Raw genomic sequence first — 121896 nt, 5'->3', positions numbered from 1 at the left:
GCTTGCTGTATATTGCTTGTGTGTGTAGATGTGTTTTGAGTAGAAATGCTTCCTGACTACCCCTATTGATGGTAATCAGCTTGTACACTAAACAAATAAGTAAACTGTTTATATTAAATATGAAATTCGTCTGGCCTTCTCTACAAAAGTGGCGGCATCCTTTTATACAAAATAGAATGTTAGGAATTATTAGGAAAGGAATAGAAAACAAAAAATGTTATGTTTTTAAATCGCTCCATGGTGTGACCGCACCTCGAATACTGTGTGCAATTCTGGTCACCACATCTCAAAAAAGTTATAGCCAAATTAGAAAAGGTACAGAGAAAGGTGACAAAAATAGTGAAGGGGATGGGACGACTTCCCTACGAGGGAAGGCTAAAGTGGCTAGGGCTCTTCAGCTTGGAGAAGAGATGGCTGAGGGGAGATATGATAGAGGTCTATAAAATACTGAATGGAGGGGAATAGGTAGATGTGAATCACTTGTTTACTCTTTCCAAAAATACTAAGACTAGAGGGCACACAATGAAGCTATTAAGAGGTAAATTTAAAACAAATCAGAAAAAATATTTCTTAACTCAACTTGTAATTAAACTCCGGAATTTGTCAGAGAATATAGCAAAAGCAGTTAGCTTAGCAGGGTTTAAAAAAGGTTTGGCTAATTTCCTAAAAGTCCGTAAGTCATTATTAAGACGGACTTGAGAAAATCCACTGCTAATTTCTAGGCTAAGCAGCATAAAATCTGTTTTACTGTTCTGGGATCTTGCCAGGTACTTGTGACCTGGATTGGTCACTGTTGGAAACAGGATACTGGACTTGATGGATCTTCAGTCTGTCCTAGTATGGCAACGCTTATCTTCTCTAGTATATTAAGTCCTTAGGTTATGTGACATTTTTTGATTGAACCGTTTCTGTAAATGGCTCTGATTGATAACACCATCCCTCTGGTGCAAACCAATTATGAAAAATAAATGGTTTTGCCCAAGATTACAAGGAACAGGATTTGAACTGGGCTTCCCTGCTCGCCAGCCCAGTTCTCTACTAAGCTACTTCTCCACTACTTACTGTAGAGTCTTGAGACAGAATTCTGTACAGCGGAGTCAAACCTTCGCTCTTAACTGTACCTTCACTTTGGTAAAAAAATAAATAAAACCACCTTTTTCTGAAGGAAATTCTAGAACAGATGCTGGTGTAAGGTCCTGTTTTCTTATGTACTTGGACTCCTCATTTTATCCTTGCCATCTCATTCTCATGGCTTCCCATCTCTCTCTTCTCCAAGATCCTACTTTTTCCCCCTCATTTTTATTCCTTTAGCTTCTAATCTCTCCCTCTTCTTAATGACAAAAGATCAAAATTTACCTCAGGACCAATGTCACTACAGAGGTAGAGAACTTATTTTTATTTAATCCCAGGGTACATGGAGTGGTGGATGTGTGATGGGGGCATTTTGTACGTTACCTAAAAGCCCTGCACTGTGAGGACCTAGTCACTAGGATTGTCATCATCATGCATAAGTTAAGCATCATTGTAAACGTAGAACTGTTGCATTTTAAAAAAGGCATCATGATACCAGACTGTAGTCAAATAATTTGGCAGCCCAACCTACTGTTAGCAGTATTAGCAGAGAGCATATGTAAAGTTACTTACTATGAGACCTTCAGCAGGTCAGATAGCCCTCATCCCACTCCTAGGCACTTTTCCCTTGTCCTTAGTTTCCTCCTGAATATGAAATGGATCTAATTTATCAAACCTGCCAATATCTTTTATGGCTGAGACACCACCGATAGTTGTGAGGCATCATAGAGAGGAGGTTACCATCAGCATGTGAGTCAACCACTCTCTCCACTGTGGCTCAGAAGAGTGTGACAGGAAGCTGGACAGGGGTGGAAACCTCTCTAGAAATATCCTCCAAAAAGGACATTTCTAGGAACAACAATAGAATGTGCTGCAACCTTCAAAACAATCAGGTAATTGGGAATGAGGCTCTTCTGAGGCAGGAACAGCTGTATCTCAAAGAACTTCTCTAGTCAACTAAATCCCAGAGGATACTCTTGTCACTTCATCCAAGACTGCTATGGCTCAGCATATGACTGAAGCTCTTCTAAGGCTCTGTGCCCTCTTAGGCTCCTGTGGGTACTGTAGTCTGCTAACATTTGGAAGAGGTAAAGCTCTATAAACCTGAGCATGCTGTCAGAGAGTAATATGAGGTAATTTATAGCATGTTGCACGTACAATCACAGGGATTCAATGAGCGTAAAAGACAGCATGTATGGTATGATCCAGTATGGCTATTCTTCTGTTCTTATACCTAAAGAGCAAAGTAAGCTAAACACAAAGCAACAGGAATGTGGGTTTAAGGCTGCGACTATCAAAACTAATCAACAAGGCTAGGCATGCAACCCAATTAATATTTCTCTATTACTGGTAAGGGCTCATGTGCTTATTCCATCAGAGCACATTAGCTTGACAGACTGACACCTTTCACAGCTGCATGGGCAGCACCGAATCAGTTACAAATGAAAGTCAAGGAAGAAAGGGTATGAGGACGCTAATATGAGGATGCAAACCATCCAACTACTGTAATCTACTCAAGGTAAGCAAGTGGATCTTGTGATACAGACCGGCCATTGCCACAGACAGGATGCTGGGCTTGATGAAAGACCAGAGGGTCATCCATTCCAATCTCCTGATTGCCTAACAGCTTTCTCTACATGGTAATCTCTCTCTCTCTCTGCCAGGCTGCCTCATTTTATATTAATGAGACTGTCACCTCATTTTCAGCCTGGTCTGGAAGAGAAACATAGTAAAAACGCATTCAGATCCTCTCCAGGAGATACCCAGACATTCAAGATTAAGCATAGTGGCTTCACAGTGTCTGCCTGGACCAGTATCCAAACTCCAGGGTGCTCACCCTTACACAGACAGTTATTTACACCAGAACTCATACAGCTTCCTCCCAAACATGTTCTTAGAGAAGTAAACACATTATGACAACATGTGATTGGTTAAATACATTTTATCTGTTCTATATCCTACGACAAACAGCTGCTAAGTGACGTCCTGATTTGGTGCGCTGAAGTTAGATGTAAACATTTTTTTCACTCTCTGAAAAAATCTGATAATGCAAATAAGCAGACAAATATGAAATTAAAAATAATTACCATTCTGTTTGACTAATGCAGATGCTAGCCAGAGCAACCACAATCACCACCCCCCTCCCTTTCCTCCTACTTTCTGTAGTGTCAAATAAATTAAAAAGGTGCTTAAACCCAGCCTAGGCATGGTCATCATTAAAAGCCTTATGTAAAACCAAATACTGCTGTGAATGATCAGAACCCACAATCCAAATCCATGATAAGCAGCTAAAGTGTGACCTCCTGAATGATGGAGAGAATGAAACTGGAGAACAGTGGAGAAAGGCCACAATGCAAGTGCACAGTGTAGATTTCCCTCACAACTACATTATATAAGAGAAAACAGGTATAAAATTGGTAGAATCAGGAGTATGATCATAGGAAAGAAGGAAGGATTCCAAATATTTGGAAAACAGTATCATTTAAAACAAATTCTGTGGTACCAGCAGGATTTTTCCTGGCATGCAAAGCATTCCATCTTAGATATTCATTTCAGCTAATCAGCTGAGAAACCTGAATGTGCACAGCTGGAAGGGATTACGTTATTGAGTGATATGAACCCGGCAGCCCACCTTCCATATCACTTATCTTTTTCAACTATAGACCCCAATTCCCCATTTCAACTCATGTAGTCACATACAGCTCCTCGTGGTCATCCCTGCACATGCTGTTCCATTTCAGCTTTTGCAGGTCCAGCCAAGGCTTCTTATGCTTTTCTCGTGGTGGGAGAAGGAAAGCCACACTGCCAGCCACCAAAACGTGCCACAGGCTATGGGTGTAGAAGTAGTTTTGGTTTGTCTCCAGGAAGGCATAGACGGCCACAGCAATCAGGGCCAGGAGGGTGCCTGGTAGGAGGAAGAAGACCCAGCGCCTCCAGGACGGTGGGTAGCAGTGCCGACGTTTTACACCATGATAAATCTAATAACAGAGAAGAGAAAGTGGAGTTTTAATGTTGTACCTTTATCTCAGGAAAGAGAAGGAAAAGAGCAAGGAACTAATGAAAGCTAATGATTATGAGTGTACTGTCCAAGGGGCCTATTTACTAACTTGCACTAAGGTTTGGCGCCTACTATGCATGAACAGACAAAGCTTAAGTAGGTGTAAGTGCAAAATTGCTCCCAACAGTTGGCACAGAATTCTCAGCATTTAAGAAAAGATGGCCAATCAGCTAATGCATAGCAATGATCATTACTGTGCATAAATAGCACAGCCAAGGAATACAGTTAGCTACTCCTCTAAGAGGTATAGCTAAGTTCACTGCATTACCTATTGTTTTGGCACATAGGGGAAAATTCTATAAATAGTGCTGAAATTTAGTTGCTGAAAAGATCAGCACTCAGTTGGTATTCTATAAAGGGCACCCAACCTTTATAGAATACTGGCATAGTGCTGAGATCAAATCTAACTTTGGACATCAAGACTCATGTTTGATAGAAACAGGTGAAAGTAAGGCGCGCAAAGTTAGGCACAGATCGGTCAAATTCTATAACTTGGCACTTAACTTTCTGGAACACCTGTGACCCACCCCCTTTTTGATTGTGTACAAGAAATGTTAGGGGCCAAATTGTAGAACAGCGCACAGGGGATATCTGCACACAACTTCAATTAAGCACTAATTAGCACCAAGTGGCCAATTAATACTTATTACCTCATTGCTGCATACAGATCCAAGATCTGCACGCAAATTCCAGTACCTAACACTTGATGCTATATAAAGAACCCGAGGGTTAATGCATAGTATTAACCTTCATATTAAGTGAAAGGTGGAATCCCCACCTATAATATGTCCCCTAATAGGAACTGCTGTGTTTACACTCCTATGTGAAGTGGTTAACACGACAAGTAACTGTTAGTGTGATAACGCAGCACCATGCTGTTGGTATGCATTACATGCCAAGCTAAACACCTAATGCAAGTTAGTAAATAGCCCTCTAAGAGGGTAATTCTCTGTGCACCTATTGTCTATAATTTTAGCTATAAGCTATAAAGTTTTACTTCAGGTATACTGCATTATTTCCCATCCCCCATCTCTCTTTTCCTATCAGCCACATGAAGGAATTTCTGGCTGGCCTCAGGTTGCTAAGGCAACTCAGATACTTGGTATATCTTGTTACAAAAGTAATTTACTGAGAAGGGGAATGGCAAGGGCCAATTGCAAGCTTCCAGCACATAAGAAAGTACCAATTACAAGTCTCCAGCCCATATGCAGCACCTATGATTGGTCCAGGGTAGAGGAGAGGTGGATGCTCACCACAGCCTATAAAACCATGCTGAAGAAAAAGGAACTCTGAAAAACTAGGCATGCTTGGAGAGAGTTTCAGATCCGTCCAATGGCCTATGGTTTTTCCCAAAGGGGTTTGCTTTCCCCCCTTCATAGAAACTAATTCTCTATATCTAAGATTCTTTCTCTCTCTCTCTCTCTGTTCTGTGACCTTTGTATGAGGAACAAACTCTTCCTTCTTTTTCTCTTTTTAGTCTAATTACTTATAAATATCAGAGGTACTGATGTTATATTTTGTAAGTTTTGTTATAACTTGAAACTGATGTCTGATGCTATGCTGGTGGGTGAGTACTTAAAAGACTTTTCTCTCTGATTCCTGTACAACTTTTTTCTATAATATTTTATAAAATTCGTAAGTTTTTTTTTTTTTAGAGAATAGCAAATCAAATGCGCAGCCTAGTACACTATCAGTCGTTTATCCATAAGAATGCGCATTATTCCCACATAGTGGGCACTCTTTACTAAGATACTTTGTACATGCGCACCCCTTGAGGAAAGAATGCGCATTATGTGCAAACAGTCCGCCCTCTAAGAACAGTGCACACCTGTAATGGCATTTGTTTTGACAATAATGAAAGAAAAAAAAAACTGAACACAAAAATGAAAATGTTTTGGGTGCCCGCCCCTAATATATAGGCAGAATACTAGCATAACTGGGTAAAAGAACACAGGAACACTTATGCCAGTCACAGAACTGGCAGAAGGTGCGGGCACCTATGTTTCAGAAATACGCACATAACTTTGTGCCCCACCTAGACTTTGCCTATTTGTACGCTCACCTACAAAGTACTGGCTATCAGATATGTGCACACATATGGGTGTATATACTAGTATTCTAAATATTTACACATGTAACTCAGATGCAAATATTAGCACTTACTTTATAGAATTACCCCAAGGGGTCCTTTTACTAAGGTGCGCTGACAGATTTAGCGCACGCTAAATGATAAGATGCCCATAGGACTATAACGGGCATCTTATCAATTAGGGAGAAATTAGACCTTACCTGCTAATTTGCTTTCCTTTAGTCCCTCCGGACCGGACCAGGATTGGACTCTTGGGTTGTGCTCGCCTACCAGCAGGTGGAGACTGAGAAAAACGTGTGACTCTGGAGAGCCAATAAGAGCCCTGGTCATGTGACCCTAGCCTCAGTATCTGACTAACCAAGCAGAAAAGAAAGAAAGAGAGAAACCTTCTGTGCCATATGGAATCCTAGCAGTCACAAATTCCTCGACAAAGCCGAGTACTAGAGCTCACCAGCAACTCTCACAAGAGAAGCGGTATGGCCCCTTTTGTATCAGAGCTCACCAACAACTCTCACCAGAGAAGTGGTATGGCTCACTTGTAATATAGCTCACCATCAACTCTCACCAGAGAAGTGGTATGGCTCACTTGTATTATAGCTCACCAGCAACTTTCACCAGAGAAGTGGTATGGGCCACTTGTATTATAGCTCACCAGCAACTCTCACCAGAGAAGTGGTATGGGCCACTTGTATTATAGCTCACCAGCAACTCTCACCAGAGAAGTGGTATGGGCCACTTGTATTATAGCTCACCAGCAACTCTCACCAGAAAAGTGGTATGGCTCACTCATATTCTAGCTCACCAGCACTAGAGAAGAGGTATAGCCCACTTGTAGTATAGGTCACCAGCAACTGTCCCCAGAGAAGTGGTAGAGGCCACTTGTATCATACTTCACCCGCAGCTCCCACCAGAGAAGAGGTATGACTCACTTGAAGTATGGGTCACCAGCAACTCTCACCAGAGAAGTGGTATGGCTCACTTGAAATATAGGTCACCAGCAACTCCCACCAGAGAAGCGGTAAGGTCCCCTTAAAGTTGTATAGATACATACATACACATATATAGCAGCAACGGAACCCACCCGCAACTCCAACTAGAGATGTGGCATGGGTCACTGAAAATGCTAAATATACAAGCTTGTTATTGTTGTTGTTTTTTTTTTTTTAATTATCTATTTATTTATTTTACTATTCCGCTGAAAAAATGACAAAACATGGGAGGGGCCTGGTCCGGTTCGGAGGGACTAAAGGAAAGCAAATTAGCAGGTAAGGTCTAATTTCTCCTTCCTTAGCGTCCCTCCGGACCGGACCAGGATTGGACTCTTGGGAAGTACCAAAGCAGTAAAGTTACGGGAGGGACTGGCATTGAGAACGCGGAAGAGTACCTGAAAACAGACTAGGATGAATACGAAGCCAAAAGCTTGAAGATCCAAGAGCCGCCAACAAACCAAATAGGATGACTACAAAACAAAAAAAACCTACAAGTCCAAGCGACGATGACTATTGTCCCCTATCTACCGCACTAGCTGTGCAGCGCGAAGGACAGGGAGACTCTAGAAAGAGAAAAACTGCTGAAAGAAAGATTGCAAAGCTAAAGGCAGAGCCGCCTCGAAACAAAAAATCTGCCAAGAATCCACCTCAGCTGAGAAAAATGGCAACAGGAATACTGAACTACCACTCCTACAGATATCCTAGCCAACCTAACAGCAGATTGGAAGAAAGAAAAAACTGACAGAGAGAAAGTACCTGATCACCTGAAACTAAAAAGGTGAAAACAAGAGTACAATTAAATACATTAATCATAGCCGAAAATGCTATGCAGGAGAAGAAAGCATCTAAATCCCTGCCGCCAAGCTGACTAAAGGTGCAAATAAAGTGCCAGCCGCTGCAGTTTCAGAATATGGAGAAAACATATCTCAGAGCGCAATTGAAATGAGATAGAACAATCATCTGTAGCTGCTGCCTCTGCAAGCAGATCACCTGAAATTCTTGCCGCAAACACCAATTAGAGGAAACGTGAATAAATGAAATGAAATGTAGACACTTGTTAATACCCTCATTAATACCTCTTATCATATTGAATTCCATAAACCACTACACAGTTCTAGGAATAACATGTATAGAAAGATTGTCCGTTTAGGAATCTAGGCAGGTGCCCTTTGGGCTCGATGGGACATTTGACCTTTTCAGAGTGTGGTAATACACATGTACCTATGAAGAAAAATTGTCCACTGTCTATATTCTCGAGACATACCTACAGAGAGGATGCTCAATTTCAACCAGCAGACCAGAGTGCTGCACTCTAAAGACTACATAGGCAACTGAGGGATTCCATCCGAGAAAAATAACCAGATAGGAGAGAATATATGAGAGGTGAGAGAATATCAGAGAGATGTAAAGAAAGTCATAACCCAAGAGAAAATATCGAGGAAAAATATAGAGAAGAAGAAGACCGTAAGATCCCTGCTGCCAGAGGACATGTACTCCTGCCGTTGTCTTTGCAGCAAGAGACTAAGCGAAGCATACGTGAGGTCAAAGCGACAACAAAAAATTGTAGAAGAGGGACATCCCATTAAGGTACTATCCGCTGACAAAGCCCAGAAGATGCGAGTCTCTTCCCCTGAAAGTAGAGTGAAATCCAAGAGAAAAAACACACAATGCGTTTGTTTTTTTTTAATCCAACCACATGCCATGTGAAGAGTAGATTCTTCATTGTACTTTGACAAATGACCTAAGCTACTGTTAAGGCATTGCCCGTCAGACTCTCACCACCTCGCTATCCAGTAGGGAAAGAAAAAACACTCTCCCAGAGTTAGACAAATATTCCCATGTCCATGACATTGAAGAAGTGAAAAGTTGCCAAAGGAGACTACTGAGACTCGAAATATAATGAAGAAAAATTCCTTCTTGGGCGCTAGAAACAGAAAGTGGAATGCATGTAGAGAAGACAGAATACTCTGCTCCAGCTTGACTAAACAAAGAGAGAAAAGCAGAGATATGTAATGAAATCTAATGAAATCACATGAGAAATCAAAGGAGAGAAGAAATGATAAATCTGGCAACATTCACCACCCAACCTAGAGTCAGCAGAAAAATGCACCTCCCTGTGCGTGACATGACAACTCTGCCAATAAGACGTTCTGTCATGAACCGGTCGTCCAGGAAAGGATGAAACGAGGAGGCCTTGTTTCATGAGCGCCGCTGCGAAAGAGCAGGGCAATAAAACTGGTAATGTGGACCTTGCCATCATCCTTGTATCATGGCCTTTTCTCCTGCCATAGTGAGATATACGGACCCACATCCCAAGAATGTGGTAATTACAACCTGTATTGGGCTCAACGTAGTGATGGCAAAAATGCCCAGGAAGTGAAAACAAAATCCCCTTCCAAATGAAAAGAAGCTCTGGAGTGAGAGAGCAGAGCACAAAAAGAAAGAAAAAAAGAAAGGAAAAATATTATAAACGGAAAAAGGTGGTGAATTTGTGCCATAGCCTTTCTGGTGAAGGCAGAGAATACAAGACTGTATCTGACTGTAAGAAAGTATGAGACTGTATCTGACTCCAAGAAAGCTTGAGACAAGAACATAAGGTCTGTAAGCAAGAGAAAAAGATAGTAGATGCTATGAAAGGGCATACTGGACAAAAAAAAAAAAAACAGAATGTGTACAATCTGTCAATGCTATATTTATTGCAGACTTGACTGAAGGTCCAGATAAACTGCCAGCCGCTGCAGTTACACAATATACCCTTGAAACTCATATGATATCATAAGAAACAACCAAGATCCTTTGCCACACTAAAAGTATATTTTCTTTGCCACTTAATGAATCCCTACCTGACCAGCGTCTAACAGAGAATTCCTAGACACAGAAGAGGTAGCATTGTTGTTCTTATTATTAACCTCTAAAAGAGAAAGATAAAGAGAGAGACTAATGGGCTCGCTTCCTACCTGCTGGGAGACTGAGAAAATACTGAGGCTAGGGTCACATGACCAGGGCTCTTATTGGCTCTCCAGTCACAAGTTTTTCTCAGTCTCCACCTGCTGGTAGGCGAGCACAACCCAAGAGTCCAATCCTGGTCCGGTCCGGAGGGACGCTAAGGAATGCACCTTAGTAAAAGGACCCCTAAGTGTTTTATCAGTGTTGCATAAAAAACAAGTTTATTTTACAATTTAAGCTGTGGAGAAGTATTTCCATTCTTTGAGTATGAAAGAGAGGGAAAATGTTGCACACAGGACATGCTACTAATTAAGGTGGAATTCAAATACCAACCACCCCCCCCCCCCCCCAAACAAAAAAAATGTCTGCTGTGTTGGGATAACCATTTTATCCCTGTAAAATATGATCTAAAGTGGATTGATACCAAGCTCTGGAGCTCGAAAACTCTATGTACTGGAGTGACACCACAAAAAAAAGTGACCTTGTGGGGCTTAATCCCTTCAAATACCTGACTTATGTCCCAGGTATTGCAAGGGACATTTTTATATAAGACCCGGACTAAATGAGGAATAAACCTCTGAAAGCAGAGAAAACAAATCCAAGAACTTGTACACAAACTAAATGGATAATCATCTTCATCTGATGACGTATGACTTCCTGTTAGGTTGTCCTGACCACACCTACAAGAGTCTGAGATACCTCTCTAGACATTCTCTCCTCTACTCTGTGAAGGACAAAACTGGACTTGAGAGAAGGGTGCCGTGGTTTTAGGTGCTTTGTCGATTGATAACTATAACCAATTCTCTCATGGCTATTTACCTCCAGACTTAAGTAGGATGGAGAAATGAGGCTCACTAAACCTTTGTTTTTCCTGAACCTGGCAAGGGTCTCTGCCACTGGTATTGGGGGATATGTAAAAAACATTCTTCTGTTTTCTTCATGGAGGAGAAATCTGGTGCAATCTTAATCAGGATTCTCCACATTAGGATTTATCTTGTCCTGTCATAAAAGAACCCTGTATAGCAAGAGAATGGAATTGAGGCAAAACATAAATGATATTCGCATTTCAAAAAGGGCACGGAGTGGTGTAGCCTACAGGGAGCGGCAGGTACAACCCATAGAGGTGGTAACCTGCACAGAGTGGCAGATACGGTTTTAAATAAAAGGCATAGAGGGGGTGTGATCTGCATGGAGCAGCAGATACAACCCTAAACAAAAGGCATAGAGGGGTGTAACCGGAAAGAAGTGGCAGGTACAACCCCCTAAGCAAAGGCATAAAGGAGTGTCCTATCAGATTCTATAGTTGCATCCTCCTTTCCTTACTGATATTATTGTCTGCACATCTCTCTAACCCCTCTCTCTTTAGTATGTAAGCTGCTCAGACATACCCATTGATGGGCGGGATAGGAAATCCTCTAATAAACTTGAAAACGTATAACCTGCGCACAGAGGGGTATAACTTGCACAGAGCGGCAGGTACAACCCTAAACAAAGGCATAAACATCGGAACATCCTGGGCCACACCAATGGTCTATCTAGCCCAGTATCCTGTTTCCAACAGAGGACAATTCAGGTCATGAGTACCTGACAGAAACCCAAATCATGACAACATTCCATGCTACAAATCCCAGGGCAAGCTGTTGCTTCCCCATGTCTGTCTTAATAACAGACTATGGACTTTCCTCCAGGAACTTGTCCAAACATTTTTTTAAATCCATATACACTAACCGCTGTTACCACATCCTCTAGCAAAGAGTTCCAGAGGTTATCTATTTGTTAAGTGAAAAAATATTTCCTCCTATTTGTATTAAAAGTATTTCCATGTAATTTCATTGAGTGTCCCCTAGTCTTTGTACTTTTGGAACAAGTAAAAAATCAATTTACTTCTACTCGTTCTACACCACTCAGGATTTTGTAAACCTCAATTGTATCTCCCCTTATCGATCTCTTTTCCAAGCTGAAGAGCCTGAAACTCTTTAGCCTTTCCTTATATGGGAGGAGATCCATCCCCTTTATCATCACTCTTCTCTGAACCTTTTCTAATTCCACTATATCTTTTTTTGAGATACAGTGACCAGGTACAACCCTAAACAAAGGCACAGAAGGGTGCAACTTGCACAGAGTGGCAGGTAGAACCCTAAACAAAGGCACAGAGGTGTAACTTGCACGGAGCAGCAGGTACAACCCTAAACAAAGACACAGAGGGGTGTAACCTGCATGGAATGGTAGGTACAACTCCAGCCACCTTACCAGGCAGACCAGATGGACCATGCTGTTCTTCATCTGCTGTTATTACTTTGTTACTATGTCCCCATTAGGGCAATCCATCAGATAGTGTGTGGCCAATAGGATTCCTCAGGGTTATGGCCTCCTGGAAGAGGCCAAACCTCTCTGCTTACTGGTGTCATATATAACCACTTTCTTTGTTGGCTGTCTGGATATTAACAATTTTATTGGTCACTAGCTGTCCCCACTGGCATTGCTCAGCGATAAGTTAGTACTTTGTAACTGAGAAAAGCAAGGTTTGTGTGTAATAACACTGTATAAGTATGCTGAAGGGTGAGTGTACGTGGAGGTGTGCTACTTAAACATAACATAGTAAATGATGGCAGACAAAGACCTGAACGGTCCATCTAGTCTGCCCAACAAGATAAACTCATTTTACATGGTATGTAATACTTTATATGTACATCCGAGTTTGATTTGTCCCTGCCTTTCTCAGGGCACAGACCGTAGAAGTCTGCCCTGCACCGGTTTTATTCTCCAAATACCAGTGTCGCCACCCAATGTCCGCTAAGATTCCATAGATCCATTCCTTCTAAACAGGATTCCTTTGTGTTAATCCCACGCGTGTTTGAATTCCATTACCGTTTTCATCTCCACCACCTCCCGCGGGAGGACATTCCACGTATCCCTCACCCTCTCCGTGAAAAAATACTTCCTGACATTACTCCTGAGTCTGACCCCCCTGCAACCTCAATTCATGTCCTCTAGTTCTACCACCTTCCCGTCTCCGGAAAAGGTTCGTATGCGGATTAATACCTTTCAAATATTTGAACGTCTGTATCATGTCACCCGTTTCTCCTTTCCTCCGAGGTATACATGTTCAGGTCGGCAAGTCTCTCCTCATACGGTTTGCAACGCAAATGGAGTGTGTGAGAATGGGTGAGTGTCAGTGGGGGTGTGCTATTCTGGGGTGTGTGAGAACAGGTGAACATGAGTGGGGTGTTTTGCTGAGGGGTGTGTGAGTTTAATACTCCCTTAAACCAGAAAACGTGGAGACTGGATCCCTACCTAGCACCAACTTTTCTTTTGCGATCAATTTGTTTAGGTTGATTTTCTTGATTAGTTTTTTCTTTCAATCTACCAAGCACCTGCAATTTGGCTTTCATTGTTTTCCTGTCAGAACACAGCCTTCTTTTCAAAGGCATATTGCATTTCAGTTTCCCGCCCTTTTCGATGAGTGTTCCCCTGGCGGGGTAGTGAATTCATGCACTCACACACACACATTTCCCAGCCTGACCCCAATACTTTCTCTCAACCTTGTTTTCAGCAGTCTCTGAACTCCACCTTGTACTGAAATTGTTAGGGAAGAGGGTAATAGAGAATGAGAGGGAAAACTGCACAGCTGCTGTCCAAGTTTCTCCTCACCAGTTTCTGAGCCCTCACCCTGTCCCAAGCAGTTTGTCGTTTAGCTACAGCAAGAAAGAACTTTCCGACTTGCAGCCTATTCATTTAATGGATGGAGGTATTGCTCCCCCCTCCCTTGAGCTCCCCTGTGAACCGAATCGTTTCAAACTACACAATAACCTTGGCAACAGCGGGTAGTGTCTGCATGCTGGGTTTGGTGGCCATAGCTCTTCGGGGGCCGGAGGAGTTTGGACAGAAACACATGCATTATAGATATAGATAGATAGATTTAGATTGCTAGGGGATTTTAGTTTAACCATTATGTTCATATTTAATGGAGGAAAGCTCCTTTTAAGTTTTCTCAGTACTCCTTGGATGAATATGCTGTTAGAATGGATTAGAGGTTGAGAAATTTGGAAGGAAAAATCCTGGGTTAAATTGGGATAGTACTGCCAGCGAACCAGCTGATTTGATTATCCTTCCGATTCAATGTCTTGAAGCCACTACAAACTTAGTGTCATCTGCTTCGTGTGGTTGATATAGCTAGCACAGGGGTACAAGAAAACCACAGAGGCTTGGTAACAGAAAAATGCAGAAGATAAAAAAAAAAAAATAGAACCAAAAAACAGTGGGGCAGATATTCAGCTGCTGGCTTTATGCCCTGATATTCAATGCAGGGCCATGTCCAGGCTCCAGCAATGAATACCTGGGTGTACGAAGACAGACAAAATATAGCCGGTTATGTATGATATTCAACACTTAAGCAACTACGGTAAACCGCATAAACACAGTACTGCGTTTTATGTCTGTGTTTCCCAAGTCGCTCCTGGAGTACCCCATTGCCAGTCAGGTTTTCAGGATATCCGCTATGAATATGCATGAAAGAGATTTATATACAGTGGAAGCAGTGTATGCACATCAATCTCATGCATATTCATTGTGGATATCCTGAAAACCTGACTGGCAAGGAGGTACTCCAGGACCAACTTGGGAAACATTGCTTTATGTAGTCTTATAAATGCAGCTATCCTAGCTGCATTAAGTGCTAAGTGGCTAATTGCCAATTCTGCCCCAGGAACAACCACAAAATAGCCAGTTTCAGCTTAGGTACTATATAGGGCACTCCCTTCTTGCCTCTAAAAGGGGGGGAGGGGGGCTGAACAGAAGGGACTGAAAAAAAAGCAAGCCCTTCTGGTAAACGAAAAACACTTTAGAGTTCAATTTTTCTGTTTTATAATAATGCTAAAATTTATTACAGTAAATAAATGGTTACAATAAAAATTATTTTATCTCAGTATTAAAGAAAATTGAATTCTTATATCAGTCCAAATGTCAGTATAAGGAAAATAAAATCTCTCTCTCTCTGTCTCTCTCTGTGTTTCCTTTGGAAGCTTAACAAAACCTGACTGCCACAAGTTGTACTTGTCAGATTACTGAAGCCTAATTTTGTCCAATCACTTAATGCCTTATATTTTCTCTCTTACTTATCTGGTATTCTTCAACTCTGACCTCTAAGATCACCTTCACATAATTCTGTTTCTTTGGTATTTTTCTCAAATATTCATCATTTGCCCTTTGTAACCTCCTTCCCTCGAATACTTATCACTCATACTTGTCCTTCACTGAAAATGTCTGTGTGTTATGTTTAGAGCCTTTTGAAGCAAACAGACACTTGTTAAAGTTTATGGCCCATTACTAGGGCTAAGCAAGCCTGTCTATAGTCTGTGAGAAGACCAAGAAGACACAAGTTAGCTAATTGCCCTACTAGATCATACATAAGGGAATAAGTTATATATACAAAGCTGACTGATCTGAAAAACCAGACAGCTCTATACTAAACATCACTCACTGGGCATTTTCAGCAACATTGTCTGGTTGTGCTGCTGAATATGTTCCGTTAGCCCTACACAAGTGATTTCAACAGCCAAAAGCTGTTTCTGTCTGTTTAAGTATCTATCCCAGTATTACCATAGTTGAATAAGGTCCTTAAAAGTGAAAATTCTTCATTAAAATACCCAATGTGGCCACGTTTCAACCCCAGATTTCAGTCTGTTGAAACCCGAGGGCCAGGGGCGTATCTATGGGTGGGCCAGGGGCCCAATCTCGGCTCAGGTCCAACCAATTTCTCCTGATCATCCAATTGGTGCAGTCTTCTAGGCGCTGGTTAGCTTGCAATGGGAGTGCATAGCCTTTCAGGAAATCTGCTGCGGCTCAGCTCGGCCACGTGCATTAGGCAGTCAGCAGCAAAAACAGGAGCTATCCAGTCCTCCTACCTGTGGTAACCAGCCCAGCTGGTTCTCCTCCACTGTACCAGCAGCAGTAGCTGCTGGAAAAGACGTTACTGGGCCTTTGCCGAGTTCACTTAACCTTTAGTTGAGCTCCCAAGACCTCAACATTCCCCTGTGGCCCCAAACAGGTACAGGACCTAGCCAGCACACAGAGCACAGTCTACAGTGTTCTCCGAGATACCTGACACCATGTGCACACAAATTTTGGAGACTCAATCCCAGATGTCCAGGTAAAAATGTACAATGTAATGCTCACTGCCTAGGGGGAGAAAAAGGTATATTTAATAATATACCTTCCTCCCCACCAAGGCAGTGAACAGCCCACCCCCACCCAGAAACCACCAACAAAATTTGGGTGGGGGTGGACTCAAGTGAAAATAAAAAAAAATGTTGTATATAGTTATTATATATACATATATACACACACACATACATATTTTTTTTTAATGTTGGTGGGTTTTTAGGTGGGGATGGTCTCTGCAGTCCAAGTTAAAATAATTTAAAGCAGCTTTATATTTAATGTGGGCAGGTTTCTGGGTGGGGGTGGGTTCTGCAGTCCCAGGACATTAAAAAACCCCAAACGTTTTGTATTTAATGCTGGTGTGCTTTGGGGGGGGGGGGGGGAGGCCAAACTAGGGGGGGTAGGACAGGTCTGATGCTAGGCAACAGGGAGGGGTAGTGGGCTGGGGTGGTTGATGCCTACCTATGGGATGGATGGTGAGGAAGGGATGGGAAGGAGGGGGTAGGGAAAGGAAGGGAAAGGCTGATGCCGTGCTATGGAGACGGATTGAGGGGGTAGGGAAGGGAAAGGTTAATGCTGGGCTACAGGGATGAATAGGGGGGGGGGGGGGAAGGGCTCATGCTGGGCTAGAGGACAATTTCTAATTTTTGGTCCTTTTTTCTGTAATTGAGGCGGGTTAGTCTGTGTTCTGCATGTGACCAAGCTGGTGAAAGATTCTGCTGGCATGTGGTTTGTGTGAGGATCTATACGCCTGACTTGTCTGGTTTTTCCAACTGGATGCATATTGCTGTTATGTATATTCACTGCTGCCTTTTTAAAGTTACTGCTACTGGTATGTGTGTTCAGAATTGGTGTTAAAGTTTGCAACATAGGTTTTAAGAAGCTTCTTTTCAGGATTTAGTGTTACTTCACAAAGTACTTGGCAGTGAAGGGATTTGGTGTTGCTGTTATTGAGGTGCTACCAGAATTTGAATACATTTTTCCTATGGAAAGCTGTAAGAACAAACATTCTAACTATGTTCTGTATGCTACAGATTCCACAGTAGGTAGAAGAGGAAGAAGTCTTCAAAGGTATATTTACCAAATTTTACCTGTTTGATTAATACAGCTTAATAAGGCATATATATTTATTATAAAGCAAAGTTGAAGGATATGTGCCAAACTGTGGTAATTTTATTTTGTCAGCATTAGAAGAGAGAGAAAGCAGTAGAGCCAGAGGAAGGGAAAAAGACTTCAAAAGTATTTACCTGTTTGCTTAATTAGGCATTTGTTATAAAGGATAAATGTCATTGCTGTAATTATATTACAGGATCCTGTCATGTGTGTTCAAATGTCTGTCGTCATTGCAGATTTAGGTCTGGTCAAGTTTAAGATATGGGATAATGTAACTGTATTGACAAATATCAGTTTTTCTATTAAGTGAATATGTGGTTTATATTGATGCAGGGCAGCTGATGGGCAGACTACTCAGAAGTGCATTCAAAGGCATTATTTTGTAGTATCTGAAGAAACACTACTCATACCTATATACACAGTGCCCAACCATATTAGCTCTAGGCCCACCCAAAATGCCAGGTCTGGCTACGCCACTGGCGAGGGCAAAATGTGACCATGCTGTGTATTTTTATACAGAATTTGCACTTTCAAGGGTGACAGATACAGTACAATTAGTCAACAAGTCAAAGACCTGACTAAAGCCTGTTAATTATGAATTACTAGTAAAAAAGGCCCGTTTCTGTAGGCAAGGAAACGGGCCTTAGGCAGGCAATTTCCCCCCCCCCCCCCCCCCCCCGTGCTAGGGCGCCCTTGAACCCCCCCTTCCGCGAACCTGTCATTTCCCCCCCCCCCCCTGCGAGCGAAAACTGCCACCACCGCCGCCGTGTTGTTCTTCCCTTCCCGTAGGTTCTTCAATCATCTTGTCCGTAAGTTCCTCTGCGTGCGTCTGATGTCAGACGCACGCATGCGTCTGACGCACGGAGTTAAACTTTCTGAGAAGATGATTGAGGAACCCACCCGAAGGTAGTGCACAACAGCGGTGGGGGGGGGGGGGGGTGCGGTTTTCGGCGTTCCGGGGGGGGGGGGGGGATCGACAGGTTCGCGGGAGGGGGTGGGTTTCGAGGGGGGCGTAGCGCGGGGGGGGTGACAGCTGATTCCGAGGCAGTAGGAGGAGTAGGGAAACTTACTCCTCCCCTTGCCTTGGAATCAGCTGTGTTGACGTCAGTGACGTCCGTGCGTGTCTGCCTCGCAGACCACTTGCAGCCAGGGAGCCACAGTCCCAAGCATATAACGTTGGAGGTGAGAATTATTATATAGGATCTTAATGAGAAGTGCAAGACTTCCTTGGGAAGAATGCTACCTAGCTCCACAGTGAAAGCGGTTTGGTCTACCTAAAAAGTCGTGAAGGGAAGCACTTTCCACCATGTCTGTCACCTAGTCGTGTATTTAAGTGTCAAAACAACCTCCAACTTTCAACATATTTGTGCCAAAACTCAATGTGTTTATTTATTTATCATGAACATTTATAACCCGCATAATCCCACCAAGGCAGGCTCTATGTGGCTTACAATGTTAGGTGAAAAGTACAACACAATAGCAGTAGTGCAAAGCACAGAATAAAGTAGATGAAGGGAAGGGAGGGAAACAGCAGGGGAAGGAAGGCGGAGATGCAGAAGATCAAGCAGTGTGCTCTTTGATGGAATTAGGTCCAGACATACCCTCAACACAGAAACAACTTAACTGATACCTGGCAGAAATGTATAGTTGCTTAAATGAAGAAACAAATATTCTACGTTTTGTTAAATGTTGGTTCACGTGGGGCCAATAGACTTTTGCAAAAAATCATGCATTATAGCTAAAATGGAAAATGAACAAGTTACAACCTGCTACTCCTAGTTTTCTGGAATTATACAAAAATGTGTGGTAGTATGTGCCAATCTTTCATTCACACAAGACTGAGTGATACCATTCTGCTCCAAAGCAAGGATGACAACCCACTCAGTCTCTACAAAACTAGAACAGTAGGAAGAAATGAAAACTTTCCTGACACACTGTCATATTGGAATGTACAGTGCCCTGTACTACTTTTATGTATGCAATGAAGGCTCTTACTTTTCCAACTCTGAAGAACTGAGATATCTTCACTATCACCGAACTAATCCTGTGACTTCTAGTCAGGCACTGGTGTTATGAGAAGAGCACCACAGTCCAGACACACAGAAATAATATTAAAAGTGTGCCACAAGGCACAGAAAATTAATCATAAGGCGTTAAGAATAGCATGTTGACTCCAAATGGATGTATCCTTCCCTCAAAATACAGCATAATCCCAAGCACATGAAGCTGTCACTCACCCAGGCTAGAAGCAGCACGATGATGGCAAAGACGCAGGGGCCCATCATGTTCCACACCCCCCTGCGATCCAGTTGCAAGGACATGGCAATGAGCAGAGTCCCCAGGATGAAGAGCACCTGGGAAGCCAAGAGCAAAGCACAACAAAATGAGGACCGATGGGATGGAAGCCGGTGTGACAGAAGAAGGCAGGACATATCGAGTTTCAGAGGAACAAACACACTAAACTGTGTTTTGTCTCCTTTGACATCTTTACAGCTCCTATGCCTACTTTCCCTCTGTGATTTATTTGTATTTAAATGAACTTATGTTCTGTCTTAAATCTGCAGGGTAAATTTTGCAACCACTCAACGTATTGGGCACAAAATAATAGCAATGTTACAATCTGGTGAGTGCTACCCTGGCATGATATCTGGATATTTTTAAATAAGTGAATTTCAAAAGCTCTTATTCAACTATATAAACGTCTCATTAAAAATGAACAAGTGCAGAAGAAGGAACCAATACAAACCCAGAGCAGAGAGAAGCCCACACAGAGGATAGAAAGGGATGAGAATTTCCCAATGACTCCAGTACAATTTCTTTTCTTGATACTGTCCCTTCCCAATCTCTTTTCCATCTGAAACCACTGTATATCTCAGGACCACATTGCCCACCTTAGGGTTTCATCACCTCACCATCCCTTTTGTCTTCTCCCTTCTTCTCAGCTCTGAAGCTTCAACATTTTCTTCCTTTCATTCAGCCATCTACATTCTGTTCGAGTGCATCTCATCTCCATCACTGTAGTCATGCCTCTCCTACTCTTCTCCTTACTCTCTTGCTCATTCTCCTGCTCTTTGCTGGGGATATCAATCCCAATCTTGGTCCTCCAAATCAGCTCTCACTCTACTTTGTGCAGGTCACACCACAATATCTCCAATCTAATTTCTGTTCCTCTCCTTCTCTGCCTTTCTCATGTGCCTGTGCCTGCTCTGTCTCCAACAAGCTTTCCAACATCCATGACCTCTATCTCTCGTACAGCTGTTTGCACTGAGACTTGGCTTTGCCTTGAAGACTCTGCATTAGCTGCTGTCCTGTGTCATGGAGGTTACCTTTTCTCCCATACATCTTGCCAGGTTGGCTGCGGAGGTGGTGTCAGGCTACTACTCTCACCCTCTTGTAGATTTCAACCTCTTCGTCCACCTCAGTCTCGTTGCTTTTCTTCCTTCGAAGTCCACTCCATCCATTTACTCCTCTACCTCTCTGAGTAGCAGTCATTTATCAACCCCCTGATTAAGTCCTTTCCTTCCTTTCTCACTGACTCCTGGCTTTCCTTCTCTCTCAAACCCTCATAGCCTTCTCTCATTCTTGGGGATTTTAACATCCATGCTAATGATCCCTCTGACTCTAATGCCTCTCAGTTTCTTCCTCTAACATCCTCCTTCAATCTTCAGCTGTGCTCCACTACCCCTACTCACCAGAACGGCCACTGTTTTGATCTTGTCTTCTTTTCCAACTGCTTATGCTCCAGTTCTTCCCCTCTGACCATCATCTGATAACCTTCACACTTAAAACACCCTCCCCCCTCCCCAGTCCCTTCCAATCTCCACTTATACATTTTGGAATCTTCAGGCTATTGACTCTTGCACTCTCTACACCAGTGTTCCATCTCTCTTCTCAACCACTATGTTATCCAAGTCTGTCAATAAGGTTGTCTCTTTCTATAATACTGTTCTCACCTCTGCTCTGGAAACCCTCGCTCCTTCCATTCCCTGTTCTGTAAGGTGTACCAAACCCCAGTTTGGGCTGACCTCTAGAATCTGCTACCTACGCTCCTGTGCCCAATCTGCTGAATGCCTTTGACTGAAATCCCATGCTGACTTCATACATTTCAAATTCTTGCCGACATCCTTCCAGTCTGCTTTCACTTGCCAAACAGGACTACTATATCCACTTGACACACTCTCTTGGCTCAAACATGCAACATCTCTTTGCCATGCTGAACTCTTTACACCTCCAACCCCTCTTTCACTTTCTCCCCAGACTATGGCTGAGTACTTTCATTATAAGGTTTACAAGATTAACCTTGAGTTCTCAACTAAGTCACCCCCACCTCTCCTTCACCCAGTCCATTCTGTCAACCCTCCTTCAACTCCTACCTCCTTTTCTGAAATCACTGAAAAGGACACTGCACAATTTCTTTCCTCCTCCAAACTGACTACCTGTTCCTCTTATCCTATTGCCACCCATCTACTCAGCACTCTCTCTCCTACTGTCATTCTGTCAGTCATATCCTCAATCTTTCACTTCTCACTGTAACTGTTCCTGATGCCTTCAAACATGCCGTAGTTCTACCACTCCTCAAAAAACCTTAATTGGACCCTACCTGCCCTTCCAACTATCGCCCAATCTCCCTCCTCCCTTTCCTAGCCAAGATACTTGAACATGCTGTTCTTGACCCACTTCAATCTGGCTTTCGCCATCTACATTGAACTGAAAACACTCCTTGCTAAAGTCTCCAGTGACCTGTTCCTGGCCAGATCCAAAGGTCTCTATTCTATCCTCATCTTTCTCGACCTATCTGCTGCTTTTGACACTGTTGACCACCACCTACTCCTTGATACGCTGTCCTCACTTAGATTTCAAGGCTTTCTTGGTTTTCTTCTCTCTCCTATCGCACTTTTAGTGTATGCTATGGTGGATCCTCCTCCACTTCTATCCCACTATCAGCTGGTTTATCTCAGGGCTCTGTTTTGGGACCTCCTCTTTTCTCCATCTATAGTACTTCTTCCCTTGGTGCTCCGATTTCCTCCCATGGTTTTCAGTATCACCTTTATGCTGGTAACTCCCAGATCTACTTCTCCTCACCAGAAATTTCAGCAGGAATCCAGGCCCAAGTCTCAGCCTGCCTGTCTAACATTGCTGTCTGAATATCTCATCGGTATCTGAAAATAAACATGGCCAAGACTGAGCTTCTTATCTTTCCCCATTCTCTATCTCTGTGGATAACACACTCATCCTTCCTGTCTCATCAGCTTGTAACCTTGGGTCATCTTTGACTCTTCTCTCTCTTTCTCTGCACATATCCAAGACTGCTAAAACCTGTTGTTCCTTTCTCTATAACATCACCAAAATTCATCCCTTCAAAAAACCTTATCCACACTCTTATCACCTCTCACTTAGACTACTGCAACTTGCTTCTCACAGGTCTCCCCCACTAAGCCATCTCTCTCCCCTTCAATTTGTTCAAAACTCTGCTGCACAACTTATATTCCACCAGCCCTCTCCTCAAGTCACTTCATTGGCTCGTTTCCACATACAATTCAAACTCCTCTTACTAACTTACAAGTGCATTCACTCTGCAGCTCTCAGTACCTCTCCACTCTTATCTCTCCCTACACACCTCCCTGGGAATTCTGTTCATCAGGAAAATCTCTCTTATTTGTACCCTCCTCCTCCACTGCGAACTCCAGACTCCATTCCTTTTATCTTGCTGCACCGTATGTCTGGAATAGACTTCCGGAGTCAGTATGTCAAGCTCCAGCTGTCTTCAAAATCTAGGCTAAAAGCCCACCTTTTTGAGGCTGTGTTTAACTCCTCTTATTCACTTGTTCAGTACCCATGCCTGTTTTATCATTCCCTTAGATTGTAAGGCTCTGTTGAGCAGGGACTGTCTCTTACATGTTCAGTGTACAGTGCTGCGTACATCTAGTAGCGCTATAGAAATGATAAGTACTGGTACCAGTACTAATTTGTAAAATTGCTAGTTCAAGAATATTCAATTTCAAATTTCATCAAGATAATTACAAAGATAAAAGTAAAAAAAAAAAAAAAGAGATTACAGTCAGTACAGGGAATTGTGGCATCCAGGTCAGTAAATAACACAGCAACATACACTAGTAGAATTCAGCCTGCCATGAGTGGGAAAGCGCGGATTACAAATGTAACAAAAAAAAAAAACAACAAAAAAATAAGACTGAAGAGAAATCACTCATAGCTGTCTCTGACTGAAAGTTATGTTAGTCATGAAAGCAATTCATCCAGTGGAATGCAAAACCTAAGTTGGCATCTGGTTGGATCAGTGTGTAAAATTTGCGTAGTTCAGATTATGGCGATCTTAAACCATGGAAGGTATATGTAAGGACATCTGGAAAAAGTTGGAAAGCAAAGGGCAAAACTGAAAGGAGCTATTTTAAAAGGAAAGTGGAGTGGAGGAGTGGCCTAGTGGTTAGGGTGGTGGACTTTGGTCCTGGGGAACTGAGGAACTGAGTTTGATTCCCACTTCAAGCACAGGCAGCTCCTTGTTACTCTGGGCAAGTCACTTAACTCTCCATTGCCCCAGGTACAAATAAGTACCTGTATACAATATGTAAGCTGCAATGAGCCTGCCATGAATGGGAAAGCACGGGGTACAAATGTAACAACAACAAAAAAAAAAAGTAAAAGAAGAGGAAAAGGAAAATCGCTTGGTTCTCAAAAGTAGTAGCTGAAAAGGTAAGGAAAACGAGGTTAACCCAGTGGTTTCTAAACCTGGTCCTGGAAGCAGCCCAGCCAGTCAGTTTTCAGGATATTCTCAATGAATATTCATGAGAGAGATTTGCATGCAGTGGAGGCAGTGCAATTTATTGTGGATACCCTAAAAACCTGACTGGCTGGAGTACCTCCAGGACCAGGTTTGGGAACCACTGGGTTAGCCTTTATAAACTACAAGAGATCGCAGAAAGAGGAAGAAAGGCGATAATATCTGGAAAAGCTGGTTGACTAGTCAGGAAAGAAAAGATGCAAACGGAAGCAAATGGAAAAAAAAAAAAAAAGCCAATACAGTAAAATAGGGGGACAAAACACTTTTTAGATATGCAGTGCAAAAGTGGCATTGTGAGAATCAAAGGTGAAGGGGAGGAATATGTAGAAGCTGATCAAAATAAGACAATTATTTCACAAATATTTCTGTTCTTTGTTCACAGATATAATAGGCATCTCTGAGACCTGGTGGAAGGAGGATAACCAGTGGGACACTGTCATACTGGGGTACAAATTATATCGTAGTGATAGGGTGAATCGGATTGGTGGAGGGGTAGCATTGTATATTAACGAGAGCCTTGAATCAAATAGATTGAAAATTCTGCAGGAAACAAAACACTCCTTGGAATCACTGTGGATTGAAATTCCATGTGCAAAGGGGAAAAGGATAGTGATAGGAGTGTACTACCGTCCGGTTTTGATATTGGCATTGAAGGAAGTGAAACTAGGAAATCAAGTACGCTAGCGTTTAACTATAGAAAAGGTGATTACGACAAAATGAGAAAAATGGTGAAAAAAAGACTGAAAGGAGCAGCTCGCAGAGTAAAAAACTTGCATCAGGCGTGGATGCTGTTTAAAAACACCATCCTAGAGGTTCAGGACAAATATATTCCACGTATTAGAAAAAAGGGAAAAAAGACTAAACGTCAGCCGGCGTGGCTAAACAGTAAGATAAAGGAAATCATTAGAGCCAAAAAACAATCCTTCAGAAAGTGGAGAAGAGAACCAACTGAAAGTAACAGGATAGATCATAAGGAATGCCAAGCCAAATGCAAAGCGGAGATAAGGAGGGCAAAAAAGGACTTTGAGAAGAAATTAGCGTTGGAAGCAAAAATACATAGTAAAAATTTTTTTAGATACATTAAAAGCAGGAAACCGGCCAAAGAGTCGGTTGGGCCGCTGGATGAAAATGGTGTTAAAGGGGCGATCAAGGAGGACAAAGCCGTAGCGGAGAAATTAAATGAATTCTTTGCTTCGGTCTTCACCGAGGAGGATTTGGGGGGGGACACCGGTGCCGGAAAGAATATTTGAAGCGGGGGAGTCGGAGAAACTAAACAAATTCTCTGTAACCTTGGAGGATGTAATGGGTCAGTTCAGCAAGCTGAAGAGTAGTAAATCACCGGGACCTGATGGTATTCATCCCAGAGTATTAATAGAACTAAAAAATGAACTTGCGGAGCTACTGTTAGAAATATGCAATCTGTCCCTAAAATCGAGTGTAGTACCGGAAGACTGGAGGGTAGCCAATGTTACTCCGATTTTTAAGAAGGGTTCCAGAGGAGATCCGGGAAATTATAGACCGGTGAGTCTGACGTCGGTGTCGGGCAAGATGGTGGAGGCTATTATTAAGAATAAAATTGCAGAGCATATACAAAAACATGGACTGATGAGACAAAGTCAGCACGGATTTAGTGAAGGGAAGTCTTGCCTCACCAATCTAATGCATTTTTTTGAGGGGGTAAGCAAACATGTGGACAATGGGGAGCCGGTTGATATTGTATATCTGGATTTTCAGAAGGCGTTTGACAAAGTGCCGCACGAAAGACTCCTGAAGAAATTGCAGAGTCATGGAATCGGAGGTAGGGTATTATTATGGATTAAGAACTGGTTGAAAGATAGGAAGCAGAGAGTAGGATTGCGTGGCCAGTATTCTCAGTGGAGGAGGGTAGTTAGTGGGGTCCCGCAGGGGTCTGTGCTGGGTCCGTTGCTTTTTAATGTATTTATAAATGACCTAGAGATGGGAATAACTAGTGAGGTAATTAAATTCGCCGATGACACAAAATTATTCAGGGTCGTCAAGTCGCAGGAGGAATGTGAACGATTACAGGAGGACCTTGCGAGACTGGGAGAATGGGCGTGCAAGTGGCAGATGAAGTTCAATGTTGACAAGTGCAAAGTGATGCATGTGGGTAAGAGGAACCCGAATTATAGCTACGTCTTGCAAGGTTCCACGTTAGGAGTTACGGATCAAGAAAGGGATCTGGGTGTCGTCGTCGATGATACGCTGAAACCTTCTGCTCAGTGTGCTGCTGCGGCTAGGAAAGCGAATAGAATGTTGGGTGTTATTAGGAAGGGTATGGAGTCCAGGTGTGCGGATGTTATAATGCCGTTGTATCGCTCCATGGTGCGACCGCACCTGGAGTATTGTGTTCAGTACTGGTCTCCGTATCTCAAAAAAGATATAGTAGAATTGGAAAAGGTACAGCGAAGGGCGACGAAAATGATAGTGGGGATGGGACGACTTTCCTATGAAGAGAGGCTGAGAAGGCTAGGGCTTTTCAGCTTGGAGAAGAGACGGCTGAGGGGAGATATGATAGAAGTGTATAAAATAATGAGTGGAATGGATCGGGTGGATGTGAAGCGACTGTTCACGCTATCCAAAAATACTAGGACTAGAGGGCATGAGTTGAAGCTACAGTGTGGTAAATTTAAAACGAATCAGAGAAAATTTTTCTTCACCCAACGTGTAATTAGACTCTGGAATTCGTTGCCGGAGAACGTGGTACGGGCGGTTAGCTTGACGGAGTTTAAAAAGGGGTTAGATAGATTCCTAAAGGACAAGTCCATAGACCGCTATTAAATGGACTTGGAAAAATTCCGCATTTTTAGGTATAACTTGTCTGGAATGTTTTTACGTTTGGGGAGCGTGCCAGGTGCCCTTGACCTGGATTGGCCACTGTCGGTGACAGGATGCTGGGCTAGATGGACCTTTGGTCTTTCCCAGTATGGCACTACTTATGTACTTATGAAGGGCCGGCAGCAGAACAGCAGAAGACAAACAGAAATAGGAAAGGAGAAGTGGTTGTCCTTGAGCAATTTTCAGAGGACTGCGTTCATGAGAAGCTGGCAAAACTAAAGGTGGACAAAGCGATGGGGCCAGATGGCATACCTTGGTGTCATCTTCGACTCCTCCCTCTCCTTCTCTGCGCATATCCAGCAGATAGCCAAGACCTGTCGCTTCTTCCTCTATAACATTAGCAAAATTCGCCCTTTCCTCTCTGAGCACACCACCAGCAAAATTCGCCCTTTCCTCTCTGAGCACACCACCAGCAAAATTCGCCCTTTCCTCTCTGAGCACACCATCCGAACTCTCATCCACTCTCTCATTACCTCTCGCCTTGACTACTGCAACCTACTCCTCACTGGTCTCCCACTTAGCCATCTATCCCACCTTCAGTCCGTTCAGAACTCTGCTGCACGTCTTATCTTCCGCCTGGACCGATATACTTGTATCACCCCTCTCCTCAAGTCACTTCACTGGCTTCCAATCAGGTACCGCATACAGTTCAAGCCTCTGCTACTAACCTACAAATGCACTCGATCTGCAGCCCCTCCTTACCTCTCAACCCTCATCTCCCCTTACGTTCCTACCCGTAACCTCCGCTCTCAAGACAAATCCCTCCTTTCAGTACCCTTCTCCACCACCGCCAACTCCAGGCTCCGCCCTTTCTGCCTCGCCTCACCCCATGCGTGGAACAAACTCCCTGAGCCCATACGCCAGGCCCCCTCCCTGCCCATCTTCAAATCATTGTTCAAAACCCACCTCTTCAATGTCGCCTTCGGCACCTAACCACTACACCTCTACTCAGGAAATCTAGACTGCCCCAACTTGACATTTCGTCCTTTAGATTGTAAGCTCCTTTGAGCAGGGACCGTCCTTCCTTGTTAATTTGTACAGCGCTGCATAACCCTAGTAGCGCTCTAGAAATGTTAAGTAGTAGTAGTATGGCAAACATCAGAGGGTATGGAAAGAACTTGGGGGAAGTTCTGGTGGCTCCGCTGACTGACCCTTTTCAATGCTTCTCGAGTCAGGAGAGGTCCCAGAGGACTGGAGAAGGGCAGATGTGGTCCCTGTCCACAGAAGCAGAAGTAAGGAAGAGGTTGGGAATTACAGGCTGAAAAGTCTGAATTCTGTGGTAAGTAAATTAATAGAAACGTTTTTAAAAACAGAGAATAGTAAAGATTTTGGAATCCAATGGATTACAGGCCCCGAGGCAACATGGTTTCACTAGAAGCAGGTCTCGACAAATCTAATGAATTTGATTGGGTGATCAGAGAGTTGGATCAAGGGGGAGCGTTAAATATGTGAGTCTATTTAGATTTTAATAAAAGCCTTTGACATGGTTCCGCACAGACGACTAATGAATGGGCCCTTGGTATGGGCCCTAAAGTGAATGACTGGGTTAGAGCCCACTTTGCAAGGTTTTAGGAGCAGCTCTGGTGCAAGATCCCCAGCTGAGTAATGTTGCTGAAGGATTGGGTTGGATGAGGTGAGAGTGAACACCACACATAGAAGTCCCCAGGTAGTTGCAAATGAAGTCTCATGATATCAGGTCTCAGCCCCAGCTCCTACTGAGCTAGAAGCCCAGAAAACAGAAAAGAAAAATATACAGACGTGCAGAGATGATGACAAACAGATCCAGAGGTGGAAAGAAAGGCATTTAGACAGAAAAAGACATTAGCGGGAAAAAGAATATGGTGGAGACAAACAAGGAAAGAAGCACAGTCAGAAGAGATGTTCGGAGGATGTGACAGCTCTCAAATACTCACGCTGCATTCAGGATGCTACTTACATATTTCAGGACTTTTTTAATTCGGGACATACAGAGTACTGTCACCCAAATGGAGACGACGGAGCCTAGGAAATCACAATACTGTAGTGTGTCATAGTCCATGATGCACATCACTGCAACCCCGGGCTGGTCACAGGCATGATAAAACTGCAACAGGGAGAAAACAGTATCAGACACTGCAAAAGATTATCAGGACAGACTCTATGACCCCAAGAGGGTCATTTTATAAGGAGACATCTGGTGGCAGTAAGAAGGCGCATAAATTGTGGTATTGTTGCACGCATGCCTAAATGGGCTCCTTCCCCCATGCACAATTTTATAAGTGCACAGGTACAATCAGTGGTGCATACATGAGCAGAATTTGGGCTCAACTGCACATGCATTCTTCAGAAAACTAGGTGCAGGTATTGACACCAATTCTAAGGCTGGGCAAGGAGGCATGCGTTAGGCAACTTACGCTGGCATTTTATAAAAAGCAGGTACCTACTTTTCTTTGTAAAATAATGCCCAAGCTTTACTAATTGTATCTGATATCTTGTTACGATAATGTCAACAAATCTACGTAAGCCACATTGAGCCTGCAAATAGGTGGGGGAATGTGGGATACAAATGCAATAAAATAAATAAAATAAATGAGACATTTCCTTATAAAATTACCTTCTAAATGCAATCAGCCAATGCGCAACTGAATACAATCTTTTAAATCTATATTGTGGGGGTCAAATGTATAAATTAGTTGAAAGGAGGAGGAGCCCAGATGCAATGCAACCCAATCTGTGTGTTACCAGGGGAAAAATTTCATACAGTATTCAAATTAAGTTGCATGGTTTTTTAAATTACCACATGGGCAGGCATCTGTGCCACAGTTTAGAGCAGTGTTTCCCAAGTCCAGTCCTGGAGTACCCCCCTTGCCAGTTAGGATTTCAGGATATCCACAATGAATATGAATGAAAGATTTGCATATAATGGAGGCAGTGTATGCAAATCAAGTTCATGCATATTCACTGTGGATATACTGAAAACCTGACTGGCAAGGGGTACTCCAGGACTGAACTTGGGAAACATTGGTTCAGAGAACAACTGGCCCTTTATTTTCTTTATTAAGAGGGGTGAGATCTAAGAAAATGCTATTACATTCTTTTCCATATCAACCTGCTCTGATATGGGTGGATCACCACCTGAATTAAGATCTCAAAATGATTTTATGTTGCTTCCTACAAAACTGTCTATTCATCTTTTTAGTAAGTTTAGGAGTATTTAAATCATTATTACATACTAGTAAAAAAGGCCCATTTCTGGAAGAAATAAAACGGGCGCCAGCAAGGTTTTTCTCGGAGTGTGTATGTTTGAGAGAGTGTGCGTGAGTGACTGTGTGAGAGAGAGTGAATGTGCGAGTGTGTGTGTGTGTGTGTGACAGAGACAGAGTGAGACTGGGTGCGAGTGTGTCTGTGAGATTGAGAGTGAGTGCCAGGGGCGCCCCCCTCCCTCCGAGTTCCAGGGTCGTCGTCCCCTCCCTCTGAGTTTCAGGGTCCCCCCCCTCCGTCCGAGTTCCAGTGTCCCCCCCCTCCGTCCGAGTTCCAGTGTCCCCCCCCTCCGTCCCAGGTTCGTCGTCCCTCCCTTCCTACGAATTTTAAAAGTCATCTTCACTTACCTCGTTGGGGTTACGTCGGCTGCCAGCAGCGGTAAAAGGCGTGCAAGCTCGGCCCTTCTCTCTCTCTCAGCTGTGGTCCCGCCATCATTTCCTGTTTCGGTAAGGGCGGGACCACAGCTGAGAGAGAGAGAAGGGCCGAGCCTGCACACATTTTACCGCTGCTGCTGCTGTCCGCCATAACCCTGACTTGGTAAGTGAAGATGACTTTTAAAAATCGGAGGGAGGGGGCCTAGAACTGGAAGGGAGGGACGACGACACCCTCATGTGTGACGAACCAGGAAGTACGCTAACATCACAAGAGGAGATGGATACAGCGTAACAGCCAGCACGAACCCTACAACCCTTCACTGCCACGGAGTCAGCTTCAGAACGTTGGAGGTGCTTTTTATTATAGTAGATTGTTGTATAGTTGATGTATTTTTGACATCCTCTTTACTACCTCAGGGACAGCTAGACGGTCAGCCAGTTTAGGCAGGGAAATAAATAACTACAGTGCCTGAATATTATCTCACCTCAAGCTTGGATTTGGAAAAGGTAAGCAATAAATCTAATAACCCAAATCCAATCCCCTAGGGAATATGCATTACACAATATATTAAGACTGAGAACAAGGGGTATGGATGGAGGAGACAGAATAATGAGTAATCTCACGTACTGTGGAAAAGAACATGGTATACAAGTAAACAGATGCTTCCACAAAATAATAGCGGTAAGCAGCCACGGCGATAGCTGGGATAAACATGAGGTTACTGAGTGAGAGCAGCAGAGTGGCCACGAGCTGCTGGGACACAGTAATAGCATTTGTGGAATCAGTGCAGCTCCACCCGCTCCAACCTGAAGAGAGAAAGAAAAGGCAGTGAGCCATTTCCAGGACTTACAATACTGCTCCACTGGGCCATGATGCTTCACATGGAGCCAAAAGCCCTTCCACTACACCACTGGGATCTTCTAGCCTCAATTGTGGCACCCTCGGACCTTCCTTCTGCACCATCACTGAACTATTGGATCCTTCACTCTTCCACCCATCCATCATTGTTCCTTCCTTTCCACTGGGACCCCCTCAGTCATCCCCCTTGGTATTCTCTGTTCCTCAGTCTCACATGAGCAGGCTCATTGGGGTCTCTTCCCCATGCCCGCACACTGATGGGATTCTCCTCAAACTCCTTCCTCCACGATACAACAGTGATCTTTCAGCCCCTCTCCCTACCTTGTGGAGATTAGCCTAGAACAGTTGTCATCAGACTTACCAGCCTTACAGCTACACGCAGCATAGAGGTAGCCATGTCTTCGCAGCAGCTTGCACACCCCATATGTGCCACAGTCATTCAGGCACGGGTTCAGGTAAGCATACATTAGAACTCTGGCGTTCACACTCCAACACTCCCTAGCAAAGGACATACATCACAGTTACATCTGCAGGAGTAAACAATTCTCAGAAAAGTTCACAACAATGAGCTGCTACCCAAGAAATAATTTTATAGTATTGACTCAATTTGAGTAGTAAGGTACATGCAAAATTTTCCTCAAAGTAGGTTAAATCTTCATAAGGAGAACAAAGAGCCATTGCCATGCTGGAAGCAGAATCAGCCAGCATATTATATTACATTTTATCTGCTGCTGATGCCTTATCTTTTATTGCTGTAATTTGATTTATTGACTGTGTTTGATCAACTGCTGATATCTTATCTTCTACTGCTGCAATTTGGTTAACTGCTAGTGTAAACCATTTTGAATGATTTATGCCACTAAAATGGTATAAACACCTATAAATAATACATAAATAAGTATGAAAAACTGTCTGCCCATAAGGGCACAGCTGAAGCACCTGTTGGTGCTCAGAACATCATTACTGGACAGATAATGTCCACCCACCCATGAAGACATAATTGGACTATTGGCAATTGCTCAGAAGAGCAGAAAGTGCTACTTTCTTTATCTATTCGTTGCATTTGCAGGCTCAATGTGGCTTACATCTTACCGGTCAAGGCGACTTTATTATGAAATGCCCTGCAAGATATGAGATAGTACCCCATCACGCCTGCTTTTGGTGCCTGTGGCGCAGTTAACACGGTGAGCACTGTGTTAGCTGCGATAGCCCATGTTATATATAGCACTCGACTCAATCAGAAGACAGGACTGACATCCTACGAGCCTCCTCCAGCCTTGTAGCAGAGAGACACTCCAATCCCTTAGGTCCCAGCCCTGCAATCCCAATAGACCCCAGCTCCCATGGACATGACCTGCCTTAGATACTTCAAGTCCCTCCATAGTGGTCTAGTAACATCAACATATGTATGATTTAAACCTATAGCTAACACGGATATACCCAACAATACAAGAAACAGTTAAAACATATCAGAAAATCTAGATTATGAAAAACTAGATGCTTGCCAAGCTTTTGGCTTCAGGGCCCCCTGTAGGTATGGACATTACCCAAGCCTCTAATTCCAGGAGAGCTCACGGTCACTGCATACCTTTGGTTCCAGGGGCACACCACCTGCAGGGCCAGATACCATCTCTCAGTTTCAGGATAGGGAAGTATTTGTGTTCCTTCAGGTGAGCTGAGGTTCATTTGGAAAGAATAACCTTGGAAAAAAGCTGCAGATAGAGAAATATGCCTGGCATCAACAAACAAGAGAATTACAGAACAAGGTGCAACACCAAGATTCTGGGGAGACACATGAATCCTGTGGTAGTGGGGGTCAGGGCTGACAATCAGAGGCCTCCTCAAGCACCAAGGCAATGATTGAGGATCAAATTCATCCCACAAGAAGATTATGGCAGTGACAGCAGAAGAAACAGGAGTGAGATTGCAAGTTAGAGGAGATCAATAGAAATAAAGGGAAATGGAAATAGGACTTGACATACCGCCTTTCTGTGGTATTTTGCAACTACATTCAAAGCGGTTTACATATATACAGGTACTTATTTTGTACCTGGGGCAATGGAGGGTTAAGTGACTTGTCCACATCACAAGGAGCTGCAGTGGGAATTGAACCCAGTTCCCCAGGATCAAAGTCCACTGCACTAACCACTAGGCTACTCCTCCACTAGCAACATTCCATGTAGAAGCCTGCCCTTGCAGATCAGCAATGCGGCCGCGCAGGCTTCTGTTTCTGTGAGTCTGACGTCCTGCACGTATAGAAACAGAAGCCTGCGCAGCCGCGTTGCTGATCTGCAAGGGCAGGCTTCTACATGGAATGTTGCTAGTGGAATAGCAACATTCCATGTAGAATCTCAATAGTAGCAACATTCCATCTAGAATCGCCAATAGTAGCAACATTCCATCTACATAAGTAGTGCCATACTGGGAAAGACCAAAGGTCCATCTAGCCCAGCATCCTGTCACCGACAGTGGCCAATCCAGGTCAAGGGCACCTGGCACGCTCCCCAAACGTAAAAACATCTAGAATCTCAAATAGGGAAATGGGACTTGATATACCGCCTTTCTGAGGTTTTTGCAACTACATTCAAAGTGGTTTACATACATTCAGGTACTTATTTTGTACCAGGGGCAATGGAGGGTTAAGTGACTTGCCCAGAGTCACAAGGAGCTGCAGTTGAAATTGAACTCAGTTCCCCAGGATCAAAGTCCACTGCACTAACCACTAGGCTACTTCTGCACTCTCCATCACCACATATATGGCATCTTGTAAAACACCGACCAGCGTAACAATGCACAATGAAACGATGACGTATACTTTGCCAGTAAGCATGTACAGGGACAAAGTTGGGGCGCAGTTTTCCAAGTATGCACATCAAACATATAAACGGCAAGTGACCGACTCACCTGCAAATGCGCAGTACAGACTTCCCTCTCTGTCCCGCTCTCGCGTCAAGACGTCATGACGTCAGAGGGCAGAACAGAGAGGGAAACGGAGTCGGACTGTCGGACGCCGCCGCTGCCGCCTGGAAACGAACATCTTGCGAACCAACCTCCACCCTCCCCCCCATCCCCGCCGCCGCTCCCTCCCCCCTCTGTGCCGGGCCCCCCTGCACTGACCTGACAGCGCCTCTCACCTCCATGTGAGGTGAGAGGCGCTGTCAGGTCAGTGTAGGGAGCGGCGGCGAGGAGGGTAGCTGGACATGGGGGGAGGGGGAGGCCAAGGGAAAGAAGAGGGTTGCTAAGGGAATGAGGAAGGTTGCTGGATATGGGGGGGGGGGGGGGGGGGGGGGGGGAAATCGGTGGACGGGGTGAGGCCAGGGGAGAGAGGAGGGCTGCAATACTCGCCCGTTTTTACGGGTTTAACGGCTAGTCAAACATATAAATGGCAAGTGACCGACTCACCTGCAAATGTGCAGTAGAGACTTCCCTCTCTGTCCCGCCCTCGCGTCAAGACGTGATGACGTCAGAGGGCGGAACAGAGAGGGAAATGGACGCTGCCGTTGCCGCTGGAGCCTGGAAATGAAGGAAGAACATCGCCGGTGCACCAACCTCCAACCCCCCCATCCCCGATGTCATCGTCGTCGTCGCCGCTGCTCCCCTCCGTATCCATGACAGCGCCTCTCACCTCCGTGTGGAAGCGCTGCAGGCAGCAGCAGAGCAATCTGCTGCTGCCTGCAGCGTTTTCACACGGAGGTGAGAGGCGCTCTCATGTCAGTGCAGGGGGCCCGGCACAGAGGGGGGAGGGAGCGGCGGCGAGAAGGGTAGCTGGACATGGGGAGAGAGCAGGGCGGGGAGGGAGGCCAAGGGAAAGAGGAGGGTCGGTGGATGGGGTGAGGCCAGGGGAGACAGGAGGGCTGCTGGACATGGTGGGGGGAGGGCAGGGGAGAGAACACGGTTGCTGTACATGGATCGATGGAGGGGAGGTGAGGGCAGGGGAGAGAGGAGGGTTGCTGGACGGGGGAGGGGGTATAGGCCAAGGGAAAGAGGAGGGATGCTGGATATGGGGGGAGGGCAGGGGAGAGAGGATGGTTGGTGGACGGGGGGGGGGGAGGCCAGGGGAAACAGGAGGGCTGCTGGACATGGGGGAGGAGGGCAGGGGAGAGAGGAGGTTTGCTGGACATGGAGGTGAGAATTACAAATCTCGCCCGTTTTAACGGGCTTAATGGCTAGTATATAAAACATGTTGATTTATGTGCATACTTGAATATTCTAATTGTGGCTATTTATATCTGTTTGGTTCACGTTGGGAAGGTAGGTGTAATATCTGCCTCTTACACTCATTTTATAAATGCATATAGGGGTAAGTAGTATATCTCACCAGCATTTGTCAAACTAATTCATTTTGACAGGTGGCACGCCCACTTCCGGGTTCTCAGTTAATCAAAAGTGAGGACACACTAGGTTTTTTTTGTGTGTTTTTAAAAAAAAATTCTTATGGCTACCCCCCTGACAGTTTATCGTTTCCTAGCAGTATTTTTACAAAAGCACTGTGAAGCTATTATATACAACAACAGACAGTTACAACACCCTCTATTGACTACCTGTGGTCACCACTGTGCATTTTTCTTAAACCACTGTTATAAACACTTGTTTTTTTGAAGATAATGTACAATTATATTCTGAGGACCCTCTGAAAAATGATGAAATGGTGTTAAAGTTTGTGAAAAATAAATAAAGTACTGTGTGTGTAGATCTTTTCAAAGTCTATTTTGTAGCCTACAGAGTGTGTTTCCTTCAAAGAGTGCCGTATGGCATCTAAATAAAACTGTAAAGGAATCACGGGTCTCGCATCATATGTCTGTGTACAAACTGTTTTTTTTTTAAAGTTAAAACTGTACACAGTGGCGTAGGCAAGGGGGGGGGGGGCGGGAGGGGGGGACCGCCCCAGGTGTCAGCTCGGGGGGGGGGGGGGTGCTCCCTGCCAGCTCCCCTCCCCCTCAGTGAATCGACACCCCCCCCCCCGACCAGCTCCCGCACCCTACCTTTAAAAAGAATATCGGGAGGCGAAGCGCAGCACCTCGCGCCTGCCCTTTACGTAAAAGAAATGTGGACCGTCGGGTCTTCCCTCGCTCTATCTGTCCCGCCCTCCGCTGACGCAACTTCCTATTTCCGCAAGGGCGGGACAGACAGATATCGCCTCCCGATATTCTTTTTAAAGGTAGGGTGCGGGAGCTGGTCGGGGGGGGGGGGGGGGTGTCATCGTGCTGCACCCGGGGAGGGGGGTGCAACGGCGAACCGCCCCGCCCCTGGTGGCAGCCACTGACTGTACATATTTAGAAAAAATGACAAAGCAGATCGATATAAGACAAACAATAGTTTATTATTGTAAATCTAATGTACAGATCAGCCCGACACAGGCCGTGCTTCACCCAACAGGGCTGCTTCAGGGGCTACACAGTGATCTTTTACTGCCAAAATATGGTAAATATGTATTGATGAAAACAAATGTACAGAAAACGTTGGTCTTCTAAAATATGTTGAAAAAAACAGCTCAATTGAATAAACGAAAAGGAGTGGTAACCGATATTGCTGAGTAGAGTGTACCACTGTTATGGTGCGACCTTGATGCGCTATCGGAGTGAAGAGAGTATCTGAACGGCGTTCATGTAAGTCTCGATATCTGTATACTTTTTACTCACTTGTAGAGATCGGCATCAAGGTCGCACCATAACCGTGGTACACTCTACTCAGCAATATTGGTTACCAGACTGGATGGACCATGCAGGTCTTTCTCTGTCGTCATCTACTATTACTATGTTACTATGTAAAAGGACCCCTAAGTGCTGACTGTTCCCAGAATGCCCACAATATAGCCAGGTTTGGCTTAGGCACTAACTGGGCATTTTCAGCAGAACTATCTGGTTTAGTGCCAGTTAGCCCTAGACTAGAAATTGTTTTAATATCGACCCCTATGTATTTTTGTAAAATAGTGCCTTACATAGGTGCCTACTTGTTCTTTTAAGCCAGGCTCCACGAATAAAGCGAATGCTACATACCTGTAGAAGGTATTCTCCGAAGACAGCAGGCTGATTGTTCTCACTGATGGGTGACGTCCACGGCAGCCCCTCCAATCGGAATCTTCACTAGCAAAAGCCTTTGCTAGCCCTCGCGCGCCGATGCGCACCGCGCATGCGCGGCAGTCTTCCCGCCCGAAACCGGCTTGTGCCGGCCAGTCTCATATGTAGCAAGACAAAGACAAGGGAAGACACAACTCCAAAGGGGAGGCGGGCGGGTTTGTGAGAACAATCAGCCTGCTGTCCTCGGAGAATACCTTCTACAGGTATGTAGCATTCGCTTTCTCCGAGGACAAGCAGGCTGCTTGTTCTCACTGATGGGGTATCCCTAGCCCCCAGGCTCACTAAAAACAACAACCATGGTCAATTGGGCCTCGCAACGGCGAGGACATAACTGAGATTGACCTAAAAAATTTACCAACTAACTGAGAGTGCAGCCTGGAACAGAACAAAACAGGGCCCTCGGGGGGGTGGAGTTGGATCCTAAAGCCCAAACAGGTTCTGAAGAACTGACTGCCCGAACCGACTGTCGCGTCGGGTATCCTGCTGCAGGCAGTAATGAGATGTGAATGTGTGGACAGATGACCACGTCGCAGCTTTGCAAATCTCTTCAATAGTGGCTGACTTCAAGTGGGCTACCGACGCTGTCATGGCTCTAACATTATGAGCCGTGACATGACCCTCAAGAGCCAGCCCAGCCTGGGCGTAAGTGAAGGAAATGCAATCTGCTAGCCAATTGGATATGGTGCGTTTCCCCACAGCCACTCCCCTCCTATTGGGATCAAAAGAAACAAACAATTGGGCGGACTGTCTGTTGGGCTGTGTCCGCTCCAAGTAGAAGGCCAATGCTCTCTTGCAGTCCAATGTGTGCAGCTGACGTTCAGCAGGGCAGGAATGAGGACGGGGAAAGAATGTTGGCAAGACAGTTGACTGGTTCAGATGGAACTCCGACACAACCTTTGGCAAGAACTTAGGGTGAGTGCGGAGGACTACTCTGTTATGATGAAATTTGGTGTAAGGGGCCTGGGCTACCAGGGCCTGAAGCTCACTGACTCTACGAGCTGAAGTAACTGCCACCAAGAAACTGACCTTCCAGGTCAAGTACTTCAGATGGCAGGAATTCAGTGGCTCAAAAGGAGGTTTCATCAGCTGGGTGAGAACGACATTGAGATCCCATGACACTGTAGGAGGCTTGACAGGGGGCTTTGACAAAAGCAAACCTCTCATGAAGCGAACAACTAAAGGCTGTCCTGAGATCGGCTTACCTTCCACACGGTAATGGTATGGACTGATTGCACTAAGGTGAACCCTTACAGAGTTGGTCTTGAGACCAGACTCAGACAAGTGCAGAAGGTATTCAAGCAGGGTCTGTGTAGGACAAGAGCGAGGATCTAGGGCCTTGCTGTCACACCAGACGGCAAACCTCCTCCATAGAAAGAAGTAACTCCTCTTAGTGGAATCTTTCCTGGAAGCAAGCAAGATGCGGGAGACACCCTCTGACAGACCCAAAGAGGCAAAGTCTACGCTCTCAACATCCAGGCCGTGAGAGCCAGGGACCGGAGGCTGGGATGCAGAAGCGCCCCTTCGTCCTGTGTGATGAGGGGCGGAAAACACTCCAATCTCCACGGTTCTTCGGAGGACAACTCCAGAAGAAGAGGGAACCAGATCTGACGCGGCCAAAAAGGAGCAATCAGAATCATGGTGCCTCGGTCTTGCTTGAGTTTCAACAAAGTCTTCCCCACCAGAGGTATGGGAGGATAAGCATACAGCAGACCCTCCCCCCAGTCCAGGAGGAAGGCATCCGATGCCAGTCTGCCGTGGGCCTGAAGCCTGGAACAGAACTGAGGGACTTTGTGGTTGGCTCGAGATGCGAAGAGATCCACCAAGGGGGTGCCCCACGCTTGGAAGATCTGGCGCACCACTCGGGAATTGAGCGACCACTCGTGAGGTTGCATAATCCTGCTCAACCTGTCGGCCAGACTGTTGTTTACGCCTGCCAGATATGTGGCTTGGAGCACCATGCCGTGACGGCGAGCCCAGAGCCACATGCTGACGGCTTCCTGACACAGGGGGCGAGATCCGGTGCCCCCCTGCTTGTTGACGTAGTACATGGCAACCTGGTTGTCTGTCTGAATTTGGATAAGTTGGTGGGACAGCCGATCTCTGAAAGCCTTCAGAGCGTTCCAGATCGCTCGTAACTCCAGAAGATTGATCTGCAGATCGCGTTCCTGGAGGGACCAGCTTCCTTGGGTGTGAAGCCCATCGACATGAGCTCCCCATCCCAGGAGAGACGCATCCGTTGTCAGCACTTTTTGTGGCTGAGGAATTTGGAAAGGACGCCCCAGAGTCAAATTGGACCAAATTGTCCACCAATGCAGGGATTCGAGAAAACTCGTGGACAGGTGGATCACGTCTTCTAGATCCCCAGCAGCCTGAAACCACTGGGAAGCTAGGGTCCATTGAGCAGATCTCATGTGAAGGCGGGCCATGGGAGTCACATGAACTGTGGAGGCCATGTGGCCCAGCAATCTCAACATCTGCCGAGCTGTGATCTGCTGGGACGCTCGCACCCGCGAGACGAGGGACAACAAGTTGTTGGCTCTCGCCTCTGGGAGATAGGCGCGAGCCGTCCGAGAATCCAGCAGAGCTCCTATGAATTCGAGTTTCTGCACTGGGAGAAGATGGGACTTTGGGTAATTTATCACAAACCCCAGTAGCTCCAGGAGGCGAATAGTCATCTGCATGGACTGCAGGGCTCCTGCCTCGGATGTGTTCTTCACCAGCCAATCGTCGAGATATGGGAACACGTGCACCCCCAGCCTGCGAAGTGCCGCTGCTACTACAGCCAAGCACTTTGTGAACACCCTGGGCGCAGAGGCGAGCCCAAAGGGTAGCACACAGTACTGGAAGTGACGTGTGCCCAGCTGAAATCGTAGATACTGCCTGTGAGCTGGCAGTATCGGGATGTGTGTGTAGGCATCCTTCAAGTCCAGAGAGCATAGCCAATCGTTTTCCTGAATCATGGGAAGAAGGGTGCCCAGGGAAAGCATCCTGAACTTTTCTTTGACCAGATATTTGTTCAGGGCCCTTAGGTCTAGGATGGGACGCATCCCCCGTTTTCTTTTCCACAAGGAAGTACCTGGAATAGAATCCCAGCCCTTCTTGCCCGGATGGCACGGGCTCGACCGCATTGGCGCTGAGAAGGGCGGAGAGTTCCTCTGCAAGTACCTGCTTGTGCTGGAAGCTGTAAGACTGAGCTCCCGGTGGACAATTTGGAGGTTTTGAGGCCAAATTGAGGGTGTATCCTTGCCGGACTATTTGGAGAACCCACTGATCGGAGGTTATGAGAGGCCACCTTTGGTGAAAAGCTTTCAACCTCCCTCCGACTGGCAGGTCGCCAGGCACTGACACTTGGATGTCGGCTATGCTCTGCTGGAGCCAGTCAAAAGCTCGTCCCTTGCTTCTGCTGGGGAGCCGAGGGCCCTTGCTGAGGCGCACGCTGCTGACGAGAGCGAGCGCGCTGGGGCTTAGCCTGGGCCGCAGGCTGTCGAGAAGGAGGATTGTACCTACGCTTGCCAGAAGAGTAGGGAACAGTCTTCCTTCCCCCAAAAAATCTTCTACCTGTAGAGGTAGAGGCTGAAGGCTGCCGGCGGAAGAACTTGTCGAATGCGGTGTCCCGCTGGTGGAGCTGCTCTACCACCTGTTCGACTTTCTCTCCAAAAATATTATCCGCACGGCAAGGCGAGTCCGCAATCCGCTGCTGGATTCTATTCTCCAGGTCGGAGGCACGCAGCCATGAGAGCCTGCGCATCACCACACCTTGAGCAGCGGCCCTGGACGCAACATCAAAGGTGTCATACACCCCTCTGGCCAGGAATTTTCTGCACGCCTTCAGCTGCCTGACCACCTCCTGAAATGGCTTGGCTTGCTCAGGGGGGAGCGCATCCACCAAGCCCGCCAACTGCCGCACATTGTTCCGCATGTGTATGCTCGTGTAGAGCTGGTAAGACTGAATTTTGGCCACGAGCATAGAAGAATGGTAGGCCTTCCTCCCAAAGGAGTCCAAGGTTCTAGAGTCCTTGCCCAGGGGCGCCGAAGCATGCTCCCTAGAACTCTTGGCCTTCTTTAGGGCCAAATCCACAACTCCAGTCGTGAGGCAACTGAGTGCGCATCAGCTCTGGGTCCCCATGGATCCGGTACTGGGACTCGATCTTCTTGGGAATGTGGGGGTTAGTTAAAGGCTTGGTCCAGTTCGCCAGCAATGTCTTTTTTAGGACATGGTGCATGGGTACAGTGGACGCTTCCTTAGGTGGAGAAGGATAGTCCAGGAGCTCAAACATTTCAGCCCTGGGCTCGTCCTCCACAACCACCGGGAAGGGGATGGCCGTAGACATCTCCCGGACAAAGGAAGCGAAAGACAGACTCTCGGGAGGAGAAAGCTGCCTTTCAGGAGAGGGAGTGGGATCAGAAGGAAGACCCTCAGACTCCTCGTCAGAGAAATATCTGATGTCTTCTTCGTCTTCCCACGAGGCCTCACCCTCGGTGTCAGACACAAGTTCACGGACCTGTGTCTGCAACCTCGCCCGACTCGACTCTGTGGAACCACGTCCACGATGGGGGCGTCGAGAGGTAGACTCCCTCGCCCGCATCGGCGAAGCTCCCTCCGCCGACGGGGAGCCTTCCTGGGAGGCGGCGGCAGCCGGTACCGCACGTGGCACCGACGCCGGAGACCTCACCTCGGGCGATGGGCCAGCCGGCGCCACGCTCGACGGTACCGGTGGCGCAAGCACCGCCGGTACCGGAGGGTTAGGGCGCAACAGCTCTCCCAGAATCTCTGGGAGAACGGCCCGGAGGCTCTCGTTCAGAGCGGCTGCAGAGAAAGGCATGGAGGTCGATGCAGGCGTCGACGACAGAACCTGTTCCGGGCGTGGAGGCTGTTCCGGGCTGTCCAGAGTGGAGTGCATCGACACCTCCTGAACAGAGGGTGAGCGGTCCTCTCGGTGCCGATGCCTGCTGGGTGCCGACTCCCTCGGCGACCCAGAGCTCTCGGTGCCGACCCGGGAAGGAGACCGATGACAATGCTTCTTCGATTTCTTGGAACGAAGCATGTCACCGGAGCTTCCCTGCACCGATGAGGAGGACGTAGAATCCAGCTGTCGCTTCCTCGGGGCCGAGACCGAAGGTCGGTCAGTCTCGGGGGGGCTGTACCGCAGGAGCCCTCAGGGTAGGGGGAGACCCACCCGAAGGCTCACCGCCACCAGCAGGGGAATGGACAGCCCTCACCTGCACTCCAGACGAAGCACCACCGTCCGACGACATCAGCAGACGAGGTCTCGGTACCACCGGCGTCGATACAGTCGTCCGATGTCTCAGCGCCGATGCAGAAGGCCGATGCCTCGATGCACTGGCAGCCGAGGATGAAGGTCTGGACGCTGAAGACGTCGATGCACCCGATACCTCCGGTGCCGATGCCGACGAAGAGCCCGAGAACAAAATGTTCCACTGGGCTAACCTCGCTACCTGAGTCCGCTTTTGTAAAAGGGAACACAGACTACAGGCCTGAGGGCGGTGCCCAGCCCCCAGACACTGAAGACACGACGCGTGCCTGTCAGTGAGCGAGATTACCCGGGCGCACTGGGTGCACTTCTTGAAGCCGCTGGAAGGCTTCGATGTCATGGGCGGAAAAATCACGCCGGCGAGATCAAAAGTCGAAATGGCGAAAAATGGCACCAGAAAAATAGCGAGAAGGAAATTTCGACCGGGGCCTAAATAAGGCCTACCCCGACGACGAAAGAAAACTTACCGGGGTGGAAAAAAAAACTCGAAGTACAGGAAGGGAAAAACCAAAAGAGGTCTTTCCGAAACAATTTGGACAGATTCTCACAGAAACGAGTCGAAAACGACGCGCGAGGTCGACTTTTCGGGGCACGAACGGTAAAATACAACCGTACCGAGCGCGGAAAAAAGAAGACTGGCCGGCACAAGCCGGTTTCGGGCGGGAAGACGGCCGCGCATGCGCGGTGCGCATCGGCGCGCGAGGGCTAGCAAAGGCTTTTGCTAGTGAAGATTCCGATTGGAGGGGCTGCCGTGGACGTCACCCATCAGTGAGAACAAGCAGCCTGCTTGTCCTCGGAGAAAATTACTCTCCACATGTATATGTAGCATCACCACATACAAATGTGGCAGAACTGAATATACATATATATACATGTTATTCCTGGAATTTTGGAGTTTTCCAAGTCCGTTTAGTAGCGGTTTATGGACTTGTCCTTTAGGAAACCGTCCAACCCCTTTTTAAACTCTGCTAAGCTAACCGCCTTCACCACTTTCTCCGGCAACGAATTCCAGAGTTTAATTACACGCTGGGTGAAGAAACATTTTTTCCGATTTGTTTTAAATTTACTACACTGTAGTTTCATCGCATGCCCCCTAGTCCTAGTATTTTTGGAAAGCGTGAACAGACGCTTCACATCCACCTGTTCCACTCCACTCATTATTTTATATACCTCTATCATGTCTCCCCTCAGCCGTCTCTTCTCCAAGCTGAATAGCCCTAGCCTCCTTAGTCTTTCTTCATAGGGAAGTCGTCCCATCCCCGCTATCATTTTAGTCGCCCTTCGCTGCACCTTTTCCAATTCTACTATATCTTTCTTGAGATGCGGCGACCAGAATTGAACACAATACTCAAGGTGCGGTTGCACCATGGAGCGATACAACGGCATTATAACATCCTCACACCTGTTTTCCATACCTTTCCTGATAATAGCCAACATTCTATTCGCTTTCTTAGCCGCAGCAGCACACTGAGCAGAAGGTTTCAGTGTGTTATCGACGACGACACCCAGATCCCTTTCTTGGTCCGTAACTCCTAACGTGGAACCTTGCATGACGTAGCTATAATTCGGGTTCTTTTTTCCCACATGCATCACCTTGCACTTGCTCACATTAAACATCATCTGACATTTAGCCGCCCAGTCTCGTAAGGTCCTCTTGTAATTTTTCACAATCCTGTCGCGATTTAACGACTTTGAATAACTTTGTGTCATCAGCAAATTTAATTACCTCGCTAGTTACTCCCATCTCTAAATCATTTATAAATATATTAAAAAGCAGCGGTCCTAGCACGGACCCCTGAGGAACCCCACTAACTACCCTTCTCCATTGTGAATACTGCCCATTTAACCCCACTCTCTGTTTCCTATCCTTCAACCAGTTTTTAATCCACAATAGGACATTTCCTCCTATCCCATGACCCTCCAATTTCCTCTGTAGCCTTTCATGAGGTATAGTGCGCCGACTCCCTCCAGCTATACAGACAACTGCAATATTCGGCCACTATCCATATAGCTTACTGCAGTGATTCCAAAACCTGGTCCTGAAGGCACCCCAGCCAGTCAGGTTTTCAGGATATCCACAATGAATATTCAAGACAGATTTTCATGCACTGCCTCCACTGCATACAAATCTCTCATGAATATTCATTGTGGACATCCCGAAAACCTGACTGGCTGGGGTGCCTCCAGGATCAGGTTTGGGAACGACTGGCTTAGTGGTTTAAGTAGGACAGCAAAAGGATGTTCACAGAGTTAGGCAAACACCCTCCGCACTATCCAGACAGTACTTAAGACTTTTCACCAGCACTATCCAGATACTGCCAATGAAACTGATGGATGAGGGTTTATACCAGTGGTTCCCAAACCTGGTCCTAGAGGGAGCCCAGCCAGTCAGATTTTCAGGATAAACATAATGAATATTCATGAGAGACTGACATGTAGAGAAGGAAGTGCATGCAAATCTCTCATGAATATTCATCCTGAAAACCTGACTGGCTGGTGTGGCTCCAGGATTAGATTTGGAAAATGTTGAACAAAAGTATGAAAGATTTGTTGAATAAAAGTATGAAAAATGCGGAGTGGAAGGCTCCATGATTACAACAAGCTGTTTTAACACTAACCCTCCTGAGGCATGAGAAATTTGACGGACATTAAACATTAGCCAAAGGCAGGCTCCAAAAAGTCTGTGGGCTAAAAGGTAGGGGGGTAATAGAAAGCAGATGTTCTGCACATGATTAACAGTTTGTGGTATTCAGAGACTTGCACAGGAATGTTGTATGAGAGAATTAGTCAGAGGCCCGGTATAAAAAGAGAGGGAACAAAGAAATAAGTAAGCATTTTGAATTTCTCTTTGTCTGTGTATAGCATTTTGATTTGCCTTAAGCTTGCTGTATATTGCTTGTGTGTAGATATGCTTTGAGTACAGAAATGCTTCCTGACTACCCCTATTGATGGTAATCAGTTTGTACACTAAACAAATGAGTAAACTTTTTATATTAAATATTCGTTTAGCCTTTTCTTCAAAGTGGCGAGCCAGCCAGGAGTAGGCCGCAAACGGAAAAGAGAAGGCGAGACGAAGAACAAATTAAGTGTGTGTTGTTAATGAAGTTTTTTACAGGATTTTGAGAGAGCAAGCGTTGTTTAAGCCTAATTTCTGTGCTCCACTGATGTGGGATTGATCAAACTACTGAACTGGACATATAGGCTACGACTCCTGGGCTTGCTAAAGAGAAATAAGAAGACGCGTGAGTAAGCTTACATTGTGGACTTAGGTATATTTGTTTAGTTTTATAGTTTTCTGTTTTGTATATTTTCTTGGTTTAGGTGCAGTAGTATATTTTTGTAGGTTGTGGCTCTATAGGAGAAATTGTAATAGTCAGAATAAAATGAAAGGGAAAGGGGCAGATAAGAAAGAACAGCCTCCTGTATATGCTATGTATTTAGATTTAGATAGTTCAAAAAAATGCTCCCCTTTGCAGCATGTCATAGAATTATTCCCATTAGAAAAAAAACAGATTGAAAAAATACATGAGAAATGGTATGATGCAAAAGATTCTTTTTTGAGCTGGTCTCAGTATGGATCGTTTGAAAAAATACAGCAAGAGCGGGAAAAGCAACCTTTTGTTCAGCCTGAAGGTTGAGGAATGCCATCTGTTTTTGATTTCTCAGTGTCTGGCTGTTCAGGAAGAACTGAAATTTTTTCTTTGTTCCTTTTAAAAGATTGTTTTAGATTAGATTTAAATAAGTTTGATTTTGTCTTATAAGGTGATCTCTGTTTATTTTAAAATATGTGTTATTTTGTTTCTAGTTCTCTATGTGGAATGTCTTTGCAATTTAACTTTGTTTGACTCTTTTTTAAGTGAGATTCCTGCAGTGTTAAGAGATCATCTGTCTTGAATTAGTCACAGTCCTAGCTAGTTCTGTGTGTAGGTTTAATAGAAGAGGTGATTTAAAATCTTTAATAACATCTGAACAATATGATTTGTCAGCAATTTGGTCACTATGCCTCAGAATGTTATCAGAATGCAGGAATGCCCCAAGTACAAATGCAGACGCAGCAAGGATTGATGCCACAAGTAATAGGGATGCCTGTGAGTGCCCCGCAGACTGCAATACAGCAGCCAGCAACGCAATCACAGGGACCAGGGGCTGCAGTACAGAGACAGGGTACTGTAAATGCTTTTCCAACTTGGCAGAATACTCCAGACCAATGCTATTGACTGGAAGCAGACCAGTGTCAGGAGGAGGGAATGATTTTCAGATTAGACACAAGGGAACCCTTTATTACATTGACAATTGGCAAATATGGAACTCCTGTGAGATTTTTGATAGATACAGGGGCGAGTACCTCTGTGTTGTGTGCAAAACCACTGGGAGTTAAGCTTTCAAATCAGTATAGAACAACAGTGGGATTTACGGGGATAGAACAAAGAAAAAGGCTAACAGAACCCACTCTGGTGCGCTTGGAATGCCAACCGCACGGTTCAAGGGAGGCTGTGGTACCCTTTTTAGTGGCACCTGAATGCCCAGTAAATTTGTGTGGTAGAGACTTATTGTCTCAATTAGGATTGTGTTTAGATTTTGGAAATAAAGAAATACCAAGTTTGCTCACCATGGTTCAACAGTTGAATAATGAAAATAAAGTAAGGGTTATGGAATAATTACCACAACATATTTGGAGTACAAGTGATTCACCATATGGACTAGCTGTAAATGCAAAACCCCATAAGATAGAATTAATAGAAGGGGCAAAGGGGCCGAAGCAAGACCCTTACCCCATACGACCTAAATTAGTATCCAAAACCCTGGAGCACATTGATAAATTATTGAAATGTGGTATTATTGAACCTTCAGTATCCCCGTATAATACCCCATTGTTTCCAGTCCCGAAAGGGGAAAACAATGTAAGGATAGTACATGATTTAAGAGAGCTAAATGAGGTTACAAAAAATCAATTTCCGATTTGTGCAAATCCTGCTACACTTTTGCACACTCAGAATATATATGCATATATAACACTGTTATTGACTTGTCTAATGCATTCTTTTCAATACCTCTTCATCCAGAGTCTAGGGATTTGACGTCATTTATAGTACAGAATGAGGCATACAGGTGGACTAGGATGCCTCAAGGCTTTACTGATAGTCCATCGGTATTCTCAAAACAACTAATGATGGATTTAAAGGATTTCAGGAGTCAATTGCCTGACACGGTGTCATTGTTTGTCTATGTAGATGATATTCTACTGTCTGCTGAGACTGAAGCAGAATGCCTAGATTGGACTACAAAATTATTTTTGTTATTAGGAGAGTTAGGATATAAATGTAACAGGGAAAAATGTGTTATAGCTCAGTCTACTGTCACCTTTTTAGGACAAAATGTTTCAGCAGAACATAAGGTAATTATACCGGAAGTTATATCTATTTTAAATGAAACTCCGGTACCGCAAACAGTTACCCAGTTACGTGCTGTTTTGGGAATGTTAAATTACTGCAGACAATGGATACCAAATTATACACAAAAAGTAATGAGACTTTATAAACATTTGAAACTGCCCGCAGCCACACCAAAGAATACATTAATTGTATTGGAAGAGCAGGATAAGATAATATTGGCTAAGATTGTGAGGGATTTGTTATCCCCAGGACCGTTAGCAGTAATAGATATCCAATCACCTGTGCATCTATGGGTAAAAGACATGGGAAATAGTTGGGCAGCTATGATTAATCAAAACAATGAAGTAAATGCACCAGTAGCTTTTTTGTCAGGCTCTTTTAATCATGTGGAAAAGGGAATGAAAGAAATACCAAAGTTACTGACAGCTATAGTGGCTGCAGTAGGTAAATGGAGAGCACAAATGCCTTTTGTTCCTATTGTAATACATACTAACCACACGATTAAAACGCTGTTGAGCCCTAGCCAAACAGCATTGACAGCCACTAGATTTGGAAAATATCAAGCAGTACTTTTAGGACAAGATATAAGAATAATACCATTAACTAAAGAACAGAGAAATAAGATAGATCTGCTTTTTCCTGTCGATCAAAAGGGTGAGATCGATACTATAGAAATCCCTACATTTCACTGTCTTACTTTTGAACCCTTATCTGATGGGTTAATATGGTTTACAGATGGAGCTTGTGAAAGGACTGTTGCAGGCTTTGCCTGCGTGCAGGTAGATGAGAATCTAAGAAAGATAATGCAAGTACAATATAAAACCCCTCCTGACCATACTGCACAGCATGCTGAACTTTTAGCCGTTATTACGGCCTTACAACACACTGATATGACTCAAAATGTCACTATATATACTGATAGTGGTTACGTTGCAAGTTCACTACAGTATCATATATTAAAATGGCAGCGTAGGGGGATGATAACCAGTGCAGGTAAAAATTTACAACATTACACATATTGGAAATTGCTGTTTGAAATTTTGGCAAGAAGGGAACGTGAAGGTAGAAAAACTGCAGTTGTGTGGACCCCGGCCCACACTGAAAGGCCAACCTTTGAGGCACTAGGTAATGCAATGGCTGATGCAGCAGCAACGGAGGTGGTTAAGCAAAGTGAAAAGATTTTGTATAATACTAGACAGACACAGGAAGGGCCACTTACGAATGTAGATAAGATTGAAATGTGGCAGCCAGAGGGACAGGAAAGTGAAAAATGGTTGAAGAGAGGATGTATGAAATTGGGAAGTGAATGGTTTAATGCAGAAGAAGGATTACCTTGCATGCCAATGAGCCAGGCGATTAAGGTATTGGCTGAGTGGCATGCAACCATGCATTGGAATAAGGAAACAATGAGGCAACAATTTGAGCAAAGATTTTGGACTTTAAAAATTGATAACTTGATTCAACAGGTTGTGCAGAATTGCATGGTATGTAATATTAACATACCTAAACGAGGTCCTAAAATATCGCCTGGGACACTTCCAATACCAGAAGGCCCAGCAAAAGAATGGTATATTGATTTTACCGATATGATTGTTCCAGTGCAGGGAAAAAGGTATTTGTTAGTTTGGGTGGATGCTTTTTCAAGGTGGGTAGAAGCATTTCCATGTAAAAGGGAGACAGCACATGAAGTGGTACAATGCCTGGTAACTCATATTATGCCAAGACATGGGTGTCCATCTAGAATAATTTCTGATAACGGGACACATTTTAATAACAGTGTTTTGAAAGAAATGGCAACGATTATGGGTTTAACACACAGAAAAGTATCAGTGTATCGCCCCACCTCCAATGGTTTGGTGGAACGCTACAATGGTATTTTAAAAACTAAATTGAGAGTATTACTGAAGGCTTTAAACAAGGAAACAGCAGGTAAACCATATACCTGGCTTGATTTGTTACCATTAGCTTTGATGGTTATAAGGGCCCAACCTAATGGGCGTACTAAATTGACCCCATTCCAAATTCAGACAGGACGTCATTTCTTCCCGATGCAGACAGCAAGTACTGATAGCACAGCTCAGTACTGGCAAAAGCTACAACCTATGTTGAACCTGACAAGTGATATGATCCGAACAAATGTAGCATCACAGGCAGGAACTACTAATGATGTTTGTGCTTTTAAAGTAGGTGACCTAGTGCTACGAAAGAACTTTACACATAAAACATGGAAGGATCCTGTGTATGTAGGGCCTTTTGCTATCACGGCCCTTACTCAGACCGCTGCCTGTCTGGAAGGTCATACTTCTTGGATACATTTAGCAGATATTCGACGAATTAATAACATTGAAATGGACAAAGAATAAACAAACATCATGTCCCTAAACATGATGGTATTGGACTGTTGTTGTTTGTTAATGGACAATGAACACATATGATAATAGACTTGTTACAGTGGCCAAGATGTTGAATTTGACTGATTGTATCATATGTGCCCACTGACTGACATCATCCTTGTCCTTGCCAACTATGATATATGGGACTACAATGATAAAATCATGTCTGTTATCCCAATAATACCTGTGTAAGAGATGATGAAAACCTTCATTGGACAAATGAGACTATTTATAAGCAAGCCTTGCTTACGGACAAGTACCCACAGACATCATGTTGGTGTCTGATTAATAGTATGACAACTGAACACATTCCCCCGATAAAGTGCACTTACATGCAGAATGTTGTAACAACTGATTCAATGAATGTTATGCTTTTAATTTGTGTAATTGTTAATGCCACATCAGCTAATGAAAAGTAAGAATGAATGACAGTGTACTTCCCTTTGATGAAGCTCACTGTCCTATAAATTATATACCTCAAGAGATATAAATTTTGTACCCTAGTACAATTAAATCTGTTTAATGCAACATGTATTAGCATGTTTGCAAAGATGTGCCAGGATGCTTTTAAAATAACAATGATAACTAAGAATAAATAGAACTTTAATATGTCAGCCAAAAATATTGAAAAAGCGTGCAGAAACTGAATGCCACAAACAAAGGGGGGAGGAAATTTAGAAGGGAGGTAAGGATACAGACTGGAGCTAAAACAGATGTTTGAGTCCTGGAATACCAGGCCTCAAAAGGGAGGATTTGTTGAACAAAAGTATGAAAGATTTGTTGAATAAAAGTATGAAAAATGCGGAGTGGAAGGCTCCATGATTACAACAAGCTGTTTTAACACTAACCCTCCTGAGGCATGAGAAATTTGACGGACATTAAACATTAGCCAAAGGCAGGCTCCAAAAAGTCTGTGGGCTAAAAGGTAGGGGGGTAATAGAAAGCAGATGTTCTGCACATGATTAACAGTTTGTGGTATTCAGAGACTTGCACAGGAATGTTGTATGAGAGAATTAGTCAGAGGCCCGGTATAAAAAGAGAGGGAACAAAGAAATAAGTAAGCATTTTGAATTTCTCTTTGTCTGTGTATAGCATTTTGATTTGCCTTAAGCTTGCTGTATATTGCTTGTGTGTAGATATGCTTTGAGTACAGAAATGCTTCCTGACTACCCCTATTGATGGTAATCAGTTTGTACACTAAACAAATGAGTAAACTTTTTATATTAAATATTCGTTTAGCCTTTTCTTCAAAAACCACTGGTTTATACATTTTGCAGCTGGCTAAATCCATAAACCCCTTTGAATATTAGGCTGTTTGATGCTATCTAAGGCTCTCCACAAATGTTTGTCTTGCTTTTACATATCTGTGTGCAATTTTATAAAAGCCATTTTTCATATGAAAAACACATTTTACACACAAAGCTTTATGTAATCATTCTCATGAAAGTATTCAGCTCCGATACCTCAGGAGGGTGCTCAGGGAAATGTGAATAAGAGCATCTCATAGCCATACAGCTGATGTACTTGGTGTAAGACTATTTTGCACATTCTGACATAGACAGAGGACTTGAAAAATGTATCCTGGTCTCCAATTAGAAGTATGGATCTGTCTTACCTGTTGTGCAGTTCAGAGTGGTGTTCAATGACAGTACAGGGGCAGCAGGGCTTAAACATGCTAACACAGAGGCATTAACATTACCCAGAGACGTCTGTGGAGAAAGACTGTATGTGAGCAGAAAGAAGTGCAGTGTTCCTCCTTGGTTTACTCTAATTAACACTATACATCATGATTACAAATCCTATTTCAGGCAGATATTTCTAAATAATTTTGCAAAGTTCAACATTTTAAGAATATAGCCCTTGGTTCTTATTAGCCTCGGGACCATCATGGCCCAGGAAAACCAGGAGCTCAGATTCACCAGTGTTTGGCTGACCACATCTAGCTTTTCTACATCCTTATCTGCAGGCCGAGGGGAAGAAATGCAACCAGTACACAGATGTTCAGCTGTGCAAAAGAAGCTAGTTTCTCATTAGCTCCCCACTAGAAGAATACCAAGTAATGAAGTCAGAGTCCAAGAAAACATGGCAGAAAGATACAGAACTGTATTGGGAGCCACAGGTTGGATTAAAAGGAATTTCCAATTACACTTGGATAGATTACCTGTAAAAGCTGCACATTATGAACTCTAGAAGGAAGCTTTTTTTGGCACAATGCAAGTACTTCAAGTGAGCATTAGCAGTAAATTTGGGAGACAGATTATACTCCACACGCCCTGGCTTATGAGCGTGGTTCACTACTATCACGGTATGCACAAGAAGAATAGAGTTTCATATTTTGACTCTTTTGAGATAAAATGTCTCCCCTGATTGCAAAATTGAAAGGAGCACCTCTCAGCCAGACCACCTAATGAAATTGTGTTGCCAATGTCACCTGACTGCATAAAATGAGCTTGCCCTTTACATGCTGTGCAGGTTGTAAATTATGACTGCTTGTGCGTGGCTATTAGTGTGGTTATTTCAGTTGCAGTTGGTTTGTACCTTGACAGTAGGTAAGGAGTGGAGAAGTGAGGTTGGGGGCTGATTGGGGTGGCTGTTGTATGCTGTGGGATGAATTGTGTACAGTGTTGAGGTTGGGACGGACAGAGTAGTAAAGGACTGAACTGTTACTAGAGGGATTTTGGTGGGGTATCTATTTGAGCTCTTTTGTTTTATTTTTATTATTAGTCATTGCATTTTATTATGATGTTATCTGTATTTTATTTTGACTTGTTTGAATTTATTACTACTACTGTGCCACAGGTTTAGCTACAGTGTGTGAATGGATGGAAATGCAGTTATTAAACCGATTAAAAATAAAATGGCACAAGTACTACTACTGGCAAATGGAGGAGGACTGACTATCTGCAAAGGACTAGCAAGTTTTGTTATTAATGGTGACTGTAACCATTACTAACACCGAGACTGCTGGGTTGATCCCAGTAGATGGAAGATAAGGAACAAACATGGTGAAAGATGAATACAATCTTTAGTGTAAAATGTGGGTAAAAGGGCTGCTTCAGGGGCAATACAGTACCTCAAGGACTAATCCTATGACTCACACAGGACTTAAAGCCAGCCTTTCTAGACAGAACACAGCATAAGCTGTGAATGAGCACAGATCCTCTCTGTACTGAATGCTTCTTTTTCCTGGGTGTTGGTAGTATCCTACCTCAAGTTTTCCACCTTGAGGAAAGTGACAGGATTACTCCTTGAGGTACTGTATCATCCCTGAAGCAGCCCTGCAGGGCAACACGGCCGTGTTGGGCACCTTTTTACCTGCATTAAAAATATGCCTATTATATTCCTGTAATTCATCTCTCAATGTGTCTGCTTCTGCATCTTCTATTCTACTGGGAGTAGCAGACCGCTTGCCCACTTGTTTTCTTGATGGGATGATCCCTCCAGCTTTTGCTGTTGGTGCATGTGAGGCCCCGCCATACCTTGTTCAGCTGCAAGTTCACTGTAAAGATTCCGCCACTATCCAGACCAGAGTCTAAGTTCAACAGCACTGAAATGGGGTACTGTGAGGGAACAATGATGGAAGGTCCATTTGCACTTCGGAACCGAACAGTCACTGCGTCCAAGTCCTCCCGGATTACAGACAAGTGGCGCAGGCAGGGGCTCTCCGAGGATGCTGGGCGATGCATGGTGCTGGCATTTCGGCTGCTCTCTGCGATCAGAAGGGTTGTGTTCTCTGCCGTTACGTTCTCAAGGGTCACTGTGCTCTCCCATATACCTGTCTGGTTGAATGTTAAGTTCAGGTTTTTGTAGAAGCTCAGAAATGAGCTGGAGCTGGTCACTGCTCGCTTGCACTCTGCGAAAGATACATACATTCACACTTCAGATCTTTGCTACAAAATCTTTTGGGTGGGGGGGGGGGGGGGGGGGAAGTGGTGGCTTCTGTGTGTCTTCAATCAGAAAGCCAGACAATCAAAAAATCTGAATCATATTTCAAAATAAACACTGTGGTAAAATCTGTATTCACGACTACCTACTACTAGCAGTCACACAAAAATAAAATTAATTAGGCCTAAAAATGGGGGTGGAAAATTTTTTTTTTTAAACTTAGCATCAGCCAAAAATCTTTGGAATGCATGTAATTTTTTCCTCTTTTGGACTATTTTCCTCTTGCTGATTTGGTCCTAATATTGATTCAATACCTGGCTGTTTAATTTCACAAACCTCAGACACCAATTTTTCTTCGGTAAGTCCCAACACCAGCAGCAACTACCACAGCACACCACCGCTCTGCCACTCAGTCCCATCAGTCTCTTCCACTGGGTGCCAGGGTCCAAATTCTAAGCACCCAGGCAGGAATGTTCAGCTCTCACCATAAGTATCAATTTAACCCATATGGAAATTGAGGACCCTGTTCCCTTATAGCAGAATGTACTGGTTGTGAAGCCTGAAGGCCAGTGAGTGATTATCAGAAGCAAATGGAGGCTCTTTCATTAAACAAACAGGAGAATGAACTGAACTAAGACAGACATCAATCAAATTAACTACAGGTGGCAGCAGAAGGAGCAGCTCCCGTGGCCCCATAGCAGCAACGCCCCTGCTTTATGGATACTGTATTAGATACATTTATGACTCATCCCAACATGGACATATACCCCCAGATTCTATACAGTGTGTCTAGAGGTCTGAACTGAAATTCAAGCAGATTCTATAACAACGTACATAACTTAACAAGCTGAGTGCTGATAACAGCACTTAACAAGCAATAATAGGCACTAATTAGAATTTATACACACAACTCACTAGGCGTATTCTGTAATGAAGTGCACCGAACTTCTAATGCGTGCAGGCAAAAAGGGGTGTGGTTACAGGCGGGGAAATGGGCATTTTGTGGGTGGTTCCGAAATTTACATGTGTATAGAATATGGCCCAGTTACATCATTGGTGTAAACAGATGTGCATAGTTTTAGGCACCGAGATATCAATTAAGAGTATTTTATATACTATGCCTAAATCTAGGCATCACTTATAGAATACGCTTAGTCGGCACTGATTTCCGCACTGATTTTTTAGGCGCCATATACAGAATGTCCCCCATAGTGTTGAACAACTGGCCATAAAATAGTTTCTTACAACACTAGTTGCAAACACAAAACAGAAGGAAAATCGCCACAGCTCCTCTTGTGCGACACTGTAATGAATGCAATCACTCAACTGAACAGCTAAAATTTTGTGTAATTAAAGTAATAAAGAGCACTTGGAGGAAAAGAAAGACAAATTCATGAAAGAAGAGCAGAGATTTATTTATGAATTAAGCACAGTAGCTCCAAAGGGATTGAATAGCGAGCGCGATTTAAGGTTTTTTTTTTTTTGTAGCACTCTATGTAGCCTCTCTGTGTGGTTGTTTAGTTTTTTCAGACTCCTTCTGTTTTATGTTTGTAACTAGTGTTGTAAGAAATTATTTTATGGCCAATTGGTCTACACTATATGTCCATGTTGGGATGAGTCATAAATGTGTCTAATACAGTATCCATAACTCACCAGCTGATGACTGGTACATCACTCACATCATTTATTACTTTCCCATTTCATCTTTATTAGTTTTTTATCTTTTTTTGGTAGCATTCCTATATATTTGTAGCACTCAAAATTATATGAAGCCTCTGCACTGGCATTATATGTATTTGTATTGGACACTGAATGGCACTACCTACTACTATGGGGTTGTTTTTTTTTTTTTTGGGGGGGGGGGGGGGAAGAAGATTATGGTTTTCATGAAAGTTCTTAAACAATTTTTATGCCTTTTTTAAAAATGGAGTTTCTATTTTTACTTTTTGATTTGTGGAATTACAAAGACTACTCATTTCATGTTTAAAGTATAGCATTTTCTCACAAGGAGCTTACATTTGTCTGTGTTAATGTGCTGCCATCCCCTGTAACGTCACTGGGGTGCTGTCTACTTATTGTGTAAGCATGGGCTATGTTCCTAATTACAACAATCATTTTTGTAAAGGAAACATCATTGCACTGGCAGTAAGTTCTTTAGTTCTCTTACATTTGCTGGCTTTGGAATATTAGTCTCTGTCGTGAAATGCCTAGCCACCCGCCTGGGGCTACCCCACGGTCACTTAAGAGGGTCTACCGTGTTTCCCCGAAAATAGGACATCCCCCGAAAATAAGACCTAGTAGAGGTCTTGCTGCAATTGTAAAATATAAGGCCTCCCCCAAAAGTAAGACCTAGCAAAGTTTTTTTCTTTTAAAGCAGGGCCGCCGAGAGCCGGACAAGGTCGCCCCCCCCCCCACCCACCCGCCCTCCGTCGCTCCCGGAAGTTGGAACTAACCTTACACGCCTCCTTTCACCAAGTTCGCACTCGCAGCAAGCAGTAGCAGGGCAGGCCACTCCTTCCTTCCATGTCCCGCCCTCGCCTGACGTAACATCTGCGAGGGCGGGGCACAGAAGGAAGGAGAGGTCTGCCCTGCTGCTGAGAGTGCGAACTTGCTGAAAGGAGGCGTTTAAGGATAGTTCCAACTTCCGGGAGCGATGGAGGGCGGGTGGAGGGGGGGCGACCTAGTCCGGCTCTCGGCGGCCCTGCTTTAAAAGAGAAAAAAAAAAAAACTTTGCTAGGTCTTACTTTTGGTGAAAGGAGGCGTTTAAGGTTAGTTCCAACTTCCGGGAGCAACGGAGGGCGGGTGGAGGGGGGGCGACTCCAATGTTTCCCCGAAAAATAAGACCTAGCGTGTCTTGAGGAGCTAAAATTAATATAAGACAGTGTTATTTTCGGGGAAACACGGTATCCCCAGCACAGCTCAGGGCCACCTGAATCTGCCACTTGTGCTCTACAATAGCACCCTCCTCCCACCAACTAGATCCCAAACGCCTCTGGGCGAGTGTCCGGCTCTCAAATTATCCCCAGTGATTTTTAGGTTACTGGGCCACACTCTCAGTAGTCCCACAGTTCCTAGAAAGCACTCACAGACCCAACACACAAACAACCAGGATTCTTAGTCAGTTCAGGCAAGCAGAGGCAATAAACTAAAATTGTTTATTGACATGAAAAATTAGAACAATGAACAGAAAATGTGCAAACAGTAACAACTGAAATATGGATCAATTATAACACTATCTAAACATTTATTTACTATCTAAATAGTACCTGGGAAGATCAGTACATATAGCTTCTCAAAAGTTATCAAATATAACTGTTCACAGGGCCTCAGCAAGGAGATCCTTTTCTCTTTTCTCCCTGGCTAAGACTGGAGCAAAAAAAGCCAGCATATCCTAGATAAATTGAGCTCCTGGGCCAATCAGAGCCCAGAACAACAAATTTTAAAACTAGCTGGCCACGGAGTTCAAAATGGCCGCCGAGTAGGACGGATGTATTTTTGGAGCTCCTGCAGAAAATTTCCTTTTATACCTTAGAAATGCCAAAGAGAAGGGGGAAAGCCGCTGCCGTAGCCCACCAGCGACTGGGCACCCCAACTCGAAGTGGCCCCATAGATTCCTTTCTGCAGCGGGTCCAAGATGCAAGTACGCCGGTGAGCGGCTTGCTGGTGTCTCCTGCCGTAGTTGAAGGCACGCAGGGACCCTTAGAGCTGGAAGTTTCATTGAGCCCCGACGTGCGAACACCTCCTCCTCCTCCTCCAGTGCCGCGTGGACTCGCTCCTTCAATATCGGCGTCACTGAATCTAACCCCGGAAAGGGAACTAGAGGAAGGGAGACCGAGGGCAAACGGAGAACGAGAAAGAGCGGGTTCGAATACGTTGGCTGAAACATCAATGGAGGAAGAGATTATTTCCAGTGGGGTTGGACTTTCCTTACAACAAACGAGGTAGGAGCCTTTTCACTTGCAGTGTTTCAAACTAACCCCCCCCCCCCACCCCCCCCACCCCCGAAGTGACACTTGACTGCCTTTGGAATTTGATAGCAGACTTAGGCAAAGCTTTATTACCGCAGATACAAAAACTCAAACAAGATATAGACTGTGTGGAAGATAAAGTTAAACAGTTAAACACACAGGTTGAAAAACAAGCTAAAGAAATACAACAAATACAAGAAGTCCAAAATGTTATGTTAAAAGACTTAGTTAATCTAAGAAGAAAAGCAGAAAATATGGAAAACTTTGCTAGAAATAATAATTTACTGCTTGTAAATTTTCCCTATGTGACTAATATGGCTCCTAAAGAGATGTTAAAATTATACCTTAAAGAGATTCTTCAAATTAAGGAGGAAAATTTACCTCCTTTCACACAAGTATTTTATCTTCCTTCTGGTAATCTCCAACAGCAACAACATTTAGAAAATCAACCCTTGGATGTTTCGGCTTTATTAGAAAATTCGAACATAGATCAAGTTGTGCCAGCCACTTTGGTGGCTACAGTGGCTTTATCGCCAGATAAACCTTGGATATTGAGACTCTTTTATAAAAATCGTGATAAAATTTTCAAGGGTTTAAAAATTAACATTTTTCCAGATGTATCAAGGGAAACACAGCTGCGCCGGAGAAAGTTTCTTCAAAAGAAGCAAGAAGTGATCGACTTGGGTGCTACCTTTTTCCTAAAATTTCCCTGCAAATGTTTAGTCACCTACCAGTCCGAAAAATTTATCTTTTTTGATCCGCCCCAACTGGAATTGTTTATAACATCTAGAAAGACTGTTGGAACAGCCATTCCAACTAGTGATAGCGTTTGATAAAGTATTGTTGCGATCTAGATACGCCCATCTACTCAGTTTAACTGTGTTAAATTTCCTGTTATTTCTTCAACAAGTTTGTAGATTTTGAACTCCCCAAAGTGGACTTATATTGGCGTGAAGAAACTTATGAATGCAATAATTTCTTTTTTCCTGTAATATTGTTTTTTCTTTATCCAATTTTTCTTAACACAAGTTTGTATACTTGTAATGTGAAAAGCGAATGATAAATAAATAAAAGTAGCTGGCCACATCACTGGAGGTTACTTCTTCTCTGTGTGTAAACTAAAGAAGGAATTGTCATTCCTCTGTAACAGTTTTAAACAAACATGCACCACCTGCTGGCCAAACTAGAGAAATACATTTCAAGAAATAATCAATACAGTTTTTACAGGCTTAAAACCCACTGTTTTGTCACAGTCTCTCTTTAATTCACCCCCACACATTACAGAACGATATGTATTATGCGCGACTTAGATTGTAATGCTGCCTGTGAGTTTGCTCACTGCCCTTAGTTTTTATGATTAATTTGGTATAGAGGCATTTCTGGTCTCCTGTTTTATGCGGCCCAAGCTTTTTTATACATTTTGCCTTAGCCTTTGTGATCTTTTGTCAGTGCCATGGTGATAAATGTAATGCACACAGTTCACAAGTTTGGCGCATTTTTTCGGCATGGCCAACATGGCAGGTTTAATTTTATAATGAAAGGAAATATATTCTAAAACTTGTATCAGCCATCTATTACTTTTATTAGCTTTTTATATTAAGTTTAAAGAGTTTATAGTGTATATATATTTTTTTCAAAAAGGCTCCCTTTGCGCCATTATATGGGTCTCTGAGAACGGAAGGCGTCCATGGATGCAAATGCAGGTGTTTGTACTTTACACGCTTTCTGAGCTAATGCCCTGGTTCAGTGTTGATGAGATTTAAGAAGTCTTCTTGTTCTTTGGTTTTTGATAGTCATAATAGTGTTTGCTTTATTTTGTTTTTGCCTGATTAATATTGTCACTTTGTACTCATCGGTCCACTTAAACTTGTTTTTTATTCATTTAGCCTCTAATAAAAAATGGCACCAAAACAAATTTTATAGCTATTTTTTTTTTTAACTATAAATTCACAGTCTTTACATAGTGTGTCTTGTTTTGAACAGTTTATTATATACTAGTAAAACATGCCCGTTTCTCACACAAATGAAACGGGTGCTAGCAAGGTTATCCTTCGAGTTCCAGCTTGGCCCCCTCCCTCCCCCCCCTCTCATCCGAGTTCCAGGCTTCCCTCCCTCCCTCTCTCTCCTCCAAGTTCCAGGCCCCCTCCCTCTCCTCCTCCGAGTTCCAGGCCCCCGCCCTCCCTCCCTCTCCTCCAAGTTCCAGGCCCCTCTCTCCTCCTCCCTCTCCTCCAAGTTCCAGGCCCCCCTCTCCTCCGAGTTCTAGGCCACATCCCTCCCCCTCCCTCCTAGTTCCTGGCCCTCCTCTTGTCCCTCTCCTCTGAGTTCCAGGCCCCCTCCCTCTCCTCCGAGTTCCAGGCCTCCCTTCATCCCTACCTCTCCTCAGAGTGCTAGCCTGACCTGTGTTGCCCACCCTCCTCTCCCAGTCCTCCGCCTGCCCCTCGCCTTCCTGCGTGCCGCTCAGAATTTAAAAGTTTTTACCTCGGGGTCCAGCGTCAGCAGTGAAAGGCGAACAGGCACGGCGCTTCAGCCTGCCTTCCCCTCTGTCTCAGCTCTGCCTCTGGCCCCGCCCTCTTTTCCTGTTTCCGGAAGGGCGGGACCAGAGGCAGAGCGAGCGGCAGGCGGAGGACTGGGATAAGAGGGCGGGCAACGCAGGTCGGGCTAGCACTTTGAGGAGAGGGAGGGAGGAGAGCCTGGAACTCTGAGGACAGAGGGGGGAGGGAGGGATGGGGCGATTCTCCCGTGAATCTATCCTCACCTCCAACGTTCTGTGGCTGGCTGATACTGGCTTCCCTTCCCTCTCACTGATCCGCCCTCTGCCGTCATCACATTCAGACGCGAGGGCGGACCAATGGGAATTGTGTTACGAACCCAGGCATCCAGACGTAGAACGTTGGAGGTGCAAATTATTATATGGATTATGACATTTAAGTTTTTCATTCCTCTTTCACTTTTTTCTGTCTGCCCTTATGGCTCATCCTACAGTGTTTTATAAATCTGTATTACAGCAGATTGATATTTTAGGACAATAGCCTATCTTTTTCTATAGAATAAATTGATATGTCAAGTTCTGATATGTTTAATGTATGTTTACAATCACAGTTTTGCTCCGATTTGATGTGTGTGTATATATATATATATATATATATATATATTTTTTTTTTTTTTTATTCTCTGATCTGATGTATATATATATTTTTTCAGTCAATTTTAGGGAGATATCTGTGTATTCACTGTGTTTTCTACTGAAAAATATGATGGTAACCGCGCATATTTTGATATGTTTTTTATTCTTATATATGGCTTCATTTTGATGTTTTACTGATTTCATGTGGTATGATTTTAATTTTAATATTTTGTTATGCATTTTTAGATATCTGATGAAGGCTATTGTCGAAACTTGGCCAACTCAAGTCCTTCTCCAACAAAATACTACACTTCCATCATTGGTTGTTCCTCCTTCCTGGACCACCTTTGCTGTTTTTGTCTCTCTTGCTGATTCTGAGAGGTCATATTCCTGTTTCTTTGCTTTGACACTGAAGGAGCCATTCTGCACACCTCCCATCACTATCTGAAACAGCTATGAACCTAGAAGTCAGGTAGCTGCGCTACTAAGTCTGGAAAGGCAGCTGGTGGCACAGCAAGGTTGAAGGTGTGAGATGCATTTCACTCTGCTATTCCTGCTTCCATAAAGATTTGGGGGGATTTTTAACACCTGCAGTGTATCTTTAAGTATTGGCCTGGGGTATCTCAGAAAATGGACTACCACGCTACAATACAGAAAGAGTGCACTGTCTCAAAGATACAGCCACGGGCTGCATTTCACGGTGAGACTTGAGGGGGGGTGGGGGATCAGGGGATAGGAGCACAGGTCAGATGACAGAGTTTGCCAGGCCAAAATGATCCACGGGTCATTTGTTTGCCACCCCTATGTAAGAGGGAAAGACCCATGAGAGCACTTACCTGTGGGGTAAGGGAAGGGAATTTATTTTATACAAAAATGAACAAGTACAGTTGACTCCAGATTTTCAGGATAGACGATTCCAAACCTGGTTTTACATTACTGCACGCAAGGATGTGTACTCTCGCTTTTGTTGGGGAATAGATTAAGGAATCAGAGCTACATGGCCACGTACGTAAAACTGAATTAAGCTCAACAGAAAATCTAAGCAGCAATGCCCAAACAATAAGTTGCAACTCCATTTGGGATTGCACAATCCTCCACGGAAGAAAGGGAAATATGGCGTCATCACAGCCAAGTCTGCAGGATGGATAGGAGCGGCAAAGAAGGGTAGGGAGTTGTGGGTTTGTCTGTGGCCACTAAAATGGGATTGTGGCCATAGAAATTTTGGTAAGCACTGATCTACAGCCAATCAGCAACCCTGAGAGAGAGTGTCAGGATTCACTTGTGCAGAAGGAAATGCATCAGAGAGTGAGAGAAAAGCAAGGACTGAATGTAAAGACACAGGGTGCTTACCTGTACGGGAGGCCACTACTTCATACATAATAGTCGTGTTCCTATTGCTGATGCTCTCGACTGTGACCTTCAGCCAGCTATCCCAGGGTGGGGAAGTCAGGATCATACTGCAGTTTGCCTTGCTTGTGCAATCTATTGTGTGTTCGTAGCTCTGTGGCAGTGTGACTGAGCCCAGTGTGACTTGCACAGGACACACTGCCTCTGTGTTATTTGCAATGCATCGTCCCAGTTCTAGCTTCAGTACCAAGGTGAATTCAGGGATAAAAACTCTGCATACGGGAAAGAATCAAATCAAATGTTAGAAAACTGTGTGATCAGGATCTGCGCCACACCCCCTTCTCCTCGCCCTACACACACACACACTTGACCCTCATGAATATTTGTGATAATCAGGAAGCAGCACAGATTCCGGGGTCCATGAAAGATACTTACCACAAGTAACTGTATTCTGTATACAGCAGGTATTTCAAACTCATCAATAATGATGGGCCGCTATGGCAGCCACAAATTCATCAATGGGCCACACTAAAATATTTGTCCTCCCTGTTCTCCCCATTACAATCACAGATATTAGATTTAGAATGCACATTAGAAACTATGATGCGGGCTGAGCAGAACTTCCCCGTGGGCCTGGCATACAGCATCTCACTAGAGACACATAACTAATTCTATGTTATCCTATAATCTGCTCAGAAACTTTTGAGAAATGTATTGTATTTATATATTAAATTTACGTATACATCATACTTAATATACCACCTATGATAACAGCCCTAAGTCGGTGAACAAAAACAAATGTTTCTTTAGAAAACATTCAAACAGAATAAAAAGGAGTATACTAAAATAATTTACAGCATCGGTGACCTCACAAGCACTAGAAACCAGCCACCTCTGATCCTCTCCACAAGTATAGACAAAAGAAGTACTGAATAATTCCCAGAGAGAGGCATGTGTGCTGCTTGAGAATTGGGATGCTGTTTTCGGAGAACAATTCATGAAGGGGCGAGAGTTTCTCCCAAAACCATATCTGCAACTGGAATTGGCCATTTGGTTTTGGCAGAATCTGAACCCCAAACTAGCCCCATTTGGCCGAAAAAAAAAGTCCCCCTCCCAGATTTACTTTCCCCCCTCCCTCTCCCAGTGGCAGCCCCCTCCTGGGCCTGTGTTGGACTCATTGGTGGCATGAGGCTCCCCACTTGTTCCTGCCTCAAAATGGCTTCTGGGACTTCCAGTGGCAGCCATTTTAAGACTGGAACCAGTATGGGATCTTTCCTGCCCATGCAGATTCCAATCTCAAAATGGCTGCTGCAACCTCCAGCAGCAGTCTTGAGTCACTGTTGCTGAAGTCCTGAAAGCCATTTTGCGGCAGGAGCAAGTGGGAATTGCTCCTTCCCACTAGCCACCCACGAGACCGACACAGAAGGCCCAGGAGGGGGCTGCCGGGTTGAGGGATGGGGGGGGCTACACAGCATAGTTTTAGTTCCAGCCAAAAATACACAGGTATGTTGACCGAAACAAAGCCAAACACAGATTTTGGGTCAATTTTGGTACTGAAGCCGACATCGCATTTGACCTCTAAAAGGCCCAATATTCAAAAGCATTTATGTGGTTAGCAACAGGCGCTGACCCCTTAAGTGTTTTTAATTTTTAAAATGTGGCTGCGCAATTTTAAGAGCCCTTTATCAGTGGAATAAGCTTTATCAAATAATCCCCTGTATGGGTTAAGCCCATTATTTAGCAGATGCGTTTCCTCCCAGAAGGCTGGTTTACATCATACTCCTACATCCCATAAGGCGGCATTCAGTTGCACTACTCCAGATATCTGGAATGGATTACCTTTGAAGTAGTGGGTCTCAACCTTTCTTCTGTTGTGCTACACCTGACAATGATTGCATGTGCTTACAGTGAACACTGCTGAATTCACAGTTGAACAAAGGAAAAATATTTTAAAAAATCTCTCATTTCATTTTATTGTTGCCAACAGTGATGCAAGGCAAAAACAAATGAAATGGTGGTGACTGCCAAGAATAAGGAGAGGAGTGGGCTCTCCCTAATCTTCACCACATGTTGCATGTTGTCAAATTCTTAGTATCTTATCACCTTTACCCAGCACTGAAAATTCTTTCAAAATTTACACAAGCAACAGGATTTTCTGCTAATATAAACTCAGCAGCAACTATTTTCATGACAGCCAAGTAGGTCTTGTGAAAATAGTTGCACCTGAGGTCACATTAACAGAAATTCCTGTTGCATGTGTAAATTTTGAAAGACTTTTCAGCACACGGTATAGGCGATATGAAATACTGGACCCCCATTATATTAAACCATTGACCTTTCAATTACACTTGTCAAATTCTTAGTGACACTGGTTGAGAACCACTGTTTTGGAGGGATTATTTGGCTCTCTGTAAGCAGATAAAAGGCCTAGCTTTCCAATTACAAATGTCCTACTTGACTGAGGGTAGCGATATTGCTTTCTTTTATCATGTTCATATTGTTATTTCTTCCAACCCAACTGAATGTTGGAAAGAAATTCTAAAGGGGTAACACAACATCTTGGAAAATTTAATGAAACAGGGACAAAAATATGGGCAAGGGGAGAAAACTGGTGAAGAGACATGTTCAGTTCTGTGTTTTGCTGTCTGCATGCAGCAGTGATCACAGAAGGCCTGCTTACCTGAAGTACGCAGGTTTTGTGGGCCACACAACGGTTTGCTGCAGTGGAGTATCCATTTCCAGGATAGGGATGTTAATGATCCGCATCACAAACATGTCTGGCTGGAATATGTAGACACAGGACGTGGAAAAGCCCTAAGGTGAGAACAGAAGGGTAAAGCAAATACACAACAATGTGGATATGAAGTCAAGAGAAAGCGAGAGAGAGAGAGAATATGAATTATATCCAGCATGGCAGGAAGATTCATAAAGACATGAGCAAGTGCACACCTAAAAAGGTGTAGCGTACATCACCACACAAACAGGGCAATTCTATAAAAAGTACACCAAAATGCCATGAATATAAACAAAAAAAAATCTTCTACTCACTGGTAAATCAATATACAACACCAAACCATAACCAGGAGAATGTAACCAATTACAACATAGAGGAGGAGCACTGTCAGAAACTTAAGCACCCACGTAATAGTCTTTCAAGACCACTAAAGGGTGAAATATTGCACTTCATTCATTGGGTCACTCACTCCTTATTGTGGTACTTTAGTGCAATAATGTGCTTTTTTTATGTGCTTAGTGCAGTGGTGTGCCCCTTAAATACTAATCAAACAAATGCACTGCCAACAACCAACTCAGTCAGCATAAATCTTCAAAGGAAAGGTATAACATAATAATAAATATTTTCACTTTTCTCATGAGCCCTGCGCCAGTAAACACCAAACATTAAGGGCTCTGATGTCCACATCGCTTTCAAGTTATAAAGAAAAGACTGCTCTCCCCTGTGATAAACAATATGCCCAGGCATACCACACTCTCTTATAAGCTTGTCGAATACAATCATCAGTGTAACCCTGCTCTTTCAGTTTATTGACCAAAATACTTGACTGTTGTTTAAATGTGCTGTCGTACAAATTCTGCATAGCTGTAAAAATTGGCCAATAGGTAACGAATGACGTGCAATATTTCACCCGTTAGTGGTCTTCAAAGACTACCACGTGGGTGCTTAAGTTTCTGAAGACGCGCCTCCTCTATGGAAAACAGACAAAGCAGATACGTATATGAAAAACAATATTTAATGAATTAAAATCAAAATGAAATTAACAAGCCCGACACAGGCCGTGTTTCTGCTTTGTCTGCTTTCCACCCTGATGCAGCCCAGTTGGGCGAAACACGACCTGTGTCGGGCTTATTAATTTCATTTTGATTTTAATTCATTAAATATTGTTTTTCATATACGTATCTGCTTTGTTTGTTTTCCATCTTGGAGTTTGCAGATCGATTACCCTGTTTTCTTGGATGCTCCTCCTCTATCCTGTAATTATAGATTCATAATCAGCGCACTTTTCTAGAATACTAGCAAACGTCAGGATTTCCACTTACATTTAGGCACACCCACTGCAATGTTAATAACAGGAATAAATGCACATGATAAATGTAGCAACTTAGCATGTAAAGAACAGTAGTCTATGATCTATGCGCATAAAATTTTGACATGCCCAAGCACCCCCCCCCCCCCCCACAAAGAATGTCCCCTTGTGCGCTTACATTATTAATGTGTGCAAATGGCACTTAGATTTAGGCGCTAAGGTTACAGAACTAGAGGGAAAGAAGAAAACCCTGATGAAAGCTGAACAAAAAATTGCAAACAGAATAGGAGAGCACACAATACTCTGCATTGAGTAACAAATGAGGAAGCAATGAAGCAGTCTCAGCATTTCCCCCTCAGACAGTATCATGCGATGGGCTACGCTTGGTATGTTAAGTACCTTCACTTGGATTTTCCCATCATCTTTTGGCAGGTGAGCTGCTATGAACCAGTCTCCAGCTGCAGGGTTGCTGACATTCAAGAAGGTGGTGTTCTGTAGCATGCTAGTGAGGACCAACGTCTGGTTATAAGAAGGGCGGACTGATGTGCCAGCTGCAAACTGAGTGCCCAAGGGGTTAATTACTGGAGGAGCTCCATGACGAATATACCTAGAATACAGAAACCAAACACAATGGGACTACAATCTGAAACCCAACCCAGGAATTAGTGTATACCTCAGACCTCAAACTTTACAGAAACATGGTAGAATGGCAGTGTCACTGGCACAGCTAGACTGAATTTTAGATTTTCCATCATCTGAGCCGTTCACTGTTCTCTGGGTGCCTGTCTTTAAGTTCCCTCCCACCCTCCTCCCCCCATCCCATCAGCCAATCTCAATTTTGTTTTGTTCACCATCCAAAGTGAGACTCCTCTTTCCTTCGTTATCTTTACGATTACCATCCCATCTCCTCTTTAACAAATCTCAGCCATGATGGAAGTTCAAAAAGAACAGGAAGAGATTCACCCTGAAAAATGGGAACAAGAAGGCAATAGGCCATCTACTTGTCCTTCAAGAAAAAAAAAATAAGTCAAAAATGACTTTTCCCCAAGCTAATGATGGTTAATGGACAAAGTCTTGCTGGGCTATTTTTAGCAGTATTCTCAAGAAATGTAATTAGCTGGTAACGTTGCTCAGTGCTGCTCTCTCAACTATAGTGAAGTCTTTGTTGTGTCACATGACTGTTTCATGTACATCGCTTTGAGCAATCATTCTGGGAAGCAGGTTATACATTCTATACATTCCCTTGATCAATTTCAGCAATGAACAAAGTAATGTGAACACTGCTATAAGTGACAGAGCAGCGCCTTCAAATAAACAGATTATGGTACTGGCATGGTTTCACAATTTTTTTTAAAGAGGTGACCAAATTAGTAGATCAGGGATGAGAACAGGACATTGCTGATCTGGACTTCCATTTCAGCTACTGACATTAGAGAATTCACAGGGACAGAAATCTAACCTGCCTCCACCAGAATTTAACACATCCCCAAAAAAGTTTAACCTGCCTCCACCAGAATTTTATGGTACCTACAAAAAAAAAAAAAATTCCAGTCAGCTCTCTGTCTCTCTCTCTGTGTTCGAGATGCAGTACTGCAGGCAAGGAAGGAACGGAAGTTGGAACACTCTGGTGTGCACATGTAAGACTTGTCTTTGATTTACTGGCACTGTGTGCTAAGAGGTTGCCACATGCATGCAACAGTAGGTCTGGTGATCTCTGATGCTCATGCCTGTGTCAGAGTTGAGGCCTGAGCATCGGTCCAGGAACAGAGAGGGTTAATGGAAGACTTTCCACATCTGTGCTGTTAAAGCAAGGAGGAAGTACTTGGTAGGTGAGAGGCTGGCGTAGCTTACACTTCCATGGGAACCCCACAGGAACCCTGCAGCCCCAGAGGGGATTCCCGCAAACCCCGTTCCCGTGCAAGACTATTCCACACAGAAGCCTGATAAATCAACCAGCCAGTATAGAAGTAGAGAAATGTTAACTGAGTGAGCAACAGAACTCAGTGTGCTAATAAATCAACTTTACTCAGGGGAAGGTAAAGTTCACCAGTGGGTCCTTACTTTTCAGTATCTTTATGTGCATCATTATGAAAGGACCCAAATGAAAATTATTTTTGTTTGCTGTCCACAAACTGAATATTCCCGGTTAGCAGCTAGGAGATGAGCACTGCATATGCCTGGTAGCGCTATAGAAATGATTAGTAATAGTAGTAGTAAACTGGCTATATCACGCAATATAGCTGGCTATCTCCGAATATTCCGTGCATAGCCTGCTATTATAAATGGCCACATTGGGCCACAAAAATAGTTGCAATATCTTTGGCCAGTTTAAACATAACCGGCTATCTCCGAATATTAACTTATCCAGTTAAGTATAAACCAGCCAAAAATAAACCAGATGTTCAGTGCCTGTCACCAGAAACGGCTCAGCAATGAAAATTCGGGTTGGCTGTGGGAGTTAGCTGGGCTCTCTCCTGTGGTCTGAATAGTGGCCCCACAAAGTCTCAAACGAAGGCTGCATTAAAAATTTAAGACTGCATCCAAAAGGAATCAAAAGTAATTTAACATAGCATCTTAGCAAGACAGTAGGCCTAGAGAAGGCATCAGCACATTTGCTAAAAAGCAGGTCTTAGGAAAGAAGGAAAGCAATAAAGCTTTGAAGAGCTTACAAAATGCCAGATAAGCCTTATTCAACATCAGGAAAGAAATTTCTTAGTGAATGTACTATATAATAAGCCATCCAAAGAGCAGGAATATTCATTAATGCTGTAGTCTAGTACCTTGGTGTCTCGGAACACTTAGCACCCACCAGGGGTTAACCCTGCAGCCACCTGGAGGGTCTATCCCCAGCAATGCTCAGGCCTACCTACATCTAGGCATGTGCTCTACACTAGTACCCTTCCCACCAACTGGGTCCTACTTACCTCTGGACTAGTCTCCCACTCTCAAGTTATTCCCCGGTGATTTCTTGGACACTGGGGCCACACTCCTAGAGATCCCACAGATCCTAGAAAGAACTCACAGACCCAAAACACAACCAACCAGGATTCTTCATCAGTCCAAGACATCAGAGCTAATAAACCAATAGGTTTATTATCACACAAATAGAACGGTGTAAAAATATAAAGGGTCGAAAAACAAGAAGCAATAACAGGTAACTGAATAAGGATCAATATTAAAACTATCTAAACACTGCAACTACCTGGATAGCACCTGGGGAGTTTCAGGAAAATAACTGCTCACAGTTCTTGAACAGGGCCTCAGGGCAGAGAGGTTTACCCTCTGCACACTGAGACGGGGGAAAATCCTATACCTCTTGGCTGGACTTTGAGCTCCAGGCCCAAGGCATCAACTTTGACTTTGAAAGTATCTGACCAATGGCACTTCATGTTGCCTTCTCTCAGGGTTTAAACTGAAAAGAAAACAGCCTTCTCTGCAACAGCTTTAAAACACAGAACATACACCACCTGCTGGCCAAACAAGAGAAATACACTGCATGAAAATATTACAATTCACAGGATTGAAAACCCCGTTTCACCACTCTTGGTCTTCACTTACTTGCACACAACCTACAGCCTTGGTCTTCACTCCCAATCCTGAAGGATCACCAACAGGTCAGGTATTCAGGGTATCCCTAATGAATATTCATGACAGAGACCTGCATACCTACTACCTCCATGGTATGCAAATCTCTCTCATATTACTGAAAACTTCTGAGCTGTTGGTGGCCCTCAAAGACAAACTAAATTTGAAGGGGGTGAGAAAAGCCCCAAAGCCACTAATAACCCTCAGGAAGGTAAGACATCAAATACCCTTATAGAATGTAAAAGAGTGGCATCTGGAGATCCTTGTATACCAATGCCTGTAGTATGGGAAACAAATTTCTAGATCTAGAGGCTGTAATGACAGAAGCCAACTTGGATTTAGTGGCAGTCAAGGAGAAGTGCTTCATAGAGAACCATAACTACAATATAGTTATACCTAGCTATAAGCTATTCAGGAAGGATAGGGTAGGAAAAAAGGGTGGAGGAATGACATGTTAAGAATAACATTAAAGTAACAGAACTGCAGGACATATGGAGTAAGGAAGAAGCACTGTGGGTTAAACTGGTAAGAGGGAAAGAAAAATGTATTTACATTGGTGTAAAATATAGGTCACCTTCACAGTCAGAAGAAATGGACAGAGACTTAATTGAAGACATTCACAAGATAGCTAAGAAAGGGGAAGTACTATCGATAACTGATTTTAATATGCCAGACGTCGATTGGGGCATCCCTGATGTGGGATCATCTAGAAACAAAGGGATCTTGGATTCTCTACAGGAAGAATTGTTTCAGTGATGGGTAACGGAACTGACATGGGATGGAGCTATTCTAGACCTAGTGCTTATAAACAGGGAAAATGTTTCTGATGTTATAGTGGGAGATCATTTGGCATCTAGTGATCACCGAATGGTGTGGTTCAATATTAAGACAGAGAAGAGGGCTTATTTGAGATTGAAGGTCCTAGACGTCAAAAGAACTAACTTTGCTGATATGGGGGCATTTCTCAAGGAAGAATTAGCTAGATGGGAACAGCTGAAGGAAGTAGAACAGCTGTGCACGAAACTGAAAGGAGCTACTTTAAAGGCAACAATCCTTTATGTTAGAAAATGACAAAAGTAAAGGCTGCTCTGGTTCTCGAACATAATAGCGGAAAAGGTAAGGGAAAGAAGGTTAGCATTCATACGTTACAAGAGGACTTGGAAAGAGGAAGATAGCTTTTCCAGGTAGTTTTGCTAAGAGAACCAGGAAAAGCTGTCAGGAAAGCGAAGAGGCAAATGGAAGAAAAGATAGCCGATACAGTAAAATTGGGGGACAAGACATTTTTCAGATATATAAGTGACAGGAGGAAGTGCTATAATCGCATTGTGAGGCTCAAAGCTGAGGGGGAGGAATAAGTGGAGGACGATAAGGATAAAGCTGAACTGCATAACAATTATTTGTGTTCACGGATGAAAGGCTGGGAGTAGAACTATAGAAAACAAATGCCAATGGGGATGGATGTATGGTAGACCAGGACTGATTCTCAGAAGACTGTTCGTGAGGAGCTTCCTAAACTAAAAGCAGACAAAGCGATGGGGACTGATGGGATACATCAGAGGGTACTCAAGGAACTCAAAGAAGTTCTGGAGGCTCCTTTGTCTGACCTGCCCTGTCAGACAAATCTGATTGATTTCTTTGACTGGGTGACCAAACAGAAATGGGAAGGGCGCTAGATGTGGTGTATTTGGATTTTAGCAAAGTCTTTGACATGGTTCTGCACAGGCTACTGATAAACTGAGGACCCTCGATATGGGACCTAAAGTGAGCGACTGGGTTAAAAACTGGTTAAATGGAAGGTGACAAAGGGTAGTGGTAAATGGAGCTTGCTCTGAGGAAAGGGATGTTATCAGTGGTGTAAACAGGGATCGGTCCTTAGGCCGGCTCTTTTTAAGATCTTTGTGAGTGATATTGCAGAAGGGCTCTCTGGTAAGGTTTGTCTCTTTGTGGATGATACCAAACTCTGAAATGGGGTGGATACCCCAGAGGGTGTAGATGGCATGAGGAAGGATCTAGCGAAGCATGAAAGAATGGTCTGAGATTTAATGCTAAGAAATGCAGGGTCATGCACTTGGGTTACAAGAATCCAAGGGAATGGTACAATATAGGTGGCAAAGTGCTTCTGTGTACAAAAGAAAACCGTGACTTGGGGGCAAATGTCTGATGGCCTTAAGGTGGCCAAACAGGTAGGAAAGGCTATGTGAAAAGCCAGAAGGATGCTTGGGTGCATACGGAGAGGGATGACCAGCAGGAAAAAGAGGTGATAGTGTCCTTGTATAAGTCTCTGGTGAGGCCTCGTTTAGAGTACTGCGTGCAATTCTAGAGACCCCACCTTCAGAATGATATATACAGGATGGAGTCAAACCAGAGGGCAGTTACAAAATCAGTAAGAAGTCATAAAACATATAGAGACAAGATTATGAACCTTAATATGTATACACTGGAAAAGAGGTGGGAGAGAGGGGATATGATAGAGACATTTAAATACCTCAGTGGCGTTAATGTACAGGAGGGCATAGGATGAAGTTAAGAGGAAATAGGCTTAGGAGGAATCTAAGAAAATACTCTTTCATGTAAAGGGTGGTGGATGCGTGGAATGGTCTCCCAATGGAGGTCATGGAGGCTAAGACTGTGTCAGAGTTTAAGAAAGCACAGGACAGGCACCTTGGATCCCTTAGGAAAAGGAGCTGGTAGTTACTGAGGAAGGGCAGACTGGATGGGCCATCTGGCCCTTATCTGCCATCATATATCTATGTTTCTAAGACAGGGGAATGAAGGCCAAGGCACTTGGGGTGGGTGGGGGGTGGGGTATAATTTAATATGATATTCTATAGCTAATCTGGATCTCTTGGGCAAGTCAAACAGCTTTGTGCAAGTGTCTGTGGTCCCCTACCTCTGTCCCATAATATCAGTATTGATCATAAGTTAACTATCGTATATACCTCATACCTATATCTCTATATATAAAAGGCACCACCAACGTTCTAATGAAGCCTCAAGCCGGAACTTTGAGGCGGTCTAGATATCCGGTTTGCCCAGCAGTGTCTACCCCGCCCTCGCGTCACAATGTGATGACGTCGAGGGCGGAGCAAACACTGTTGGGCAAACCGGATATCATCTCCCCCTCTTGGCGGCCATTTCCACGGAGCGACTCGACGAAACGCGATCTCATCTCCTCCTCTCCGCGCCCATTTTGACGGTGCGCCATCGACGACCTGCAACACACAGACGAATAACATCGCCCCGCACAACGTCGGAGGGAGGGAGGGAGGGAGGGACGCAGGCAGGCAGCCTGAACGTCGGAGGGCGCCAGCCTGCCTGCCTCAACGCCGGAGGAAGGGAGCCAGCTTGAACGTCACAGTGGGAGGGAGCGCCACGACCCTGAAAGGCAGAGGGAGGGGGGGCGGCAGACGGAGGAGCCACAATCCTGAAAGGCGTAGGGAGGGGGGCCATAACCCTGAAGCTGGGAGGGGGAGGGGAGGAAACGGGAGGAGGAGGGGGAACAAGGGCGGGAGACGGAGGGGGGCCCCTGCGCTACACTCTCATTCTCTCACACACACACTCACACATTCTCACTTTGTCACACACACACTCACACATTCACTCTGTCTCTCTCACACACTCACTGTCACACACACTCTCTCAAACATACACACTACGATGGGGAAAAAGGCCAGGCGACGGAGGGGCCATGATCCTGAAAGGCCGAGGAGGGGGGGGGCACAACCCTGAAGCTGGGAGGGGCGCTGGGAACAAACATGGGACGGGGAGGGAAAGGAGGGCAGCAGACGGAGGCGGGGCCCCTGCGGCAGACACTCATTCTCACACACACACACTCGCACATTCACTCTGTCTCTATCACACACTCACTCTCACACACACTCTCTCAAACATACACACTACGATGAAAACCTCGCTAGCGCCCGTTTCATTGGTCTCAGAAACGGGCCTTTTTTTTTTTTACTAGTCTTCTATAAATCCCAGGTTTTATGTTCTCTGGTCTAGCAGCTTCAACCATGTAAGCCTCACATCTTCATGAAATCCAAAATATGTTGTCTCTAAACTGAGCAGTTCCAAAAGAGCACAATTTCCTAAATCCACTTCAAAACTGCACCCATCATTTCCAAAATCTTGCATGAATTTATCTGGTTCATCTCTCCATTACTTTACATGGCCTCGCCTTCCTTCTAACGCCTGTCTTGTCTTTGTCCCAGTGTAAAATGTAGGCATAGTCTATTTCAGGAAAAGGGACCATCAAGTATCTCATCTTCCCACTGTCCAGTGGACCTCAAGTGTCATTGAGGCACATTCCTTCTCTATGTCCTACAAAGAGCTAATTCTTGAACTCTTAAAATATAGACAAAGATAAGTAGTGGAGTGCCTTAAAGCTCAGTCACAGAGCCAATTCTGTTCAATACCTATGTGAACAATATCCTCGAAAGGTTAGAAAGGAAAATTTGCCTTTTTATAGATGGCATGAAGATCTGCAACAGAGGGAGAGAGTAGGCAAACTGAGATTTACAAAACTAAAAATCTGGTCAAATGTTTGGCAGTTAACCTCTAATGCAATGAAGTGTAGAGTGATACATCTGGGGAGCAGAAACCCAAAAGAGCTGTGTGACAAGAGGCAAGAGGCTAATGTGGATTGACCAGCAGAGACACCTTGGAGTGATAGTGTCTGAGAATCTCAAGGTGGCAATATAATGTGACAAAGCCAAAAGGTTGTTAGACTGTTTAGCAAGGGTACATAACTAGCAGAGCAGAGGTGGTCATGATTCCCCTGTAGATGATTTTGCTGGAAGTCTCGCTTGGAGTATTGTGTTCTGTTTTGGAGGCTGTATCTCATTAAGAAAATAAAATATATAGACATGGTTCAGAGAAAAGCAACCAAGACAGTAAGAGGTGTCCATCAGAAGACATACAAGACGACTGAGGGTCTTAAATATGTATACCCTAAAGAACAAGAGGGAGAGTAGGGTTACCATATATCCTCTTTTTGGACATCTTCAGAACTATCCTCCAGGATTTTTCATTTTTAGGAAAATATCCTCTTTTTATGTGACCAAAACACCTACCCACATAATGAGAGACACCATCTATGGCCCATTAGTCAGCATGGACACATGGGGGTGGCTACAGAGAGAGAAGGGCATTGCTGATCTCCTCTCTGTTTCCCTGGTGGTTGAATCTGTCAAAGGATTTTGTTTGTGCAGCACAACTTTAAGCATATATCATGCAAAGATAGATATGTTGAGGGATATTCGCTCTTTTTATTAGTACGCTTGGGCTTGGACTTCGTCAAACTCAAATCCGGAAGTTCTTGAAAAACAGACTGTCTGCTGCTATACTTTAAGTCAGTCACTGTTTGATGTGTGTTCATTAACAAAGCTATGATTAAATATTTCATTAGCAAAAGTAGCAACCATTTTTATTTTTCTGTCCTCTTTATTGTCTGTGCAAACATAGTAACCCTAGATAGAGAGGATTCAATGCAGTCTTTTAAACACTTGAAAGGAATTACTGAACAAATAAGCCTTTTCCAAATAAGGGGAAGCTCTAGAACTAAAGAATATGATAGTAAGCAACAAGGAGACAGAATCAAAAGCAACATCAGGAAATATTTTTTAATAAGAAGGGAGGTGGTTGACTGGAATGCCTTCCCAGATATGGCAGAAGCAATACAGTCCTGGAATTCAAACAGCGGGATATACACAGTGAATCCCTAAGTGCAAAAGGATGGAAACCACAGAGCAGAAGTGAAAAAAAGGACACTATTTCTAAAGAAATCATGAGGAGAGTAATCTGTGCTGCGCAGCAGGAATTACCCTACCAAGTAGGCTGGATGAGCCATACTGATCTGTTTCTGTCGTCATTCACTACTCTGCATATTATTACAAACTTATTTTAAATGACTGCAAGGCATTCTGGATGCAGTTATATAAAAGACAAATGTACAGACACGTACTTGGACAAACCTTACAAAGCAGAACCTTTGTACAATACTTCCTAAATGGCCTCTACAACTTTCTATCGCAGGAGCAAGTGTTGTGAACCCACTTGTGATGATACTGTGCAGACTTCAGCTCATGGCACTACAACAAAAACAAGAGAATCTGTTTGCCTTCATCAGCACACAGCAAGAAGACACCTCAAAGTGACCTTGCACAATGTAAAAGTCAAAATGCCAACGCACACAAATCAAAAATCGACCAAGTTAGGGACCATGGCAGTTCTCCTGTAGCTTCTTGGAAATTCATTCTATTTATAGTAACCTAATAGATTAAAGTCAAATACAAAACTACCCATGCTGTCTGTCTGGTTCATCCCGTTTGTGTTTATCTAAAGATTTATTCAGCTGCCAGTGGTAAAAGCTACATCATCTGCAGATTACTCCTCCTCAAAGTTGGTCTTCTTGTTTTCATTCTTTGATACACAAGCATACAAGGTTCCCATATTTAATGCAAACCCCAGCTCTTCCCTCGTCTCTTCTTCAACCTCTCAAATGTGCTCTTGCTACTTCCCTAAAAATGGAAAAAATACCTGTGGTTTGAATCAGGGTTGTGAGGGGACTAAAACAGGACGAAGAGGAGTGGGGACAGCACAGGATCCTGGGGATCCCCACAAGACAAGGGACTTGACAGCAGCAGTGACAACAGTATACATACGGTTTGACAGAAAGGAGGCAAATCAAGAGAGAACTGACCCCATCAGACCAAGAGAAGATAAACTGGAAAGTAGAAGAGAACAGTCAATGAGGTCCAAAGCAGCAGAAAGGTCAAGGGAGATGCCCAAACCACATTATGTTTTTTCATATGGGTATGGCAGTGATGAGATGGTAGAGAGCAAGGGATTTTTTTTGCAAACGATAATAAATGAAGGAAAACAATAGATTCTAGACTCATTTGGGAGGAAAGCTTTTCAGGCCTCAATGCTCATTGCCCACATCCAGTTCTACCAGCTCTGCACGAGCCTTCTCGCACTCTCTTTGCTATGCAGTACACTAAGAGGGGCATTTTCAAAAGGGACGTCCAAGTTGCAATTTGGACGTCCTTGCAAAACAGCAAAATCCAGAGGCAGGGAAACCCGTATTTTCGAAAAGATGGACGTCCATCTTTCGTTTCGAAAATATCGTCAGAGACGTCCAAAGCCTTAAATTTGGCCATCCCTAGGACATGGACGTTTCTGACTTTCGGCAATTTTCGAAACCAAAGACGTCCATATCAAAAACTGCCAAATGCAAGCCTCGTGGGAGGAGCCAGCATTTGTAGTGCACTGGTCTCCATGACATGCCAGGACACCAACTTGGCACCCTAGGGGGCACTGCAGTGGACCTGATAAAATGCTCCCAGGAACATAGCTCCCTTATCTTGTGTGCTGAGCCCCCCAACCCCACTACCCACAACTGTACACTACTACCATAGCCCTTACGGGTGAAGGGGGCACCTAGATGTGGGTACAGTGGGTTTCTGGTGGGTTTTGGAGGGCTCGCTTTTTCCTCCACAAACGTAACAGGTGGGGGGGGGGGGGGGGGGGGGATGGGGCTGGGTCCGCCTGTCTGAAGTGCACTGCACTCACTAAAACTGCTCCAGGGACCTGCATGCGCTGTCATGGGCCGAAGTATGACATCTGAGGCTGGCAAAAAATACTTTTGAAGATGGTTTTTTGAGGGTGGGAGGGGGTTAGTGACCACTGGGGGAGTAACTGATTCCCTCCGGTGGTCATTTCGGCCACCTTTTTGTGCCTTAGTCGTAATAAAAACGCGTCCGGGAGAAAACGTCCAAGTTTTCATCAGCGACGTCCTTGTTTTTTCGATTATGGGTCAAGGACGTCCACGTGTTAGGCACGCCCAAGTCCCGCCTTCACTATGCTTCCAACACACCCCCTTGAACTTTGGCTGTCCTTGTGACGGACTGCAGTTGGAGACGTCCAAAACCAGGTTTTGATTATACTGATTTGGACATCCCTGGGAGAAGGATGTCCATCTTCCGATTTATGTCGAAAGATGGACGTCCTTCTCTTTCCAAAATGAGCCCATAAGTCTTGCAGATTCTATCCCTCAGGAGCAGGCCACAGAGTTTCGCCAGAGGCACCATAGGTGTAAGGATGCGCAGACTCATGGCTGCATGTCTCTGACCTAGAATCAGTGGATCAGGAGAGGTTAGCGGACATGCCTTGCTGAGGAGACAATCTATTTGGGAGGAAGTGGAGGAGGTTGCTGACCTTATAAAGAAACATACTGATACTACGCAAACCCTGTCTTGGCAACCTCTTCATCTCTGAGGTTTGAGAGGGGCAGCTTTCGGAAGGAACTTGATTCGTGGCGGCACAAGCTCATTCACTGTGTAGTTTGATTTGTCCTTATCGAGGAACATGGTTTGATTTTACAGATACGCTACAGAGTTCTTATACCATCTATCTAAATCTATTAGAGCCGCTTAAGGGAGTTTATCTTCCGGTTTGTTTTCGCTTTAGAGAGCATTTGAATAATTGGACCCCTGAAGAAAGGCATTGTTCACGCCGGAACACGGCCCATGTTGGGTCTTTATGAATAAAGAACTCTTGATCGTTCCACACGTGAAGGCCTTGTTGTACTTTTTTTCTTTTGCTGTTCGTGTTGTGTACTCTTGAACCCTCTCTTTTATTACCTTTGTTTAGAGTTCTTTCACACAGACACATGCACTGCCATTTTTTTAGTCATGAATGTTGAATTCAAATGTTCTCACTCAAGCCTTATTTTTACAATGTTTTGGTGGTAAAAAAAACATTCATTGTAAAGCTATATTGTATATGTATTCATTAGTGATTTTTTGCAATTTATTATGTTCCAATGTAGATCCCCAATGCAGGCGATGTATGCCGAAACAGCCCATGTCAAGTCTATGAATTAAAAATCTGTCCCTATTTTGAAGGTTCTTGGCACTTTTTGTTCGCTTTGTGTGGTTTGTACTTTGACCCTATCCATGTTGCCGTGCTGAAAGCTCTTTTTAAGCCACTTGGTTCCTGATATCTGATGTATTTGACCTGGAAAGTTGTGTTTTTGGTGGGAGTCACTTCAGCTCTCACAGTCAGTGAGCTTCAGGCTCTAGTAGCTGATCCATCTTACCCTCACAACAATAGGTTTTGATATGATATTTCATTCATGATATTCTATTCTTATGAATTAAGGCTCCCAATGGCATCCCCCATCCTGTTGGGATCAAAAGAAACAAAAAGTTGGGCGGACTGCCTTTGGGGCCTAGTCCGCTCCATGCAGTAGGCCAATGCTCGCTTGCAGTCCGAGATGTGCAAGGTGCTCTCAAGCAGGATGAGCATGAGGTTGGGGAAAGAATATTGACAAGAAATCAACTGGTTCAGATGGTCAGCAAAAAATAACTAAAATGTATGGGAAGAAAGGAGAAAAGCCTGACAAGGCACAACGAAAAATAGTTCAAAAATAAGCTCTTCTGAACTGAAGAGAAACTACAGTCGCAGTCCTCTCTTCACCATGGTAGAAAAACAACTGCGGTAACCGTGGACTCACGGCGGGTGGGAAGGCACCCGCACATGCGCGGTGGAGCATGTCTTGGCCTCTACAAAGCTCTTAAAGCTTGTTATAAAGCCTGGACCAGGTAATGCACCACCGCATTACTCACTTGTGAGAATTAATGGCCTGCTTGTTCTCAGAGAAAGCGAAGTTACCCACTTGTAACAGGTGTTCTCCGAGGCCAAGTATTCTCACACACCTTCCCCACTTCCTCTTGTAGTTGTATTCTTTACCTATTTTATATGACTGAGGGACACATGCTCGCACGTCAGGCAAGAAGTCACCAGCACATGCGCAATGGGATGCTGCTAGAAAATTCTATATTAATCTTGCTAGTCAGCATCTCCATTGGGCTCCGTCAGACGATGTCACCCAGCTGTGAGAAAACCTGGCCTAATGTCCTTGGAGAACACCTGCTACAGATGAGTAACCACTTTAACAAAATAAAAACACAATACAAAGAAGATAAAATGAAGACAAAAATCCCACAAACTCACACAATTACAAAAATATTATTATATATATATATACTAGCCGTTGAGCCCGTAAAAACGGGCTGGTATTGGGGTCTTCCTTCCTTCCCCCTCCTCCCCCGTGAGGTCGCCACCGCTACCGTTCCCCCCCCCCCCCCCCCGGAGTCGCCGCCACCGCCATCCCTCCACCCGGCCCGGGCCCTCTCTCTCTCCGCTACTAAACTTACACATCCATTCGCCGGAACGCAGCACGCACATCAGCTGAGAGCTGCCGTCGGCCCTTCCTTCTCTGCCTGTGTCCCGCCCTCCTGTGACGTAACGTCAGCGAGGGCGGGACACAGGCAGGGAAGGAAGGCCGACGGCAGCTCAGCTGATGTGCGTGCTGCGTTCCGGCGAATGGATCTGTAAGTTTAGTAGCGGACAGAGGGCCCGGGCGTGGGTGTGTGTGTGTGTGTGGGGGGGGGGGGGTGTATCAACCTCGGCGGCGCAGTTTCCCTCTCTGTCCCGCCCTCGTCATCACGTATTGACGCGGGGGCGGGACAGAGAGGGAAGTCTCTACTGCGCATTTGCGAGTGAGTCGGTCACTCGCCGTTTATATGTTTGATATATATATATATATATATATATATATATATATAAATACACACACAAATAAACTAAAATAAAACATCTCTAGCCCCAAGCCAAGCCAGCAAACCAAGTACTGTGCGTGTCACTTCACAGCCTGACAAAAATTCATATAGCCATATATTTTTTAGTTTTTTTTTCTAAACACTGGATAAGATTCCTCTGACTTAGCCTCAGGTGGTAGGCTAGTCTAAATCGGAGGAGCTGTTCTGGTGACTGACACATGGGTTTGCTCTTCAGTGGAAAAGAATGATCATCCAAAAATCAGACTGAACAAAGATCTTTGTGGCAAATACGTAGTCACAAAAGCAGTGGTGTCCCTTGGTCGGCTGCCACCTGGGACGGATCACCACTGCACCCCCCCTCCCCCACAGGTGCAGCGTCCCCCCCCCCCCCCCATGCATCACCTCCAAGCCTCCCCCCTCCCCGGTGAATTGTTCTTACCACTTGGGGTGTAGGGAGCATGGCTGTCAGCTCTGCCGGTTCCCTGCTCCCTCTGATGTTACTTTCTGTTCCGGGTCAGAGGGAGCAGGGAACTGACAGCCAACAGCCGGGCGGCTGCTCCCTGTACTCCTCCACAGAAGGCAAAAGTAGAGACTAATAGACGATTCACCACTGGAGACGTGAGTCCAACAGTCTTTATTATATCAAAGATAACGACCCGACACAGGCCGTGTTTCGACGCTAAAAAAGCGTCTGCATCAGGGATCAATAAATACACCAAGTAGTGAATGCAAAACGAGGAGTCCTACTTGTATGTGTGTTGTCAACTCACTAAACACATAGCACTAAACAGAAAATGCTGGACACAAACTATCAGAGCAAAAGTCTTACGACTCCTCGTTTTGCATTCACTACTTGGTGTATTTATTGACCCCTGATGCAGACGCTTTTTTAGCGTCGAAACACGGCCTGTGTCGGGTCGTTATCTTTGATATAATAAAGACTGTTGGACTCACGTCTCCAGTGGTGAATCGTCTATTAGTCTCTACTTTTGCCTTCTGTGATTTGTCATCGTAGAGAACTTTCCCTGTACCCCTCCTGCAGCGTGCACCCGGGGCAGACTGCCCCCACCACCCCGCCCTCAGAATGCCGCTGCGCAAAAGGGTCCAGCTATTTTGGACCCATATTATGCAAACTCTTAAAAAACACTATATCAGTAACATAAAACAGAACATTTTAAAGGGCACAACCCTGGACTTCCTAATTGGCTCATCTGGTAAAAGAGGAGCTTCTTCTTTAATCTGGTAAAGCACGTGTAAATTTAAAACAAGTTGAAATATATTAATGAGTCTATTTTACAGAAACATATAAAGGGCTGGGAGGGTCCCAGTAGTACCAAATTTAAAGGGAATGCAATTCAAGATAAAATGTATCTATTGCATTGTCTTCTTTAAAGGTTAAAGATTAGATTATAACCATCTCATGTTTGTATTAAGCACAGCAAAGGATATGGCTTGCTTCAGCATAATTTAATAGAAATGTGGGATGCAACATGTCTGCTGGTTAAGATGCTCAGGATGAGGACTCCACAGATCCATGCGGTGGTGATGTTGCTGGGAGAAAGTTACCCTGACAGGTACAAATAATGTCAGAAACTGTATTACACTGGAGGTAATGTCAGCAAGAAAAATGATTGTGCTCAAAAGCATTGATTCAGACCCACCAGATGTATCTTCATGGATGGCTGGTCTGCAATTATAAAGAGGATCTTGGAGACAAAGAGAATGACTGAGCAGAGGAAACAAGTCAGACATTTTTTTTGAAACATAAAGCAGATTTGTGGACTGTCTCCTATGGGAGATAAGGCAGGCTTTCCTCAAGATCTTTACAGGATGAGACTAGCAAGATGCTTGGTCAGTAAGTATGATCATCAGGGGTAATACACTGCAAGTCAACTGCATCCTAGTGTGAATGTGCAAGTAGTATATATATCTCCATACTGAAGTTGTTAGGAGAGGAATTAGGTGTTTAAGGTTTAATGGGACGAATGAAATGCTTCAGATGTAGCAGAAAGCTCTATCTCCTAGTATGCCGTGCTGAAAAGAAATGGGGCACAGCACACGGAGCTGTATCTCTGACTGAATGTCCTTAGAATGTCAACCAAAATTCTACAAAACAAAAATTGACCAGTAACAACATGCACTGAAGAAAATGTGTTCATTTTCAGGTTAATTTTGGACTTTTCTCTCCGATTTGTGGTTTGTTTCATACATTTATTTCAGGGCTGCGTGTTAATTATTAATCACAATTTAAAAATTTAATCAAGATTAATAATTGACCGTCCTCCCTCCCATGACTGCACAGTCAGTCCAGCATCTCTCCCTCTCATCCCCTCCCGGTTTATCTTTTGATTTTAAGTCTTTGCCCTGCTGCGGCAGCTGAATTGAAATGCTGCCTCGGCCTTTCCCTCTGACGCAACTTCCTGTTTTCAGAAAGGGGCAGAATGGGTCAGCGGGAAAGGCCCAGTGCAGGCCAACAAACCATTTCAACCCAGCTGCCTGTGAAGGACAAAGACATTGAAAATTAAAAGGTAAACCAGGAGGGGATGGGAGAGAGGGAGGCTGAAATCTTAGAGAGAGTAGGTGAAGGCGCAAGGGGGTACGTACGAGAGAGAGAGAGAGAGAGAGAGAGAGAGAGAGAGAGAGAGAGAGTAGGTGAAGGCGCAAGGGGGTACGTACGAGAGAGAGAGAGATAAGGTGAAGGCGCAAGGGGGTACTTACGAGAGAGAGAGAGAGTAGTTGAAGGCGCAAGGGGGTACGTACGAGAGAGAGAGTAGGTGAAGGCGCAAGGGGGTACGTACGTACGAGAGAGAGAGAGAGAGAAAGAAAGAGAGAGTAGGTGAAGGCGCAAGGGGGTACGTACGAGAGAGAGAGAGAAAGAGAGAGAGTAGGTGAAGGCGCAAGGGGGTACGTACGAGAGAGAGAGAGAAAGAGAGAGAGTAGGTGAAGGCGCAAGGGGGTACGTACAAGAGAGAGAGATTAGGTGAAGGCACAAGGGGGTACATGGGAGACAGAGAGAATACGAGTGAAGGGCAGGGGGCATTTGGGGGACAGAGAGCAAGAGAGAGAATGAGTGAAAGGGCAAGGAACACATGAGAGCGAGAGGGTGAAGGCACAAAGGGGCATATATAAGAGACATCGAGGATGAAAGCAGAAGGGAGTACATACGACAGAGAGTGAGGGTGAAGGCGCATAGGGGTACATATGAGAGACAGATTACGCGGGGGTAAAGGCGCAAGGGGGTACGAGAGAGAGAGTGGGTGAAGGCGCAAGGGGTAAGAGAGAGAGAAAATGGGCTTAGACTCCCTCCAAAGCTGCAGTACCTGTTCAATGGCTGGTGGGGTAGCTGAAGCCCTGCCAGCTGAAGAAATCCTCTGCCCAAGTCACCCCCTTCCTCAGGAACACGTCAGCAGGATGCCTCCAGCCACCAACAGTTGCACTCCTCAAGCATGCTCTTTTTGTGCATAAACTGAGCATGCTCAAGGAGTGCCAGAATCGGCAACTGGAGGCACCCCGCTGACTTCCTCACAACTGAGGCAGCATGAAGAGGAAGGAGGCCACTTTGGCTGCGAATTCCTTTGATTGGTGGGGCATCAGCATCCCCACCAAGGTATGATATATAATGTGTGTGTGGGGGGGGGGGGGGGGGGGTAAGGAGAGGAAATGCATGCCCCCCACCCCCCCATGGACTGCTGTTTATGCAACACAATCGCAATTAACATTTTTAATTGAAATGCAGCTTTCACAGGAAAATGTGCACGAAGTTTGGCATGCACAGACAAAGACATAGCTAATGAGCAGCACAAATCTACCAAAGGTATGTGAAATGTAATTTCTAGTAAGTCAGCAATGAAAAGGCACCCCTGTACCTCTAACACTTACACTGTAATTTCAACATCAATGCACTCGGGTCCTTTTCCCCGTGACGCTTGCAGAAGCCATCGCAAGAGAACAGCATCTTTTGGCACACGGAAATGGAAAAGTCGGGTGCTCCCATACCAGTTGTAGAAGGACAGTCGCTGTGCATTCTGGGAATAATACTCAGTAGCATAGATCAGGTCTGCATAAAAAAAAGAAAAAGAAAGAATGAACCAGGCTTCAACATGCTACAAATAACTCATATTCAAATCACGACTTTGAATGTGGAAGAGCTCTCAAATCCCACTGTAACAGATGATAGAAACCAGGGATTCCTAACCAGTGGTGCCTGCACTGTCCAAGGGGTGCTTGAAGAGATCAAATGGGGTATAGATAAGGGTCTTGAAATCTGAGCCAATTTACTGAAGCTTTCTAGACAGAGTGAAGAGTTAATGGTAGTATAACTGTGTACTACTGTAATTTTAGCAACATGGTAGCAGCTAATGGTGACATATGTAGCTATCAGTAGAGGTCATGTGGTTTAGGAAGGGGGTGTGAGGGTTTCATTGATTAGGGCTGCAGGAACCAAAAAAGGTTAAGAACCCCCAGTATAAACCATAATCCATGTGTGTCAAACCTGCACAATGCTCCAATGCCTTCTAAACTGGAAAAGCTATAAGCACAGCCAGCTCGACTACCATAGGTATTCCACCAGCTGATAGTGACTTGTATCTGGATAAAACTATGAATAGAGCAGAATGTGCACAGTTGTCAGCAAGTTTCCCAAAACAGGGTAAGCTAATGATGACCAGAAGTCTCCAGCTAAAGACAGGCATAAGTAGCAGAATGCCAGGCCAGCCTCACATAATGCACGCAGGTTGGAAGACTATTTGCGTACTCAAACTCCTCAAAGTGGTTAATACCTTCTCTTTTACTCATGGGGGGAGAGGGGTTAATTCTATAAGTGGGCAGGCACCTCAATGCCACACTTTTGACAGTTTATTCAAGAATGGTTACTGTGCGCCCAGATTCCATTATAAAACATTAGAGTAACCCAGCATCTGTGTGTCTTACATCAAGGTGCACATAGTTACAGCAGCCATAGACCTGGTGTAGCTGCAAGCACCCAAATGCAACAAGGATGCACATATTCTGTTGTGTATATAAGTGGCAGACCCACCCCTCCCATGCTCCATTCACATGACAACATTTACAGATCGTGCTTAGGTGTTTTTCCGCCATGTACATACTAAAGTGTACATTTGCCTGCGAAGGTGACAGAAAGTGACATGTAAGTGTGGGCACCTGAGACAGAATTGCCCAGATAATGCTGGTGCTAACTTCCAGAAGGTGGCAGGACTGCCACAGCGACAAGAAGCATGTGCACGCACAGACTCTCGACATCCCATGAGACTTGCTGTTAGTTTAATTTCTGCTGCTCGTACCTGAGTGAGAGGATTACGAGAAAGGCAGACTGAAGAGGAATCAAAGAGAAATGGAGATGGGAAAGTAAGGAGGGACTGAAAATGGAAGATGGAGGACTGAGTTTTGCTCGGACAGAGGCAATAATGGGGCTTAGATGCAGTTGCCAGTGGGGAAGGGACAGATGACTTGTTGAAAGCAATGAAGATGAAAGATGGAGAAAAGCAGCAAAGGCAAAGAGGCTGTGTGTGATAAGTGAAACAAAAAGGGCAGGAATGGTCGAAGGTTGCGAGTCTGGGACAGAGAGTTGCACAGGGGGCAGAAATTTCACTCGTCTCTGCCCATCCCTACTAGAATCTGCTCTATCTGCGCCCATCCCCTGTACAAATATAACCTGACTTGTTGTAAAATAACCCAACTTAACAGTAGCCTATGTTGATAACGCCCCCTCTCAGTGCTTATGGGGATTTCAATGCTATCAGCCATATCCATTAATTCTTTTTAGTGCTATTATAAGTTGCTAAGCTAGCCTAGAAACACAAGGAAAGGAAAGGACAGGCTGGCCTGGCAGTACACATCCGCAGGAACACCACAGGGACCTACATCCATCCTTAGAGGAGTCCCATGGACCTGATCCCTGTGGTATTCCCGCTAACCCCGTTCCTGTGCAGCTCTCTAGTCTGGGAGAAGAGGTGGAGAAGAGCAAAATGAGATTTGAGATAAATGTTAGCAAGAAAGATGGAGAAAAGAGAAATGTAGAAAAAGTGAAATGGAAAAACAGCTTGGAAAATAATTTAAAAAAAAAGACAGAGACTGCAAATCCTAAGATGGAAAATTCTCAAGAGGGAGAAAATAATTTTTGGTAGTTATTGAACATATGATACACTAAGTTTTAAGTATTTAAAATGTGTGCAATATCCAACAAAATATCTAACATTTTTTATACCATCTTGCTGCCTCACAAATTTTGGAGCTCCGGTTATCAGTTAAATGCTGTGCATACTCTCTATGAAGTGTTTCCTACCAGTAACTGGCTAAAGAAGCTGAAAGCTGGCAACCAAGGGACAGTTACCTACAGATGAGCTTGGGCAGACAGAATGCAAAAAAGTACTGGATATTTATCTGATTTATAGCCAAAAGCACAAAAATGCACTAATAACTAGAACAGTACAGACTATAGTTGCACCCTGTGCAACTTTGCCACAACTAATCAAAGATAGTGGGTTGTGCAAATTTTTGTGCTTTGTGTGGCCGCAATGCTCGCATAGCCCTTGGTAAGGCGCAGCTAATAACCCTATCTAAAAAGCATAGTGTCAATCCCACATAGCACACAAATCCTGCAGTAATCCAAATCACTAAACAGTTTATTTACAGAAATTGGTTTTTTATTTGCCAATTACTAACCCCCATTTACAAAGCTGTGCTAGCGGCCGCCATACGCTAATGCCAACACAGCCCATTCACTCTGGCATTGCTACATGGCTTAGTAAACCGGGGGGGGGGGGGGGGGGGGGGGGGGGGGGGAGTTTGAATGGGCTGTGTTGGCACTGCTGCATGGCTTGGTAAACAGGGGAGTAAAAGAGTAGAAGAAAACTTTAAAAATACAAACTGTGCAGCAATAAGTCAAGGAATTTGGAGAATATTTTAAAAACAAATAATGCACATAAAGCAGAGGTTTATGTCATTATAGCAATGTGGGTTGGTAAAGTTTGTCCAGAATGCCATTTCACAAATTGAGCAGAGGAGCTCCCGAGGGCGGAGTTGGGAGGTGAAGTTTGGACTTACGCATATTTTTGGGTTCTCAAAAGTAGTGTCAGTGCTCTCCACCATCTGATGTGTGTCTAGTTTCAGTGGAATAATTTTCAAAAGGAAGTTGTGCATGTACTCTCTCTATGAAAATTAGAATAATCTACATTCATACTTGCTGCACAAGTTTAGGCAACCCTCATAGCTGAACTATGAGCTGAACCCTCATTCAACTGAAATACTTTTATCTGTATTTGTTCTGTAATGCAATGCTTTGGAAAATGTATGTAACTTCTTTGTCTTTGTTAAAAAAAAGTGTATAGAGTTTATTAAACTTTCTAAACTGCTTAACAGCAAGATTTCAGCGGTGTAAACTAAACAAACAAGAAAAGGAATGCCATTTAAAATAAAACAAACTCAATCACACTAGACCATTCAGTACCATATATGCAGACCCTACTCGGATTAGATCAAATTACAGAATTACCTATGATTTTTTAAAAGACATACATTCAAGGGTCTTTGACTAGTAAAAAGGGAACAGTTATAAAACCTTTCAAATAGTATATCCGGATATGGAAAAAAAAACTGTAGTACATAGCATTGAAACAAACTAAAAACAGTTACATATTCTATCTAGCAAGGGCCATAGTTGTAGAAAACCGCAGAAGTACTAACCATTTCATGAATACCTGATACAGTAAAATTACCTACTCTAACAGCATTATAGTGAGGTTAAAAGACAAAGGCTTTTTCAAACAGTCATGTCTTGATAATTCTCTTAAACATAGTGGTGACTTGTGAGCCCAGCCCCAGTAGGGAGATTACTCACAACTACGGTCAAAGCAGGAGAAGCTCCGCTGCCTTCTACAAGCCAATGTTTTCTCACCCATCTGAGAAGAATTTAGCGGTCCAATAGAAAAGTAAGGCAAGAGAAGAAGCTGGAGGTATGATGGACTATATGCAAAAAGAGCTCTAAAAGGTCAACATTTAATTTAATTGAGCAGCCAATGAAGATCAGAGCTGCAGTAATCTAATATAATAAAACGCACCCTCAACGTTCTGAGGACAACGTTCTGTGAAGCCATGAAGCCATCTGACGTCACTCCCAGGCTGAAGGGTTCGTGGATTCGTGGTGTGAAGCCTTCAAGCCAGCCAGCCGTCTCTGCCCCGCCCTCGCGTCTAAACAAACAAATCCGGAAGCGAAGCGTCAGGGAAGGAGGCGGCGCTCCCGACGTCTAGCCTTCCCTTCGCTGTGTTCCGCCTTCAAAAAAAGGCAGAACACAGCGAAGGGAAAGCTAGACGTCGGGAGCGCCGCCTCCTTCCCTGACGCTTCGCTGCCGGAAACGCCACGGAGGTAAAGTTAAAAAGAATAAAAAAAACAAAAAAGGGATGCATGGATGCGAAGGGGGGGGGGGGGGAGAAGAGGGCGGGCCAGGCTGGGACATGGGAGAGAGAGGAGCATGGATGCGAGGGGGGGCCATGGAAGGGAGACAGGGGACTTGCTGGAAAAGGATGAATGGAGGCGGCAGGGGACAGAGGAGCATGGATGGGCATGGATTGGGAGGGCAGGGCTCAGGGAAAGAGGGAAATTGCTGAAAAGGGATGAATGAAGGGGGTAAGGGACAGAGGAGCATGGATGGGCATGGATTGGGAGGGCAGGACTCAGGGAGAGAGGGAAATTGCTGGATAGGGATGAATAGAGGGGACAGATGGGCGTGGATGGATATGGATTGCAGGGCAGGGCTCAGGCAGAGAGGGCAATTGCTGGATAGGGATGAATGGAGGGGCATGGATTGGAAGGGCAGGACTCAGGGAGAGGGGAATTGCTGGGTAGGGATGAATGGAGGGGACAGATGGGCATGGATGGATATGGATTGCAGGGCAGGCCTCAGGCAGAGAGGGGAAATGCTGGATAGGGATGAATGGAGGGGGCAGTGCCCATGGAGAGAGGGGAATTGCTGGAAATGGATGAATGGAGGGGGCAGGGGACAGAGGAGCATGGATGGGCAAGGATTGGGAGGGCAGGACTCAGGGAGAGAGGGAAATTGCTGGATAGGGATGAATAGAGGGGACAGATGGGCATGGATGGATATGGATTGCAGGGCAGGCCTCAGGCAGAGAGGGGAAATGCAGGATAGGGATGAATGGAGGGGGCAGGTGACAGAGAAACATGGATGGCCATGGATTGGGAGGGCAGGGCTCAGGGAGAGACTCACTCTCTCTCTCACACACTCACTCTTTCACTCTGACTCTCAAACAGTCACTCTCACATACACTCTCCTAAACATACACACTCCGAGGAAAACCTTGCTAGCGCCCGTTTCATTTGTGTCAGAAACGGGCCTTTTTTACTAGTATGATTTCTAATACCTATTTTTGAAAGTATTCTAGCAGCTCTATTCTGAGCCAGGCTCTATTCTGAGCCAGTTGAACCTTATAAAGCTTTTTATACAGATATAGATAGATAGAGGAGTCAGGTTGGGAGATATCATCGTCTGGACTATGACAGAAAGACCTGGCTTGAGGAGATGTCGTAAGTCGTATCAAAAAACAATGAGAGATGCCTATCCATTGAGAGTAGTCAGTCAGATACCAGAAGGCTCTGAAGAAACTCGCTAAGAGTTTAACATCGCATCTCCCAGCATAAGACCAGCTTGCAGGCCTCAGTCAACTGGCCTGCTTACCCAATGGGATTTCCATTTTATTAAGATTTCATTTATTTGCTACTAGCTACATTTCAGGTCTTGATCCATGTGGTGCTGATTCCTTGTATCTGAACCATTAGCTCTACACTATCTGTATAACAGAAGAAACTGAAATGAAAGCTTTTTAAATGAGATCAGCGAGAGGCTTCAGGAACAGATTTGACAGCCAGAAAAGCATTGAACCCTGTGATACATGGTATTTAATTGCTAGAGCAGTTTCAATCATCTCCTCAAATATCATAGCTCAATGATAGTCATTTAAAAATTACTGGAACCATTTGAGAGATAGGCAGCATACAACAAAGGATTCCAGTCATTTCAGAAGGAAGGCAGTAGTCAAATAAGCATTGCTGGAAAATGCTCTCCTGAAAACTTAGTGTCAAGCAGGGTAATGAGCACCATCACTGTGCTACAGCCATGTCTCAATCTGTTGGTCTAGAAACTAGTGGTGGTTTCTTGTTAAACCCCAAATCCCAAATGTTGGCTTCTTGCACATACTATTTGGAAAATTACAGCTCTCACTATGATGTTTGACACTAGCAGAATGCTACAGACAAGTTGCAGATTGGCTAAATTGTCTAGGTCTAGTCCAGGTCACTCAGGGAAAGGCTGTACTAAAACTTTTAATGCGGTGGGGAGGGGGAGGGGGAATCCTCTCCCAATGAGACATCAATCCCAAGCAAGTAAATCAGAGAGCTTATCTTTAGTTATACAGGGTTTTGCAAATGATCCTCATCAAGGCTAGGTTTATTCAACACCATTTCTTTTAGAAAGTGCAGCATATAACCTGTTAACAAAAGACGCATTTACGAATTAAAGTACACCATCTAAAACCCCACCACTTACATCATGAATTACCTATGAGGGGACAGGGATTTAGCTCACATGGCTGGTAGGCTGAAGATTTTAAATAACAATATCTTCCACATCAAGTCATAAAAGAATTAAAGCCCTTAGAGCAGTGTTTTTCAATCAGTGTGCTGCAAAGTTCGAAGGGATCCCACGAGGTCAGCAACAGAAATCAATCCTATCTTCCTCCTCCCACCCCTTGGGTTTCTCGCCTCTCCACCGCAATTCTACAAACTTTGTGGTTGCGGCAGCTATTACAACAGGCCATCTTCAGGCCAGTCCAGGGGTCCTTCCTTCTGACAACGTTTTTGCCACATGGGAGGGTGTGACAGAGGGAAAGCCTCTAGAAGGCCTGTTCTAATAGCTGCCGGCAACAGCAAAGTTTGTAGAATCGAGGTGGAGAGATGCATGAGGGGTGGGAGGCGAAATTTCGGAAAAAAGCATTGGACCTGCAGGAGGGAACGGGGGTGGGGAGACAGGCTGCACATGAAGGGAAGAGAGAGGGAAAATAAGATAGATTTGAGAAGGCGGCAGAGAGAAATTGAAGAAAGCTGAACATGAAAGATCAGTGCCAAACTGACATAGGGCAGGAGGTGAGAAAAGAAATAGCAAATGGAAAGGAGGCCCTGGAAACAGAGCTAAGAGCACAGACAGAGGAAAACAGAACCAAAAACTGAGAATAAGATGATTGGAATAATAAAAATCACCACACTAAAAAGGTAGGGAAAATGGAAAATTTACATCTGTTGGCTTTATTTTGCCCTGTACTTCTTTCTAGTTCTCTGGTGTTATACGACATGCAGATGCTGGTATCGCTGCATGTATTTTGCAGTTCCCCATTTTGTATCAGGTGAGAATCATGTTCTGCATCTGCAACTGAGGAGAAGGATTCTACTGGAATGTGGTATCTCTATAGAATCTGAAACAGTCCATCTTGTTCCAGTTTCCCAGCATCAGGTAAACTGGTTCTCTAATGTACTTCAGTAGCATAATTAAATGAAATAACTACTTCTGAAGGTTACAGGTACGAGTGGGGATGGAGATAATTATTTGTGGGGATAGGCAGGTACAGGTTAGATTCCAGCAGTGTCCCTTGACAATTTTTGCATCTTATAATTGTGCTGTGAGAGGGAAAAGGTTGAAAATCACTGCCTTAAAGAGTGAATTCTTAATCATGGAGCTAACTACAACAATTGTGGCAGAGCTGACGCCTAATGCTTTGCAAATATTTAAAATCTTGTTAGAAAAATAATTTGCAAAGTTTGTACTGCTAATAGTTGAATCCTCTTCCACATCCGCATAGAAAGCAAAACACAGCCACATAAAAGTGAGATTCTGTGCTAATGAGATATCACTTTGCTGACTATTAAATAATGATACATTTTTGAAAGTTATTCACATTGAATGTTATATTTCTATCTTTGGGATTTCCTCCAATCCTTCTCCAACTGGCTTGCAGCCCAGTTTAGAGGATAAAGTTCATCCATGTACCACGGTGCCAACTTTGAAGTGGAACCAGATTTCACCTCTTTATTCCAGTTTTCTAGACAGTCACACAAGCATTTTCTTTTTTTTTTGGGGGGGGGGGGGGGGGTAAAGTTACAAGACAAAAAGTGAAGCTCCCCTAGAAAATTTGATGAATGGATTTTTCTCATTTTAGCCAAATCATTTTTATTTTTAAAAATACCCTTCCATTTCAAAGATGACATCTGGTTTATTAAAAATGTACTGTATCTATAAAACAAATCAAGGCGGTTTACAATAGTGATAAAAACAGAAAGCAATAATGAAAGGAACTGCAATAATATATAGGAAAATTACAAACATTCAAGACCCAACATTAGATTAGTAGTATACTATTTTTTTTTTTTAATAAACCTGCAAGGTACATCCAGTAAGATGACAGTATCTCATAGTACAGACTACATTATATCCAACTCTGTACCTAGTATAGAGCTATAAGCTGGGAAAATATTATTGCAAACACAGTACTAGCTTACTGTAATTCAGATAATATCTCTAAATTTGGAGCAGGGGGGAAAGGAGGGCTTGGCAAACCAATAAAATGACTAACCTATCTCCAGCCATAATATGTATTAAACTTTCTGTTCCATTTTCAGACAAACCCAATACAGCAGAGGTTCTTAACCCAGCCAAGTTTTCAGGATACCCATAATGAATACACATTACTTAGATCTGTATAGAATAGACAATGCATGCAAATTTCTCTCATGCATATTCATTATGGATAGCCTAAAAACCTGACTGGGTGGGTATGTCCCAAAGGCTGGGTTGAGAATCCCTGCAATAGATTTATAATAAACACTACCTTCCCCATCCCTATCAGCTTTTCTGCCCTCTCTGCAAGATGGAAAAACTTAGGGGTCAAATATGAATCAGAGTATCTTAAGCATCCAACACCATTTCTGTAATATAAAGGTCCATTTTACACAGAACAGATTTGAGACATTCAGGTTGGAATGTACTCAGCACCGGTGCTATTTTGGAAATGGGTCTGCCAAAAGTAGGTATTTGCCAGCACACATAGCAGCAGTGGCCATTTTAGAAATATACACAGAATCCAACTGCTTCTACTTGAAATGTGGCAATTTCACAACTTCCGAGTGTAAGCAGAACTGCTTCCACATGTAGCCCACAAACCTACTGGTAGAAGTGCACCAATGAAGCTGTAAGGCTGCAGTGTTAATTTGCTTTCATTTTGGAGGTAAAATAAGCAACTCAGGGTTATAGGGAATGACTTCCTTAACAATCCTTTGCACAAAGCTGTGGCCAAAACAAAAACATTAGAAAAATATGTTTAAGGCTTTGAACTGCTGTAAAACCTGATGGGGATGTTCAGTGGTGTGCTGGAGCCAGCTCGCACAAGTCACTTGTTAAATTTTTAAACATTTTGCGAGCCAGTTGCTCAGGCAGGGAGAGCCGGTTTGCCTCTCCTCCCGCGAGCTGCAGGGTCCCACTCCCAGCAAATACCTGAAGTCAGTCACCCTGGTGGTCTAGTGGATTCTTTGGGGCAGGAAAGATCCCCCATCCTTCCTGCACGCTGCCGCATGCTCTTTAAAAATGGATGCAGAGACTTCCGCTGAAGTCTTGAGGCTGCCGTTAAGTCTCAGCTGCAGAACTCAGGAGGAGGGTCAGCACCGGCAGAGGGCAGGAAAGACTGGGGATCTTTCCTGCCCTGAAGAATTTACTAGACCACACCAGGGAGGCTTCAGATATGTGCTGGGAAGGCACCCTGCGGCTTGGGAGACCGGGAAGGAGGCCTGGAATAGGTGGGTGGGGTGGGGACTGTGGGGAGGATACGGTATAAAAAGTTATATTTTCAAACATCCCAGCTTGTGCATACAGATGTACACAAAGGAAGTATAATAAGGGAATAAATTTTCATAGGTAGAGTAGTAATTTGTTATAAATCGTAATCAATGTGTCATTTGGAGGGGCTGGTTATAGGGACACCCTAGCACATGTTATATTTGTGCAGACATTTTATTTCCTCCTGGTAAAGGGCCACTAAAACCAACCTGACGTTATGAGAATCCGGTGCTCAATATTCAGAGTCTCCATCTATTTATTTACTTGTTTATGGCATTTTATCCCACATTAATGTAATCCGTTGGGTTTGTTGTGAGCCCTTGGGCCCTGGCCGAGGCCAAGGGGAGACCGACCCACCACCACACACCCCAGCTACCCAATACCCCTAGGCTACCCCTCCCCGCAGTCCCTCAGGAAGAAGGGAAATAGACATACAGGCGGGCCTCGCGGCTGAACCGGAACCCACGCATACAGAGCCACTCGTGTGAGCCTCACGGCTGAACTGGAACCCAATCACACACAAGGAGGGGTGAAAGGACCCAAAGGGCCCCTCCCGGGACCCCCCGATACCAGCCATGCGCTAAGCACCAACAAAAGCAGAGGGGGAAACCAAGGTGCCAGAACAGGCCACGCCCTCCCTGGGGACTAGCACAGGACAGGGGAACTGATACTGCAAGCCTCGGAACCACCGGAGGCCAAGGGGAAGGTACCAGAGGACCAGGCTACCTCCCAAGACACAACAGGGAGGCAGACAGCCTTGCCTTAAACCCACTGAAAGACAGAGGCAGGGGCACAGAATACAAAGGGTTAAGCTTGCTGAGCCAGCAAGCCAGCACAAGAGAGAGAGAGAGAGAGAAAGCTCCTAAGGTCAACAAACAATGAGAGAGACACCAGAAAGAGGGGAGCACCCCCTCCCCCCACTGAGCAAACACTGAGTCAGAGGCAGGGACACAATACACAAACACAGTACACAAAGGTTAAAACTCACTGAGCCAGCAGGCAGGCACACCAGGAGTGGAGAGTAAAGTCCACCCCCTTCCCCTGCCAAACCAGTAGAATCATAACAATTAAACATGAATTAAATTGGAACTTGCCAGCATTTAAAATATTTTTTCCCCTGGAGAGTAATGCATTGCCCCCTCCCCCCAAGGTATAGCCATGCTTGTAATTTGGGGGGAGTGCTCCCCCCCCCAAAAAAAAACATTGCAGGGCTGGCTATACCCAGGGAGAGAGCCTGCTGTTAAAAATTTAACAGCACACCACTGGGGATATTGTTCCCGTTATACAAAATGGGGAATACACATGTATATTTTGCCCCACCCATGCCACCCCCAAACGTTTGCCCCCAGCACACCCCCCCCCCCCTTGAAATCTCTGCATGGTATAGGTTCCCATGTGTAAATAGTGGCTGAAATCACCATTTACAAACACATTCAACCTACAATAGGGCTTCTCAACCCAGTCAGGTTTTCAGGATAACCACAATAAATATGCAAGGACTACCTCTATCCTATGTAAATCTCTCTCATACGTATTCATATTGAATATCCTGAAAACCTGACTGGCTAGGTGTGTCCCAAGGACTGGCTGAGAGCCTCTGATCTGCATATTTAGAGGTAACCCTCGTTTCTCAACTTTCTTTTGCATCCCATATTTCTTCATTGCTTCGTTCTGGTTTTTTTGTGCTAGAACTACACTGAGTAAGGAAATTCTTTGATTATGATTCCTTTCATGCACTGGTACTACCTTTACTGATTACAAAAATAGATTATTGCAGTATTGTCTTTGCAGGGTTACCTCAAATTTCTTTGAAAAAGCTACTAACCTTACAAATCACTGCAGCTTGTCTCATTCGTCATGCCAGAAATGCTCCTCTGAAAACTTAGTGTCAAGCAGGATAACGAGCACCATCGCTGTACTACAGCCATGTCTCAATCTGTTGGTCTAGGAATCTCTTCTGGAAACTTTGTTGGCTACCAGTCTCCTACAGAATCCAATACAAGATTCTTCTACTAGCTTCCAAAGCTTTTCGTCTGGGATCTCTGCCTTACCTCTCCTCTTTAACCATCCCTTATTCTCCCATACTTTTACTTTGCTCCATTAATGACCACTGCATGGAATTGCCAGGTCCAAAAGCTGCAAAATATGAACAAACTCATCACAGTGCCTTTTACTTTTTTGCCCCGGCTTCATGGGATAACCTTCCTTTTGGATATTTGTGGAGAGCTCTCTCTCCCTAGATTCAAAACCACAATAAAAATTTTTTTTTAAAAACTTTGTTTTTCAAACAAGCAACAGTGATGGTAGAGTCCAGGTGCCCTCCTTTCCCCCTTTTACCTTCTTCTTCCCTCTATTTCTTCATTTTCCCTATTATTTCCCTTGCTTATTTGTTTAGATGGTATTTGAATGTTGTCTCCTTTTCCTCTTCTATCCTACCTTACATTGTAGTTCTTCTTCTGATTTTATTTATTTAGATTTTGCTCACACCTTTTTCAGTAGTAGCTCAAGGTGAGTTACATTCAGGTACACTGGATATTCCTCTGTCGCAGGAGGGCTCACAATCTAAGTTTGTACCTGAGGCAATGGAGGGTTAAAGGGTTAAGTGACTTGCCCAAGATCACAAGGAGCAGAAGTGGGATTTGAACCAGCCACCTCTGTATTGCAAGACAGGTGATCTAACCACTAGGCCACTCCTCCACTCGGCTTTGGAATGTACGGCTTTGGAGACTTTTATGTAAACCGCTTGGCTCTGTGCATCAGTTTAGGTGGTATAGCAAATGCAAGAATAAAGAAAATTTACACATGGACATGTGCCTAAATAAAGGGTCAACATGTCTATAAAATGATCAAAAAGCCATACAAACATAAGTTAATATGTTCTGAGTGAAGTAGCCACAGACACAACAACAAGATATTAGGGATGCTCTCTAGAAAAGCACCGAAAACTCATGTAGCACCTTTAGCAAATAACACTGAATGTTGCCAAGCAGCAATGCACAAATGTAAACAGAAGCACAAAAAGAAATGCTATGGGCAAAACAGAACGTGCAAGTTGCCATTCCTGAACGCAAATGATCCATGCTTTAGTGATCCTAAGGGTAACCATAACACTATTAGGCTTATTTTCGAATGCTAGAAGCGCACAAAAAGCGACACAAACAGCACGTAGACGTTCCCATGGACGAAAGATGCCCAAAGCCAATAATCGAAAGGGGGCCGTAAGGACGCGCCTAATGCAAAAACGCTCATCTACGGCCGGCGACATAGGGGGCGTGTTGTGGGCGGTGTTACGCAGTGGGCATCCGTACCGTATTACAGCTTGCGAAATGGTTTCGTATGTGCCAGAACATGGGTGTTCCTTGGTAGACCTCATATAAAAGCGACCATCGGAAGGGGGAAATTGTCTATAGACCAAGTAGCGATTTTGTGCAGTTGGAGAGTGGCGAGATATTTGTTGAAAGAGAAAGCTGAATCATTGTTTGGAGAGAAAGCGGAGTGTGTGGAGTACCTGTTACCTTTGCCTGTGTGCCGTAGTCCGAACCTCTTCACCCTCACCTGCCTCTTTTGTGTTTTACCCTTTCATCCTTCCCTACCCCTTCTAGCCCCCAAACTCCTTCCCCTCACCCTATCCCTCTCCATTCACTGTTCCCACGTGCATACGTCATTCCCTTACCTGTTTGGAGTCTCTGTTTGTCCTGTGTACTGCTGCAGCGTGTGTTTGGCGAGTGAGTGGCTAGAGGGTGTGGCCGGAGAGTGCTTGCAAGTGCAGTGTGGTTGTGGTGGTGGGAGTGAGCTTATAGGCAATGGACGCACTAAATGCACTGGCGATGCACATGGTGGAGGAAGAGATGCGCCCCCCTAGGAGATACTCACGCCCCAGGGTGTTCAGGCCCCGCACCACTTTCATTGACCTCACTGACCTCCAGTGTATCACTAGATACAGGTTTGATAAGGCAGCCATTCAGCACCTGTGTGACCAGCTCCAACAACTCCTGCAGCCCCGGACCCATAGGAACAACCCCATCCCCGTGCACCTAAAAGTCACTGTCGCTCTCTCTGTTCTGGCCACTGGGAGTTTCCAGTCTGTGCTTGCTGTCAACACGGGGTTCAACCAGGCTTCCATTTCCAACTGCCTTACCCACTTCCTTGATGCCTTCCTTACCCACACCTCTGACTACATCACCTTCCCCCCCCCCCCCCCCCCCAGGCCCTGCACAACAACATGGCTGCCTTCTACGCTGTAGCTAGATTCTCCTCGGTCATAGATGTGATTGACTGCACACACGTCGCACTCAGACCCCCCCCCCTCCCCCCCGGGCACACGAGGCCACCTACAGAAACAGGAAGGCATTTCATGCAATCTACCCCTGATATCTCACCTTGCATCCAAACCAAAGTTTCAGCGTGCTTGTCTGACATTGCTGTCTGGATGTCTCAACGCCAACCTGAAATTAAACATGACCAAAACCGAGCTTCTCATTTTTCCCCCAAACCCACCTCCCCACTCCCTCCGTTTTCTATTTCTGTTGATGACTCTCTCATTCTCCCTGTCTCCTCAGCTCGAAACCTTGGGGTCATCTTTGACTCTTCTCTCTCCTTCTCTGCTCATATCCAGCAGATCGCCAAGACCTGTCGTTTCTTTCTTTACAACATCCGTAAAATCCACTCCTTTCTTTCCGAGCACTCTACCAAAACCCTCATCCACACCCCTGTCACCTCTCATTTAGACTACTGCAATCTGCTTCTTGCTGGCCTCCCACTTAGTCACCTCTCCCCTCTCCAATCGATTCAAAACTCTGCTGCCCGTCTCGTCTTCCGCCAGGGTCGCTTTACTCATACTACCCCTCTCCTCAAGTCGCTTCACTGGCTCCCTATCAGTTTTCGCATCATGTTCAAACTTCTTCTACTAACCTATAAATGTACTCACTCTGCTGCTCCCCAGTATCTCTCCACACTCGTCCTTCCCTACACCCCTTCCCGTGCACTCCGCTCCATGGATAAATCCTTCTTATCTGTTCCCTTCTCCACTACTGCCAACTCCAGACTTTGCGCCTTCTGTCTCACTGCACCCTACACCTGGAATAAACTTCCTGAGCCCCTACGTCTTGCCCCATCCTTGGCCACCTTTAAATCTAGACTGAAAGCCCACCTCTTTAACATTGCTTTTGACTTGTAACCACTCGCCTCCACCTACCCTCCTCCTTCCTGTACACATTAATTGAGTTGATTTGCTTACTTTATTTTTTGTCTATTAGATTGTAAGCTCTTTGAACAGGGACTGTCTTTCTTCTATGTTTGTGCAGCAGAAATGCTAAATATTAGTAGTAGTAAGTTGTGTGTGATGCCCAGGGGGAGATATTAGACGTGTGTGCCAGGTACCTGGGTTCCACCCATGATGCCTACATCCTACAGCACTCGGGCATCTTCTGCAGGTTTGACCAAGGGGAGATCACTGGCGGTTGGTTCCCAGGTAAGTGCAGCATGGATCTGCCCAACCTAGACCTCCTCCACAACCCACACACACACCTCCAAACAATACACACTCATATTTCTCATTCTGCTTCTCCTCAAAGGTGACAGAGGCTACCCGCAGCGGAGCTGGCTCATGACTCCCCTGGTGCATCCACAACCAGGGTCGGAGGAGACCTACAACAGCAGGCATCGGACCACCTGTGTCATCATAGAGTGGGCCTTTAGCCTACTGAAGAACAGGTTCCGGTGCCTGGACCGGTCTGGAGGGGAGCTCCTCTACAGCCCCCAAAAGGTGGCCAAGATCTTCATGGCCTGCTGCATGCTCCATAATTTGGCCCTGCGCAGACGACAGCCCCTCCCAGAGGAGCCACAGCCACCAGAGCAGCAGGCCCCAGAGGAAGAGGATGAGGAGCCCCCTCCACCTCCCGCCCACAGAGCAGAGCAGACCGCACACCAGCTGGGGGTCAAAGCAAGGCAACAACTCATAGAGACAAGTTTTGTGTGAGAGTAAGTTGAAATTTATTCATAGCAATCACATATGTCCACGCCATCACCCCCTCCACCACCATCACCCCCTCTCACCCCCATGTCCCATCACTTTCCACGCCCCCTCCCCTGGGCTCTTCCCTTCCCCCGTCCCCTCCTACCCCTCCCACCGTATTTGGTTGCAGCTGGTGCTGCAGGGGAAGTCTGTTCAGAGTGCTCTGATGAGGAGCTGCTCTCACTGTCCTCAGTATGCACACAGCAGCCTGCTTCCTCAGCTGCCCTTTCAAAGTCAGGCCACCTTCCTAAGAATAAAGCTTTAAGAGAACTGTTCAGAGTTTTGATTGCTTCTCATGAAGCATCCATATTTACTACTCCTGGGTTCTGTATCTCCCCAAACAAACAGCTCTCTCTTCCAGAAGAAGCTGACAATCTAGCAGCCTGGGCACTAACTCCCTCTGCAGTGGGACACTGTCCTTGAAGAGTGTCCAAACAGTCCACACTTCCACCCTCAGAAGCGACGCCATTCTCCCGACCCTGTGGTAGGGCACTGAGCTTCTGGGTTGTGGGCTAAGCAAAGCCTGGTCTACACCAAGATCCACTACCATCTTGGGCTTACCCCCTGAAGCAGGAATTGCAGCCACTACTTGAGAAGACAGCAATCCAGATATTGTTGTCTGTTTTGGGCGCTTTGGAGCTCCCATGGGTGTAGACTTCCGGGCGTGGGTTACTCCTTTCTACGTCCCCATCAGCAAAGCTCACACAGTGTGGCAGCACTCAGATCAAACAAACCAGAGCGCTCCTCTCAAGCATCTGTCCTTGATGCCACCTTGGCCTCCCTGACCTAGACACCATCTTCAAGTATTAGCATTTTAAGACTACCACATTATAGCCTAGTACTTCTCAAACCTGTCCAAGAGGCACATCTAACCAGTCTGGTCTTTAGGACTTCTATAATGAATAAGCATTAAAGGGAGACCCCACTGTATACAAATCTATGACATGTATATTCATTATGGAACCTGACTTGCTGGGTGTGCCTGCAGGAAAGGGTTGGGAAATAATGATAGTTGAAACGCCTAAAAAGATACAACACATTTCATTAAAACATCAGAATGGCCATACTGGGTAAGACCAACAGTCCATCCAGCCCAATATCCAGTTTCCAACAGGGGCCAATCCAGGTCACAAGTACATGGCAGAATCCTAAAAAGTGGCAAGACTCCATGCTACTGACCCGTAGGGTCAAGCAGCGAAATTCCGCAGGTCTGTTTTTACCCTTTATGGACTTTTCCTCCAGGAATTTGTCCAAACCTTTGTTAACCCAAGCTAAACTAACTGCTTTCACCACATCCTGTAACAATGAATTCCAAAGTTTTACTTCGTGCTAAATGAAAAATTTTCTCCAACTTGTTTTAAATGGACTACTTTGTAACTTCATGGCATGCCTTGTAGTCTTTGCACTTTTTGAAAGAGTAAAAAACCAATTTGCAACTACCTGTTTCACTCCACTCTGAATTTGATAAACCATCTCTTTTCCAAGCTGAAGAGCTCCCAACCTCCATGTAAACATCAATAGACATTTGGTTCACTGTGCAGAGGCACCTGAGTGAAAACACGTGATGCATCATGCTGGGTCACACAAGGACCCATCAAGCTCAGCATCCTGTTTCTGACGATGGCCAATTCAGGTCACTAGGAAGAATCTGGAAGTTTCCTAGAGCAGATTCTTCACTCCCAGTATTATGTGGCAGCTTCTCCCAAGTCTATCTGGCTAATAAATTACTTATCAGCATTTCCTCAAAGAATGTGTCCAAACCCCTTTTAAACCAAGCTGTGCTAGAAGCCTTGACTACACCTTCTACAACAAATTCCAAGTGACAAGGTAAAGAAAGCAGTACAAGCTTTCTGCAACAAAGGTCATGCACGAAGGCACTGGAAACTTCTAGAACGAAGACACCTAAAACTGAAATGCAAAAATGTGATCCTTCTGGGACAGGGGTTCTCTACTCAGTCACTGCGACATACCTTGCCAGTCTCATTTTCAGGATATCCCCAATTAATATTCATGAGCTAGATTTCCATATAATGAACACAGTGCATGCAAATGTAGCTCACGCATAATTTATTGAGGATATCCTGAAAACCAAACTGGCTAGGTGTGTCGCAAGGACTGGGTTTAGAACCCCTGTTCTGGGGGGGGGGGGGGGGGGGGAGAGTGAAGTGGTCCAGCGACTATAGTAGTTCTTAAGACTCAGCCAGGCTGAGGTCAATTTGCTCAAGCATGCCACAAGCAGGCAGCCATCCAGGATTTACTGTAGGAACTGTAATACAATGTGTGAACTATAAGCAAACCCTGGAAGTTTCCTTAAAACAAACATGCAGTGTATGCCAACATGACATTTCTGAAACACAAGTCCAAAAATGATTTCCCTTCCTGACACAATACCCAGAGTGCCAGCACGACTCTACAAAGGTGCCCTGAGGCGTGTAATCTGCACACTGCACCTGCAGCAGTCCACAAGCAGTGCCAGATGACAAGGGTAATAACAAAGCCTGTGGGCATGCCAGGCAGAACAGGAAGGGCAAGGACATCTATACTAGGACAAAGGCTAATTGCAGGTTTACGCTTTCTCCATTAAAGCTCACAGAATGCTCAGCTACAGGCAGAGCTTAGATTCAGGAAAACAGCCATCACCATGTGCCAATGTAAAAGGTTAGTTATGAACAACGGCAGAGCCCTGAGGAAGCAGGAGCCCACAATAAGCAGCAACAAGGTGTGCGATCAGCCCTTTGCCCAGATCTGCAGATTTCAGCACCCCAGTTTTAAATTTTCGGCTCCAGGGTATCTAGAACCTGAAATGCTTTAGCTTTTTAAAAGCTGAACCTCTTCTATGGCTGCATCCCTCAATTCTATAAACTTGTGTGCACAATTTGATGCCTAGCGTGCAAAATTTCATGCGCAAATTACAGAAGAGTACCAGCTATGTAACAACTGTTAAATTAGCTAACTGGCACTAATTTGCACTTACTTGTGTTAACTGCCCTTAGTCAGTATTCTACAAAATTTCAGCGTGCAAAATCTATAAGATATGATTGCAGGGGGATGGGATGTAGACCTGGGAAGGGCATGAGCTGGTCAGGAGAATGCCTAGCACTTACTCACTAAGGTTACAGAATACTATCAATTATACACCTAACTGATAGCGGTTAGGCGTGAACATTCACTCAACGCGTAGTTAAACTCTGGAATTCGGTGCCAGAAAAGGTGGTTAAGGCGGTTAACTTAGCGGACTTCAAAAAAGGGTTGGATGGCTTCCTGGAGGAAAAAGCCATAGAATGTTATTGAATGGACGAGGGAATACAGCATTTCTAGGATGGGCGGGACAAATTGCTTGTTCTTTTGACCACTGTCGGTGACAGGGTGCTGGGCTCGATGGACCCTTGGTCTGTCCCAGCATGGCGTTGCTTATGTATTTATTTATACCAGTCACTGAGCTAGCATAAGTGCTCATGCCTGAAGTTAGGCCTTACACTAGTATTCTATAATGGTAATGATGCATGTAATTGCCGATACAGAATTTGCACTTAGAACACATCATCCCGGTGCTCTACTTTAGGTGACTTGTACAGAATTACCCTCACGGTGTGTTCAGGCAGCGGAAAAAGCAAAAGCAGTAAGTCCCAAGGACAGAGACACAACATCAAACTTCACACAAATACAGTAGAAAGATGCAAATAGACCAGGTCAAATCAGATTTCTCAATGTGGAAACTTCCTCCAGTACAGCTGCCATGCCAGGAAAGAAATCTTATATAGATAGCTGAAAGCCAGGCCCACATCACTACAGATTCATATATTTGATTACCCTGAAAGAAAACCAGAGGTCCACTGGATGCAACCTTCTGGTTGTTTTACACTTCTCTGTCAGGTGCTCTCAACCTGGTTTTCCAAGGTCTATGGAAATTAATGGTAATTATATATATATCACTTATAATCAAATCAGAGTGCTATATTTTTCTTGAATGTTAAATATGCCCCTCAACTACTTGACGGTATAAATACTTTCAAACCACAAGTGGTGGTAGTCTTAACGCTGTCTCTTCCCAATATTTACTGACCACACCAAAGACACAGCTAAATACTTAAAAGACCTTCATAAACAGTGAACAACTGGTGTGGGCCACAGGGGCCTTGGCACTAGCCAACTTTTCACACCAAACAAACAATGTCAGTAACTTGGGGAAGGGGGAGCAAGAGCAGAGTTTGGTCTTGCCACCCCTAACTATAAAGGTGTTCTGTCCCCTCTGGACTTGGAGCTTAAGGGCCCATCCTGAGACAACTTTAAATCAATCACAAGTAAAAGTAAAGGTCATACATTTGAGATACTGTCTTTCTGTGGTACAACCAAAGTGGTTCACATATTATATGCAGGTAATTTCTCTGTCCCTAGTGGACTTCCAGTCTAAGTCCCCTCAAACCCCCAGGACAAATCTCTCTTTACAAACGTATGTAAACCATGCAGGCAAAAACTGCACTGGAAAAGCAAAGTGGGTACACCAAATTGGTTGATTTTTACCTGATCACTGGCGATACACTGCCAGTTTCTTCACCAGCTCTGCTCTACTTGCTTCATCTGCTCCAGCCTCAGCTGACCTTTCTGCTCCCTATATAGGACAGGAGGGGAGGAAGCAGAGGGCAAGTGACAGGAGGGGAAGGGCTGGATTAGGCATCAGAATTGCTCTTCTTTGCTTTTTGCTATGTCTCCCCAGCCTCACCCAGGACTACTCTCAGAGTCAGATTTAGGGTAGCTGGGAGGCAACAAATCTTCAGCAGACCCACCCTTTGACTTGTCTCCATTCACAGAGTTTCTCTCTCACTGTTTATTTTATTTTTCTTACATTTGTACCCCGTGCTTTCCCACTCATAGCAGGTTCAATGCGGCTTACATATTATATACAGGTACTTATTTGTACCTGGGACAATGGAGGGTTAAGTGACTTGCCCAGAGTCACAAGGAGCTGCCTGTGCCTGCAGTGGGAATCGAACCCATGGCTGCTCTATATCCTCACCTCTGTGACCTACAAACTTGGGATTACAGTGCCAACACATCTTGGTAGCAAAGCAATATACAAATGGAATATATCCTTGATTAAATTAATTGTTCAACATGTTAGTATACTTCACGGGCTTTTTTATTGAACATATTTAAGAATTTAAATCCAAATTTGGATTTACCTTCAACATCGACTGGCTAAACTGAAACATCAGTACATCCTGTAACCAGAAACCTGCACAATGAAAAAAACAAAAATCACCTGGAAGATAACCAGAAGCACAAAGTGGCTACGTTTGATTTATGTGACATTTTGCATTGTAGAAAATCCAAGCTTGCATAAACAAATATTGTACTAAGTAGCCCATTTGACTGCCAAAAAACAAGATAGAACACAGAGCTGGAGCAACCCAAATCAAGCTCTGGACTCTAGAAATGGTTGAGATGGTATTTGTGGCAGGTACAGCATCAGAAAGAAACAGAAAAATGCCACCGTCAAATGAAGTGATTCACTCACAAATTCAGGATCTCTCTTCAACAAATGATAAGCATGCTCTTTCCTATCCAATCAGATGAGAGTCTCGATGTACCTCAGTGTAATCAGCTACTGATTTTTGTGTAATATGTGACCAGCGGTTCAAGCCAGGAAGAAAAAATTCCTATTCTGTAAATCACTTGTAAGAACCACAAATGCAGTAGATGTGTTCAATCCTGTCAGGAATGCGTTTGCAAAATCATGACTTTGATAATTGGAACAGAAAGCTGGAGATGATATGCACTCAGAGCAGGCCCAACCATTAGGCAGACCAGACAACTGCCTAGGGCAGAAGTGAGCAGCTAGGTCTTAACAGCTATACAAACTCAAAGAACTATCAGCACATACTTTAACCTGTATCTTTTAAGGGTGTTTGTGGAAGGAAGGCTTGACCCCCACTAGTGTCCAGGAGAGCCTCGATGAAATGCAAGGTTTGAACAGGTTGAACATGTGATTTGGGGTAATTTATCACAAAACCAAGGAGTTCCAGGAGCCTTATGACGGACTGAACAGAGGTCTGTGTTGACTCTCGAGAGGCTGCCTTGATTAACCAGTTGTCGAGGTACGGGAAGACACATATGCCCCACTTGTGGAGCATCAGCAGAAGAGAAAAGCAGACCCATGTGATGAAATAAAACAAAAAATGTATCCAGCGCAGATACATAAAATAAGAATACAATTTTCCTCCAACTGCCCAACATGGCCATGTTTTGCTCTTTCAAGTGCTGCGTCAGGAGCTTAACAAAAAACTAAGATAAATATATAAAAGGCTATCAGATGTGATTTTGTTTAGCATGTCTCCAAACTACATGCTAGACATGATCAAACTATCACCAAGATAGAAAGAAAAGGAGGGGAGGTAAAAAAAACAAACAAACATTGGGTACTCTGCTCTTGTATCAGAACTCATCGGGGCTCAACTGATTCCTCAAAGTAATACCAAAAATAATATTTACAGAATTGTGGAAAGGTGTCTCAGAACAGAAATGTTTTAAGGTGTGATTTGAGAGTATCTAAGGAGGTACACTGTCGAAAATGAATGGACAGTGCGTTCCAAAGTTCAGGGGATTTAACCGAAAACACAGCATGCCTTGCGTGTTCATGGTGTAGTTCCTTAAAAGTAGGTACACTGGAATGCTACCTGATGGGAACTGAATTATAAATTCATTCTCAGGCTGCATATCTCACGCCACAGAGCTTATAAAGCATCCTTGAGAGAGACAGATGACTGCCCTAAATGTGCGGGGGGGAGGGGGGGAGTCCTCCCTGGGGCACATGGTTTGGTTCTGCCCATCAGTGTTCGCATTCTGGTCAGCTCTGAACAAGCAGGTGTCTGACATGTGGAAAGTACAATGGACACCCTCGCCTGGGCAGTTGTTTGATGTTTTCCTTGTGCTGGGGTGAAGGCCAGAGGGACTGATCGCCTTTTTAAGACGAGCTGTCTTGATGGGGAAAAGGACCATTTTACAGCTGTGGTTGAGCAAAGAGGCTCCCTCCACGTCCCACTGGCGCTCGGCGATGATGCAGTGCTGCTCTGTGGAAAAGCAAGGAGTCGGGGACCTGGCCTTAAAAAGGGGACTTGGTCACCATTTTGGGACTCACTCGCTCCGGTTGCAAAAAGCCGTATCTTGACCTGTTGAAGCGAAGGGAGAGGGGGGGTGGGATAGGGGGAGCAAACACAAAATTTGGTATCTATCACTTTCATGATACACTCATTGTAATTGTTATGTGGGATCTATTTGCGGATCACAGTGTTTTGTATACTTTTATACCAATAAAAAGTTTAACAAAAAAAATAAAAGTAGGTACACTGAGGCACTGAAGATGTGCATATCTAAGGGGTTGTGTAGGATGATAGAGTACTAGCTAGTGCACTAGATACGAGGGTTCATCTGAGGTATGTGTTTTAAATGCAAGCAACATAAGAACACAAACGCAGCCATATTGGGTCAGACCAATGTTCCATCTAGCTCAGTATCCTGTTTACAACAGTGGCCAGGCCAGGTCACAAGTACCTGGCAGAAACCCAAATTGTGGCAACGTTCCATGCTACAAATCCCATGGCACGCAGTTGCTTCCCTATGTCTGCCTCAATAGCAGACTATGGACTTTTCCTCCAGGAACTTGTCCAAACCTTTTTTAAACCCAGATACGCTAACCATTACCATTAGCCTCCAGCAAAAAGTTCCAGAGCTTAACTATTTCCTCCTATTTGTTTTAAAAGTATTTCCATGTTAACTGAGTGTCCCTTAGTCTTTGTACTTTTGGAACGAGTAAAAACAAAAACAAAAACAAAAAAACGATTTACTTCTACTCATTCTACACCACTAAAAATTTTGTTGACCTCAATCACATCTCCCCTTATCCATCTCTTTTCCAAGCTGAACAACCCTAACCTCTTCAGCTCTAATTGCTGTTTTTGCCAATTACAATTATAGTACATAAGTAGTACATGCAAAAAGACCTTTCCTCATATGAGAGGAATTCCATGATAGGTAACCAATCTGCATTTTCAAGATGAGGAGCGACAATCAAAGTTTTTGAGAACGTTGATAATTTTTTACTAATTTTGATGCAGGAAGGTGTTGGCAGAGTGCTTCTTAGATTTGTTACACTGCCAGTCCCTTGATACACACAGCACCAACAAAGTGGATGTGTTGTCAATGCAGATGCCGATGGAGGTTCCATATCGAAGGCCAAATCTTCTGCCATGCTTGATACTGAACCAAAATGCTTTTCACACTGGACTCTGCGGGCTTTAAGTGTCCTCGTTTGCATATGCAGACAGAGGTCACACTGTATGTCTCGGTGCTCCGGACCCAAGCACTGAACACACCAGTTATGGGGGGGGGGGGGGGGGGGTCTGTATCAGAAATGGTCCTATTGAGTACACTTCTTAGAGCCACTCAGCACCCTCATTGACATGGAGGGAAAAACAGGCAATGCAAGGTCAAAAGGCTCAATGGACAAGGAGCTTGAGTAGTTCAATACCCAAAAAAGATTGATGCTGCCCAGTCAAAAGAGATCAGAAGCTCCAAAGGCCGAAAAACGAAGATTTACAAATAATTTCAACAACAACAAAAAAAATCGATAAGTTGAACAAAATTAAGAAAAAGAAGAATATGAGGGAAGGCACCAAAAAAGTAAAGTCTGACACACTGAGGAGAAATTAAAAACCCAACCTCTCTGCTCCGCGGAAAACGCTAGACTGCTGGTCCCGCACTTGAGCATCAAGCAGGAAGGCACCTGTGCATGCATGGTGGGGGCACTGCCTCAAAAGTTTTAATGTGACAGTGCACTACAGCAGTGTCCGCACCGAGCTCTGTGGATGATATCACCCATATGTGAGAATATCATGCCTGCTTGTCCTCAGAAGTCTTTTCACGAAGACTCCATCCCATTTTGATTGTTTCCTCTGAAACAGTCTTTTTACATCCTTGGCAAGATACAGCCTCAAAAACTGACTGTAGTCCAAATGTAGTCTTAATGACTTGTACAGGGGAAATTATGGCCACCTGTATTTTTTTTTGTTGGTTATGCTCATTTCCATACAGCCAAACATCCTTCTGGTCTTGGTCACTGCCTCATCACATTGTTTTGCCAACTTTAGATCCTGTCCAGCACTACGGAATCTGAAATCTGTTTTACTGGTTTATTTTCTTTCGTTCTGTGCAGGCAATTAACCACCTGCAATCATCAATCTCTCAACTTTAGGTCTAACTATTTTTTGGTCAAATTTTTATCTACTTTTGGTTTCTGAAGTAAATATTTCCCACTTTAGTTTTGCTTTAGCCAATTGTTTTTCCTTGTTTTGCAAATTCTGCTGCTTCTTTTCCACCGTTTGCTGGTGGAGTCTCATTCATTCTTTCTGTTCATTGAACATTTGTCCAAGTTTAAGAGCAGAGACCAGCTGGGGCTATTTAATTCCATACTTGTGCCCTTTCTGAGTATGTGAGTCTATTAATGAAGGCTAAATAGATCTCGAAAACTGCTACTATTATAAATTTCCTAATCCTAAAAGGTGTCTGCTTTAAGAAAGTATTTTCTTTGGGACTTGCATATTTAGCAGCATAGATATGGAATTCACTTCCAAGTCAAGTTAAAAATCTCAATTCTTATGTGCTGTTTAGAAAATATCTTAAATCTTTTTATTATGTTAGATTAAAAAAAAATTTCAAGAAGATTGTAATTCCCAGGAACCACCTGGCTTCTTAAATTGTGTTATTCACATAGAACTTTAAAAGGTAATTGCAGAATATAAGACTATATTTACATTGACAAATATAATTGAGCAACAGGGCAAAAAAAATGGCAGAAATAACAAAAACAAAAACGTTTCTATACATCTTGCTTTAACATCCTCTTTCAATCTTCAACTGTGCTCCACTGCCACCACTCACCAGAACAGCCACTGTCTTGATCTTATCCTCTCCTCAAACTGCTCACTCTCCAGTTTCTGTGCCTCAGCTCTTCCCCTCTCTGACCATCATCTGATAACTTTCACACTTAAACACCCTCCTCCCCAGTCTCTTCCAATCTTAACCAATACATTTAGGAATCTTCAGGCTATTGACCCTTCTACTCTGTCCTCCAATGTTTCAAATCTCTTCTCTACCACTATGCTATCCAAGTCTGTCAATGAGGCTGTATCTTCCTATAATACTATTCTCTCCTCTGCTCTGGATACTCTCGCTCCTCTCATTCCACGTTCTGTAAAAATGTACCAAACCCCCAACCTTGGCTGACCTCTAGAAATCATTTGTAAAGCATATTGAAACAATGAAGAAGCTCCTTAACAAGTAAGGAACATCTTCATTGTTCCTATATGCTTTACAAATGATTCCTTGATATTTTTGATAACAGCTCTATATGTAATATATGCAGGGGTGTGCTGGTAAATTTTTAACAACAGGCTCTTTCTCCAGACGTAGCCAGTTCTGCAGTTGGAAGGGCCAAGGGTGGCCGGGTGTGGGGGGGAGCAACACTTGCCTCTCTCTCCTCCCTCCCTTCGTGCGGGCACGCTAGGCATACCTTTGCTGGCAACCAATAAATGGACTGCCACCACTCCCAACGTCTTGCTCTGAGCAGCATGCTGAAACTTCTCTCACATGCTGGAGAAGTCCTACCCCGCTGCTCAGAGCTGGAAACAAGGAGCTGGGAGCAGCAGCAGTCTATTTACTTGGCTGGCAGGGCTCAGCACCCCCACCAGCAAAGTAAAAGAGAATTCAGCAGGGGGCCCAAGCCCACATTTTGGGAGCCAGTTGTTAAAAGTAGCCATGGAGGGCCCTACTTTAACAACCGGCTCCCAAAATTCTTTAAAACTTAACAACCGGCTCTTGCAAGCCTGTGAGAGCCTGCTCCAGCACACCACTGAATATACGAGACCCATACTCTGCCTTCAGCTCTTGGAAAACAGAATATCGGCATACATTGGTTATAGATCACCTGGAGGGCATGGAGGTGTTTTGTCCTTACATTCAATTTTCCCACATTTTTAAGAAGCCAGTCTGATTCCAAATGTGTGTAAGATGGGGACTGCAAGCCATTTGGCAGCTTGTACCTTTCTTCTGTCCTTAAAACACTTTTCAGTGTCAATCTCTCTCTTCTCTGTTCTTTGCTGATATTTTCTTCTCAGTCATTTCTACTAAACTGTTACACCTTCTTCAGCTTCTAGATATTTATTTGTGTTTCCCTGCTCAAGTTCCTTTATGTCACAGAGAGTCTCTTGTGATATATTTATAAAAATATAATGAAATCTGCTCTTAAAATATTTCTTTCCTAAAGCAAAAAGAACCACATTGCCTGTTTCATGCAAATATAAGCTCGTGTCCTCTTCATTAGCTCGGCAGCCATTCCCTATACCTTTACTAACATATTAGATATCCCATATTCTAATTACTTATATAGTGGGAGGATGATGCCCTCATTCTGCACTTCTAATTCCACCCTCATTACTACATGCCCCAAGCTCTGGTTACTGCTGTTGCTGCTTGGCTTTGTTCAGTTACTCCCAGTTTGTTTTCAGCTAAACATTAATCACAGTAAATAACGTGGCATTTTAATAAATAGTGCCTCAAAGTACTATATACTGCATCTGCCTATTTTTGCAAATGAATTAGGCTACGCTTAGTCAGAGAAATAGAAAAAAATGCATTTTACTTGTATTTCCCTCTGCGTCTTCCCCAGGTTCTCAAACTATGGACCACTTCTATCTCCCAACACAGGAAGCCAGTAAAGGTTTCCTTGAACTATGCCAAAGTTTTGTTTCCTGTGAGACCCAATGGCAGGACCGTCATCTCCCTCCCTAAACAGACTGGCAGCAGGGGCTGCCTCAAGTTATAATAGCTTCTGCCTTTCTACACAGTCTGGCACAGGAACTACTTTGGGCTGCTTTAGGATATATTGATATCTTCTGTTTTATGTATGGTGGGCTAGAACCAATTAATCAAGTTTTGGCCACCCACGCAACAGGCTACCAGAAGTTTTCTATCCTTGCATATGCACATTAAATCTCTTATACCACCTAAAAATAAAGTCTTTTTGTAAAACCTATGAGTCCTATATTGGATTTACAGTGGAATGGTTTGGTTTCAGCTACAAATACGGCAAGATCACCATAGATCATTTATACTAATATTAAAATAACCACTTGATTCCAATTAGACCGGTTGTTTTCAATCCAGTCATCAGGGACCACCTGGCCAGTTCAGTTTTCAGGATACCCACAATGAATATTCATGAGATAGATTTGTATAAAAAGAAGGTAATCTCTCGCATGCATATCATGCAGACAAGCTTACCCAAATAACCCAACTTAATTCTCGAACTTAACCACACTACCCATACTCCAATCCTCTCCACTACTACTACTTGACATTTCTATAGCGCTACTAGGGTTATGCAGCGCTGTACAACTTAACAGAAAAGGGGCAGTCCCTGCTCAAAGGAGCTTACAATCTAAAGGACGAAATGACAAGTTGGGGTAGTCTAGATTTCTTGAGTAGTGGTTAGGTGCCAAAGGCGACATTGAAGAGATGGGCAGGAAAGGGGCCTGGCGTATGGGCTCAGGGAGATTATTCCACGCATGGGGTGAGGCAAGTCAGAAAGGGCGGAGCCTGGAGTTGGCGGTGGTGGAGAAGGGTACTGAAAGGAGGGATTTGTCTTGAGAGCGGAGGTTACGGGTAGGAACGCAAGGGGAGATGAGGGTAGAGAGGTAGGGAGGGGCTGCAGATCGAGTGCATTTGTAGGTTAGGAGGAGAAGCTTGAACTGTATGCGGTACCTGATCAGAAGCCTTACAACTGGATCATCTCTGTTACACTTTGTACCATACTCTGTGTACCTTGTACCTTACTTTGTGTTATCTCTATGATACTCTGTACCATATCCTGTAAGCCGCACTGAGCCTGCTACCGAGCGGGAAAGAGCAGGGTATAAAATGCCATAAATAAATAAATCCTGAAAACTGACTGGCCAGGCAGTCCCTTAGAACTGAGTTGAAAACCACTGAATTAATTGTGCTAGTTTGCAGCTCCCTATTCAGCCTAACTCACTCCTAAAGGTTATCCTAAAACTCTCTTTCTTAATCAGGGAAGGGCAACCTTCGAAAGCTAATCAAGAAATGTATTAAGTTATGTCCAATAAAAAAGGTATCATCTTATTTTCTTTTCCATGTTTTATTTTGTTTGATTTCTATTGATAACCTTAAGAGTGGACTAACATGGCTACCACACTCCTCTACTTAATCAGGGAAGTAACCTTTCATTGGATAATACATCAAAAGCTTTTGTGCAGATAAGATGTATCATATTTCCTATACTGTGTATGAAGCTAAATCTCTAAACAACCCTGCTCTGGCAGGAACTACTATTCCAAACCCATGCAGATTCTTGCTAATCATTCCTATCTTCCTTATATAGGGCACTTTTTAGGCTTTTCTTTTTTTCTGGCATGTGTGATACACACTTGCCAATTAAACCACTGAGAGGTCCTCAGACAAGTCCCTGCCTTAAGAGAGCATTGTGGGCCTCTAGAAGTGCTATCAGGGAAGTACAGACGCCCACAAGTGTAAGAAGATCACCAAGCTCCATCTCAACTGGAAAACAATATTCAGTCCTATTTTAAAGCACTACAGAATTTCTGTAGAGTGTCATTATTATTATGGAACTTGCAATATTACACTACAGAAACAAAGGCCATTCTAGACAAGCAATGATCCAGCGCTGCAAAAATGAAACCAAAAACATTCAAAACACTGCTGTTCGTGGGAGAGGGCACATACAAAGAACCTAGAGAACCGACAGCTGGATATTCAAAAGATAAGTGATTTAAAATAATATGTACCATTACATAGGAATATCATTATGCAGGCTGAGAAAATGTGCCATAAAACAAGGTTAAACTTGCAGAAAACTGAATATATGATTGAACTGAAAACATTGCCGCACACCATTTATTTTTAGAACGCGAACACAGTCTCACAGCCTTAACTAAAAAAAAATAAAAACCCAAGCTTTTCACAGTAGGGCAAATGAGTGGTTTAAAGTCTAACTTGCATCCTGAAAAGTTACGGGCAAGTAGTTTACTTTCTATGGCTTCTATTGTATCTGTAGCATAGTGCATGGGGAGATAATCTAATGTATCTATCTCAGTGGTCTTGAGAAGGAATAGTGGTTTTGATTAAGCATTGTTATGGGCTCAACAAATATATGGTTAATACTCTGTTTGCAGGCTGTTTAAGGTTGTAGGTATTCAGAATCATTAAACAGGTCGGAATTCCTGGACCTTACTATTACTCATCATTGGCATCCAATCAGGAGCACTAAAAAGTGGATAGCAAGTATGAGGTTGCCTCATACAGCAAAAATGGTCAATCCTAGGAATATTTATATTAACAAAGATCATGCATGGATTTTGACATATGCATAATGACCTGGAAGTATGGGAAGCATTTTACATATATCCGTTACCCCACTTGGAGCTTAGTCAAACCTACAGAAAGACATGCAGCTTAAGTAAGCCTACACCAAAGTTAAACAATTGCATAACAGGTTGATACTAACAGGGTTTACACCTACATTATGATATCATAGCCAGTATGAGGGTTTGATGTTACCCTTACATCTGAGCAATATCAACTTCAATTTAAATTACATAAACAGAAATAACGGGGAAACTCTTAGAAAAACAATTTGAACAATAAAGGAAATAATAGGAAAATAAAAATAAAAATAAGACCTTTTCAATATATAGACAGGATTACTGCTAAACTGAAAATAAAACAAAATATGAATCTATAATGTCCATAAACAGCAACAGTAAATCTCAAGTTGGTCCTGAATTCTCTTTCATTGGTCGTGGTTGAGGCGATGGAAGCGCAGAAGAATCTGGACGGAGATCTGGAAGATCTAACAGGGCTGGATTTTCACAGCAACTTGGGCAAGGAATCAGTAGAAGTGACAGTCTTAATACTAGGAATTGGGATTTGCAGAATGTATCCCCACTTCTGGCTTGCATAGTGTGCAAGACAGATTGGTAATTACTACGAAGAGATGAGCAAATAACAATAGTTAAGTATATGGAACAAAAGAAAAGGGTACCAAAAAAACAATACAGTGATAATCCAAAGCAAAAGCTAAACACCAGAATCTGGCTCATCTGTCCTCCATGAGCAGAGCCAGGTAGCACATCCAGTTAAGAAGCCTCAAGTAATTCCCATTGAAGAGAACAAGACACTGAGGGATACACAGCACAAAATAAATTATCAAAACAAAGCAAGTGCTCAAAAGGTATTCTCCATATGCGACTACACCTACTCATCCCCCCCATCACCCTTATTATCTTCACAGTGTTAACTCTTTTCTACTCACTCCTCCATATTGTCCTCAGTGACATCATGCTACCAGTGAGCTCATAACCAATTAAAGCAAGAAAGCAGACCATCTCCTCTCAACACAGAGATACAATACTCAGATTGACATTTCACAAGTTGTTTGTTTCCTTGGTATTGTCAGTAAAAGAACCCAAATACCATTCACCACCTCCCTTCCCCAAATATGTTTTCCAAAACAGCAGGTACAAGAGAACTCTGGAGGTTTAAGAGGGAATTTTCTATGAATACCTATGAGGATAAGTGGCTAGGAGAAAAACATACGGGAAAAAGGAAACACATAGGAAAAGAGAAGTACAGAAACACAGAAGAGATGTCTGGAACAGGAAAGTTAGAGGTGCTTAAACTTGGTCCTTAATGGCCACACGTTTTGTTTTGCTTTCCAGATAAAACATGCCAAATAATCCTGATGAGCATGTACTATACCTAGCACAAAACCTGAACGTATCTGAAGACCAGGCTTGTGCACCTCTGATCCAGGACGTGTTTATGTTTCTCGCCCAATGTGTGACAGAGGTCATACGGGGAGAGAGAGCTCTTCACGAAAGGTGCCGAGCTCAGGCGGCGAAGCTGCGGTGTGCCAGGAGGAGCAGCTCGAGATCCATCCACTCACCCTCCGAACTACCGCGGGACGTTCCCGCTCCGCCACGGTCCCCGACTCCAGCCGAAGACCCCGACAACATAAGCAGAAGCAGCGCCAGACCCAGCTCCCCACCACTGCTTTCGCCAGGCTGAGCCATAACAGAGCGCTCCCGGCTCAGGCGAACCGGAAGCTCACGGGGTTACGGTCTAGCTCCTCCCCGCCCAGCCCTTGCACCCCCCTAGGTTGCGCCAGCGGCGCTCTTAGGCTTGGATCTGGCCCCACCCACTACCTCAGGTGTTTGAGTCATAGTGACGCACACTTCCGTATTCTATGACGTCATGAAAGGGTGCGAGGGCCCCCTATCTGAATTGCCGAAGAAAACAGAATCCCACCGTGGCTTTTGGAACATCTCCAATAAAAATAAATAAATAAATAAAAGAATGTAATGACTGATGGGGAAACAAAAACGTACATGATGTAAAAAAAAAAAACCACGACGGGGTTTAGCCACAGACATCTGCAACTCAGCTCTATAATCCCTTCTCGAGGTGTGCACGGGAACATAATCTGGTCTCAATCTCCACCCATCCCTAGTCGATTCTATTCCGTGCCCACCCCATCCCCATCCCCATCCCTATCATGTTACTCCTTTTCCCTCACCATCCCCAGTCAATTTCTTTCTGTCCCCACTCCATCCCCATCATATTGGTACCTTCCCACAACCATCCCAATAACCCAACTCGACAATCACAGGCAAAGGAGCGGAACTGTGGAACCAGTAGTTACTACTACTACTACTACTATTTAGCATTTCTATAGCGCTACAAGGCATACGCAGCGCTGCACAAACATAGAAGAAAGACAGTCCCTGCTCAAAGAGCTTACAATCTAATAGACAAAAAATAAAAAATAAGCAAATCAAATCAATTAATGTGAACAGGAAGGAAGAGAGGAGGGTAGGTGGAGGCGAGTGGTTACAAGTGGTTACGAGTCAAAAACAATGTTAAAGAGGTGGGCTTTCAGTCTAGATTTAAAGGTGGCCAAGGATGGGGCAAGACGTAGGGGCTCAGGAAGTTTATTCCAGGCATAGGGTGCAGCGAGACAGAAGGCGCGAAGTCTGGAGTTGGCAGTAGTGGAGAAGGGAACAGATAAGAAGGATTTATCCATGGAGCGGAGTGCACGGGAAGGGGTGTAGGGAAGGACGAGTGTGGAGAGATACTGGGGAGCAGCAGTGTGAATACATTTATAGGTTAGTAGAAGAAGTTTGAACAGGATGCGAAAACGAATAGGGAGCCAGTGAAGGGTCTTGAGGAGAGGGGTAGTATGAGTAAAGCGACCCTGGCGGAAGATGAGACGGGCAGCAGAGTTTTGAACCGACTGGAGAGGGGAGAGGTGACTAAGTGGGAGGCCAGCAAGAAGCAGATTGCAGTAGTCTAAACGAGAGGTGACAAGGGTGTGGATGAGGGTTTTGGTAGAGTGCTCGGAAAGAAAGGGGCGGATTTTACGGATGTTGTAAAGAAAGAAACGACAGGTCTTGGCGGTCTGCTGGATATGAGCAGAGAAGGAGAGAGAAGAGTCAAAGATGACCCCAAGGTTTCGAGCTGAGGAGACAGGGAGAATGAGAGAACCATCAACAGAAATAGAAAACGGGGGGAGCGGGGAGGTGGGTTTGGGGGGGAAAATGAGAAGCTCGGTTTTGGTCATATTTAATTTCAGGTGGCGTTGAGACATCCAGGCAGCAATGTCAGACAAGCACGCTGAAACTTTGGTTTGGATGCAAGGTGAGATATCAGGGGTAGAAAGGTAGATTTGGGAGTCATCAGCATAGAGATGGTAGGAAAAGCCATGGGATGAGATTAATGAACCAAGGGAAGAAGTGTAGATAGAAAAGAGGAGGGGACCAAGAACAGAACCCTGAGGTACGCCGACAGGCAGAGGGATAGAAGTAGAAGAGGATCCACCAGAGTGAACACTAAAGGTGCGGAGGGAGAGGTAGGAAGAGAACCAGGAAAGGACAGAGCCCTGGAATCCAAGTGAGGACAGGGTATCGAGAAGTATGCTGTGATCGACAGTGTCAAAAGCAGCGGAAAGATCAAGAAGAATGAGGATGGAATATTGACCTCTGGATTTAGCCAGTAATAGGTCATTGGAGACTTTAGTAAGCACAGTTTCGGTTGAGTGGAGAGGGCGAAAACCAGATTGTAATGGGTCAAGAATAGCATGTGAGGAGAGAAAATCAAGGCAGCGGCGGTGAACAGCACGCTCAAGTAATTTGGAGAGAAAAGGAAGGAGGGAGATGGGTCGGTAATTAGAGGGACAAGTAGGGTCAAGTGAAGGCTTCTTAAGGAGAGGTGTGACCACAGCATGTTTAAAGGCAGCAGGGACAGTCGCAGTGGAAAGTGAGAGGTTGAGAATGTGACAGATAAAAGGAATAAGAGTAGGAGAGATGGCATTAAGAAGGTGGGTGGGAATGGGATCAGAGGAACAGGTGGTACATTTTGAGGAAGAAAGGAGAAGTGTAGTTTCCTCAATAGTAACTTCAGGAAAGGAGGAAAGGGAATGTTGCCCCGAGAAATAAGATCAATAGCAAACTGTATGCAGGGCCGGTCTTAGGCAGGGGCGAGAGGAGCGGTCACACAGGGCCCCGCGCCTCCAGAGGCCCCATGGTGCGCCCTCCTGCTCCCCACCACTGCCGCAACCTGACTTCTTGCCTCCCCTCCCCTGAGCCGCAGGGTGCCCTCCCGGCACATACTCAAGGCCGCCCTGGTGGTGTAGTGGAGTCTTCAGGGCAGGAAAGATCCAGGGTTGCCAGGTGGAAAATTTTTTCCCACCCAATCCAGCCTAAAAACAGCCCAAAACCCGCCCAAACTCAACCCCGCCCCTGACACCCCCACCCCCGCGTCATCACCCCCGCCCCCGCCGTCATCAACCCCGCCCCTGCTGTCATCGGCCCTACCTCCCCCGTCATCGGCCCCGCCCAGAACGTCACTAACCCCGCCCCCCACGGCCGAAAAAACCGCCTGAAAACCGCGGAAAAGAAAAAAAAGAAGGCCAAAAAACCGCGACCCGCCGCGGGCAAAAATTTCCCGTGGCGGGTCGCGGAAAACCGCCCAATTGGGCGGTAAAACCGCCCACCTGGCAACACTGGAAAGATCCCCAGTCTCGCCTGCCCGCTGCCAGCACTGATGCCTTGTTGCCGCATCACTCTTTAAAAATGGCTGCCGAGACTGTTGGCTCAGGCAGCCATGTGAATATTCAATTACTGTTTCATTATTGCTACCAAGTATTACATATTAAGCAGATTTGTTTTAATTAATTTATCTAGTCCTTACGTGCACATGCTTTTGTTTTTTAAACCCAAAGGTTTCCTATGATAGCATTGTGTATATTTGAATTAGATTTTCTGTACAAGTTTTGCTTGATTTGTCTTTATTTGAAATTAAAAAAAATGTTTAAAATGAATCTTGTCAACAAGGGGCAGGGCTAGGTGGGGGCCCCCACGTAACTGGTCTGCACAGGGCCCCACAATTGCTAAGCCTGGCCCTGACTGTTTGCATTTTAGATGCTCAATAAAAACATGGTTATTCCCAGGGCTTTTTTTGAAGGGGTACTTGGGGGTACTGAGTACCGGCACCTTTTCCATTGTCTGCTAAAATTGACCCATGGTCCCTAAGTTTTAATGAAAGAGCTCAGGCTCTACACACCAATTCTACCTTGTCATAGATTCTGTGACTGGTTGCAGAGGGCCTGGCTATTGTGGGGTGGGTTCCTCAGTGAACACCCCGCCCCTGAAGGGTGGCCAGGCATTTGAGTTCCGGCACCTTTTTTGCTAGAAAAACCGCACTGGTTATTTCCATAACATTTTGGTCCAACCTCTGAAAAGCACCACATAAACACAAGACACAGAAGATGAAACACGAAACCACCTGCTGAACCCGGGCAAAGCACTCACAAAAATGGAACCCAAACCAAACCAGTTCTACATAATAGACAATGAGTTTCCAAACACTATTATGTTGCACATTAAATTTAAACTTGTATAATCAGTTAAGCCTTTCTAATGTTACCATAATATTATCAGTTAATCTTAGCGAATAGCTCAACCATGTTAGCTAGTTAATAAATTGTAATGTAACACCGTTCACTGTATACTCAACAGTTCCACTGTAAGTTACTAATGAGTTACTTCCAATTAGTATTAATGTTATTGACAACATGCAGTTAAATGTAAACCGCTTAGAACTTGTCGGTGAAGCGGACTATAAATGCCAAATTAAATTTAATTAATTAAATCCTCACAGTTTTCTTTCCCATTCCCAACCTCCATTTAAAAGATGTTGTAAATTCAAAAAAAACAAAATGCGGCCTATAACTTGTTAAAATTGAGCACAAACAATAGGAATAACTTTTTTTTAACATGCAAGAACTGCATTTATTAACATGGACTGCAAGAAAACAGTCATTTCAAACTATGTAAAAATAGGGCTATCATATTTGCCATTACAAAAATGAGGATACAAAATAAAATTCAGCCCTTCTCCCACCATGCCCCATCCTGCCCCACCACACCCTACCCCACCCCACCCCACCACGCACCTGCATTACACCACCACCACGCCCTTGCACCACACAGTCACCTTGACCCCCCCCCCCCAAGAAATCCAAATAACAAAATGAAAAGATGTACATGACATTCTCATGAAATCA

The 121896-nt window shown here is 44.4% G+C and overlaps 1 protein-coding gene across 1 annotated transcript; it reads right to left on the bottom strand.

Moving 5' to 3' along the window:
* Positions 1-807: 807 nt before the first annotated feature.
* TMEM8A (transmembrane protein 8A) lies at positions 808-117369 on the bottom strand. Its single transcript, XM_030213108.1, has 13 exons — positions 117220-117369; positions 85143-85320; positions 67453-67660; positions 65691-65824; positions 63014-63282; positions 54166-54539; positions 52302-52395; positions 33139-33262; positions 31912-32048; positions 31320-31498; positions 29014-29160; positions 19663-19779; positions 808-4049 (listed from the first exon to the last, which is right to left on the bottom strand). The coding sequence occupies exons 1-13, from the start codon at positions 117344-117346 to the stop codon at positions 3756-3758; spliced, it is 2382 nt and encodes a 793-aa protein (XP_030068968.1). The 5' UTR covers positions 117347-117369; the 3' UTR covers positions 808-3755.
* Positions 117370-121896: the final 4527 nt, after the last annotated feature.

Source organism: Microcaecilia unicolor, chromosome 8 (genome assembly GCF_901765095.1).
Source record: "Microcaecilia unicolor chromosome 8, aMicUni1.1, whole genome shotgun sequence".
Classification (NCBI taxonomy): Eukaryota; Metazoa; Chordata; class Amphibia; order Gymnophiona; family Siphonopidae; genus Microcaecilia; species Microcaecilia unicolor.
The sequence above is the reverse complement of the archived record's forward strand: the minus strand, read 5'-3'. Positions and strand labels throughout refer to the sequence as shown.

Coding starts and splice junctions, on each gene's coding strand:
- TMEM8A (XM_030213108.1), bottom strand. CDS start 117,346: ATGGCTCAGCCTGGCGAAAGCAGTGGTGGGGAGCTGGGTCTGGCGCTG. Junction 65,825..67,452: donor ATGGGAAAATCCAAGTGAAG/GTACTTAACATA, acceptor TTCTCACCTTAG/GGCTTTTCCACGTCCTGTGT. Junction 33,263..52,301: donor CACTCTGAACTGCACAACAG/GTAAGACAGATC, acceptor CTCTATCTGCAG/CTTTTTTCCAAGGTTATTCT.